The 144,179-nt window shown below is 39.8% G+C and overlaps 1 long non-coding RNA gene across 1 annotated transcript; it reads right to left on the reverse strand.

The window, feature by feature from the left end:
* Window positions 1-35,905: 35,905 nt before the first annotated feature.
* Window positions 35,906-106,238, reverse strand: LOC111749549 (uncharacterized). Its single transcript, XR_002784668.2, has 4 exons — window positions 105,302-106,238; window positions 62,550-62,948; window positions 41,995-42,036; window positions 35,906-40,705 (listed from the first exon to the last, which is right to left on the reverse strand). It is a non-coding gene; the product is annotated as an uncharacterized LOC111749549 (long non-coding RNA).
* Between the last annotated feature and the right edge of the window lie 37,941 nt (window positions 106,239-144,179).

Consider the following 144,179-nt stretch of genomic DNA (forward strand, 5'->3'; position numbering starts at 1 on the left):
ACAGTGGCAGCAGTACAAGCAGCAAGAACCATGGGACTGGCAGATGGCTACTGTGGGTTTGTCAGCCCGCAGAGGAAGAGAGAGATGAGCACCTTTGGGCAGGAGATTTGCTGGTGGAGCAGAGTGCTTTCAGGTACTTGTTGGCAGAATTAAAGAGCTGTAATACTTGACAGGGCAGGGTAGAGGCCGAGAGGGCCTGGCAGCAGAGGTTGTTGACTGGCACAGCTGAGAGGAAGGCCAGCTGGTGGACATGGCCAAAAAAAAAAAAAATCAAAACTGTCTTGGCTGGAAGCTGTCCTGATTGATGAACTGAATCCTGTCTCCTGACTTGTATCCGGTTACTTTCAAGTTGATCCTGATCCCTCATTGTAGCCTATTTTCCTTCCTAATAAGCCACACAACCATTAGTATGGTCTGTGAGTTCTGTGTGGCCATTGCAATGAATTATTGAACCTAGCAGAGAAGTAAAGAGTGCCATGGGGAGGACAGATAGTGTCAGAAATGGTGAAAGAGTTGGAGAGTAGAGGTATGTCTGATCTCCACCTCATAGGAGCCAGTCTTATGCTGATCTTGATTCTCACCCCTCCTCCTAGATGTAGACCAGACCTGACCCTAGATTACAAGGGCAAAGAATGAATGGGCCCCCCAAAGCAGCTCTAGATTCTAACTTCTCAAATCTTTAACAATTTCCTTTTTCCATTTTACCCATTTCTAAAGTTTTCAAACTGCTTTGGGTGTAGATTATTCTGCAAAGCCCTGGTAGAATCAGCATTTGCACTGTGGAGTCTCTTAGAGATGTTCTACTGTAGTCACACATTTTACAGAGGACAAACTAACCCCAGAGAGATGAGGGACTTGGCCTGTCTTTGGTTACCTACATTAGGAAGATTTTTGTTTTGGACATTCAGTAATTATTGAATTGAAATGGTGATTTATGGTGGCATAGTGGTTAAGAGATATGGCTGCTAACTGAAAGGTCCGCAGTTTGAATCTACCAGGTGCTCCTTGGAAACTCTATGGGTTAGTTCTACTCTGTCCTATAGGGTTGCTATGAGTCGGAATTGACTAGATGGCAATGGGTTTGGTTTTTTGGTTTTGCTCACACTCACTGCCCAGAGACAAGCACCAGCTGAATAGTTCAGTGGCAACTCCATTCACTGGTCAAATTTCCTTTCAGGCTACTTGCTAGCATGGTGGTCCCCATGGGAGCTGGTCTGTGGGTGGCCCCACTGATGGCATGGGCATTGTCAGAAGGCAACAGGCTATCAGATTGGATGAAAGTGAATCTTTGAATATAGAATTTAGATTGAAAAAATGTTGCATGTCAGCAATAAAAATGAATACAGTGGGGTAAGCATTTTCATCTGCAGCTGAATTTATGAAATTAGCTTTATTGAATGAGTCAAAGGCACTTTTCAAGTCTCAGTAGAATTTTATTTAAACAATCAGCAAGGAGTACATAAAATACAGGAACTTTGCTTCTGAGAAGAGATTCATGAGTAGACATAGATACAGAGCTATGAAATAGTTAACACAGGCTAAATGCAATCCTAGGCCTTCAATTATGGTATGATTCATGAATGCCAAACTGAAGGAAAAAGGAAAAAGTTCACTTTTAAAGTCATTAGCCCTATGATAAAAATCTTCGAGAATTTCATCCAAACACCAAGAGTATCTTAATGTTTGTTGGAGATAACCTTTTGACTTTCTTTTTCTGCAGTATGCCTTGTTTGGTGGACCTGGAGTTCAGCAGAAAAATAGATAATGCCTTTGCTCCTGTGGGCTTTGAAAAATGACAAGTTCTGAGTCTACTGGAACTAGTTTACTCTTATCCAGGGAAATCTAAAAGTCAGCATATTCTTTTTGGTGAAATCACTCACTTTCTAATTTTTGTTTAACATTTATCATAGCATTTTGTTATGTGGCCAGGGATTCTTGGCAGTTTTAGCAAAGATTATGGTATTAATAAGGATAAAATCAATAATGATTTTGTGGTTTGGTGAAATTTAGTGATAGGAAGTATAAGTTACTTTGTGATCGTATGTGAAGCTACCCTTGTGAGACTGAAGGACACCAGTCCCTGGAGCGGAACATCAAAAACAATGAAACTTGAAATAGTTAAGCATATAAGACTGAGCTTCATCTGGTATAAACTGGAATATTTCCCTCTATTTCAAGCTAAAAAATGGCCATGATAGGGAGACAAGGGATATAAATCTAAATTAGAAACTGAATGGAGACAGAAGAGAGAAAGAAGAATAAAAATTGAAGTGGAAAAGAAAGCAGAGGGTACCAATTGAATAGATTTCGAACATGGTGCTATAGACAGAAGCACCATGATTCCCCTCTATAGCAAAGACCAGAAAAACTAAATAAAACAGATACAAACATCAATCCTGGAACCCTAAGCATCTAATGAAGGGATAAAGAATTTGATCAAGCACCAAATGGAATAAGAAACTGACAGAGAACAGAGAATGAGGATAGCTACGTAGTGGAGGTCCCCTACTAGCTAACATTGGAAGGATTCACTATCTGAGACCTCTGCCACCAAGAATGGAGGACAGGGAGTATGGAAAGGTAACTTAACGGAGCTCCCAACAGGAGACAGAGCACCTGCTCCACACATCACATCTTCTCCCTTCCCTTCTGCCTATCTGCATCACGTGCCAAGTGCTGCGCCCCTGAGCAGCACTGGCACAGACCACCAGACCCTGCCCTGCACTGCCCCCTGCCCCCACCCTGTCAGCCCCAGTATGTGCCACAAATGACCCATCCCAGCTCTCTCCACCCGCCAGTGGACCTGCCCTGTTGCACCACAGCTGAGTGACTGGAACTGCCAACCTGGACAAGGTGGTGAGAAATATAGTGCCCAAAAATAAGCAAGCAACAAAGCATGCCCAGCTTGCCTGCCCAAACGTAACCAAACATGCCCAAATAAAACGAAAAAGCAGGATGAAACAAACAAATCTACAATCAATAAATGAAGAAAATAATTCCTGAATGTCCCAAAACAGCAGATAATATCAAAACACACACAAAAAAATAGGTCAGGATGGCTCCAGAAAGTGACAAAATAAAACACCAGGCAACCTTCTGCTAGAAAAAAAGTACTGGAACTACCTGATAGGGAATTCAAAACTCTAATATTCAGGCCTTTCCAAGAGATGACAGAAAATACAGACAAAAATTAGAAAAAAATAAGAAAAAAAAATCATGGAAAATACAGATAAAATCAGGAAAAATACAGACAAAGCAGTAGAAGAATTCAGAAAAATAATATGGGAATGAATGTTTAAATAAACAACTAGAAATAATACAAAAACAGCAACTATAAAACAAAAAGGTAAACAAGACTTCAGAAATTGACAGTGCAATAGAAAGTTTTAGGAGCAAATCTGAAAAAATGGAAAGACGGGATCAGTGAAATTGAAGACATATCCCTGGATACCACTTTATTTGAGGAAAAATCAGAGAAAAGAATGAAGAAAAATGAAGAAACCCTGAGGATGATGTGGGATACAATCAAAAGCAAAAATCTGCTTGTGAACAGAGTTCCACGACAGGGGCAGAAAGCTAAAAACACAAAGAGGATCATTGAAGATTTGCTAACAGAAAACTTCCCTAATATCATGAAAGACGAAAAGCTGACCAACCAAGAAGCTCGATGAACACCATATAGGGTAGACCTCAAAAGAAAATCACCAAGACATATTATTAGCACATTGGCTAAAACAAAGACAAAGAAAGAATCTTGAGAGCAGCTTGAGAAAAACAAAAAGTCATACACAAAAGGGGAACAATAAGACTAAGCTCAGATTACTAGGCAGAAACCATGCAGGCAAGAAGCCAACGGGATGACATATATAAAACCTTGGGAAAAAAAATTGCCTATCAAGAATAATATATCCTGCAAAGCTCTCACTCAAATATGATGGTGAAATTAGGACATCTCCAGAAAAACAGAAATTAAGGGAATATGTAAAAACCAAATCAAACTTACAAGATTTATTAAAGAGGTCCTTCTGTTAGAGAACCAACATCAGACAACAATCCGAATCTAGGACACAGGTCAACATCAGCCAGATACCAACCTAGGTAATAAAATCTCAAGTATAAAATAAAACTAAAAGATTTGCAACAGGGAACCAGAGAGATCCACCTGTAAATGAAAATGATGGCAAAATAATAGAAGAGGGAATAAACAGCATAGATATAGAACTTTCAAATGGAAAGAAAGTCAAGGTGATATGAAGTAAAAGACTGGTTTAAACTTAGGAAGAGAGGGGTAAATTTCAAGGTAACCACAAAGAAAGTTAACAAACCTATTCATCAAAATAAAGAAGAAAAACATAAAGTCTTAGTAAACATAAAATCTACAAATCAAAAGAAACAAACAAAAAACCACAAACAAAAGGAATTCAGCACAGGAGAGTAAGAGGAACAAAGAAAACATCAGCACTACAAAAAAAAAGGCACTACAAAATGACAGCAATAAGTTCACGCCTATTAATAATCACACTGAATGTAAATGTCTTAAATGTATTCGTAAAGAGACAGAAAGTGACAGAATGGATTAAAAAACAGGGCCCATCAATATACTGTCTACAAGAGACATGCCTTAGAAACAAAGACATAAATATTTTGAAAATCAAAGTATGGAAAAATATATCAAACAGTAGCCAAAAAAGAGCAAAAGTGGCAATACTAATCTCAAATAAAATAGACTTTAAAACAAAATCCACCATAAAAGACAAGGACTTTATATAATGATTAAAGGGATAATCCACCTTGAAGACATAACTATAGTAAAAATCTATGCACCCAATGACAGTGCTCCAAAATACATAAAACAAACTCTAACAGCACTGATAAGAGAAACTGACAGTTCCTCAGTAATCGTAGGAGACTTGAACACACCACTCTCAGTAAAGGACAGGGCATCTAGAAAGAGATTCAACAGAGATACAGAAGATCTAAAGGCCACAATCAACAAACTTGACCTCATAGATATATGTAGAACACTCTAGCCAACAGCAGCAAAATACACATTCTTTTCCAATGCACTGGGAACGTTCTCCAGCATAGACTACATCTTAGGCCACAAAGCAAACTTCAACAAAATCCAAAACACTGAGATAATACAAAGCATCTTCTCTGATTACAATACTATAAAAGTAGATATTAATAACAGGAAGAGCAAGGAAAATATATCAAATACATGGAAACTGAGTAACATCTTTCTTAAAAACCACTGGGTAATAGAAGAAATCAAAGATGGACTCAAAAAATTCCTAGAATCAAGTGAGAATGAAAACACATCAAACCAAAACCTTTGAGGCACAGCAAAGGGAGTCCTCAGAGGTCAGTTTATAGCAATAGATGCATACATTGAAGAAGAAGAAAGGGACAAAATCAAAACATTAGTTACATAGCTTGAACAAACAGAAAGAGAACAGCAAAAGAAGGCCACAGCCACCCAAAGAAAGGAAATAATAAAGATCAGAGCAGAACTAAATGAAGCAGAGAATAGAAAAAAAAAAGTATCGACGAAACCAAAAGTTGATTCTTTGAAAGGATCAACAAAATTGACAAACCAAATTGACAAAAGAAAAACACGAGAGAATGCAAAGAACCCAAATAAGAGATGAAATGGGGAACATTACAACAGACCCAACTGAAACAAAAAGGGTCATAACAGGGTATTAGGAAAAACTGTACTCCAACAAATTTGAAAAACTGGAGGAAATGGGCAAGTTTCTAGAAACACACTACCTACCCAAACTGACACAAACTCAGGTGGAAAATAGGAACAGACCCATAACAAAAGAAGAGATTGAAAACTTAATAAAAAATTCCCAACAAAAAAAGGCCCGGGCCCATATGGCTTCATTGGAGAATTGTACCAAATATTCAGAGGAGAGCTTACGCCCTTACTGCTCAAACTATTTCAGAACATAGAAAAGGAAAGGGCACTTCTGAATTTATTCTATGAGGCAAGCATAACCCTGACACAAAAAACCAGGCAGACACACACACACACACACACACACACACAAATTACAGACCAATATCTCTCATGAATAGATGCAAAAATTCTGAACCAAATTCTAGCCAAAAGAATTCAGCATCTTATTAATATATATATATATACACACACACACATACACACACACCCTGGGATTCATACCAGGTATGCAAGGATGTTTCATCATCAGAAAATCAATCAACGTTATCTGCTGCATAATAAAACAAAAGAATCACAAGGTTATCTCAATGCAGAAAAGGCATTCAATGAAGTCCAGCACCCATTCCTGATAAAAACTCCCAATAAAATAGGTATAGAAGGGAAATGCCTCAACACAATAAAGGGAATCTTTACAAAACTAGTAAACCCTGGTGGTGTAGTGGTTAAGTGCTATGGCTGCTAACCAAAATTTGGTAGTTTGAATCTACCAGGCACTCCTTGGAAATACTATGGGGCAGCTCTACTCTGTCCTATAGAGTCACTAGGAGTCAGAATCGACTCAATGGCAATGGGTTTGGGTTTTTTTGTTTGTTTGTTTTGGTATACAAAACCAACAGCCAACATCATTCTTAAGGGAGAGAAGCTGAAAACATTCCCCTTGACAACAGGAACAAGACAAGGATGACCTTTATCACCACTCCTATTTAAGATTGTGCTGGAAGTCCTAGCTAGGATAATAAAGCAAGGAAAAGAAACAAAGGGCGTCCAAATTGGTGAGGAAGAAGTAAAACTCTCCCTGTTTGCAAATGAGACTGTATTATAGAGAATCCAAAAGACTCCAGAAGAAAACTACTGAATCTAATAGATTCAGCAGAGTAGTAGGATACGAGAAAACATACAAAAGTCATTTGGACTCCTGTATACCAATAAAGAGAACTAAGAAAAGGAAATCAGGAAAACAATACCGTTTATAAAAGCCCCTAAAAAAATAAAATACTTAGGAATAAATCTAACCAGGGACGAAAAAGACCATACAAAGAAAACTAAAAAACTCTACTGCAAGTTACCCAAAGAGACTTACTTACACAAATGAAAAAACAGGCCATACTCATGTATAGGTAGACTCAAAATTGTGAAAATGTCGATTCTACCCAAAGCAATCTACAAATGCAATGCAATCCCAATCCAAATACCAACAGCATTCTTTAACAAGATGGAAAAAGTAGTCATTAAGTTTATATGGAAAGAAAAGAGGCCCTGGCTAAATAACACTATTGAAGAAGAGGAATAGAAGTAGGAGGAGCCACATTGCCTGACCTCAGAACCTACTATGCAGCTACTGTAGTCAAAACAACCTGGTACTGGCACAATGACAGGCACATTGACCAATGGAACAGAATTGAGAACCCAGTTGTAAATCCATCCACCTATGGTCACCTGGTCTTTGACAAAGTCCCAAAGTCCATCAAATGGGGGAAAAGACAGCCTTTTTAAGATATGGTTCTGGCAAAACTGGGCATCCTGCAAAAAAATGAAACAGGACCCATACTGCACATCATACACAAAAACTAATTCAAAATGTACCAAAGAACTAAAGATAAAACCCAAAACTGTAAAGATCATAAAAGAAAAAATAGGGTCAACACTAGAGGTCCTAATACATGCCATAAACAGAATACAAACCATAACTAACAATACAGAAACACCAGAAGATAAGCTAGATAACTAACTGGAATCTTCTAAAAATTAAACATTTATGCTCATCAAAAGACTTCACCAAAAGAGTAAGACTGGGAAAAAACTTTTGGCTATAACAAATCTGACAAAGGTCTAATCTCTAAAATCTATAGGGAAATCCAACACCTCTACAACAAAAAGACAAATAATCCAATTAAAAAACAGGCAAAGGATATGAACAGACACTTCACCAAAGACAGTCTAACAGACACATGAGGAAATGCTCCCGATCACTAGTAATTACAGAAATGCAAATCAAAACTACAATGAGATACCATCTCACACTGACATTCCTGGCATGGATCAATGACAGAAAATGACCAAGGTTGGAGAGGCCACAGGGAGATTGGAACTCTTAAGCACTGCTGGTAGGGATGCAAAATGATGCATTTTGAAAAATGATATGGTGCTTCCTTAAAAAGCTAGAAATAGAAATACCATATGATCCAGCAATCTTCCTCTTATGAATATATCCTAGAAAAATAAGAGCTATGACACAAATAGACATACGCACACCCATGTTCATTGCAGCATTATTCACAATAGCAAAAACATGGAAACAACCGAAGTGCACATCAACAGATGAATGGATAAACTGTGGTATGTACACACAATGGAACACTACACAATAATAAAAAACAACGATGAATCTGTGAAACATCTGACAGCATGGATGAATCTGAAGGGCAATATGCTGAGTGAAATAAGTCAATCACAAAAGGACAAATACTGTATGAAACCACTATTATAAAAACTCATGAAAAGGTTTACATACAGAAAGAAACAATCTTTGATGGTTATGGGGGGGGAGGAATAGAGAGGGGAAAAACACCATATAGACAATAAAGTGGTAACTTTGGTGAAGGGTGAGACGATACACAATCCTAGAGAAATCAGCACAATTTGACTAAGAGAAGGTCATGGACGCTTCAAAGGCACACCCAAACTCCCTGAGGGATCAAATTACTGGGCTGAGGGCTGGGGACCATGGTCTCTAGGAATATCTAGCTCAATCAGCATAGCATAGTTTATAAAGAAAATGTTCTACATCCTACTTTGCTGAATAACATCTGGGGTCTTAAAACCTTGGAAGCGGCCATCTAAGATACTCCACTTGTCCCAACCCATCTAGAGCAAGGGAGAATAAAGAATATAAAAAAAAAAAAAAAAGGGAAAGATTAGTCCAAAGGACTAATGGACTACCATTGCCACAGCCTCCACCAGACTGAGTCCAGCACAACTAGATGGTGCCCAGCTATCACCACTGACTGCTCTGACAGGGCTCACAATAGAGGGTCCTGGACAGAACTGGAGAAAAATGTAGAACAAAATTCTAACTTACAAAAAAAAAAAAAAAAACAGACTTACTGTTCTGACAAAGACTGGAGAAACCCCAAGAGTATGGCCTCTGGATACCCTTTTAACTCCATACTGAAGTCACTCCTGAGGTTCACCCTTCAGCCGAAGATGAGATAGGTCCGTAAAACAAAGTGAGGCACATCAGCCTAGGGGCAAGCAGGAGAAGGCAGGAGGGGACAGAAAAGCTAGCAATGGGGAACCCAAGGTCGAGAAGGGGAGAGTGATGACATGTTGTGGGGTTGGGAATCAATCTCACAAAACAATATGTGTATTAATTGTTTAATGAGAAACTAATTTGCTCTGTAAACCTTCATCTAAAGCACATATATGTATTTTATTGACTAAAACCTGGTCGTACAGCTGTGTCATCTGTCCTGGTCTTTTCTTACCTCTATTTTGGTCCCTTCTCTGTATTTCCGAGGCTTTCATCCTGTCTCAGGACTGGCTATCGCCCAAGGCCTACTCTCCTTATTGTTTAGTTAATATCTTCTTGGTAGTATGGACAACACTCTTTAAATGGGTTTGTATAATCCTTGCTGCAGTTCAAGGAAAACATTTTCAGGGTCACACAAACATTATTTCTTGATCGCCAATATCACCAGATAATGTTTGTGTGACTGTTATGATCACCATTAATTACCAGGAAATTTCCCAGAGGAGGTGCCTGTCCTGGCTAAGAGCAAGGGCTTTGCAGCTAAACTCATTATGAAATGTTTATTAGCTGTGTGACATTCAGCAAGTTGCTCATCTTTTCCTCTCTGTACATTGGGGATGATAATAATACTAGCTAACATAAAGAGTGACTGTAAAGATCAAACGATGTAAAAGGTTCTTAACTTTTTGGCATTGACCCATTTGGAAGCTCTTTGAGCCCATCTGCAGAATAATATTTAACATAAAATAAGGTATATAATGTTGTTGTCGTTGTTGTTAGGTGCTGTCAGTTCGGTTCTGACTCAGAGCGGCACTACGTACTACAGAATGAAACATTGCCTGGTCCCGTGCCATTCTCACAATTGTTGTTATGCTGGAGCCCATTGTTGCAGCCACTGTGTCAATTCATCTTGTTGAGAGTCTTCCTCTTTTTCTGTTGGTGACAACGGTACCACTAATGCTACCAGGGTTTGCTGCTTGCATTCTTATTTCAAAGAGATGCTAAACTCCGGTTAACGGTTAACGAAAAAAATATGTAAATTTTTTCAGCCAAGTTCAAATGCCCTCCTAATTCTACCCCTACATCTTTTGATGGACCCCAGGTAAGAATCTTGGATTGATGGCATACAGGGTTTAGCACAGTGTCTGGCTCATAGTATGAGCTCTATAAGTTACTCATTGCTCAAAATTTTTTCCCAGGAATTAGGGTGAGCTACATGAAATTGCCAATTTTGTAGGTTAAAAAAAATCAAATTTCTGAAATTTCATTTGGTTGCATTTAATATAATTTAGGAACCCTACAAAATTTTTACAAAGTAACTTGTGAAATTATCTCAGTTCTTCAGCATACACTCTGAAGTTTTTTACTACAAAACTGTAAACTTAGTGGCTTTTTAAAAGCACGGACGACTAAGAATTACATGTTTGACAATTTATTTCCTTTTGCTTCTTTCAGTATTTGTCGACAAAGAGAAATGGATATATTTGGGGGTTATTCTGAGATTCATGGTGCCTCTTAATGTATGTCTTTATCTTCTTAATTATATAACGTTTGTTATGTCTGTGACTTACTCATTCCTAATGGTTCATTTATACCTGGAACATGTCTCCCATGTTGCCAAAAGTTTTAGTTTTATTAATTTGGAGGAGGCCCATGACCTTGCAGCACTTAGGTGTCACATATAATTTAGAAAGATACTTTAAATAAGATGCTTCAATCATCCCCAAGTTAGTATCTAGTGTAGTCCCGGAGTAACATGTTACCCTGGGCAGCCCATTACACTGTTCTAGAATTGACAGGTGGAGTCAGGGCAAGCTTTAAGTTACTTCATACGAATGCAAGTTCTTTCTTAGAACAATGTTATCATTGCCAATTTTCTGTAGTCCTCCTTACATGGTCAAATCTGGGGGAAGGAATCCTCTCTTGCCCGTTATGGTATCCTCAGTACCCACCTTTGTGCTTGGCAGTTTTAGGTAGTCAGTAAATATTTATTGGATGAAAGAATTTTAGATGAAGAGATAAATAGCAGCCTCAGCAACTGCTCTTCTTGCCTCCAGCTGGTAGAAGAGAAGAGTCAGTCCGCTGATTCAAATTCTGTTTTCCTTCAACACTGCAATGCTAAGTTTACACCCTCAGACATATTACCAATTCGGTAAATTGACAATCAAAAAGATGTAATTAAATTGGAAAGAAGTAGTTAAGAATTTTGTGAGCGTTTGAAAAGAAATTAGATTGAAGATTGTTTTCCCTATGAAAAAAAAAAGGACTCATTAAATATAAAAGTGAATCTTGAGAGAATGTTTGACTAAAGAAAAAAAAAAAAAAAACCCAACATTCAAGCATTATCAAGCTGTTTAGAGGTGTCTGTTTTTGTTCAAGCGTGTGATCATAGGATTAAAAACTGATACTTTACTATGGAAAATGTGCTCACAGAAAATATTATGAAAAATATGCTCAAAAGAAAATATTTTATATGACCTTAACACATAGTATGTGCACAAAAGCATGGCCTGATTAACCAGTAAACTCGGTATGCACCAGCTTGCAGAAAGCAAAGTACACACAGGTTTACTTTTGTTTACTTCCTAAGCGGTAGTACACAATTTCATCACTTCTTTGACGCAGTGAAAAACAAGTGAAATTGCACACTGCAGATTAATAAGTAAGCACGAGTAAACCCATCCATATCTTGCTCATTGGGTAATCCAACCCTGCAAAAGCAATGGGTTGATTGGATGAATTAATTTGATAAATAAAAAATAATACCACTTTGTTGTTTTAATTTAAAAAAAAATTATGGTAAACATGGGCATCTTTTCATGTTTATTAACCATGTGTATTTCTTTTATCCCGAGCTGTCTATGTCCCTTGACTCTTGTCATGGATTTAATGGTGCCCTCCCAAAAAGTCTGTCAACTTGGCTAGGCCATGATTCCCAGTATTGTGTGGTAGTACACCATTTTGTCATCCGATAGCATTATCCTATGTGTAGTAAATCCTAACCTCTATGGGTTGGGTGGGTATGATGTTAAAGAGGCAGGTTTAGAGGCAGTTATGTTAATGAGGCAGGACTCAATCTATAGGATTAGATTGTATTTTGAGTCAATCTCTTTTTTGAGATATAAAAGACAGAATCAAGAAGAGAGGATAGGGAACTCATGCCACCAAGAAAGAAGCACTGGGAGTGCTTTTGGACATGGGATTTCTGTGCTGAGAAGTTCCTAGACCAGGGTAAGATTGATGACAAGGACCTTTCCCCAGGACTGATAGAGAGAGAACGCATTCCCCAGGAGCTGGTGCCCTGAATTTGGACTTCTAGGCTCCTAGACTGTGAGACAATAAATCTCTGTGTTTGTTAAAGCCATCCACTAGTGGTATGTCTATTATCACAGCACTAGGTAACTAAGACAACCCTCTCATTAAAAATGGGCTCTTAATACTTTTAATTGATTTATGAGAGTTCAACCCTTTGTCTTAAAAATTCACAATATTCCCCCAATTTAACATTTGTCTTTTGGCATTGTGTGTGTGTGTGGGTGCGCGCATTCAACTCAATGATGAATATTATTTTATATTTTATAAGTCTTTCTAGTCCAATATTATAAAAATACTTACACTTTTGTATAGTCCTTTTATAGTTTTTTTTTTTACATTCATATTTTGATCCCACTGATTTTGGGAAAAGGAGTTATGTAGAGATCTTGCTTTATTGTTTTCCAGATGGCTGTCAAGATGTCCCCAAACTTTTGCTGAAAACCTTTTTTCCCCACTCATTGGCGATCCCAACTTTATCTAAGTTACCCTGTCACGAACTTGTGATCATTCCAGAGCTCTTTCCATTGAGCTCTCTATTGTTCCAAACCACAATTACAGTTGGTTAATCCACATTTGTTATTTTCTTTCCCAGAATTTTCTTTGCTATTTTCAAATGTTTATTTTTCAGATAAACTTTACAGTCATTTTGCAAATTCCCCTGAACTTGCACATAGCAAACCATCTATTATACTTCATCTAAGTGTGAAATGTAATTGTAATTTTAATAATAATTATCATTGTTGCATGGAATAAAATGTAGACATGAAGAGGATTAACATTTTTGCAATAATGAGTCTCCCTATCCAAGAGCAAGTCTGGATAATTTCTGTTTATTCAAGCTTAAAAAAAAAAAAAATCGACCTTAGTAGTCAAATTACTTTGCTAGTCTGTTTACTGTCCCTCTTTCTTACAATGACTATTTCATACCTTCTTCATCCTCCTCATCTCCTTTCCTCAATGTCCATATTTTTGTAGAGAATATAGATACCACCTGACTACAGCTTCTTCAACATTTTCAGCCAAATTTGTAAGTCTATTTCCATTTGCCTTTTCTCCTTCTTCACACTAGTTGCAAATGCTGCTTTTCTTTTTCTTGGGACAATTATCACTATTTGAAAACCATATTAATATATACATAGAACAGTGATAATAAGTTAAAAGCTATTAATATTTACCAAAGCAGAATATTATATAGAAATGTATGTGTTGTTGTGTGCAATCAAATTGATTCCAATTCATAGGGACCCTATAGGACAGGTCAGAACTGGCCCCATAGGGTTTCCTAGGCTGAAATCTTTACAGGAACAGATCACCAGGGCTTTTCTCCTGCAGTATCACTGGTAGATTCCAACTGCCGACCTTTCAGTGAACAACCAAGACCACCAGGGTTCCAATGTTTGTGTAGAAGACAAAAATACAAAAATAAGCAATATACTCAGCACTAACGAGCCCTGGTGACGCAATGGTTAAGTGCTTGGCTAGTCACCAAAAAGTCAGAGGTTCAGACCCACCAGCAACTCCATGGGAGAAAAGACTCTGGCGATCTGCTCCCATAAATATTTCAGCATAGGAAACCCTATGGGGCAGTTCTACTCTGTCCTATAGGCTCGCTATGAGTTGGAATTGACTTGATGGCACACAACAACATCAGCAATAGCCTTCTTTAAAATAATGAAAAATTGGATCTTTTCATAATAGCAAACACATATGTAAATAGGGATTATATTTCAAGAATATTTAGATAGAAGGGGCCAGGCTACGATGGCAGGTAGTCAGAAGCTTCCAGTGGTCCTTCTTCCAACAAAGACCTGAAGAAACAAGTGCATCAATTATATATATGACAAGCTAGGAGCCCTGAACATCAAAGGCAAAGTAGAGGAATCGGACTGAGCAGCAGGGAGAGGCAGAGACAGTTCAGAAGCAGGGAGAAGTTGCTGGACCTGACTCAGCAGGAACCAGAGACCCACAGGCTGGTGTGACCAAGGCAGGGTTGGCGGTAATGTTTGGGAAGTGGTTTCCTCAGCAGGACAGAGTGAGTGGCACAGTCTACTCACGTCTCTGAAATCAGCAAAGAACAGCATCCTTGGCAAAAGATAAGTACTTGTGTCTAATTTACCACGCGGACCAAAAAGCACCCCTTTTGAAAGAACTCTCTCCCATTTGTCTGATCCCTCCACCCTCTGTTCCAGCCCCCGAACTGGCTTCAGTGGTGGTTGCTTTCCCTGGGCCTGAGATGGGTCCTGCTGTGTGCTCTGGGCCATTCTCCCCGCCTTGGAGAAGGAACAAATTAACGAACGGAGAAAAGGTAATCTGCTGGCTCCTCTAAGCTGTAAGCTGGGAACTCAGGAGAGAAGTGGCTCCTTTGCCTGGGCACAGGCACAAGCAGTCTGTGGACTTTGAATGCCTTTCACCCCTGTATGGACCTGTGTGGGCCCATTTCATTAGCTTTTCTGGGTCAGGCCCTCATTAGCACAGTGCAACAGTGTATGTGCCTGAGGTCTGAATTTAACTGTTTCATCTGTGTGGTGGAGAGGTGGGTTTTCAATATTTGACACTGCTCTGCCTATTAAGAAGGGTCTTCACCCACATCAGGGGCCTGAGGACTCATGGCTCCGGCTGTGCCACCTAGCTGAAGGCTGGAGTAGCAGGGGTGGGGGTCTGGGGACCATGGTTTCAGGGTCCATTTAAGTCAATTGGCATAACAAAATGTATTAAGAAAACATTCTGAGTTCCACTTTGGTGAGTGGCATCTGGGGTCTTAAATGCTAGCCAGTGGCCGTCTAAGGTGCATCAACTGGTCTCAACCCACCTGAAGCAAAGGAGAATGAACAACACCAAAGACACAAGGTAATTGTGAGCCCAAGAGACAGAAAGGGCCACATAAACCAGAGACTACATCAGCCTGACACCAGAAGAACTAGATGATGCCCAGCTACAACCGATAACTGCCCTAACAGGGAACGAAACAGAGAATCCCTGTTGGACAAGGAGAATAGTGGGATGCAGACTTCACATTCTCATAAAAAGACCAGACTTAATGGTCTGGCTGAGACTAGAAGGGCCCTGGAGGTCATGGTTCCTGTACCTTCTGTTAGCCCAAGACTAGAATCATTCCTGAAGCCAGCTCCTCAGACAGGGATAGGACTGGACTGTAAGTCAGAAAATGATACTGGTGAGAAGTGAACTTCTTGGCTCAAGTAGACACATGAGACTATGTGGGCAGCTCCTGTCTGGAGGGGAGATGAGAAGGTATAGGGGGACAGGATCTGGTTGGATGGTCATAGGGAATACAGGGTGGAGAGGAGTGTGCTGTCACATTACGGGGATAACAAATAGGGTTACATAGCAAGATGTGTATAAGTTTTTGTATAAGAAACTGACTTGATTTATAAACTTCACTTAAAGCACACACAAAAAAAGAATATTTAGATAGAAAAAATGAAAATTTGTAGTTGTGCGTAGAAGATAAGCCAAACATTTAGAAATGGAAAGACTCTTAGAACACTACCTCTTTTTTAACAAAGTAAATTTCTTTTTATGTATTTTGTAATACATCAGGTATTTCAGACATCTGCTTTCCCCACCGCTCTTCTCAATGTATCAGAATGCCTTAGCTGAAAGGAGGGCTATGATTCCAAGAAGTTATTGTGTTCTTTCCCAAGTGTATTTTAGGGTCCAGTCTACCAAATTGAAAAGAATAGGAAAAAGCTGGTGAGAGACTGTAAAACTTTGTAAACAAGTGACTTATTACTCTTTACCATGGAGTCAATTCCAACTCATAGTGACCCTATAGGACAGAGTAGAACTGCCCTCATAGGGTTTCCAAGGCTGTAATCTTTACGGGAGCAGAATGCCTCATCTTTCCCCTACAGAGTAGCTGGCGGGTTCAAACTGCCGATCTTTTGGTTAGCAGCCACTTGCTTAACCACTGCACCACCAAGGCTCCTTAAGTAACCTATAAGACTAATTCTAAGACTAACTTAAGAATTCACCTTTTAAAAATTTATAGCATGTCATGGAAACTGGATTATATAGGCCAAGACTATCACTTGTTATCTTGTGAAACCACAACATTTTAATGATAGCAGAAAGATCTTTAAAATTTTTATTTATTAATAAATTACAACTATGTATTTATTAATCGGGATATAAAGAAAACTAGGCAAAGTGAGAAGATACCAAAAAACACGAAATTATTTTGCCAAATGATAACTTAGAATCCTTCATCAACACAGAGCTATATTTTCACTGTTGTATGAGAGGAAGCTTTGTGGAGGCTTGAACATAATTATGGAAATTAGAGAGACTTTGTTGAAGCTTCCTTCTCTGTGATCTACTAGGCTGTGGGACCTTGAGCAAGTTAATTAACCTCTCTGAACTTTGGTTTCTTCATCTGGAAATGCGGCTAATGCCCATTACATGGCACTTTTACAGTGATTGAGATAATGCATATAAAAGAGGGACTACCTGGTGGCACAGTGGCTAAGAGGTCAGGCTGCTAACTGTAAAGGTTGGAGTTCAAATCCACCAGCTGCTCCTTGGTAAACTCTATGGGGCAGTTCTACACTGTTCTATAGTGTCGCTATGAGTTGGAATTGACCCATTGGCAGTTGGCTTGGGTTTTATCTTAGTTCTTGGCACAGATCAGGTTCTCAAAAGATACTAATTTTTCCACACGTACACTTTTCTCCTAAGGTTGGTTTATTTACAAGTAAAAATAATTTAGGTTACAATTCAGAACAAATATCTGACTTGAAACATTGTGAACCTAACTCCACCAACTCTGAATGTAGTAGTTCAATAACTGTGACTTACAGTGATAAATTAAAAAAAAATAATAATTAAACAAACAAAAAATTAATTGATTTTTTGAAAGACATCCAGACAACCACCTTTTCTGAAGTTTTTTAATGTTAGTCTAAGCTAAGGCTTTCTGCTCCTCCTGGTGAAAAGATCTCTTTTTGCTTCTGACTCACTGGCAGTATCAATTAAAATGCCAATTTAGATCACAGGTGTTGCAGTACTAACTCTTTGGTGCTTCCTCATTGAAACGCTGGAAACAAAATGTAAATCCAATACTTTCTATTCTAATGCTCATTGAAGACCTGATCAACCACCACGGGAAAATTGTCTCCCTTGACTATTTTGTGAACTCCTGGCATCTTCGACCAAGTTTGCTTTTTCCTCAAGCAGACTGAGAGGATTCCAAAGTGTACTTCCTTAAGAGATGGCTTCTACAGCATTCCTGGGCTTTGCTAGGCTAGAATTTGCCTGAGACTATGAAACACACAGGTAAAGGCAGACTAATAGTCATTTCTCAGGCTTTCTGACTCTCAGTTCAGTTCTCTCTATCTCTGCTGGCTTGGTAACTGTCCTTGAGACAGCTACCTTCTCCCTAGGGTGATTATGTCTTGTTCTGATTTAATGGTGCCTTTTCTTATCTCTGTACTTCTTTAAAACTGAAGGCCAGATACTTTGACAGACTTGACTGGGAATGAACTTGTAGCCACCAAGTGCAAGCCTCTTGTAAGCCAAATCATTATTTAATCATGTTGGAAGAAAAGAGCAAAAAACACTTAATATGGATGATAATAGTGTCTGACCTCACCTCTACTTGTGAGAAATAATCACTCTTCCCAGTGACACATACAGTAAGTCAGAAGACTGCCATTTACTGCTCTTGCTTTTAGCATATTCCTCATCATTACATATGGCATTCCATCTATCATCAAAAAATTGGATTTCATTGACGTATAGGTTATAAATTCATCTTGGAAAAAATAAGTTTCCTTTTCTGGCATAGGGATGTAATACGTGAGTATATACAATTTAAGCCTTAATTATAATATGCAATACCTCGTAATTTATTTGTGTTTTCATTTTATGTACACTATTTTTTTTTTAATGTTCAAAAGTCTCTGAATGTGTGGCTTACTTTCTAGTCTGTATTTTCTAGTTGAGAGTTTTTTGTCCATCTCTTTTGTTGCTGAATTTTCTTCAGAAATATTAATTTTTGAAAGAGATATAAAAAATAAAGAGCTGTTGTTGTTGGACCTCTGGTGGTGCAGTGGTTAAGAGCTAGGCTGTAACCAAAAAGGTAGTGGTTCAAATCTACCAGCTGCTCCTTAGAAACCCTACAGGGCAGGTCTAGTTTGTCATATAGGGTTGCTAGTAGTTGGAACTGACTTTACGAAAATGGGTTTGGTTTTTTTTTGGTTGTTGTTGTTGTGTGCTGTTGAATCAATTCCAACTCACATCAACCCTATAGGACAGAGTAAAACTGTTCCATGGGGTTTCCAAGGCTGTAATCTTAATGGAAGCAGACTGTCACATCTTTCTCCCGAAGAGCAGTTGGTGGATTTGAACTGCTGACTTTCTGGTTCACAGCTGAGCTCTTTAACCACTGCACCACTTAGACTCCATAACAGTAATCAAAGACTTTAATGCATTTTTTGCAAGTTTTAACAGGAAATGAGATGGAGAACTTGCTAAAATTTCAGAGGGCCCAGCGGCCTCCTGGGTGGGCCTAGTGTGAAGGCTTTGGCAAGTGGTGTGTGTGAGTGGACTGCACAGAGAAGGGGGAAAGAAAGAAATGAGTGGGACTGATGGAGAGAAGAAAGAGAGAATTTTAGCAGCTACCGTGAAGAGGGGACTTTGGGGAGAGAGCTATCTAAAGAAAATATTAATTAAGTTTTGCTTAGTACTCCCATATGTCTCAGGAACACTTCCAGTAAAACTATGTTTTGTTCTTCAAAGTATTTGAATTAAAATTAAACATTTCCATGCTGAAATGGACTTAAAAGTGGAGATTAAGTGGTCCTGGGTTTTTCAGGTAGAGAAAAATAAAAATGATATAAGGACCTGAAAACAAATACCAAAACCAAACCAGTTACCTTTGAGTTGACTCTGACTCATGGAGACCCCATGTGTGTCAGAGTAGAACTGCACTCCATAAGGTTTTCAATGGCTGATTTTTCAGAATTGCCAGGCCTTTCTTCCAAGGTGACTTTGGGTGGATTCAAACCTCCAATCTTTGGGTTAGCAGTCAAGCATACCAATTGTTTGCACCATCAGGGACTCCAATATAACAAATAAGGCCTATTCAATAAATTCCACAAAAAGAAGTTTCAGTAAAATTTTAAAAAACAAATTATTTTGTCCAAATTTTTACTGTAGTTTGATAAAGCTGTAAATAAATAAGAACTGTTTAACTTTTACAAAAAAGATCTAAAAAGCCAAAGAGTTCAGAAAATTTTAAGATAAAAAAAAAAGATAGCCTCTTCTAAATAATATCCAGATGCAATACAGAAAAAAATAGAAAATAATAAGAATGAGATCACTATATATCAAAATGTATGGAATGTGACCAAAGCTAGGCTTAGAGAAAATCCATAGCTCAAAATGTGGAAAAGAAACAAACTTAGATCCCTTCCTCATACAATGTACCAAAATCAAGTCTAAAAAACCCGATGCCATTGAGCTGATTCTGACTCACAGTGACTCTAAAGTACAGAACGGAACTGCCCCATAGATTTTCCAAAGAGCAACTGGTAGATTCGACCTTCTGAACTTTTGATTAGCAGCTGTAGCTCTTAAAGACTGGGCCACCAGAGTGCCAAATCAAGTTTAGATAAATAAATATTTAATATAAAAAAACTAAAGCCATAGAAGTACTACATGAAAATATATATCAATAGCTGTATTATATCAGAGTCAGGAAGGCTCAGGACCAAAGGCAGAAAACTTCAAGGCTAAGCTTAAGAGATTGGATGTGTAATTGGGTAGATGATGGTAGCAGTAAGTGACTGTGGATGGTTGGGGGGAGTTGTATATGGATTTTATACGTGGTAAACTTAAGATCCCTATGTGGTATACATCCCTGGGTGGCGCAAATCGTCAAGTGCTTGGCTGCTAACTAAAGGGTTGGTGGTTTGAATCTACCCAAGAGGTACCCGGAAAGAAGGACCTGGCAATCTATTTTCAAAAAACCAGCCTTTGAAAACCCTGTGAAGTAGAGTTCTACTCTGACACACATGGGGTAGCCATGAGTTGGATTCTACTCAGTAGCAACTGGTAATGTGGTACACAAAGAGAGATCTCGAATAGCTATAAGGGTATCAAATTCAGGAGATAAGTTTGGACTGAAAATAGACTGTGCAGTTGTTGGCATATGGACACTATTTAAGGCAACTGAAATGGATGGGGGTCCCAGTATCCCTCAACACCCGCAGAACACATGTTTAGCACCTAATGGGCTTGTATTAGTTTCCTAGGGACACCATGACAAACTACCACAAACTAGGTGACTAAAAACAAGAGAAATTTACTCTCTCATATTTCTGGAGGCTCAAAGTATGAAATCAAGTTATTGTCAGGGCCATGCATTCTTCAAAACTCTAGCAGAGAATCTGTCCAATGCCTTTCTCTTAGCTTCTGATGTAGTTGGCGATCCTTGGTTTTCCTTGGCTTGTAGCAGCATCATTCCAGTCTCTGCCTCTGTCACATGGCATTCTTCTTGTGTCTGGCTCTGTGCCTCTTCTCCTTTTCTTAGGACACCAGTCATATTGGATTTAGGCCCGGCCTAATCCGGCGTGACCTCATCTTAACTTCATTACATCTGCAAAGACTCTATTTCCAAATAAGGTCACATTCACAGGTACCAAGGATTAGAACTCCAACATATCTTTTGGGGGAAGCAATTCAACTCACAACAGGACTCAATCATGGTTGCAAAATTAAAGAAAGAATGGCAGTGCATTTGAGTGTAAAAATCATATCATTTGATAGAACAACAATATGAAGATGTTTCATGAATCTATTAATATTTAGGGAGTATGATTTAAGGAAAGGCCCTGGATTCAAAACTCCAAGGACTTCACCCAGCTGTTCTCCCCCAACACCACCCTCAACATGTTACTTCAACTTTGTACCTAAAATTTTTTTTAGTTAATACTAGTATTAATCTAAATTTTCAGGGTGATAAAAATGTTTGATGAAACACTATCATCAGATAATTTACTATGTTAATGATTTCTAAAGACTGGCTAGCATTTGAAGATTGATGAACCTTCTACTTCCATCTGTAACTACACCACTAAGTATGTGTTTAATTTAGCTGACTTTTTTTTTAAATAGCAAGACTTTCTCAAGGAAGGAAGGAGTGTTTGTATTTTTGTATTTATATTCTGGAGAAAGCTCCTTATCCGTTTGTGAACTTGTACCAAACAGTTCTCAACCAGATATTATGAATAACACTGTCAAGAATTGATAAAATCAAAAAAGAAAAAAAAAAAACTGGAACCAATGAGAGCATAGGAATTGCTAACTCAGCATTTTTCATTTATTCCAAAAGTAATTACAGTAGTTTTAAGGAATTGAAATGGGGGAGGGGAGGGGAACAGGCAAAGTATACCATATTCAAGTAGTCAAAGGATTTTAGAAGAACTAAGGTAAATTTTTAATATTTATCATCAAACCATGATCTCCTTTAAATTACATTACTATGCTGTTCTCATTTGTTCTTCACTTAGATAGCACCTACTGAATGCCAAGGACGCAGACTACGGCCGGAGATATAAAGCAAGATAGACCCATTCACTACACTCCATGGAGTTAATCATTTAGTGAAGAAAACAGTTAAAAAACATGGTACATGTGAGAGCGGTCCCATCTTTAGGTGCCAAAACAGCAAAGCCCACACTGGCTTGGGGACGCCAGAAATGAGAGGGTCCAGAGAGCAGGCTGAAAGAATCTTTCAGGACAATAGACTGAAGAGGCATCACTGAAAAACTTTTACTTGAGCATCCAAACTCTGATCCAGTGTTTGCTCCAGAGAAGAATTTTGTACTCGCTGAATATAGTAGTTGGCAACTGAACCAGTTCTTTCGCCCTTGAAAAATTACATGCTTATTGTTTTGTCTTCTCATTTCCATTATATGCAATGTTAAGTTTTGGAGGCAGTATAGAACCTGAGTTCTATCTCTTTATTACAGAACCAAATTAAATGGGGAGATTCCCCTTGTAGTCAGTCACCCTCTCTTATTTTCAAAGCTACTTCATGGGCTTGAGACCACTCATGATGGAACACCATGGAAACCAGCTAAATAACAAGGTAGCTGTGCAAAGGTTTCCTGTATGACTCACTTATTTTCATTTAGAGGACAATCAGCAACTCCTGCATCTTTGCTTGTGCTTTAAAAAAATCCTTAAGGTCTATGTGTGTGCCAGAACTGGGCTAAAGCAGCAAACACTCACAGAACTGAACACAGGAGGGAGAAAGAGAGAGTTTAGAGAGCGCATGAATAATCATCTCAAAGGACTCCTAGGTACTGGGAAAGTGGATTCTACAGGGATGACATTGTGGGTAAATAAAAGGCTATTTCTGGTTCTGTTTGGTTTTTAATATATAACCTTCAATACCCAGCTGACTTAGAAAAAATTCACAAGAAATAATGCATGTCAGGTACCAAATTCTATTACGCATCCACGACTCAGCTGTGGTCTTTCCTTTCTTCTTTCTTCCTGCCCCTAACTCCTCAAGGCAAGGAATAAAGGCCTCTAGACAGCGCCAGATGAGTCAAGGTACCGCGGCCCAGACAAGCTAAGCACTGGCTCTGTCACCACGCAGACACAAAGGCATTCGAGAAACCACAGCCCTCTGTTTCATTGCCCCTGTCTTCTTAATCAAATTGGTGCTGAGTGTTTCTGTAGAGTTCACCCACAGCACAAACAAACCGGTGAAACACTTGCAGGTGGTTGGCCAGGAGAAATGCCCATTGAACACTGATTCACCGGGGAAGAGGAAGGCCTCCGAGGGCCACCAATCAAAGTGTAGCCCAGGGAAAAATGACTTGGCTCTTACAGGAAGCGGTCTAATGATGTTACTGTAATCCTCAGGCTTGCATTTTTCAGCCACCTCAACACGAACCCATGGACTTCAATGATTATGTAATTACGGAAAACTTCACAACAAACACAAAGATTCCTTCTGGAGGCCACATTGGAGACTAGGGATGTGCATTTGAGCGTGGGAGGAACGCACGGCTCACAAAGGGAAGAGCAAAGAGATTTATTGAACTTAAAAGGCTACATTTTAAAAGGGGCCTGTACCAGACCTCCCTTTTCGTGTGCACATTTTTTGCACCTGCAACTGTTTGTGGGTTCACAAGCAATAGCCCTCCCCCTTCTCCCAAAAGACCATGCTTTCATGCCTTGGCCCCAAATGTGCCATTTTCCTGCCAGGGGGGAGAAATCAAAAGCAACCAAGTTTTTAGAACTTTGCTGTAAAGAAAATAATAGTTCTGAAAAAGGATTGGAGCCACATTTTCAGGTTAGACACAGTTGTTAGAGAAATGTCGGAAGGGAAACATTCTTCTTCACTTTCTTTCCCCATTCCTTGAAGTTCTTCCTTTCACTGGGTTCTGCATCACATCTGTAGCATCCGATTCAGTGGGGGCTGCAGCAAACTTGAACTGCTATAGCTGCTCTCAGACCACGGTGTTCGGAGTCCAGATTCCAAATGGACCATCTTGATTCTTCACAGAGAAGACGCCATCTGAATTATTTCACTGGAACAAATCTTTAATACCAGAAGTGAATTGTGGAATCTTAATGATGCTCACGAATGAAGCGCTGACAAATGGTCTTGCTTTAGAAATGTTTATGGGCAAGACTTGGGTTATAGCTGGAACCAGAACTTGATTTTCGCTGTTGATCCACTTCCTCCCTCCCTCACCACCCACCTCACATGTTGAGATGAAAGTTAAAACCAAAAGGCTCTTTTAAACTATTGCAAACAGTTTGATTCAAAGCAGCATCTGTAAATTTTTATAAGACTGGCAAAGATTTGCCCAATTATTCCTCCACCCTACTTAGGGAATAGAAAGTTTCAAATAATAGATCATAGTTCAAGCAAAAGGATTATGTTCGTATTACATAGAATGCATTACTAAATGGACAGAAGACACAATAAAAGCCCTTTAGTACATATAACAGCAGAAGGATAAATTTAATTGAATACATTAGAGTAGCAGATACAAATCGAATACATTTACCTTTCTTTGGTTTAACTTGGAAACCCTGGTGGCGTAGTGGTTAAGCACTACAGCTGCTAACAAAAAGCTCATCAGTTCAAATCTACCAGGCACTCCTTGAAAAGTCTATGGGGGCAGTTCTACTCTGTCCTATAGTGTTGCTATGAGTTGGAATCGACTGGACAGCAACAGGTTTAGTTTAACGTGGAAAGTGTTGAGGATTTTCTATATGGTACAAATCTTGATGAACATTGAGGTATAGGGTTCTTATATACCTTGTAAAATAATAGTGTCCTATTTTTTTTTTATGCAGTCAGATAGCTGGAGATTAAAAAATTGTATGTGTATGTACATGTAACAACACATCTATATACATATATATATATTTGTTGCTGTTACGTTCATCAAGTCTGTTCTGAGATTCCTAGTGATTCTATGTACAACAGAACGAAACACTGCCCAGTCCTGCGCCATCCTCACAATCATTGTTATGCTTAAGCCCATTGTTGCAGCCACTTTGTCAATTCATCTCATTGAGAGTCTTCCTCTTTTTTGCTGACCCTCTACTTTACCAAGCATGATGTCCTTCTCCAGGGACTGATCCTTCCTGACAACATGTCCAAAGTATGCAAGACAAAGTCTCATCATCCTTGGTTCTAATGAGTATTCCAGCTGTACTTCTTCTAAGCCAGATTTGTTTATTCTTCTGGCAGTCCATGGTATATGTAATATTCTTCACCAACACCATGATTCAAAGGCATCAATTTTTCTTTGGTCTTCCTTATTCATTGTCCAGCTTTCACATGCATAAGAGGCGATTGAAAACACCACGGCTATATATGTATATAATCTTCTCAATGAGGGGGAAATAAATTGTCCCTTCAGTGAGTGATCTATTGTTCTCTGTCTCTAAGGCTGCATTCCCCTTTTTCTTTTCTTTCTATGTTCAATCTAGTATTAACATTTTAAAAGAAGGTAGTCTTGGGACTCCAGGTTCCTATAAATCAAAGCTTTTGATGTTCTATGTTTGTATATCTCATGGGGAAAAGAAAGGGAAGAGGCTTAAGTAGTTTATCTCTGGCTACAGAGTTACACTTACCCAGGGAGATTTACTGATGGTATGAAATACGTACGCTGGGGTGTATTCATTTCCTAGGGCTGCTATAATGAATTACCACCAGCTGGGTGGCTTAAAACAACAGAAGTGTGTTCTCTCACTCTTCTGGAGGCTAGAAGTCTGAAATCAAGATGTTGACAGGGCCATGCTCTAGGTTCTGGAAAGGCTCTAGGGAAGAATTCTCCCATGCCTCTCCCTTGCTTCTGGTGGCTCCCAGCAATCTTTCATGTTTCTTGATTTGTAGCTGCATCACTCTAATCCTTGCTGCTGTCTTTTCACGGCCTCCTCCCCTTTGTCCCTGTGTGTCTTCTTCTCTTCTTATAAGGACACCAATTACGGTCCACCCTAACCCAGTATGACCTCATGTTACCTAATAATATTTTCAAAGATTCTGTTTTGAAACAAAGGGTCGCTGGATGGCACAAACTAGCTACTAACCAAAAGGTTGTCAGTTCAAATCTGCCCAGTGGCGACGAAGAAAAAAATCTTGGTGATCTGCTTCAACTAGATTATAGCCAAGAAACCCCCACAGAGCACAGTTCTACTCTGAAGCACATGGGGCCACCATGAGTCAGAATTGACCTGACAGCAATGGTTTTTTTTCCCCCCAAACGAGGTCACATTCTGAGGTTCCAGGTTAGCTTGCATTTTGGGGGGGCACTCACCCACTACAGGGGTGAGTGGTTAAAGAGGATACACAGGCAGACAGAGGTATCAAGAACACAGGTGAAGGGATTAGAGAAAATGGAAGAGGAAGGAAAGAAGAGTCGACGTAAACGCCAGAGCAAAGCATGAAATAGTAATTTATTTTGGACTACTTGGTGGGGAGCATGAAAGGTTCTGTTTGAACATATGCTAGCTTGATTCCATTGCGATCTAAAGGAACAGCCAGGAAATCTGCCTTGAAAATGCCAAGAGAAGAGCTTTAGCACCACAGAAAGCAAGGTTCACCATTCTAGGAGCTTCCCATCCACATGCACATGTTTCCCAAGAAAACCTTATTTTAGGCCTCTGCTGTACAAATAAAATAATTCCTTTGTTGATGGGCTTATATCCATGGGAGGCAAAGGATCCGGGGAAAAGTGCCAAGGGGAGAAGTGGGTCCACCAAGATGATTAAACTCAGAGGGGTTTTTAGAAGGCCCTAGTACATTTTTAGTACATTTAGAAGCTAGAAATCAATATTCAAATATCTCTATGATTTGTACCCATAATGGAAAAAAAGAATAAAAAAGAGGTTTTTTTGTTTTTTTTTTCCCTCTCCTGTAAATGAAATCACAATTAAATCAGTGTCTGAGGCTTTGATGCTGCTTCATTTCACAAGGCTTTTTTTCAGACCTCACCATTGTACAAGTCAAGGTGGAAGAACTTCGTCCACAGAACAATCTTCAGAAAGTGAAAAGATGTGTTAGGGTTTCATGACCAGATAGAACTCCGCACAGGCACCTACATCTGCATAGTTGGAGCTGTTGTCAACAGTGCAAAGACATGGAACAGCTCCAACTATGCAGATCTAGGTGTCTGTGTGGAGTTCTATCTGGTCATGAAACCCTAACACATCTTTTCACTTTCTGAAGGTTGTTCTGTGGACGAAGTTCTTCCGCCTTGACTTGTACAATGGTGCGGTCTGAAAAAAGCCTTGTGGATGCTTCTGTTGCCTCAGAAGCCCCTTTACCTGTGTTTTCATTTACAGGAGGAAAAAACCAGACTTTTTTCTTTTCCATTTTAACTTTCTCCATTGCTTGAGAAAGTACATTATTTGGTTTTGTCTAGCTCAGCATTTCAGTATTTTAAATCCCCCTTCCACTCAGTACCAGGAGGTCTTTCTTCTTCCAATGAGAAGCTACTCCATGGGTTCCCCAGAGGAGCAGTGAAGTTCCTGGCTCTGGCACCGTACGTGGTGGCTGGTGTTGGGAAAGCTGGGGACACTAGGGGCCCTAGAGCAGCAGCAGCAGCAGCAAGTTTGGCACACACAGTCCCTTCTCCAACTACATGAAACTAAAAAATAAACTTAAAGCCTGCCTATGGCATCTCTCACTCTAAAGCATACGAAGGGTTTAAAACGTGCTGACCTTCACTACCAGGCATGAAAGGAGAGACATTTAAAAAAAAAAAAAAAGATGATAAACTCTTGAAGGGGGGATCTTTTCTTTCCATGATCGCAGATGCTATTGATCTGTTTTTGAATTGTACTCTGTCTCTTTTGTCTTTGGTCTTTTTTTTTTTTTCCTCCCTTCATTCCAAGACTAAAGGGCTGTGGGGTTTTAATGATTAAAGTTTCTTTTGGAGGTACTGCTGGATACCCTACAGATCATAGAGCAGTTTTTGCCTTGTCCAGAAGGGGAATCCCTCAGTGATCCCTCAGAAGCTACCTGGGGCTCCAGCCCCCCCACCCCCGCTACCTGTGGAGGAATGGTCTGATTTACAGACGCTGTCTGTCATAATCCAGAGGCTTTTTAGCAATTCTCCATTGCCCCACCCTATAGATTATCTGTCTGCAGTTGGGAAATTCCACCAGCCACTTCCTGAAAGCAAACTTTCTACTCTAGGGCTGTAGGTGACAACCATAAAGAATGCCCAGGCAACTCCTCTGCTTTCATATGCCTGGTTGTGGAAACAACACCAAAGCCTCTTTGGCCAGTATAATCCCTGACTCCTTCCCTGCTTTAAGCCACCTCTTGTCTGTTTTATGGATTATTCAGGGTTTCTCCTCATTTATAAGTAACAAGCATTTCATCTTTACAGGGAACCATCAAGTTGATAATTCCCCAAATGTTGCCAATAAGTACACGCACAATCAAGAGTAAGTCATTGTGGATACAAAGTTTAGGTTTTGTTTGTCAAAGTGTCCACAGTATTTATTAAGCAATCAATGTGTGCAGGGAGGGCTGGGAGGGGACACCCTTTGGAATTATACAACAACAATAACAACCACCAACAGGGTATATGACTATTGCAAGATCATGCACTCAGAAATAGAAAATTTGTGTTGCCTTCAGAAAGTAATCATTAATACACCTATATGACAAAAGAAACACTATTTAAAACATTTCACAAGGGTATATTGACTCACCACAAGTCAGTGTACATTCTAGTGTGTAATGGTTCAGTGAAACGTCCTTTCGACTTACTTATGCATGTATCAACATAAAAAGAAAAAGAAACACATAAGACTTGGTGCCCAGGTTTGTTGCCAAAGCTGAGCTCTTAAAAACTTGGTATATAAAATACATATATATTTAAAATATGATGCTTTTCTGTCACATTAAAGGAAATAATTACATTTGTGGGAACACTTAAATTGTATCAGTTTGTCATCTTTACGTATCTGAATCAGAAGAAAAAAAGTCAATGAATAGAATATAAAGATAATGTAAGGAAGCAGCCTAAAACTTTGGGGTGGGGTACAAAAGCAGCAGACAGATAGAGCAGGAAGATTTGCAGAGTGAGTGCTCATACAAGCAAGATAAAGGAAAGAAAGTCCTGGAAGTTGTTGCACAGAATGGAATATTGAAACCTAAGAATGCTCTTTCTGAGAAAGAGCCTTTTCGAACATAACTGTCTTGGAGGAAATTTAAACTGCCTTCTTTCAATGCTTCATTTTAAGATAATGTTATGTTCGCATATTTACCAAGTGAGAAAAACAAATCAAGAGTTCTGTCAGATGTCCAAAAAAGAGTTCTGTTTGGCAGGTCATGGGGCCCCATACTCCTACCCTTATCTCTTGAAACCAGCTCTGGCTTGATAAACTTGAGGAGAATTCAGTATCAAGACATCCATAATCTTGTCCAGCCAAGATCTTAACTTCTTGTTCTGTTATGTGGGTTTCTGACTTACAAGACCTGATCCTCACACATGGATCCCTGACTCAGGTGCTGAGCCTAAGCCACCCTCTCTAATCTGTTCTCACAGTTTCTCTGTGTGGGTTGGCTGCTGTTAGGGATTAAATTGTGTCCCCCCAAAAATATGTGTTGAAATTCTAACCCCTATACTTATGGATGGAGCCCTGGTGTCTCAGTGGTTAAAGAGTTCAGGTGCTAACCAAAAGGTTGGGAGTTCGAATCCACCAGCAACTCCTTGGAAACCCTATAGGGCGGCTCTACCCTGTCCTATAGGGTCACTATAAGTTGGAATTGGTTTGACGGCAGTGGGTTTGGTTTTTGATTATGCCTATGGATGTAATCCAAATTCCATCTTAGTTACCTAACAGAAATGGCACAAGTGGTTGGCTTTAACAAACAGAAATTTATTCTCTCACAGTTTAGGAGTCCAGAAGTTTGAGATCAGGATGCTGGCTCTAGGGGAAGGCTTTTTCTCTCTGTCTGCTGTGGGGGAAGCTCCTCATCAATCTCCCCCCAGATCTAGGAGGTTCTCAGAGCAGGGACCCTGGATCCAAAGGATGTGCTCCACTCCTAGCACTTCTTTCTTGATGGTACTGAAGTCTTTAATATAATGCAATGTAATTACTTTACATCTAAAGTACTGCTACGTAATTACCTTCCATAATGACATATAATGTAATGTGATCAATTAATCAGTTGAGATCATACCAGTGTAATGTGAATTCTAAACCTAACCACTTCTGAGTAATATAAAGAATGATATAAACACACACACACACAGAGGAAGATAGATGCCATGTAATTATTGCTAAGGAACACCTGTTGAGGGCTACCAACAAGGAAGGAGTCAAAACAACTGAGACCCTGATTTGGACTGTTAGTCCCAGAACTGTGAGAAAATAAATTTCTGTCCTTTAAAGCCAGCCACTTGTGGTATCTGTGTTACAGCAGAACTAGGAAATGAAGACAGTTGCCCTCCCAGGCACTGGAGAAACATTCCCATCTGTTTCTAATGCCTGCTTCTTTATCTAGATTGTGGGCTGCTCTCTACCTGCCCCAGACATTTACATACCCCTCTGAATGCCCCTTTGTCATCTAATAAGATTTTTTTTTTCCATTTATTGAATACTTGCCATGTAGCAGGCACCATGCTGAGCACTTCACATGCATTACCTCACTTAAACCTCACAGCGAGGCCACAATCATACTATTATTCCCACTTTACAGATGAAGAATATGAGGCTTTTAGGGACTAACTTGCTAGTCAGTGGTAAAGCTGAGGTTTAAGCCTTATTTCAGATGTATTACTCCTAACTGCTATGCTATACTTCAGCAGTGGGGTCTATCTTCTCTCCATTCAGGGTGGTCTAGTCTACAACGAGGTCTGTCACCTGTCACCTGTCTTTCCCTTGGTGGAATATCCGCTATTGTGTAGTCTAGATCTTTCTCACTGCATCTGCATTCTGAAATATGATGGACACTTTATGACTTTTCAATACATTTATAAATAAATATGCTTTTTCTCATCACCAATGTTCTCATTTGTTTCTGTTACTACTACTACAACTACTTCCTAAGTAACATTTAAGAATCTAACAAGCATAGTAGGAAGCCCACAAAGCAAGTCCCAAAGTATCCCTGCCTCTTAGACTCACAACAGTTCCTCAAAAGAGATCATAAAAGGAAAAGGATGAAAAATTCCTGAGAGGAAATTTTCTGAGAGTGTTTATGTGACAAAGAGGCCAGGACAATACGGTATTGTTGTGATTCTCCTCATCATTTCAGGATCTGAAGGGATTCAGAAAGAAAGACGCTCCAAAAGGAAGATGGACTTTGAAAGGATGTGACTCATGAGGAGGGATATGAAAAAGGGGAGAAAAGTGATTTGTCAGATGGACAATGGGGCTTTATCTGAAGCATATGGAGCCACATGGAAGGATGCACAGAGGTGGAAGTTCAAAAGGGAACAAAGACGATATAAGAAGATGTTTTTGGTTGGGACAGGCTGAGGGGGCGGGATGGAGTAGGGAGGCCAAGAGCAAAGGAAATGAGTGAGGAAGGACAGAAATACAGGAGACCTTTGTGTATAAAGTAGAGAAACAAATGCCCTACTTTTAACATCTTGACGAATGTTGCCTATTTATTAACAAGGCTGAAAATAATCCTGTAATGCTTTCTTCCAAATGACTCAAAGAGCTTCAGAAGCTTTCTGCTCATGCCACGTGTTTGCCAGGAGAAAATCTTAATCTTCTCTTCTCTGATAGGCAAAATGATAGCAGAAATTTTCCAGTCTTATAAAGGGATGGTTTCAAGAAAGAGACAGGTGAAGTATGTTTCCTAAAGGAGATACCAAAAGTATATATATTTTTTGAGCTTAGCTATTACCAGTAAGCCTCAAAGAGCCCAAAGAAAACAAACTGACATCCTCATCTGTTTCATTTTACCGTGTCTCCACAAGGACATGGTCATTTGTGTGTGGCTTCCTTCAGTGCCACTTATCGGTCCTCAAATAAAAATTCACGGATGACTTTTCCTGTGTCTCTGAGGAAATGCCTGTATCAGAAATCTCTGTTTGTAATACCAAGTACCTCAGAAGATGCCATCTGGTGCTCTTGAACTTACATTCTTGTACACGTTTATCCTGATGAAATCCTTGGCATTTTCCTAAGGCTCTTTTTGCCTTTCTGCCAAATGTTAATTGGTACCTGTTCCTGTAAGTCTTAAATTCTCCTTTCCCAGCTGTAGAGATCAGCCTTAAGGGTCCTTTTTACCTTCTAAACCGTTTCCCTGAAACTGTGTCCTGGTTTCTAGCGCTGAACTGAGCCTTTTCCCCAGGCTCTGCTTTTTCGTGGTCTTTTCATTGAGGCTCTTACAGTGTATTCTTTATTGCTTAGTCCCCAGTCTTCCTTCATTGACTCCACTTAGCAGAACTGATCTGCCATGCTGGTTATTTAACGATGAGCAAAATACATTCAAGGCATACCCTGTTGTATGTCATTTCGTGTTTGTTAGTCACCGCACGTGCCTCAATCTTCTATAATATCTCAGATTCTCATCCAGCTCCTCCCAGATAAAGAGCTCATACATACTTTCAAGTCTTCCTTAAACATCACTTGTCTGTCCACTGCTTTTTACATGATAACCTGGGGCTGGGAGATAGCATGATGGAGGGGAAAAAGCATCAACTTTGGTGTCAGGGAGATCAAGTTTTAAATCCTGGTTTCCTTTCTTTTCTCACTGATGTAACTTCTTACTATCTTTCAAAGGGGAGTGATACTGTCAACTTCATAGAGTTGTAAAAATTAAATGAGATAATATACTCAGGTGGCTGACACATAGCAGGTACTCAAAAAATATTGGTAGGATAATTAAAAAAAAAAATAGAATGAGTGAATTAATAAATTAATGAAAGAAGAGGGTAAAAGAAGAGAAACCTCCCCAAAAATCAAACGCATCGCTGTCAATTCCAGCTCATAGGAACCCTGTAGGACAGAGTAGAACTGCCCCACAGGGTTTCCAAGAAGCAGCTGGTGGATTCGAACTGCCGGGTTTTTGGTTAGCTGCCAAGTTCTTCACCATTGCGCAACCAGGGCTCCAAAAGAAGAGAAAGGAGAACCTATATTTTTTGCATATCCAGTATATACTGTCATTATGCTGAAATTTTCTCAGGTTTGTAAGGGAAGCAGATACTTATGTATAAAATTGCCAAGCAATGTAGTAAGGACAGAACATGGAGGAATGTGCAGGAGGTTGTGGAGTGTGGGGGAAAGGCACCTAACTTAGTCTTACAGATGAGGAGACTCAGGGGAGAATTCATGACTTACATCTATTCAATCTGAATCTTTTAGGCAGCAGCTTTGCTTGTGCCTTGTAGAGTGTCCTCTTACCAATATATTAGTATTTGAAGACAAAATTTTAATAGAAGTTTAGATACAATAATCCCATGTTGTATATACCACACCATAGAAATTCAACCACCTTGGTTGATGAAATGGTCTCTGAAGCGATGGAGCTCGGGCATATTAAACGTGTCTAAGGAAACATCCATATTTTCTTTCTAGGATCCACAGAAGATGCTTTCTGGAGACTTGATGTAAAGTAACAAGTTTGGGGATTTGCGCACAGGTCTGGAACACAGGAAAGTTGAATTTTGTTCCTGGTTCTATTTCCTACACTGTATATCATCTACTAAGGTAAAACCCCAAACTTCTATACTTCTTCTTAGCTTTTCCAGGCACCAAATGTCACCAGAATTATCAGTGTGATATGAGACAGTGTAAATGATGTGAGGTACAAATAACTTGGACGTGTCTCCTATATGTGCGTTGATTCCTAACCCTGACATTATTTGTTACCTCAATACAACAAAAAAGCTTGCTTTTATTTTTTAGAACTTTTAAATGATACATTTTTCACTTTTTAAAATAAAACCTTTTCTCCAAAATGAAAGTGCCAAAATGCTAGGACTGACCCCACAAATAGTTGACCCTCAGAATCAAATATTTTGATTTAGTAATCTAATAGCACTTGCTACTGACAAACATTTTCCCCATAAAGTTAGACAACAGCCCTGTGTTGTACATCAGTACGGTTTTTTCTATTTTACAGATGAGAAGATTGAGCCGTGGGTACAGCATATGACTTGCCTAAACCTTCATAGCATCTTAGGGGAAGATGTGGAAATCTAGTTTACAATGCCTGTGCCTTCAAGCCTGTTGCTTAGTCATGAGACATAAAGCATCCCAAGAACCACCAAGATCATTAAAAATGTTCTCTTACTGGAGGTCAGTGGTTCCATTTCCCAGATGTAAAATGTGATAAGCTGCAGGGAGGAAATAAACCACCTCAGAACTAGAAAACCACATTCAAGAGTAACGGAATGACAACCTCAGCTTTGGATATTGTTATTCAATAGTTGAACAATTATGTGACATGACTGTGCTGGGTTTAGCTACCCTTCAGTAATGCCTACGTCGTTCAAATACTCTTGTGCAAACTCAATTTCCAAAAGTTATGAAGGGAATTTTTATTTCAACAAAATGTTCTTGTAAAAGTAATTTGCTGTTAAACTGTAGACACAACTCCAAGGAATCTCTTACTAGAAAGCAAGGAATTATTCCAACATGAATCACAGGCTAAATTGACTATTTTCCCAGGATGTTATGACTGACCGCTGTACTCAACTGAAAACTTGGTTATTTGGCTCTATCTATTTTTTTTATGATTGAGATGTCCACTGAACAACTAACCAAACCAGATTTAGTGTGAGTTTGTTGAACCTAAAAGGGAACACAGTAGACTAAAAATTAGATACAATATGCACAGGGAACATAAAACACCACACCCTTAAATTGTACTTAAAGTAAGTCCATCAAACACATCTGGAACATTCTGCTTTTTTTCCATTTCGTGGCAGGTGCAATAAAATTCCAACATGGAAAAAAAAAATTCCAACATGGAAAGAAGAAGTCACTCTAGAATCAAGCCTTGTGAGACTGAATTCCTTTGTGTATAAAAATAGATCATACTCATCGTGTAAGACTCATTAAGTGCCCAAATGTCCATGGCACTGTAATTGGTAGTGCAGAGATCAGCCTCACTGCAACCACAATTTTTATGTAAGGCATTTGTGAGAGAAGGAAATCAGAGAAAGACATCATGTTTTTTCATAAAACTACCTGACATTCAAACAGTGCTTTGTTCTTTGAAAGTGGTTTTACATATCCGCTTATTCCCTCACAAAAACTGAGAATAGTAGTTAGAAAAGGCATTATCATCTCCATTTTTAAAATAAGAAAAACTGAGACCCTAATATAGCTAAGACATTTCCTGGCGGTCAAATAATAAGTGAGCAGTAGAACTTTGACTAAAATTCAAATCTCTTGTCTCAGACACCAGAGAATGTGCAATCCCACAGATAGTGTGGAGGCAAGAAAGTCCTTCCCCACTCCTTTAGGAAAAGCCCTGATGATAAAGCTAAAGTTATCAATGAGCCTTTCCCCCAAGTAAAACAAAACCCACAGACGCCAAATTTAAACTGCTGATCTTTTCCTGAGGTAATCATTGAATTGTTATTATCTTCATTTTTCTAGAACATTTTTCTAAAGTTTTGGGCAGTACCTTTGTCCATTCCGGCTCTCCAAGGAGCTTTTGAATAACTATTCCTTTTTAACCTTCATATATTTTGGTCACTCCCAGTGAAAGGGAAAGGGGAAATCACCTCAGGCAAAAGGAGTGGTGGTAGCTGTTACTTGTGGAAAGGAGAAAATAATTAGTTGTTTTTCCTTCTCTATTCAAGTTCTTCAGATGAGTTGTTCTGATGGGTAGGAGGCTGGTTTAGCATGTTTAGAAACTTAGGGGAAAACTGAGGTAATGTGAGACCTTAGGGTTTTTTTTTTTTTTTATGTTGAAAGATAAATACCATTTTACATTCAAGGCCTGTAATATATGTGGCATATGAACTGATGAATGACTCATTTGCTGTTGGAAAGTGAACAAACTTGTCTAATGATATAGTTTTCTTTTGTGTGTGTGTGTGTTTTCTTTCTGGACAATGCCTCCCTTTGACTCAACTCATACTTTGAATTATGACTTTTTTTACCTGGAAAAACATTTTCAAATTGTTTCTACCATTCACTAGTTTATTTGCATTTTAGTTATGTGGCTGGAGCAACAGAAGTACAAATGGAACCCCAAACTTTGATTGTTAGAGCCTTTGGGATATGGAGACAAATCAGAACAATGCAGACAGGATATTTCTGAAAATCTATACTTCAGAATAGACTGATGTTTAAAAGAACCCTGTGCTAAAAAAATAAGAGATATTGATGAAAGCACTATGCCTCATATCTCCTGTTATTAATATAAAATAAAACATATGCAGCTATAAAATATCCAATTTATTGTAATAATTCATTATATGACTTTTTTACTTCCTTATTTGTCATAAGGAAGTAAACAAAACTTATTTCTTTTTCTTCTATTTGAGCTCCACTTTTTTTTTTTCCTTTGTGTAATTCGCTTCAATGCTTTGCTAGAGATTAAATCAGAGATGAAGTGGTGAATTCTGGAATGAAGAATTGTCTGCTTCAGTGCACACGTATTTTGTTGAGGACAGTGCATTCATGACTCATGGGTGAGAAAGAAGAGCCCAGTAACTGGTGTCTTTATCAAAGCCCTGGGGTATTTCTGTGTGTGTTGGTCCTATTCTTCTATACATTTCTTTCCGTGAGTCTTCTCTTAGAGCAACTTGAATTTCTGTGCCTTCCCAAGCTTCCCTGGAATTCCCTTCTGTGTTCTACCCTCTCTCGAATATGCTTATCTTTTTCTGTGCTGCATTCCCCTCTTTTGAGATGGTATCTGTCAACTCATCACCAGGTGAATTCCTGTGAGGTGCTACCCTGAAAAACTCTGAGTACATCTTTGATTGCTGCTCTTAAGCCCTGTATGTAGTTCAGAGGAAGCGGAAAGGTTATTCTGTAAATAAAAACATTTCGAAAGACTCCTGGAAGATTGGCTCTTCTAAAAGCAAATGATGGGTAATACGTCTTGATAGTTTTTTGCATCTTTACTTGGAAAAGAGAATATGTGACATCTTCCAAAATACTCAGTCATCTCAAATGGATAATGTCCCTCTGTTGATATCAGCTACTAAGGCCATTTAAATCATGGTTTATAGACCATAACGTATCCTGAGCCCGTTTTCTGTTGTATATGTTTTAAATAGTTTATTAATAACATGAGTGATGCTTTCAGTGCCATGAATAATACTTCAGCTGTTGATATTTGTCCCTTTGGGGACACGTGACTTTATTCATATGCTTGTTATTTGCCCTCATATAAACCCTCACATGGTATCATCTGATATTATCAATTACCCTGCCCAGCTTACATCTTGTGTGGGCTTGGCTGGCACCAGCTTATAGCACCTAGAAGGCACTTCCTTCTCCAGGGTAGCTTCATGGAAACAAGGGCTCTGTTGCAACTGGCTGAGGTTTGAATTAACTCCTCCTCTGTCTGAATTACAAAACAAGTGAGGACTCACTGGCCCAGGCAGGTTTTCTGTATCCTTGGATTCTTTTTGTCTCTTTTCAAGAGCTCTTTCTGTGTAATAGCCAGACTATGTCTAAATTTAGCAGTGTGATACGTTACAAACAGGCTTTTGTGATGCTGTGTCACCAAGGGGATTTCAGGATTGTCTCCCTGGCCTGCCTCGGCGAATCTGACGCAAGCTCCCATTGGTTTGTGCTCAGGAATCTGGGTGGGAAGTGAAAGTACAGGCAAGCCTGCCAAGGCCCACCTCTGCCATGCAAGGGCTTGCCACTGTGTGTGGGCCTGAGACCTAGATTCAGGCCAATTCAAAATGAAAACCTTCAAATTAGTGCTTGAAAGTAAAATGAAAACTGAACCTGCTTGCCACATCTTGATGAAGCCCAAAATACAGCACAGGTTTTGGGGTATAAGGTCAAGCTGAAGGGTTAAAGACAGAAGGGCCTTTTCTGCCTCAGACTAAATATCCTTTCCTAAAAAGGCAGCACTGAGGAGGTCAGCTGACCCCCACGGGATCTGCATGCCCACTGCTGGATGGCACCTGACCCAGTCCTTTCCCCTGTGATTATCTCCACAGAGGGCCTGGCTCCCAAATGAAGGTTCTGGATCTGAAGAGTTATGTGGAATCTCCTCTGATTTAGGACTTTTTTTTTTTTTTTAATTGTGCTTTCAGTGAAAGTTTACAAATCAAGTTGGACTCTCATACAAAAATTTATAAACACCTTGCTATGTACTCTAATTGCTCTCCCCCTAATAAGACAGCACACTCCTTCCCTCCACTCTCTCTTTTCGTGTCTATTCCACCAGCTTCAGACCCCCTCTGCCCTCTCATCTCCCCTCCAGATAGGAGATGCCAACATAGTCTCATGTGTCTACTTGACCCAAGAAGCTCATTCTTCACCAGCATAATTTTCTATCCCATAGTCCAGTCCAATCCCTGTCTGAAGAGTTGGCTTTGGGAATGGTTCCTGTCAAGGGCCAACAGAAGGCCTGGGGGCCATGACCACCGGGGTCCTTCTAGTCTCAGTCAGACCATTAAGTCTGGTCTTTCTACAAGAATTTGGAGTCTGCATCCCACTGCACTCCTGCTCCCTTAGGGGTTCTCTGTTGTGTTCCCTGGCAGGGCAGTCATCTGTTGTAGCCGGGCACCATCTGGTTCTTCTGGTCTCAGGCTAATGTTAGCCTCTGCTTTTTGTGGCTCTTTCTGCCTCTTGGGCTCATAATTACCTTGTGTCTTTGGTGTTCTTTGATTTAGGACTTTAAAGGGCAAAAGAGAATTGTGGGAACTGGGTGAACGTTTATGCTTACGGTCCTTCACCCACAAATATTTATAGATTCTTTGTTTTGGCACTTAAATGAGGATGAATTACCTCAGGTTGCTTGGCTTAAAGTGTATGCAATGTTTTACTTATTTTAAAAAAATCTTTTTTTTTTCCTGATTTTCAATTCATGCTCACTGAAAAAATAGGCAAGTGTTATGGAAATGTTTAACAGAATATGAGAGGTCTGGAAACCCTGGTGGCATAGTGGTTAAGTGCTATGGCTGCTAACCAAAGGGTCAGTAGTTCAAATCTGCCAGGCGCTCCTTGGAAACTCCATGGGGCAGTTCTACTCTGTCCTGTAGTGTCACTATGAGTCGGAATTGACTTGATGGCACTGGATTTGGTTTTTCTGGTTATGAGAGGTGTTCCCCTTCACTGAACCCCCTAGAGGCAATCATTGATAGCAATTTGTGGTATACTCTCAATTTTCCCCCTCTTAAAAAAAAAAATATATGTATATATCAAGGGAGTTGAATCCTGGAGGCATAGTGGTTAAGAACTACGGCTGCTTAACCACAAGTTTGGCAGTTCAAATCTACCAGCTGCTCCTTGGAAACCCTATGGGGCAGTTCTACTCTGTACTATAGGATTGCTTTGAGTTGGAATTGACTCAGCAGCAATGCATTTGGCTTTTTTTTGGTTTATCTTTCAAGGACCCCTGGTGGCACAATGGTTAAGTGCTCATCTGCTAACCAAATGGTCAGTGGCTTGAACCTACGAGCTGCTCTGTGGGAGAAAAGACCTGGCAATCTGCTCAACTTTGTCATATAGGGTTGCTAAGAGTCAGAATTGACTCAGTGGCATACAAAAACACCAATAACTCCGTGTGCCAATGTAATTATTTCTTTTACAATGCACTCTTCCTTGAACAGTTTCATAAATTATTTTTTATACCATTTGACAATATATCTTTCCATGTTAGTTTATAAATACATGCCTTATTCATCTTTTAAGACTAAACTCTTAAAAAATTGTAAGCTATACACAGAATAAAAGCAAAGAGTACAGAGAGATATATATCGAAAATAAGTAGGTTTTCCTCTCTTCCTTCACTCCACAATAGTACTCTGGTCTTCAGAATATTTTAAAAGTATCTACAATGTACTTGTTAACTGCTGTATGCATACACACACACACACACACACACACACGCATATATATATATATTTTCCGTCCCACTTAAACGGGATTGCACTGTATAATTCTTTGCCTCAGTTTTAAATTTGGTACTAGAATAATGTCCTTTCTATTAGGACCAAAAGGAGCCCCGATAGCCTCATAGCACAATAGTTAAGTGCTTGGCTGCTGGCCAAAGCTCAGTAGTTCAAATCCACCAGCAACTTCCCAGTAGAAAAGACCTAGTGATCTGCTCCCATAAAGATTACAGCCTAGGGAATCCTATGCAGTTCTACTCTGTCCTGTAAGGTGGCGAGGAGTGGGAATCAATTCAGGAGCACACAACAACAACATTAGGACCAAAGGGCATTTTACCTGAAGGCATGGGACAGTAGGCTGCAGGTAGGCCAAGGTCTTGTCTATATTGCTGACTGCTGTGTGCTTGGCCCTAGAACTTTGCCTGGTAATTTGTAAGCACCCAGTACATGGAAGCCCCATGAGTCTTCTGCTCCAGTCAGAAAACCTGTGAAAGAAAAACTGCCCCAGCCTCCTGAATGCCCAACATCACCATAGAAGACTCTCTTTAATGGACTCAATCTCAGGATCTCCTTGTGGGCTTCCTTGTACAGGTTCCAGGCTGTAGTGAGACCTGGTTGTGGGTGCTGCACAGTCTGGAGGGGAGTGTATGAACCTGGCTGGAGAGGGAATAAGGAGGTTAAAGAGGTCATCAAAGTTTGACTTTACTGAAATTATCCCTAATGTCAAGCAGTCAATGAAATATACTGTTTCTGTGAATCAGAAAATCCAACTTTAATCACAGAAAAAAGTGGATTCCTAGGTATGTTAAATATCAGAATTACTCCTCTAAGTGTGTGTGTGTAAGCTAAAATAGTCAAGTAACAGTTTTAAATAATGTGTGTATTTGAAGTCCTAGACAATGCATTACAATTTAATTAACATACTCACTCTGTAATATACCCCCAGTTGCTTTCTAAAGTGATATTTTGTTTTTAATTCTTCAGTGCTAGAAAAATGAGGTGATTCATATCACCAAATTTGAGCACGATTTCAGCCAGAAAAAAACTGAATCAATATTTCAGAAGAATTTCAGTCATAATTTTGGAGTTCATAGAAATTAAAACCAATATATGGTAGCCTTGAGTAAGAGAAAACTCATCTATTGTAAAGACTTTTCAAAGGTCAACACATCCCAGAAAGGCTCTAACTTATAACAAGAGACATTTATTATACACTGACTTTGGGACATTAAAATATCACCCATAGAATTTATGGTTTTTGCAAAATGTGTACAATTTCTGCAGAGAATTTTCCTCATCCTGAAGGACAGGGATGATAGAAAGGAAGTATTTTATTTTTTTTTACTTTTAAGCTGTTCTGACAGTGCTAAGGAGTGAAGTTGACTGGTGGCTAGCTGGCTACAAGAAGTTGGTACATAAATCAGAGGGAATTGGGCATAGTGAGCCCCTGTATGGAAAAGCTCACACAAATTGGCAACTGATCTCCTTTATTTCCGTGTAAACTGTTTACAAGAAAACTGTGCGGCAGAGTGTCCGAGAATAGTGACATTCTAATCCCTAGTGATTCTTAAGAAATGTAACCGTAGGAACAGATTTTGTAAAGTGCCTTCATCCTTCTATAAGTCTGTATAAGTCACACAGGCCCCATTAAATGCCATTTGGAGAACAGAGCTCCAGCTGGGATCGTAGGTTCACTTCTGTATGGAACTTACAGAAGTTTACTGCTGATTCCTCAATGGAGCCCTGGACTTCCTGGGCCAGCCAAAACTTGCCAACTGTCTTCAGTTACTTCCAGAGAATTTGGGACAATCTCACCCCATTTGCTGTGCCAAGAATTTGCCCCTGAATTTTAAAGGCATCTGCCTTTCATAAGAAAAACCCAACCCCTTGCTTGTGACTCATTTGCACATAGAGTTGTAGATGCCTAAATTGAAGTGACTGCTTACCTTTCCTGGCTGTGAATGGGCTCTGTCCATTGAACAGAAAACCTGTGTGGCAAATGGCATGAGTTCTGTTTAATGGTGCAAACTCCTCCGGCATCCCCCACTTTCCCCCCACCCCCTGCCCACAAACATCTTTAGGATAGATGAGGGGCTACAAAGTGAGAACTTGACATATTTGCTCACAGCTTCCAAAGCTGATGAAAGTCAATGAACAATCCTCTCAGAATGTGGGTGTCCACCTCCCTCCTTCAATTCACATATCATAAGAAAATAATAGCTTGTGTGTTCACAATTTGTGAATTTAAAGATTTAAGTCCGTGAAACATTCTGCATCCTATTTTGGAGAGTGACATCTGAGGTCTTAAACACTGGCAAGTGGCCATCTAAGATGCAACAATTGATCTCAACCCACCTGGAGCAAAGGAGAATGAAGAACACCAAAGACACAAGGTAAGTATGAGCCCAAGAGTCAGAATGGGCCACATAAATCAAAGACTACATCAGTCTGAGACCAGAAGAACTAGATGGTGCCCAGCTACAACCAATGACTGCCCTGACAGGGAACACAACAGAGAATCCCTGAAGGAGCAGGAGAGCAGTGGGATTCAGAGCCCAAATTCTAGTAAAAAGACCAGAGTTCATGGGCTGACTGAGACCAGAGGAGCTCCAGAGGTCATGGTCCCCAGACCTTCTGTTAGCCCAAGACAGGAACCATTCTCAAGGCCAACTCTTCAGATAAGGATTGGACTGGACTACAACACAGAAAATGATACTGGTGAGGAGTGGGCTTCTTGGATCAAATAGACACATGAGACTATCTGGGCAGCTTCTGTATGGAGGGGAGATGTGAAGGCCAAGAGGGACAGAAGCTGGCTGGATGGACACGAAAAAACACACGGTGGAGAGAAGGAGTGTGCTGTCTCATTAGGGGGAGAGCAACTAGGAATATATAGCAAGGTGTATACAAGGTTTTGTATGAGAGACTGACTTGATTTGTAGACTTTCACTTAAAGCTCAATAAAAATTAAAAAAAAAAAAAGATGCAAGTCTGTGAACACGGAGCAGGTAAAGTTTTCTTCTTTTTGTTTGTTGGGAAAATCAAATGTTCATAGAAATGGACACCCAACACGCGTCACTCTCTAAAATACGTCTCAAATTCCACTCCTTTTCTCCATCTGTACTATCATTGCCCTCAGGATCTCTCACCTGGATTATGTCTACAGCCACCTAACTTGTCTCTCTAGTCATGTTAATTGCTATCTAGTCAGCTCCAGTTTATGGTGACCTTATGTATAACAGAACAAAATGTTGCTGGGTCCTGTGCCATCTTCATGATCGTTGGCATGTTTGAGTCCAGTGTTGTAGTTATTGTGCTACATCTTCCAGCAATTAAAGTATACTATATTCTGTTGTGAGTTTTCATTGGCTTAGTTCTGAAATTAGATCACCAGGCCTTTCTTCCTAACCTGTCTTAGTGTGGAAGCTCCACTGAACCCTGTCCATCATGGGTGACCCTGCAGGTATTCAAAATACCTGTTCCCAGCGTAGCAACATGCAAGCTACAACAGTATGACAGATTGACAGATGGGTCTGTTGTTGTTAGGTGCAGTCATCTCCAACTCATAGCAACGCTATGTACAACAGAAGGAAACACTGTCTGGACCTACGCCATCCATACAATCATTGCCATGTTTAATCCATTGTTGCAGCCACTGTGTCAGTCCATTTCATTGAGGGCCTTCCTCTTTTTCACTGGCCCTCTACTTTACCATGCATGATGTCCTTCTCGAAGGACTGGTCTCACCTAATAACATATCCAAAGTACACGAGACAAAGTCTTGCCATCCTTACGTCTAAGGAGCATTCTAGCTGTACTTCTTCCAAAATAGGTATGTTTGTTCTTCCGGCAGTCTGTGGTATATTCAGTATTCTTTCCCAACATCATAATTCAAAGGCATCAATTCTTCTTCAGTCCTCCTTATTCATTGTCCAGCTTTTGCATGCACATGAGGTGATTGAAAACACCGCGGCTTGGGTCAGGTGCACCTTGGTCCTCAAAGTGACATCTTTGTTTTTTAACACCTTAAAAAGGTCTTTTGCAGACTGGACCAAAAGCAAAGAAGTTTCCTGGATAAACTGAATGCTTCGAAGGTCAGCAGAGCAAGGGCGGGGGTTGGGGACTATGGCTTCAGGGGACATCTAAGTTAATTGGCAAAATAAATTCTATTAAGAAAACATTCTGCATCCCACTTTGAAGTGTGGCGTCTGAGGTCTTAAATGCTAACAAGCGGCCATCTAAGATGCATCAATTGGTCTCAACCCACCTGGATCAAAGAAGAATGAAGAACACCAAGGTCACAAGATAATTATGAGCCCAAGAGACAGAAAGGGCCACATGAACTAAAGACTTACATCATCCTGAGACCAGAAAAACTAGATGGTGCCCGGCCACAACCGATGACTGCCCTGACAGGGAGCACAACAGAGAACCCCTGAGGGAGCAGAACAGTGGGACGCAGACCCCAAATTCTCATAAAAAGACCAGACTTAATGGTCTGACCGAGACTAGAAGAGTCCCGGTGGTCATGGTCCCCAAACCTTCTGTTGGCCCAGGACAGGAACCATTCCCAAAGACAACTCATCAGACATGGATTGGACTGCACAATGGGTTGGAGAGAGATGCTGATGAGGAGTGAGCTACTTGTATCAGGTGGACACTGGAGACTGTGTTGGGCATCTCCTATCTAGAGGGGAGATGGGAGGGTAGAGAGGGTTAGAAACTGGCAAAACGGCCACAAAAGGAGAGACTGGAAGGAGGGAGCAGGCTGACTCATTAGGGGGAGAGTACATGGGAGTATGTAGTAAGGTGTATATAAGTTTATATGTGAGAGACTGACTTGATTTGTAAACTTTCACTTAAAGCACAATAAATTTTTTTTTTTTTTAAAAAAAAGGTCTTTTGCAGCAGATTTACCCAATGCATTATGTCATTTGATTTCTTGACTGCTGCTTCCATGGGCATTGACTGTGTATCCAAGTAAAATGAAATCATCGACAACTTCAATTTTCTCCGACTATCATGATTTTGCTTATTGGTCCAGTTGTGAGGATTTTTGTTTTCATTATGTTGAGGTGTAATCTATACTGAAGACTGTAGTCTTTGATCTTCATCAGTAAGTGCTTGAAGTCCTCTTCACTTTCAGCAAACAAGGTTGTCATTTGTATATAATAGGTTGTTAATGAGTCTTCCTCCAATCCTGATGCCTCATTCTTCTTCTTATAGTCCAGATTCTCAGATTATTTGCTGAGCATACAAATTGAATAAGTGTGGTGAAAGAATACAAACATGACACACACTTTTTCTGATTTTAAACCATGCAGTATCACCTTATTCTGTTTGAGCAGCTGCCTCTTGGTCTATGTACAGGCTCCACATGAGCACAATAAAATGTTTTGGAATTCTCATTCTTCAAAATGTTATCCATAATTTGTTATGATCCACAAAGTCGAATGTCTTTGCATAGTCAGTAAATGCAAGTAAACGTCCTTCTGGTATTCTCTGCTTTCATCCAAGAAGCACCTGACGTTAGCAATGATATCCCTGATTCCATGTCCTCTCCTGAATCTGGGTTGAATCTCTGGCGGTTCCCTGTCGATATACTGCTGCAACTGCTTTTGAATGCTCTTCAGCAACATTTTACTTGTGTGTGATATAAATGATATTATTTGATAATTTCCATGTTCTGTTGAATTAATAGGCACAAATATGGATCTCTTCCAGTCAGCCAGATATTTGTCTTCCAAATTTCTTGGTATAGACTAGTAAGCACTTCCAGGATTGCATCCATTTGCTGAAACATCTCAGTTGGTATTCTATCAATTCCTGGAGGCTTGTTTTTTGCCATTCCCTTCAGCACAGTAGGACTTCTTCCTTCAGTACCATCAGGTCTTGATCATATGTGACATCCTGAAATGGTTGAATGTCAATTGATTCTTTTTGGTACACAGGCTCTGTGTATTTCTTCCATCTTCTTTTGATGCTTCCTGCATCGTTCAACTTTTTGCCCATGGAATCCTTCAATATTGCAACTTGAGGCTTGAATTTTTTTCTTGAGGTCTTTTAGCTTGAGAAATGCCAAGTGTGTTCTTCCCTTTTAGTTTCCTAACTCCAGGTCTTTGCATATTTTATTATAATTTGTTACTTTGTCTTCTCTAGCTACCTTTTGAAATCTTGCATTCAGCTCTTTTTCTTCCATTCACTTTACCTGCTCTATGTCCAAGAGCAAGTTTCTGAATCTCTTCTGGCATCCATTTTGTTTTTTTCTTTCTTTCCTGTCTTTTTAATGAGCTTTTGCTTCTTTTATGTATTATGTCCTTGATGTCATCCCACAACTTACCTGGTCCTCAGCCATTGGTGTTCAACGTGTCAAATCTATTCTTGATATGGTCTTTAAATTCAGGTGGGATATATTCAAGGTTGTACTTTGGCTTTCATGGACTTGTTCTAATTTTCTTCAGTTTCAACTTGAACTTGCATATGAGCAATTGACGGTCTGTTCTGCAGTCAGCCTCTGGCCTTATTCTGACTGATGATATTGAGATTTTCCATTGTCTCTTTCCACAGATGCAGTCAATTTGACTATTCAAATTTACACACCAACCATAAATGCCACAGATGAAGAAACTGAAGATTTTAACCAACTTCTGCAGTCTGAAATTGATGAAACATGTAATCAAGATGCATTGATAATTGTTGGTGATTGGAATGCTAAAGTTGGAAACAAAGAAGAAGGATTGGTTATCGGAAAAATATGACCTTGGTGTTAGAAATGACGCCAGAGATCACATGATAGAATTTTGCAAGATCAACGACTTATTCACTACTAGTATCTTTTTTTTGACAACATAAACACCTACTATACACATGGACCTTGCCAGATGGAATACACAGAAATCATATTGACTACATCTGTGGAAAGAGACGATGGAGAAGCTCAATAGCATCACTGAAGGACTACTGTGGAACAAAAATCAAAATTCTAGTCTAGACCCCTCTAAGTGATCCTTCTAGACCATAGTCAGATCAGAATTTAGCTATCCCTTAAATCTGTTCATGCCATTTCCCTGTTTATAATCTTCTGAATTTTTTCCATCACTTACTGAAAGAAGTTCACGTCATTGAAGACTCCCAGTCTCACCTCTGGCTGTGGTCCAGGCTTGGTCCCTCCACATTTCTATACTTTCATGCCTCACACTGACTATGTTAACATAGACTATGCTAACATATTTTTGTTGTTGTTTAATTTTGACCCATGGCAACCACCTGTGACAGAGAACTGCCCCATAGGTTCCCTAGGGTGTAATTTTTTTTTTAATTAATTTTTATTGCGTTTTAAGTGAAAGTTTACAAATCAGGTCAGTCTCTCATACAAAAATTTACATACACCTTGCCATACACTCCTAATTGCCCTCCCTCCAATGAGACAGTACAGTTCTTCCCTCCACTCTCTCTCCTAGTGTCCATTCGGGTAGCTTCTTGCCCCCTCTGCCCTCTCATCCCCCCTCTAGACAGGAGATCCCAACATAGTCTTATGTGTCCACTTGATCCAAGAAGCTTGTTCTTCACCAGTACCATTTTCTATCCCACAGACCAGTCTAATCCCTGTCTGAAGAGTTGGCTTTGGGAATGGTTCCTGTCTTGGGCTAATAGAAGGTCTGGGGACCATAACCTCTGGGGTCCTTTTAGTCTCAGTCAGACCATTAAATCTGGTCTTTTTATGAGAATTTGGGGTCTGCATCCCACTGCTCTTCTGCTTCCTCAGGGTTTCTCTGATGAGTTCCCCGTCAGGGCAGTCATCAGTTATAGCCAGGCACCATCTAGTTCTGGTCTCAGGCTGATGTCTCTGGTTTATGTGGTCCTTTCTATCTCTTGGGCTCATAATTACCTTGTGTCTTTGGTGTTCTTCCTTCTTCCCTGCTCCAGGTGGTTTGAGACCAATTGGTGCATCTTAGATGGCCGCTTTCTAGTGTTTAAGACCACAGATGCCACTCTCCAAAGTGAGATGCAGACTGTTTTCTTAATAGATTTTATTATGCCAATGGACTTAGATGTCCCCTGAAACCTTGGTCCTCAAACCCCCGCCCCTGCTACACTGACCTTTGAAGCTGCTAACATGTTTTTGTTTCTCACTCTCTATGTTCTTTCTCACGTATATGCCTTGATTGTACTGCTCTTTTGACTTGGGATGTTCTCTTTCTCTTGACCCATCTAACTCCTTCAAAGAGCCTCCCTGGCCCACTGTCCCTCAGGGTAGGTAAGGCACCCGCTCTTTGTGGGCTCCTAGTCTTATAGGCCCACATCCTATTTTACTTATATTGTAGCGTATTAACCTAATTATGTATCTTCTGGTTTGTAAAATACTTAAGCACATAAACCATGACTTATTCATTGGTGTGTTCTTACCCAAAGTATAGCTGACACATATTTGGCACTAAATAAATGGCTGATGAATGGATGAATGAGGATGGATAGGCGAAATGTAAGATGTAAAAGGGGGTTACATACATTTATAAATAAGTGAAATCATTTAAGGAGCCCTGGTGGCACAGAGGTTAAGAGCTCAGCTGCTAACTAAAGGGTCAGCAGTTCAAGAGACTTTGGAGAGCATCTAGGCCAACACTGTACTTTGACAAATGAGGAAACAGAAGCCCAAAAAGCAATGACCTGTCCTAGGTCCCATAGTAAGGTAAAAACTTAACCTTTGAACAGATCCTCATACAGCACACTAGGCAGTACACTAGGCAGTATACGAACCGAGGCCTGTCTAATACTTTTAATTTAATATTTATATCAAATAAAGAATCAATCTCATGATTCATCAATGGTATATTTAGACCTACATATGTACACAAATAAAAATAGTACAAAGTTTCTAATATTGGAAAATGTTCCTCAGCTACCACGCACAACTATCGTGACTACCTCACTGACTCCTGAGTCCCTCTGGAACCACCAGTTGGAAGTTCACGAGGAGAAAGAAAATAATGCTTGGCATTACTGGGAAGTGATACTTGGTTTTGCTATCTGGAAGTAAGGGCTTGACAAGTTAATTTGATTTGTCTTTTTTTTACGTAAGTGCTTCTGCTGTCCAAGCCTTCCCACGTTGCAAAGCAATGCCCTTCTCTGATGCCATCAGTGCCACGGCCCTCAAATTTTTGTGGCATTTGGTCATAGTCCTTTTGTTCTGAGGACATAGAGCCAGGATTGTATGGCAGTGTTTCCCTTGGCCTGAACACTGTTAATCATAAGTGCAGATATTTAGGGGTCTGGGCTACACTGTGCCAGGACCGAGCACCATGGGTTGGTTAGTTAGCGTGTGTGTTTGTGATATTTGCTGCTCTCTAAAGCCCAGGGTCAAGGGCAAGGGACTCTTGCCTCACTCTCAAGGCAGTGCCGAGTGTGAAAGAAATACCATGCTTCCTGTCATGGATTGAATTATGTCTCCCCAAAAATATGCATATCAAATTGGTTAGGCCATGATTCATAGTCTTGTGTGGTTGTCCTCCATTTTGTGATTGTAATTTTATGTTGAGAGGATTAGGGTAGGATTGTAACACCACCCTTACTCAGGTCATCTCCCTGATCCAATGTAAAAGGAGTTTTCCTGGGGTGTGGCCTGCACCACCTTTTATCTCTCAAGAGATAAAAGGAAAAGGAAGCAAGAAGAGAGTTGGAGACCTCATACCACCAAGAAAGCAGCACTAAGCAGAGCGCATCCTTTGGACATGGGGTCCCTGGGCCTGAGAAGCTTTGGCACCAGGGGAAGACTGAGGACAAAGACCTTCCTCCAGAGCCGACAGAGAGAGAAAGCCTTCCCCTGGAGCCAACGCCCTGAATTTGGACTTGTAACCTACTAGACTGTGAGAAAATAAATTTCTCTTTGTTGAAGCCATCCACTTGTGGTTTCTGTTATGGCAGCTCTGGATGACTAAGATACTTCCCATCAAAATGTCTTCTGATGGTATTATCTGAGGCTATATAATAAGGTAATAGTCCATGGGGTTCCCAATATAGGGTTTCTTGCATTCTTATGCTATTACATTTAGGATCATTCAAGGTATAAAGATCTAAGGGGGAAAGGTCAAGAAACTAGGAATTTGCAGTCCTGGATTATTTTCTTAAATCTGTTAATTACCTACTGGGTAACTTTGAGAAAACACAACCTGTTAATGGTTAGCAGTTTCGGTTTCTCTACTCATAAAATAAGCCATAAATTATCTACACCCTTGCAGAAGTATTGGGAGAATAAATGCTGAAATGAAAGGTATTGCATAATAACAGCACAATTCTACAAAGCTTGAAAGCTGTTCTGACCTTCACTTAAATAGTCAGCATGATGTCAGGTTCATATGGAGAGGATCTCCAGTATAATTGGTCTTCGATGGAGCAATGTGTTTTCTTTGAGCTATTCAAAAGAAAGGTGTTTTATAAATCCAATCTATTATCTGTGGGCAAATGAATTAAGTTAGTGTGCAATGTGTACCTATCACGTTAAATGACTCCATTTTAAAAACAAGACTGTTACCTGGGACTCTCTTCCGTACAGTTATATAACCCATCTGTCATTATTGGCTGGGCCTTTCCTCCTCTCAGCTTCCAGAGACTCCCTGCTTCTTCTCAACTGGTCATAAGCCTGACAGATACAGTCACATTTAAGCTATTCTGAGTCCTTGAGTTTCTTAGGACAACCTTTGATTTAAGGATATGTCAAATAACTCAAAGACCCTGAGACAAGTAAAAGCAGATGTTGCCTTGATTTAGGATTGGGTCTAGCTTCACAAACCTTATTAATGAAGCATTTTGAGAGAACTGACCACACCAAGATTGGCTAATCCTGTCTTGAAGGACTATGGGATCCCTACTGGGTGACTATAGTCACAGTTCCCTTACGAAGAACTGTGTAGCCTCAGAAATAGAGGCAATACCCCCTTCAACCCCCCACCAAGGCCAAAACAAACAGCACTGAGAAGGTCTTTAGGGATTCAGAGACTCTAGAACTGCTAGATAGAGGATAGATGGGATGCGGGCTACGATAACCTCTACGTTCTGGAGGTCCTGGGCTGTAAAGCTAACCACGAGAAATGGGAGACTCATGTTGGTGTTTGGGAGGTGAGCGGTTCATTTGTATTTCCTTTTTTCCACAGTAAGGAGGTTCTTCACCATGAGAGAACCATGATTCCCATGGTTGGGGTTTTCCATTCTTGATGACTCACTGAGCCAGATCCTGCCTTGTTTGCCATCATCACCTCAGAACCTGTCTCCACAATGGCCACGATACCAACACCAAACCAAACCTGTTGCTGTTCAGTCGATTCTAACTCATTGCAACCCTATGTGTTACAGAGTACAACTGTCTCATAGGGTTTTCTTGTCTGTCATCTTTATGGAAGAATATTGCCAGGCCTTTCCTCTGTGGCACTGCTTGGTCAGTTTGAAGAGACAACCTTTAAAAGTTAATAGTTGCACACAAACCATTTGCACCACCCAGGGACATTTATGGCCATGTGTGATGCTTGAAAATATTTGTTGAACAAACAAATAAATAATAGAACATCATTTTATTATTCTTCCTGTGGTAATAAAATAATTTTAAAAATTGACACCCCACTTAAAAGAACTTCAGAAAAGTTTTCCCACCCCGAACTTCCCAGAAATTCAAATGGACAAAATATTTTCATTTTAATTTTTAAATATTAGAAGAATGCAGTGACCACAGTTTATATTTTCCCTCCTTATTCTCCTCAGGGCGTGTGTTGCTCATTTAAACGCAATTTGCTGCGTGTTTGGGTCAGTGACTTAAATCGAGAGGCTCTTACAGGAACTCAGCACTGTGGAAATCCCAGAATTTTGGCTGGGGTCTGGAGAAGAAGCCTGGAATTTGTGGCTCGGGGGGCCATGACAGTTAAGCACCAGGCAGTGCTCCGGCCTACTTTGGGTAGCAGATCTTCAGCCTAAGCAGTTCGGTTTTGTATGGAAACAGTCAGCAACGCCTGAGAAAACCAGGAGGCCTGTCAAGATGACTAGGAAGGTTATAAACCAGAAAACTTCCTGCTTGGTATTTGAAAACCACACGGTATTTTACAACATTCCTGTCTATTAACTGCTGGGAAGGGCTTTACCTTATTGCCTTTTGCATAATGGAACCAGTCTTTCCCCTCAGAGGCCCCTGTGTTGCTTTGATCAAGTTCAAAAGATGAGGGAAATGATGACTAAGGACCTCGGGAACCAGACTGAAGACTCTCACAGACATACTCAAGGGATTTGGGGGGATTGTTTTTTTTTTTTTTATACTGACGCATCATTTTGGTAAACAGTTCCTATAGTCTGTGCACTTATCAAATTCCTTGCCCAAATATTTGCTATTTATAAAATGATCAAGGAAACAGACTTGTGTTTATTATTCCTAAATCAGCAGCAGTTTGATGAATTAGAAACAGTCTTACTTTTTCCTCTTCCCTCTCCCTTTTCCAGCCTCTTGTAAAAGTGCCAACATCATACACCCAACTCTCTCTCTAAATAGTAAAAACAGAAAATAATAGCGACCTTCTTGAACTGTACATTGCCACTGCACAGGTTAAACTTTGGGCCAACAGCCAACTCCCCTCAGCATCAGTGGTAGATATTTGGAACTGATTGAGTTGGGAAGGGATACAATAAATGTCTGTTTCCGGTTCACAGGGGCCTCAGCGTCACCGCATAGTTTGGACGTCTGACCAGTTTCCTGACTTTGAGAGTCTCTTACTTTAAACATTAGGGATCAGCCCTGGAAAGAAAAGGAAAGACACACGCAAGAGTCTGTCTCTGACTCCACCGACAGTCCCTCTCAGGACAGGACAGTTTCCCCAGAATGATTTTGATGTGGACGGTGCTTCCTGTTGCTGTCCTGTGGCAGGGTGACAGGGAGTTCACTGGGTGTGCTCAGATGTCATGAATGGGGGAGTCCAGCAACTGGGCAAGTTCTTGACAATGTCGCTTACAGGAAAGCAGTGGCGTCACTAGGGTTGGTGTCACCCAGTGTGGTAACTCATGGTGTCACCACCCCCCATGGACCTCCTCCTGTACCAAACCATACAGAATCCTTAGTAATACTTTTTTATACTACTGTTACTCAGAAATCGTAATTCCCATGTATCACTCCTTCTTTTCCTTTAATTACTACTTCATTCTCAAAAAAGTTATTGATATAGGTTCACAAATACAAATTACCAAGATATTGTAGCTAAAACCCCAGAAAATTTGACAAAATCAGTGACTATAAAAACACTGGCAGCAACGAAAACAACAGCGTGTGCTTATGGAGCATACAGATTCAAAGCATCGCTGTAATTGGGTAATAATGACACCTCTGACCGTAGAGCGTTAGAAGTCAGCATAGAGTTTTAGCCCCGCAGGTGTATTGATACATGGAAGCTGGGCTTACGAAAAATATTTTTATTGTTGTAACTAACTACAGGGATATTTTATAGACAGTCATTTTGGTGTCACCCCCTCTGGCAGTGTCACCGGCTATGGTCCACACCCCCTATACCACCCTAGTGACACCACTGCAGGAAAGTACCACCTTTACTAGTAGTGATCAAAGAACAGAGCAAACACAGACACTTCATACTCAGAAAACTCTTTAAGACTGATTCCTTTCTATATTGTGTTTAATTCGTTCTATTTACATTTTGCATGTGTCAAAGGCTTTGATAGGTGCACACATTTAAACTTTTCATTCTAAAAGGGACAAGTTTGCTAAATCAGTATGGGGAGGGAACCAAAGAATTCCAATAAATCATTTCTTTTTAAGATAATTACAGTTGTCCTTTATCAAACCAAAACCCAGGTCTACAATATTTCCAACTTTGCACAGAGCTGCCACAAAGCTTAAATACATGTTTATACAGCTAAGTCCCCTTAAAACCACTCTACCCTTGAATGTCCTCAATTTTGTCCTTATTTTCATAAGTATGTTTCTATGTTAATATAGGGAACAGGAAGTCTCCCTCCCCCCCACCTCTAGAGCTCTTTCAGTAAGTGCCTCTATTCCTTTGTAATATGCTGGGCTAGTTTTAAAAATAGGCTCCTGCTCTGCCAAGACAATACTGGTGTTGGCCAACCAGCATCATTGATGGAAATGAATTCTTTTAGGCACAATTTGGTTGAGAGAGGCCAAAGCACTCAGGCTTCCAGGGGAAATGGTGGGGAGAAACACCAGCAATGAACATAGGCAGGCATTTGTGGAAAATGCTGCACTGCATGTTTGGAAGTAAAAACTTCATTTTACACTGGGACCTTAGAGGCAAGAGTCACCTCGCTCTCAAAGGCAAGACAAGCTAGTAGAGACAATGGAGTAGAGACAACGCCTTAAGTTAGGAGGCAGTCACAGACATCCTAGCAACAAAAGTCAAGAAAAGAGCGGGAGGGAACTTTTTTTTTTTTTTCTTTTCTTCCATCGTTATGAAATGATTTAGGGAGGCTAGTTCCCTAGGATTCAGTTTAGGGCTTGCCCAAATTACTTTTTCTCAGGAGCTTTTGTCTTGAACCACTTTTAGGCACTGAACTAGTTCCTTCTTGCTGGAAGAACGTAATTGTATTGTCTGAATAGTGCATGCTTCCTTCTAGGATGCCAGCGGAAAACCCCAATGATGCCTTTTCCCACTAAACTATTAGAATTTCTCTTTCCAGTAAATGCAGAAAGAATATGCAGCCATTACTAACTGGCAGCCTAGGATTTTTTTTAATTGAAAAAGAACATTTTCATCTTAAAATTTCTACTACTATGAGTTTTTTGAGACCAGGCCAGGGCATATGTCTTTCTACCTCTACAATATCCGGTACTATTTATGCATATAGTTGAAAATAATGACTTTTTTAAATGAAATAATTAGTTCCCCCCAAATACAAAGCCTTTTTTGTATAGAACTTTGGCCAAGCAAAGGCCCATAATACCTATAAATGTTACGTAGAAGCAATAATGATAGTTCTTATCTCAGTCTAGTGTGAAAATCTAGAATAATGAATGACTCTACAGTTCATTAGAAGTCCCTGGGTGGTGAATATGGTTAATATGCTCAGCCGCTAACTAAAAGGTTGGAGGTTTGAGTCACCCAGAGGCACCTTGTAAGAAAGGCCTGGTGATCTACTTCTGAAAATTTAGCCACTGAAAGGCCTGTGGAGCACAGTTCTACTCTGACACACGTGGGGTCGCCATGAGGCAGAATCAACTCCACAGGAACTGGTTAACTGGTTACTCTTCACTGTCTATTCTAATGCGGGAAAGGACAAATGTAAATAATCTAAAACCAATTTACAATTAAAAAAAAAAGCTAAACTCATTACCTCGAGTTGATTCCAACTCATAGTACCTTATCTATAGGATAGAGTAGAACCGCACCATAGGGCTTCCAAAGAGCAGCTGGTGGATTTGAACTGCCCACCTTTTGGTTAATAGCCAAGTTCTTAACCACTGCACCACCAGGGCTCCTATAATTCAAAACTCATCTGAATTTGGCTTTGATTTGTGGTAAATCCCATACCTTGATAGTGCCCACAATCCCTTTTCATCCACCCTTAACTCAAACCTTTGTCTATTTGATTATAACCCAGTTGAGAGGGGTCAGAAGGAGACTCCAGAAGTCCAGAAAGAATAATCATCTGGAGGAAGATCAGAGGTCAGGGGAGTCATGGTGATAGAAGACTCAGAAATTGTTGTGGAAGCCCATCTCTACCACCGTTATCACTTGGTGTCCTTGGCAAATGCTTTTTCCCTCTTTATGCCTCAGATTTCTTCTTGAAACTGAGATGAATGGACTTTATAATGCATAAATTTCCTTCTGGGACAGTAATTGAAAATGTTACTTTTGTTAGCTTTGGTCATGTTGGCCCCTGACTCATGGCAACCCCATGCACAATGGGATTGGACCATTGTGATACATAGGGTTTTCATTGGCTGATTTTTCAGAAGAGATCACCAGACTTTTCTTCCTAGTCTGCTGTGCTCTCAAAACTCTGCTGAAACTTGTTCAGCATAACAACACACAAGCCTCCACTGACAGATGGGTGGTGACTGCACATAAGGTGTATTGGCCGAGAATCAAATCACGGTCTTCTGCATGGAAGAGGGGGAGACTTACATATAAATAAAATTTAATTGAACTTTGCATTGTTGTGGTATTATACCAAAGAAAGATAGAAAGAGCTTAAATATATAGTAGTAATAGCTAAAAATGGATAAACTAAGTCCAAATTAAAGAGTTATTAAAATCTCAAAGCATTTCTGCAAACAAAGTAAACATTTATGTGCTTTTAATTCAAGATTTTACCACTGTTTCATCCTATAGCTAGTTAAAATGCACATTTCAAAGTTACAATAATTTTGAGGAAAGCCCCTAGTTGGTTTGAATGTGTGTAAATTTAATCCTGGTCATTTGAACTTAACACGATCCAGCGATTTTTGAAATTCATATTCTAGTTTTTCAAGTAAATACATTGTGTCATTTGCTTATTTGATGTGATTTATTAAAAAAAAAATGGGTCCTTTGAGAAACTGCTTCTGGGTATTGATACTAAAATAAAAACACTGGCTAAAAGCAGGAAAATTAATTTCAGGGCATTTTAAGCTTCCCCAGCTTCCTGGGTTCAGAGGGCTTCAGAAGTTAAGAATTGCTCTCTGATGTCACTGTTCTCTGAAAGCTGATTCATTCGAACCCATATGGTGGACATCTTTGAATCACATACTGCTTACATTTCTCAGTGCCTTCAAAAATGGAATTTCCCCCTTTTAATCCTCAAAATCAAGTTCAAATGAATTATTTTTACCCACCTGCAGCTTCCTCTGAGAAACATAACTCTTTGATTCAATCCATAATTTCCTTATATTCCACAATCCCCAAATTATCCTATTTAGTTTTAAATTCAAATCAGTGTTACTGTTATTGATTCTGAGCTGGGAAAATGAGGAATGGCTTTGTGTGATGCATCATGAAGATATAATACAAATACGGGCCAGGAAATGTTCCTCGCTTTCCCTACTGCAGTGTACAACTGTATTAATTTATCAGTGTCACCATACTTCCATAGACTGCCAGTCCAGAAACTCTTGGCTTCTAAAAGCCTCATTCAAGAGGAAAGTCTCTATCTGCTGAACTATCAAGATCATACAGAGGAAATGGAGTGTGAGTCCTATTGATTAACGTCTCCGATGGAGGCCCCTGGTGGCAGGGACCTAAAAGAAGAGACTGTCTGACATAGGACTGTCACTGGCTCAAGAAGAAATGGTAATAAACAAATGATTGCTGGGCAGCCCCTCCCGGCTTCTGTCTCTTCCCGGTGCAGCTTACAACCCCTCTTTCTGTCGTCGCGTTGCTTCAATTAAACTTCGAGCTCTGCTTCCATCCTACCCCAATGCCTTTTGTGTTTCTAGACATCTTCCCCATCTGTGTTGTTGTGTTGTTAGCTGCCGTTGAGTCTGCCCTGGCTCATGGCAACCCCATGCACAAAGGGATGAAGAACTCCCTGGTCCCAACCTATCACTGATAGTGTCACAGATGGGACCACACAGGGTGATCCATAGGATTTTCATTGGCTGATTTTTGGAAGTATACCTGCAAGCAAGTCTCCACTGACAGACGAGCTGTGGCTGCCCTTGAGGTGCATTGATTGGGAATGAACCTGAGTCTCTGGCATGTTGCTGTTGTTGTCGTTGTTAGGTGCTATGAGTCTGTTCCGACTCATAGCAGCCCCGTGTACAACAGAACAAAACACTGCCCAGTCCTGTGCTATGCTCACAATCATTGCTGTGCTTGAGCCCATTGTTGCAGCCACTGTGTCAATCCATCTCATTGAGGGTCTTCCTCTTTTTCACTGACCTTCTACTTTACCAAGCATTATGTCCTTTTTCAGGGACTGGTTCCTCATAACACATCCAAAGTATGTGAGAAGAAGTCTCACCATCTTTGCTTGTACGGAGCATTCTGGCTGTACTACTTTCAAGACAGATTTGTTTGTTCTACTGTCAGGCCATGGTATATGCAATATTCTTCACCAATGCCATAATTGAAAGGCATTGATTCTTCTTCGGTCTTCCCTATTCGTTGTCCAGCTTTCGCATGCATATGAGGTGATTGAAAATACCATGGCTTGGGTCAAGCGCACCTTAGTCCTTAAAGTGCCATCTTTGCTTTTTAACACCTTAATGAGGTCTTTTGCAGCAAATTTGTCCAATGCAATATGTCCTTTGATTTATTGACTGCTGCTTCCATGGGTGTTGACTGTGGATCCAAGTAGAATCAAATCCTTAACAAATTCAATATCTTCTCTTTTTATCATGATGTTGTTTATTGGTCCAGCTGTAAGGGTTTTTGTTTTCTTTATGCTGAGGTGTAATCCATACTGAAGGCTGCAGTCTGTGATCTTCATCAGTAAGTGCTTCAAGTCCTCTTCACTTTCAGCAAGCAAGGTTTTGTCATCTGCACATTACAGGTTGTTAATGAGTCTTCCTCCAATCCTGATGCAGCATTCTTCTTTATATAGTCCACTACCTCTCAGATTATTTGCTCAACATACAGACTGAATAAATATGGTGGAAGGGTACAACTCTGATGCACACCTCTCCTGACATCAAACTATGTGATATCTCTTTGTTCTGTTTGAACAACTGTCTCTTGGTCTATGTACAGGTTCCTTAGGAGCACAATTAAGTGCTCTTGAATTCCCATTCTTCACCATGTTATCTATAATTTGTTATGATCCACACGGTCAAATGCCTTTGCATGGTCTATAAAATACAGGTAAACATCTTTCTGGTATTCTCAGCTTTCAGCCAGGATCCATCTGACATCAGCAATGATATCCCTCATTCCACATCCTCTTCTGAATCCGGCTTGAACTTCTGGCAGTTCCCTGTTGATGTACTGCTGCAACTGCTTTGGAATGATCTTCAGCAAAATTTTACTTGTGTGTGATATGAATGATATTTTTTGATAATTTCCACATTTTTTTAGATTACTTTTCTTTGGAATGGGCACAAATATTAATTTCTTCCAGTTGGCTGGCCTGGAAGTTGTCTTCCAAATTTCTTGACATAGATGAGTGTCCCTTCAGTGCTGCATTGGTTTGTTGAAACATCTCAGTTGGTGTTCCTCCAATTCCTGGAGCCTTGTATTTCGCCACTCCCTTCAGTGCAGCTTGGACTTCTTCTTTCAGTACCATTGGTGTTCTTGATCATATGCTACAGCTTGAAATGTTTGAACGTCGACCAATTCTTTTTTCCTGCAGTGACTCTGTGTATTTGTTCCAACTTCTTTTGATGCTTCCTGCATTGTTCAATCTTTTCCCTGTAGAATCCCTTAATATTTCAACTTGAGGCTTGAACTTTTTCTTCAGTTCTTTCAGCTTGCAAAATGCCGAGTGTGTTCTTCCCTTTTGGTTTCCTAGCTCCAGGCCTTTGCGAGTTTTTTTTCATACTTTACTTTGTCTTCTTGAGCTGCCCTTTGAAATCTTCTGTTCAGCTCTCTGGCATAGAAGGTGAGAATTCTACCACTGAACCACCTCTCCCTACCTGTACACATCCCTGTCCTCTCCCTACCTGTACAGATACCTATTTTGTACCTTTGTCTTGAAAAAAAAATACAGCATTCCTGACATTTTAAATCAGAAATAAGATGTGATTCTAAAAGTATATGCTCTCGCCATGTACTCATGAGTTCTCAATTCATACCCTGTTCCATCTGCTGGGAAGGTGTACCATTTGCACCCAGGCTCTAACTGCTGTATACCTATAACATACGGTTATGCCTTATGCTGTGTGAAATCTTCTCTGACTGCTTCCCTCCTCTGTGCTTCCCAAGAACCTTGGGAAGGCTCCATCATAGCTTCTAATGCAATTACTGACTTATCCATTGCTACTTCTAGATTGTGAACAGTCTTAAAAGAGATTGTCTTTCTCCCTATTTGCAAAACCTAGCATAGAGCCTGACATATATACAAAAAAATTTATTGCATCAATTAATGAAAGAAGCATCTTCCTAACTTTAAAATTTGATGATCAGCATCTTGTCACTTGCCCCTTTATTTTTCTCTGTATTTTTATCCATCCTCTATCATCCTAAAAGCAGCCCTCACGAAGCAGTGGTTAAGCACTCAGCTGCTAACCAAAAGGTCAGCAGTTTGAACCCACCAGCCACACCATGGGAGAAAGCTGTAGCAATCTGCTCACATAAAAATTACAGCTTTGGAAACCCTATGCAGAAGTTCCACTCTATCCTCCAGGGCCGCTATGAGTCAGAACCGACTTGAAGGCAGTGAGTATCATCCTAAGCCTAATGGTTTGAACACCTGTCTCTGTTTCGCACCTAAGTCGTTAATGCTGTCCGATTTATTCCTGGCCTTTAATTATGTCATAGAGGACATCAGCAATATCTGGAACCACTTCTCCCACACTGGACGCAGTTGTGCTCTGTGGTTTCACATCATGGCAATGTACCCAGTCAACAGATGCCAACCTACCCGAATGCAAACAGCAAAACCATGACATTCATGCCCCTTTTCTAGAGCCAGGCTAGCCACTCAACCTCAAAGAGGTTGAAACTTCTCCTAAGGAGAGCCTCTTCTGGCTCCCGTTCTCAAGTAGGTGATCAAAATGAGCGTGGAGATAGTAAAAATGGTGGGGAAGTGGCTCAACAGACAGTTGGGAGCTGCCTCATTTCCTGAAGTAATCACTGCAGTAAAACTTTCCGTATGACCAGATAGTACGTTTTTCAAATTATGGGGTACCTACGTATAACAACTCAGAGAGATCACATTTATGTGGCTAAAACATGATTGTACCTCAAAAGCTTTTCCTTTCAATGTCACTCCCTGCTCAAATCTCTTGGGCCCCACTGAATTCTGAATAAAGAAGAGCAGGACTGCATATTTACACATCCATAAAGGTTGTATTTGTTTTTGTGTGTGTGTGTATGAATTATTTTTTCTTTAAATTTTCTTTATTTTTTGTTGTTGATGAGAATATACAGACCAAAATATACGTCAGTTCACCAATTTCCACATGTACCATCTAGTGACACTGTTACATTCCTCCAGTTGTACAACCATTCTCACCCTCCTTTTCTGAGTTGTTCATCCCTCATTAACAGACTCGCTGCCCCCGAAGGTTCCATTCCAAACTTTCGAGTTGCTGTTGTCAATTTGATCCCAAATAGATAGTCCTTAAAAGAGCATAATGCTTAAGACAGATGTTTTTTACTAGTTACACTAAACTAATGTCCAATTTTAAGGAGACTTTAGGGGATATTTTTCCCCTCCCTGCCACCCCTGGTTTTCTATACATTTGCCTTTTTCTTTATATATATATATATATATATATATATATATATATATATATATATATATATATATATATGAAGTGATACAATATTTGTCCTTTTGTGATTGGCTTATTTTATCCCCTCTGCCTAACTCTTGCCAGTTCTTGCTTAAGAAACAGTATGTTGAAATGGAGTGAGATTTTATGTGAGTGAGGCTGCAGGCTGAGTTTTCTTATAAATTAGTAGCCTTGTCCTGATGCAGGTAGACTGGGGGTGACCTGCTGATCAGGCTGTTTGTTGGCAAAGTTTGCAGTAAGCATTATTCAAAACCCACATTTGAAGAAATATTTCCTCCTGTAACGTGGTTTTGTAATGGCAAGTTATTTCTATTCCCAGCTACTGTTTGTGTGTGTGTGTGTGTGTGTGTACGTGTATCTATATGTGTGTTTATTTCCCAGCTTAAATAGTAAGTCTAGCAATTACTGGTTCTTTTCCAAAAACAGGAATATTTAGGAATATAGAGTTCCTAAACATTCCAGCTGTACTACAACACTCTTGGCCAGTTTATTTTGACTCTGAAGAAGTGTTACGAGGTAAGGCTGCCCATTTAAATGAAGAAATGTTCTAAGGTTTAGCCTCAGGTGCCCTGAGGTGAGAAGTCAAGAACAAAAATCTCATCTATGACTTGAGGTAATGATGAAAGTCCTTCAGAAAATGCCCCTTTTAGAGATTCCATTGAGTAAATTCCGTATTAAATGTCCGTTGAGTGCAAAGCATGATGTGAGTGCTACAAAGGCCAAAGGGGATAAAAATATTTAAAATGTTTCCTGTACTCAAGAAGTTTATAGTAAAGTTGGGAACAAAATTTGTAATTACAAAATGAGCTAAATAAAAATAAAATATTTTAATAAAAGATCTAAATAAAAAGAGATGGAAGCTGTCACAAGATCTATCCATGGTTAATTACCAAGTGAATTCAACAGGCAGGAAGTGCTCTGAGTCCTGGGAGAGGGTACATATGGGAAGGCATCTATCAGGATAGACAGAATGTAGGCTGGCTAAGGAAAGGGAAAACCAACCCAGCCTGACCGTCTGTGAAATGTGAGGGCAGCAAGACCTGAGTTCAGCTCCACCTAGGATAACCTGGGACAAGTTCCCTTCCTTTCTGAATCTGTCCCCTCAGAAATAAATAGAGTTAATAAACTTACCCTTTTGAGTCCTTGTAAGGAGCAGATGAGATCTCTGTAAGTGAACTCTTGGTGTGGAGTTTCAAACACATTAGCATTTATGGCTACCAGATATCACATTATGTATTGATTGGTCTTTTAGTTTATTGTCTGTTTCCTCCACTCAAAAGTGAGCTCCTTGATGACAGTGGCTTGGTGTTGTTCCGCCCTTGGATCTTGGTGTCTATATTACTACCTGGCACATTAAAGATGCCTGGCACATACTGTTGACTGAATAATGAATTTAACGCTAAAAATTCCAGTAGCAAATTTTGTTCAATACTGTCTTCTTCGGAAACCCTGGTGGCGTGAATCGACTCGAGAGCACTGGGGGTATGGTCTTCTTCATATTTCTTCTCATCCACTTCCATATTCTTCATCCTTCAGAGCAATAAGAGATAATGCAAATAGCAGGCTACGTTCCAAATGAGTGGGATAACTTGGTGTTTTGTCACTATGAGGTTCATCTATTAGAACTTGGCTTATTTGCCTTCAGAAGAGTAGACAGTGCAATGGAGGGAAAAATTCATCTTCTCATTTCTTCTCCCTCCCACAACTCTTCCCCTCAGACTCCAAGCCAGGCCTATCCTCCTTGAATCTCTTGAGCCCAATGATAGCTACAAAGAACAAAGAAATCATGGCAACAGAACAAATGTTTCCCCACACAGACCCTCCATCTCCCATGAAGGGAGGATTTGAATTCCATTTCTCCCTTCTCTAACTCACCTCCATGTCTTATTTTCAAGTTTAGGAAGAGTTAGTAAAAGCACCCCAAACGAAGCATGATGGTAGAGAATTTTGCCTTTGGCATGACACTAGGTCAAAGGGAATGGGCTTCTGCTATGAGATCACTTGGATCTGTGCTAACATCCCAGTCATTGCCAACAAAGACAGGCTTATTTTGATCTAATTTTCTGTTCCGTTACTATTTTGTAAGCTAAAATTAAATTTGGTTTCTTTTAAGAACATTGATCATGGTTTACATCACTAGCAGGAGGGAGGGAATCAACAATCTACATTTTGTCATCTTATGTTGGTGTGTGACCTGTTAAAGAATCTCATTAAAATATTATTTGCAGGAAATGGACTCATTTACAGCTCCCCAACTGGTAGTATGTTTGTTAATAGCACAGAGGAGAGGTAAAATGAGTCACAGAATGTCAATTCTGGATCAAGTGAGCGTCATCCCAGACTGCAGATTGCATGATACCTCACTGAGTTTTCCATGTGTGACACAGAGCACACATCTCTGTACTTTTCACTCTGACCTCTTAGATAAAATCCTGTCTGCAGACCTGCAAAACCCATTATTGCCCAAGAAAAGCTAAAATTACTGAATGTTTTCCTTTCTTCTGACTTAAAATGCACGTCATCAACCACGTAAAGGAAAAGAACATAGTATGCAGTATTCACTGGGGTTTCTCAACCCTTCAACATATTCTTATAATGAGCCCTTAGCTTAAAACTTATTTCATCAGAGGATTTTGATGTCCCTGTGTGAGATATTCCAGAGCCTTAAATAAATAAAATCCAAACATCTTAAGGACATCTTGTGGAAGGTTGATTAGAAAACTTTGGTATTTTTGTTGTCCATGTTAAAAATATCTTAGAGTCTACTAGGACCTTTCTGGACTTTATAAGAATTTTTATAACATGCGTATACTAGTCAAGAAACAGAATTCACCTCAGAAGTTTCCAATGAAGACAGTTCAGTAAATGACTACTTAATAGAGGTATGAGCAGCTTAAAGGAATAAGTAAGGGATGTTGAAGCACACAGAGGCTAGCAACAGTAACAGAAGCTGTCACCACCCTTTGGCCTGAAAGTCAAGGGGAGGAAATAGTGCTACCTGAGCCCAGTAAAGCCTAGAGTCTGGATCCGTAAAGAACAATAGGTTGCCCAATAGGAACTGTGGTTGTGGAGGGCTGCAATCATTGCCAGACACTCATCCATCCACAGCAGGCAGGAATCTGGGAAAAAATACTACAACTGCTCTCTCCATTTGACCTCTGATCTCCTGCTTATGCTTTCAGTTGGTCATTGTCAACTGGAAGGCAGTAGCAAGGGAACCTCCGTGATATAGTCCATAGAGGTTAGCTTCCTAGGACACAGAGAAAGGTGGAGAAGGGTAGAGAAATTGTCTTTTGGGCTACTGGAGAACAACCAGTTATCATTCTTTATGTGCAATGATTTTGCTTAATTGTTTTTGCCAATATTTATGATAAATTTGTGGCCATTCATGCAGGCTTTCTCTATATTCCTGACCCTCTTTGTGGCCCTATGATCTATATCTGTGCAGTGCTAGCTGTTTTCCATCAGAATTAATCCTGATCTCTACGTCATCTAAATAAATTTTAAAATTATGAAAGCTTTTAAGTCTTTGAATTCATAGTCTCTCAGCTTGGCAGTTTTACCCCTTTAAGAACATTAGAACATTTTACTTTCATTATCTCTTAGATCTTTACCATATCTCTGTTGGGTAGGCATCTTGGTGTAGTACCTAGTACAGTGGCGCACAAAAATAGATGCTTAATAAATGTTTGTTGGTTGGATGATCACTATTAAATGCCTCTTGTGCAGATACGAGAGCTCATGCTGAAAAGTTAAGCAATTTACCCAATAGTTTATGGTGTACTCACAGGAATAGAAGCCAAGTTAAGGGCTTAAGCTGAATATGCTGCCTCCAAACACAAATTTTGCTAACCAGGGCAAGAATTTGAACAAGAGTTTATTTTCTTTCTGTACTTTGACTTAATCTTAAGAATAGCTGAGATATTCAGGGCATGGTTTTTTAAGCTGATTTGTTTCATAGATTGGCAGAGAAATTGATGCCTCATTATTTCTTCTTAGTCATTAGGCATGAAACTTTGTTGTCAGCAGAAACAAAACATCAAGTTACACATGTAGAGGAATTGAACTGAACTCTTGTGGTTTCTCTGCATCATTTCTAGGATAGACAAGAGTAAAAATAAAGAAGAGCTCAGCCCTGAGAATCGTCTGTGAAATTGGTTATAGCCAACTCTTCTTCATCAATATAAATGAAGACAGAAATGTCCAGTCTTTGTTACTTAGTGTTGCCATTAAAAAAAAAACCCACAAGTGGGTGTCTTTAAAGAATAAAGTCCTGGAGGCTAAAAGTCCAAATCAGGGTCCCAAATGTGTCGGCTCCTTCTGTGGCTTCTCTCCTAGTTTCTGGCATCTGCCAGCAATCCTTTATGTTCTGTTGATTGTGGTCAGGTCCTGAGACGATGTCTGCCCTCCATGTGTATGAGTGCCTGTATACATTCTGTTCTTTTTAGGAGACACCTTACATAAGTGATTAGGTTTAAGGCCTATCCTGCTCATTAACATAAGAAAACTATTTCCAAACAGGGTCATATTTACAGGTACAGGGGTTAGGACTTCTACTTTTCTTTTGGGGGGACACAACTCAATTCATAACATGTCCTGAAAAAGTAAATGTAGATGGTTTGGAGACCTCCACAGTTGTAAAGCCCTCTTCATCCAAGGCTTTTACTATATTCCAAAGTTCTAAATGCTAGTTTTTCTTGGATGTCACAGTTTTCCTGAACATTCCTTGGAGGAGTCACACAGAGAAGGAGAAGACAAGGGGTCTGGATTCACTGCAAACCAGATAAACTCTTTGCAGAATAATATTCAATCAGGTAGATTAAAGTTTGTATCTAGGGTAAATAATTCGTCAACTTGCAAAACATTTGTTAGTGCCTGAAATAAAGCTGGTCTGTAATCCTGGGAACTTTCACGTTGCCTTCCTTTGGCGAGTGTGGTGCCAGGCACTGTGTTTGTGCATGGCTCCTGTGTGCACATCCTCATGGTGGGTGCACACAGCATTACAAGAGAAACTAACAGACAGCTTGGTTATTCTCAAAATCACACTTATTTTACATCAATGATAACTTGTTTCTAAATAACACGGTCTTAAGTTGGGCATTAGTCTTAGCTCAAAATCACACTTATTTTACATCAATGATAACTTGTTTCTAAATAACACGGTCTTAAGTTGGGCATTAGTCTTAGCTCCTTCCTCTTTCTCCTCGTACCCATAATCACATTGGAATCCTATTGAAACCTCTTGAATTTGACATTTTTTTTCTCACCATCCCTCTGGCCTAGTGGTAGTTCAAGCTACTCTGTCATCTTTCACCTGAATTACTATGAACCAGACTCTTAATTGGTCTCCCTCTATCTACTTTCCCACCTCAATGTCTTCACATGGCAACCATCATCATTTTTTAAAAGTACCAATCTGTTCAAGTCAATTGCTGGCTTAAAACTCCTCAAAGGCTTCCCATTGCCTTGAAATTCATATTCCTTAGCATCATCTCTTCGTGTTTATCTCTTCAACCTCCTCCCTCACTACTCTCTCTCTACCTTAGACTCCCTTTTGGCAGCAAAATAACCAAACCCAAGCCCCTTCATAGTCGGATGCCAGTCTATTTCTTCACCTTCATCTCCTTCCACTTTCTTCCCTGCTGTCTATATTCAGGGGTGAGTTAGTACCTACTGTTCCCTCTCCATGGAAAATCATTCTTCTTTCAAGACTCAGTTCAAATGACACTTTTTCTTGGCATCCCCTGTGACACCACCCTTTTCTATGTCATCCTAGCACAATATACATATCTAAATTATTGCATAAACAATGCCATATAGTGTTCATTTTATGTCTGTCTCTTATTCTTACTGAAAGGTAAGAATCTTCAACCAATTCAAGATTATAATTCCTTATCCTACACAAGCAGTGCTCTTAGACCTGGACAAAGGGGCTGCATGCTTTAGGTACCCCACTCTGGCCCTCCTTCAGCAGCGTCCTTCCACATGAGGCTAGACATCCACAGGGCCAAGAGGAAATGCCTGCCTGGATTGCATACCTACCTGAATTCTGTAGTCTCTGCTTCTAGATCATGTCCTGCTTTCCCAAAAGAATTCCTTGTCCAAATGGTCTAAGCCCTCTTCCAGGGCCTGCACAGGCCTTTTTCCTAGTCCTGTCCTCCAGGAAACAGACCAAGCAGGAAAGATCATGCTCATCACTAGACCCTAGGGGTGGCCAAGGGCAACTATTTGCACAGGCGTATAGACAGACCTTGGATATACAGGCTTCAATATGCATGCAAGGTCCCTAGTGATGCAGAGCAGAGTCAGGGGTGGGAAGAGAAGGCAAGCAGGCTGAGAGCTGGGGCCTGGCACTTCAAGGAGGCAGGAAATTCTAAAGTCGAGCCTGGCCTTCCAGGTAGTTAGGAAGGTATATTTACCGTGGCAAAATGGTGGAACATACTCTATTATTTGCTACCTTGAAGTATTTAGGCACACATTATGTGAACCTCCATTTGTTCTCTGGCCTGCACCTGCAAGTGTTAGGGGGCTTACGTCTTGTCTGACACAGCGTGGAGCACCTCCGGTTTCTGTGGAGTTGATTCCAGCTCGTGGTGACCTCATGTGTGACAGAGTGGAATAGTGCTCCACAGGGTTTGCAAAGGTTGATTTGTTGGAAGTAGATCACCAGGCCTTTCTTCAGAGGCACCTCTGGATGACTTTGAACCTCCAATGTTTTGGTTAACAGCCAAGTGCATTAGTCATTTGTACCACCTGAGGCATCCAGGAGGTACTTAATGCATGACTGAGGACTGGGTCATGGCAAAAAGGGGAAATTACTGCAGCAATTGAGCAAAAGAGAATAATAGAAGACATTTATTGTAACTGAATTATCACACTACCTAGGTAATATACTTCCTAAAAATGCTTATGTACAAAGGGCCAAATTTAAACATTCTTGCTAGGAAGATGTGATTTACCAAATCAATGATCAGTTTCTTAAAAGTCTCTCTTGAATTTTTCAACATTGCTTGTATTTCTAAAACACAACAAAAATCTACAAAACACTCCATGCACAAGTTAAATAAAAGTAAAATAAAATAAACAAATCAGATAACAAACTCAATTGTGAGTGTTAGGCTTCATCCAGAGACAAAGAATTAATAAAAACTAGCAACAAAACTTTTAGGGACCAGCATTTCAGATATTTGCCGTTTCAAATGCCCCCTTTATTCTTCATAGACAAACAAAATCATTACTGAGAAGAGAAGCAATTGTCTTCCAGATGGAACCTTAAGTACGAAACCCCTGCTTGGATAAAAATAGATATGATGATTTAGATAAGCATAGGAATTCAATTTTTTCTCATATTTAAGAATCAATGACTAAACATGTTGAGTAAGCAAGACTTCTTTCTCTTTTCTCTATAGATAATAATTTTATTGTGACATAATGCAAAATAATTTTATTGTGACAAAATGCAAACGAATGCAAAAAAATTCAGCCTAAAATATATATATGCATATGTCTGTATGCATGTGTAAAAATGGCATGGGGGCAATGTCTGACCTTCTTCCTCTTCACAATGGGGAAGGAAAATCAAGATCAACAGCCCAAAGCTGATTTCTGTGAGGCAGGGGTCAGACATGCTTCCTCTCTCCACCAACTTCATCAATCCTGACACCAACTGTCCCTCACATGGCACTCTCTACTTCTCTGCTGGGTTCGATAATTCATTGCAATGGCCACACAGAACTCACAGACCATACTCATGATTATGGGGTCCATTAGGGAAGTAACAGGTTACCACTGGGGCTCAGGAACACTCAAAGATACAGTTCTTCCATCAGGACAGCATCTTCCCAGCTGTGCTTGCTGGCTCACCTCTCCCTGGCCCTTGGCCTCTGCCCAAAGACACTTAGCTTTCTCACTCTGTGAGCCAGGAAGCTCACCTCACCCTCTCCTGCTGCCAGCTGTCTCCTGTCGAGTTTCCCCTGCCACCACTTCTCACTCTTCAAGGTTACAGCTAACTCGCCACCACTTCTCACTGTCTTCAAGGTTACAGCTAACTCTCTGTCTCCTGGATCCAGGAGCTTCTCAGCACAGGGATCCCGGGTCCAAAGGATGTACTAGGTCCTGGCTGTTCTTCCTTGGTCGTGATGGGGTCCTCTCTTTCCTGCTCCTGGGATGGCAAAACTGACCATTCCCCTTGGTGGGCTACAATTACCCTATCTGCACTGTCCCACTCGGTTACTTGGGTGGAAGTTACAAGACCATGGCTAGAAAGGCCATATGAAACTGATCCATCACACTGCAGCATGATATAGGTGTGGCCAGAGAGAGAGACAGAGGGGAAGAGAAACAGTGAGAGAGACAAAGACAGAGAGAATGGAAAAAGATCTATTTAATCTGGAAAGTCAACTGAGAAACCTTCTTTTGAGTGACTACTCTATGCTCAAAATGTACAACGTTATGCGAAGCATAAAAAGACATGGCCCCATCCCCAGGACAGTTTACAACATTTCATGGTAGCTGGGTCTGAAGTGAATGGATAAGCACTGGGGCTTATGTTGGTGGGGGCTGGATGGAAGACGTGGTTCGGATTTACCAATTACCTGCCATGAGCCAGGCTCTGTGATAGATGCTTTGTATTAGAGTATTGCACTTAATTCTCACGAAAACACTATGTGTAATCATTGCCCCCGTTTTAAAGCTGAAGAAACTGAAGTTTAAAAAACCTGGATGAAGGAGAAGCCCAGATGGACATCTTCCAGGAGAACCATATAAAAGGGACTTAAACATTTTGAAATTAATATGGAATATGGTGCCTGTTAACTCAGGATAATTTTATCACATGGTTTCTTACATAACTTGTTGTTGTGGAGTTGATTCCCACTCATGGAGACCCCATGTGTGTCAGAGTTAGTGAAATGTAAATTGGTACCACTTCTGCATTGCACATGCATTAATCCCTCATTTGAATTTAATCATACGACATGGAAAAGAAATATATATATTTAAAATTTTTCCTCACTGCCTTCTAAGAAAGATAGAACCCTGTACTGAGCCCTGGCCCTTTGGTTTGTTGAACTCAAACAAAAGCTTTATTCTCAGTGTCTTTGACATAACTGGAGATTATTATATGGAAGAAAGTTGCAAGTTTAGAGATAGATAAGTTGGTCTGCCAAGAAAAGGAGAGAGATTTCAGGAGACATAAGACTTGAGAAGCCAGGAAGTTTGAGCCCTGAAAGAGAAAGGGAGAAAAAGAAAAGAGATTTGGGAGAAGGGGTATATTTGGAGAGACTCTGTCAAGTACCAGACCGTGCAGTCTGAATGTGCCCTCCTCCTTCCATTCCTCCACACTGTCTTCGATGAAGTCTCCGTGCGTTACTAATGCTTTTGACTTGGAGGAGCTGGAGTCATAGTGCAAGAGAATGGACCTATTCTTTAAAACAAAGAAACACTGAATTTTTATTCTTAGAAACTCAGTTTCTCTACACCTTCACTAAGTAAAGATAAATATTCAAAGACTACCAGTTTGAGGGGGCAGAGGGTTATCACTCTGCCTGGGGCGCTGACGAATCTGTCAGGACTCATGTTGGGTGAAAGCACCAAATCAGGCAGTGGGCCATTGGCAGAGTCGGGACTCACACCCAGCCCGTGATTTCTTTTGTCACGTACCACCTCTAGGAGGTGACCTCCTATATGATGTGTGGTAAGTTCTGAACCTGGAGAGGGGAAATTTTAGGCCTCAGCTCTGCTAATTACTAACAATGTGACCTTGAGTATACATTAGCCTCTCTGGGTCTGCTTCTTACGTCTATAAAATGTGAATAATCAAACCTTCGCAGTGTACCTCACCGGTCAATTTTGAGGCTCAAATGAGATAAAAAGCAAGAAAGTAAAAGAACAAAGCTTTAAGTGATTGGGTCAACTAACACCATAGGAATACCTGAGTAATCACAAACATATTTGCCCTGAATAAGAGGTCCTGGGTTCAGCACAAACTGATGTTACCAAAGAGGATTAGTCACTTGGTAAATGCCAAAATTACTGGAATGCTGAAAAAACAATACAAGAGATTAGGCATCTTGTTTTTATAGTCAGTGTTGAAGTACAGCCACGTGACTTGTTAATAGTTTAATATTTTATTGTTGACTCAAATTGATTTCTGGGAATAGAGTGGGAAGAAAAAAGTTGGGATCTGATATAATGTTTAGCTGGAAGTTCATTGGGTGAAACTCCCAGTAACGCTGAGAGTTCTGGAAGTTGTTTTGAACAATCTGAAGAGAAAGTGTTGCAGTGAAAGACTGCTTGGTTTCACGTGTGTCTAAGGCAAGTATGATCGAGTTTGATGTCCTGAGCCACTGACAAGAGGTTTGAGGTCTCATCATCACTCCTATCCTGGCACCTACACACCCAGTGTAATCTCTCTTGACCTTGATTGCAATGGCATAACCCTTTTCTTTCCATTTTATATTTTTCCAGGTATACACAATGCAAGTACTTTCCAAGATTCAGATTTTATTCCTCAAGGCAAAGGGGAAGAGTGAATGGTAGCAAGAAGTAATTTTGGGTTGTTCCCAATAATGTCACTTTATTTTCTCAGACATAAGAGTTTATTGAGTCTAACCAATTACTAGGTTAGCATTTCTCTTCTTTGACAAGCCAATAAAATAAAAGCAATTAAGCTGTAAGAGATATGAAGAAACTTCATGCAACAGTGTATGTTTTTCAAGCCATTTCTTTGGGATCCTTATCCTTATGGCATGGCAGATGTTAGTGCCAGGGAAATACGCATTTATGTCTCCCATAGACATGTATTTCTATAATAGACAATTTCAGATTTTGGAAAAATTGTGCTTGTCCTAAAACATATGAAAAATACATGAATCAGCTTGTGGTCCCACTCCTGGGGATTGTGTTTGTCATAAGAAAGGATTTGTATTGCACCATTTTCAGCTTCAGTTACAGTTTACATCGGAAACTTCAACTTCCATGCCTAGCATATTTTGTGACATTTTCATTAACCTCCTAACTGAGAAAAGGCCGAGCTATCAACTGTCAAAGACTAGCGGATAATCTTCGCCGACCTGTTACCAAAGCTGTACAATGAGGACATGAAGACCACACCAACACAGCCTTGGCATTTTCCTCCTTTCTGTCTTCCCCAGGGAGCACTGGTGGTGCAGTGGTTAAGAGCTCAGCTGCTAACCAAGAGTTCAGCAGTTCAAATCCACCACCCTCTGCTTGGAAATGTAATGGGGCAGTTCTCCTTTGTCCTATAGGATCCCTATTACTCAGAATTGATTTGAAGGCAATGAGTTTGGTTTGGTTTTGGGTATCTTCCACAGGATACATCCAGTGCTAGAAAATACCGGACGTCCATAAATACTGAATCAAATTGAATAGAGATTGTGGAAGGAGATGAGATAACAAGAGAGAAGTCAATGCAACAATTGAGAAGCAGAATATTGGAGAAACAAGGAAGACAAAAATCAAACCAACCTTTAAACAGGAGGCACAAAGGCAGCAATCAAAAGTCGGTCCTATTGAGCCCATTTGGACAAATCCCACTACCCATCTGTTCTTCCATTGGTGTTGTTAACCTTCACCAACTACAAACTCCAACCCTTTAAGATCTACTTCAAAATCACTTCCCCTGGGGAGGCTTTCTTGATTTCCCCAGACAAAATGAGTTGCTTCCTTCCCTACAGAGTTTGTACTTACCTAGGACTTTGTCTTTAACTTTGTTTCAGCATTTATGGTTGTGGTTTGTTTACGTATCAGTCTCTGCCTTCCTCCTCTCCCCCAACAATTCAGATTATAACCGTCTTGAAGATGTTACCTTGTTTTTCCTGTTATCTGTGCCTATTATCTATGTATTCAGTCCCTACCCCAGTCCCTGGCCTACAGAAGGTGCTCAATAAATGTTTTTTGAACAATGCCCAGCATAGCTTCTATTTGTGGGTTTCATTAGATGCATCAAAGTGCAAACGGAACTTCTTGAAAGCCCACTTGAACCCCAGGAAGGCTACAGCTCAATAGGCAAGGAAAAAAACCTGTTAGGCACAGAAACAGCACCCTACATAAACGTCATTCTTACCTAACCATGTAAGCCACAACCCAATACATTCTGAGGAACTTAATAGCGCACCTCCCTCTGGCACAGTTGAAACCGATAGACATTCGTTTATCAGAAAGTTCTTACAAAAGACTGACTGTTCCTGCCTCACATCAGAATTTGATGTGGAATTACTCTCTGGGCTGCTTTCTCAAAGGCCTGGTTTAATCTGTTTAAAAAAAAAAAAAAAAGCCCACTGCAGAGAAAAAAAAAAAAACTTGTTGCTGTGGAGTCCATCCTGACTCATAGCGACCCTATAGGACAGAGTACAACTGCCCCATAGTGTTTCCAGGAAGCTTCTAGTGGATTCCAACTGCTGACCTTTTGGTTAGCAGCCATAGCTCTTAACCACTATGCCACCAGCGTCCATTAATTCCCTAAAATGGCTGTCTCCTGAATTAGTAGACTTCTAGGGATCTCTTGTGGAAATAAACAGTTTGTGACACTGAACCGGGGCTAGTCTGGTTTGGTATTTCTCTGTGTGTAGCTTAACTGAAACATAGCTGGACTTGGAACATGTTTACGCAAACTAACTAATCCTACTAGATCATCATGACCTGCAATTACCCTGCTCTTCCCAGCCTGTATTCCACTTGTGCCAAACAAGGCAGTGGTTTCATAATGAGAAAGAGTTTTCATTAAAGAGACAGGTCAGACCTCTGCATCACTTTCCTTTCACTCCAGTGTCCCATGTCTCCCCATATCTAGCACTCCCATTATCAGTGATAGAGAACACTAAGGGCATCAAACTCCAAACAGCTGCTTTAACAAACATGAATGAAAGCTTTCCTTTGTTACCAGCTGGGTCAGACCTAGAAACTCTGAGTGCAAGAAGGGTGTTTTAGGCTGGGTTCACTAGAGAAGTAAAACCTGTGAAGTGTGTATAGAGAGAGAGAGAGAGAGAGAGATTTATATCAAGGATTGGCTCACAAAATTGTAGAGGCTGCAAAGTCCCAAGTCCATGGGTCAGGTGTCAAGCAGAAGGCTTCTCCTGACTCAGAGCTGCAGAGGCTGACAAACCCAAGGTAGGCAGGTCAGACAGCAGGCTGCTGGCTCATGGGCCACAGAGGCTGGCAAATCCAAGATCACCAGGTAAAAGGCAGGTTGCTGGTTCAAGTCCCAAGAACTGGAGGTCAGATGATGATGAACTGAATGCTGGCAGAGCAGAGCAAGAGCCAGGAAGCTTTGTCAGAAAGTCCATATATATAGGATGCAGGCCACACCTCCAAGAAAACTCCCTTTCAGTTGATTGGCTGCTCATAGCAGATCTCATCACAGAGGTGATTACATCATTATGTAACTGCCAAACTACATCGTAACTGCCAAACTACATCGTAACTGCCAAACCACGGAGAATCATGGCCCAGCCAAGTTGACACACAACCTTAACCATCGCAGACACCTACCTTACTTTCTGGTAGCAGCCATTTTGCTTAAATAGGACCTCATGGCCTAAGTAGTTTCATTCCACTCATGATAATGCTAGTTACTAAATAGTTCACTTACATACACATTAATGAAATGATATTCTGATAGGCTTACAAAGTCATACTTTAAACACGTACAGTATCATGAAATATTCTACATTTGGAATCTGATGAAACCTCATATATATTTTCCTCAAATGTCTTCTGTAAGTTTCTAACAGCATGAGTATTCTAAACAAAAAACAAACCCAGTGCTGTTGAGTGGATTCCGACTCATAACAACAGAGTAGAACTGCCCCTTAGAGTTTCCAAGGAGTGCCTGGCGAATTAGAACTGCCAGCCCTTTGGTTAGCAGCCGCAGCACTTAACCACTACGCCACCAGGGTTTCCATGAGGATTCTAGGGACATATTAATCCACGTGCTTTTGATTCATTCACACTCATACAATTAAAATCCTATATTATAAAAGCTAGCTGATGTTTAAGAAACCAGTTAAATTTTTTAAAATAATCTTTGTAAAGACCTTCTTTTTAACAACAGGAAGATGTGTTTGCCAGAAGAAAACGAACTCAAACACTAGAAAATCTGGGTTTGATTCAGAACTAACCCACGAGTTTTAAAAGGGCTGTAAACTTGGTGGGTGAAACGACTTTAGTTTCCATATACTGCACACCCATATGCCATGCTGATGCTTGGTGTGTACATACTTATTTCACACGTGCCAATGTGTAGTGTTAACATCTGGAAGGTCAGAGACAGTTGGCAGCTTAGGTTGCCAACAGGGTGTTAATGAGGTCAAGATTCCAAAATCAATCTTCCTGAGGATGGGATGTCACTTCTTTAAATCCAACCCCTTCCACTAAAGAGCTCAGTGGCCCTGGGTGATTCTGACCTAACAAGCTTATTGAGGCTCACAAATTGCCAGAACTGTACTCAGTGCTGGGGCTAATGTGAGCACTAACATGGTCCCTACACCCAAGGAGCTCAGTGTCTACCAAGAGAAACAGACAGGTGAAATTACAATGACAACGGTGTAATACAGGGGAAAAAGATAAGACTTATCAACACTTGGGGAACAAGGAAGACCTTATGGAAAAAGCTTTTCCACATCTTTCAAGCCTCAGCACGAGCATTACCCTCGTCTCTGAAGATTTCCCAGGCAAACATAGCTGTTTCTTTCCCTACAGTCCCAATGTACTTGGCAAAAATGTTGCTGTCATGTTAACTGGTCATGGCAAACTCATGTGTATCAGAGTAGAACTGTGCTCCATAGGGTTTTCAGTGGCTGGGATTGTTTTGTTTTGTTTTGTTTATTTTTCAGAAGTAGATTGGCAGGGCTTTCTTTTGAGACACCTCTGGTGGACTTGAACATTTTGGTTAGCAGCCAAGAACATTAACTGTTTGCAGAGACTCAGACCTCCATTATGTGCGCTCAAGAAAATTTGGTGGATAGATCATAGAGATTATCCAGGATTATAGATATAGTCTGGAGAGGAGAAGAATTTACCAGACAAAGGAATGGAGGACGGCAGGGGGTTGGAAAGAAGGGTCAATGGATGGGACAGTAGCAGGAGATGAGGCTAGGGAGGTAGAAAGGTACAATGTAGCTCTTTAAGGTTTCATACACCTTCTAGAAAAACTTAGATTTCATTTTGTAGGTTATGAAGAGTAATTGAAGGTTTTAAGAAAAATTGTACCCGTGTCTTAGCAAGATCAATTTGATGGGCTGCTTTGATACGAGAGAAAAGAACCTGAAGGTAATAGGACCAATTGGGAGCCTATTGTTACTCTTTAGGCTGGAACTAATGATGGCCTGATCTTAGGCAGTAGTGGCGAGGATGGAGAGGAGAAGGTGGGGCCAAGAGATGGCTGACAGACAAAGTCTGAATGGTTGAATGTGGTGGTGAGGAAAGGAAGGATTCCTGCATGACCCCAGGTTTCTCCTTTGGGAAACTAAGTGAATGATGGGGTTACCAGTCAGTGTGGACAATGCAGGAGGATGTGCAGGGTTGAATCAGGAGAAACCTAGAAGTTCAACTTAAGAAATAATGAATTTCATTTGTTTATGAGACATTCATGGGGAAAATATGGATTGTCAATAAGTAGTGAGCTTGAGAAACTAAGAGATAGAGATAGGTATCAAGGAGGGACCAGTCCCTGGATAAGGACATCACGCTTGGTAGAAGGTCAGCAAAAAAAGAGGAAGATACTCAATGAGGTGGTTTGACACAGTGGCTGCAACAATGGGTTCAAGCATAACAACAACTGTGAGGATGGTGGAGGACAAGGCAGTGTTTCATTGTGTTGTACATGAGGTCACTGTGAGTCAGAACCAACTCGACAGCACCTAATAACAACAACAGCATCCAGGCAGAGTGGGTAGAGTGAGGACAGGAATAAAGTCAGAGATCACTCAGGGATCCCAACATTTGAGAGATGGACAGAGGAAGTTGGTCCAACAAGCATTCTGAGAAAGAACTTTCAGAGAGGCAGAGGTATCAGGGACGCCAAGGGAGGAGGTCAGAAGTAGCCAGCAGTGTCAAATTCCCCAGAAGATCAGGAAAGGAATGAACTGAGAAGAGCCCACTGAATTTGGCATTAGGAGGTAATCAACAACTTTACTGAGAGCAGGTTCTGCAGTGTGAGGCAAAGTCCCCTTCAGAGGACTGGGTGAATAGATGTGAGGCTGTGAGCCATACCTATTCATGAAAACCTTAAGTAAAACGGACAGGTGAGAGATGAGGTAAAAACTAGGGGGCAATATTTGAAGGTTTACACTTCCTGTAGAATGGGCAAGACTTAAAAATATTTAGAGGCTGAAGGAAATAAGGCCTTAGAGATGGAAAGAGTAAATACAAGGTCCCCAAGAAGGAGGCAATGAGTACAAGGGAGGGGCCAGCCTACAAGGGAACCCTAACACCTCACCCACCCATAAGAAATTTCCCTCTCAGCTTTTAGGGTAAAGCTTCATAGTGTTTTCCATTATCAAAAATCTTCCCATTTCTGCATTTAAAAAATCCTTGTATTTGGCTTTTAGATACAAGGTGAACCTTTCTGAAAGAACACAGAACTAGGAGGCATGACTGTGGGGCAGAGAAATGAACCAGGGTGGAAAGATATTGGTTTGAGTCCCAGCTCTGCCACTTACAAATTAACCAGCCTCTCCAGGCCTCTTTTCTTCATCTTTATCAAGCCTTCCCAACAAGGCACCTGAAAGGGTCAAATGAGACCAAGGTGTGGAAGTCACTGGTAAGCTAGAATGTGCAAGACAGTGTTAGTAGTTATATTCAGTTTCTTGGCACACAGTCTTGCCTTTTCCCGTTTTATTTCCAGGCCCCTTTGTTTTAAGTGAGATGTCTTAGTCATCTATTGCTGCTGTAACAGAAATACCACAAGTGGATGGCTTTAACAAAGAGAAATTTATTTCCTCGCAGTTATAGAAGTCCAAATTCAGGGCATCAGCTCCAGGGGAAGGCTTTCACTCTCTGTCCGTTCGGGAGGAAGGTCTTTCTCATTAATCTTTCCCTGGACTAGGAGCTTCTCTGATCAGGAACCCTGGGACCAAAGGACACGCTCTCTTCCTGGCACTGCTTTCTTAGTGGTATGAGGTCCCCCTGTCTCTCTGCTTGCTTTCCTCTTTTATATCTCGAAAGAGATAGCCTCAAGACACAACCCAGTCTTGTAGACTGACTCCTGCCTCACTAGCACAACTGCCTCCTAGCCTACCTCATTAACATCATAGAGGTAGGATTTACAAAAACAAAGGAAAATCACATCAGATGACGAAATGGTGGACAATCACACAATACTGCGAATCATGGCCTAGCCAAATTGATACACATATTCTTGGGGGACACAATTCAATCCATGATGTGAGGTAATGCATATAAGGCCCTCAAAAGGTGCTTGGCACATGTAAGTCTTCAACAAAAGTTAGCAATTACTGAGGCTTTCCATCCCCCTCCACTCCCACCTCAGAGTGCCTCAACAAGTCACACAGAAGACACTGGGGCTACCTCCTGATGTGTCCACTTTACATGGTTTCTGGAGCTTCTCACCCTGACTGGAATGAAGGCTTATTGGTCTTGGGTTATGTTTCCTCAGATCTACCACTTCTTAGCAGCTGGAATTCAAGTGTTTAGTTAATCCTGGGTACAACAGTGATGACTGATAATAATTTAAATTATTAATCCTATTATTCCTGTCAAGAGTATTGTCAATTTAGTATACACAAAAGTATACATCCTAAGCCAAGGAATGAACTTCTAATGGTATGTAGTATGTTAGACAAGACATCACACTGCAAGTGAAAAGGAGTTTAAGCTTGATATATTTCAGACGATTGACATTTTCAAACATATATGAGAATTGAAGCTGAAGGTCCTTGGGAATGTCTTATTTAGATTATTCTTTGTTCATATATACATTTACAATTTGTTTATACCACAGCTGTTTCTGAAAAGGATTTGAGTCAGCTTACGACAAAGTACATATGTATAAAAAGTTTAACAAAATCGAAATAGGAAATCAAGAGCATGAAAAGGAAAAATATTTCAAATATAATAGCTAATATGTGTGTGTGAGTGAGTTACTGTGTGTGTGTGTTACGAATTTGACTTAGAGCTTCTTGATTGACAGGGCAAAAAGAAAAACAAGATAATTATACAGGGGCAGAAACTGCTAGTTGTTCATCAATGTCTATTCCTTTCTAAAAATTATGTTTCATATTTTCCTTACAGCTAAGCTTAGCCATGTCACTAAGTTCTGGCCAATGGGATATGAGTGAAATTAACGTGTGCAACTTATAGGTCATACCCTTTAGCATAATGGACATGTGCCGGGATGCAGATGTGACGGCCAGAGCTGAAGTACGTATATTGAACCCAGAGAGGCTGTGTATTCAGCATGGCAGAATCTGTCTACTAATCCTGGACTGCTGACCTTTGAACTATTATTTTGCTGAAGTTGCCGCCATTTTGCATCTTTTTGTTTCATCCGCTTAGACTGTACCCTACCAAATACAGAAATTGTTGTCTAGAAGTGAAATCATGCAGTAAAAATAGAAACTCTAAAACAGCTGGTAAAGCTTAATGATCGGGCAACAGACACTGAGGACACAGATATTAAAATCTATAAAGCTGTTGACACCCTTTGTGCCATGGTAAGCATTTGGTAAAACTACCACCAGCGACAGATGATCACTTCTCGCCAATTTCAGCAAAGTCCTATGAAAGTAATTAACTCAGATGAGAGCTAGTCAGCTATAGTCTACAGGCTGTCTCTCACCTATAGTCTGGAAACAAAATGGAAGCAAAGTTTGGTAATTTGGGCACTTACAGGTTTGAAAAAACAACTACCTTTGTAGCTCCAAATACCAAGAGATGAGAATGTAGTCTCAAGCCTTTTTCAGAGCCTAATACTAAATATTCCTTACTAGACAATGGTGCTATTCCCAAGGTAAAGATCAATTAAGGGTGTTGCCTTCTCACTCAAACCTATTCTTTCAGATGGCTTCCAGGGAGTCTCCATCAATGTGAGAGAGAGGTATGTTGAACATGGAGACCAGGAAATGAAAGAATAGAATCTTCAGGCTTAAGAGTTCTGGATAGATGAGATATTTGGCAGTGATTACTGACATCTGGAACTGATGGAAAGCAAGTAGACCATAAGTCGATTAGGTTTTAATGAAAGTGTATTGCCAAAGAAACCACATGCCTGGCCTACAAAAGCCTGTGGTTATCTGAATCCTAAAGTATTCTCCAACCTCCTAAACTTTTACCACCAGACAACCAACTATGTCCACTTCATATGTGACCAGAGAGGAAAACCTCCCAAAGGGCAAAACGAGGGCCAAGGGGACAGTGTGCAATACTCAAGGGAGTTTTCCCAGCACCTGGGTGTAACCAAGGACCTATTCAAGTGCTAGGGCACAGAATCTGCAATTCCTGCCCGGTGGGGTTTGACAACTGCTCTGGATGAGGGGCTGTTGGAGGGCGGTGGTCATTCAGTGGTAGAATTTTCATCTTCCATGCAGGAGACCAGGGGTCTATTCCCTCTGTCAGTGGAGGCTTGCACGTTGCTGTGATGCTGAACAGGTTTCAGTGGAGCTTCCAGACTAAGACAGACTAGGAAAGAAAGACCTGGTGATCTACTTTCAGAAAATCACCCAATGAAAACCCTATGGATCACAAGGGCCCAATTACAAATGGTTCATGGCCTTGGCACAGGATGGGCAGTTTTTCCTTCCATTACGCATTCAGTGGAAGGTGGGAGGAAGGGAGGGACTTGACAGTAGCTAACAAGTGGCTGCTGTATGTTCATCATTTTTCACTTTTCTGAATGGGAGTTGTTATTGTGGTTATTCACAATAAAATGGTCATAAAGTTTTGTTTATTGTGGTATTTTGGGTGGAAGGTGGGGTTGAAGATAATTTGCTTCTTAGTTTCTAGGTCACTAGATCATAGGAGTTAGATCTAGGTTTGCTGAAGAGGGTTGTACATTATGCAGAGATCACTGAAGTTAAGCCTGATGGAAACTGTTCTATGTGTGGGAAGAAGGGTGCACACAGATATTGAATGGCCAGAGGGGCAAATTTCAGCTGAGTCTCTGGTTGTCCACCAATATCCATTCCCCTTTTTTCTTTTCTAGTGCTCTTCTTATCATTCCTTACACCGAGGGTGGCCATGAAAATAATATCTGGCCAAAAAAAAAAAAAGAATCCAAACCCATTGCCATGGAATCAATCCTGACTCATGGTGAGCACATGTATATAGGAGGTGAATGGAAGTAATATAAGCCACTTCTGGGTTCCTCTTGCCCTTTCTTTCTTGGAGCAACCACTTTAGACCCAAAGATGAAAACTGCCCTGAGCACTGCAGAGCCTCTAACCGGCTCTGGACCACCTATCTATGGAGTATTGCTCAAAATAATAATAAGCTTCCATGTTGTTTAAACCAATATGTTTTGAGATCTCTTTGTTACGAAAGCTTAGACTAACACACCATACTTATTTGAAAGGAGAAATTCTCCCAGTTCCTTAAGTAAGGACTTTTTGTTTACCCCAAGTCTCAATTTTTCAAGTTTCAAATGGGGTCTTACATTGAATGTCCTGTGGACAATATCCTTGACAATACTTGTATAACAAATGAGAAGCAGTTTGTACGTGGTCATCCTCTTGTGCTCCTCCTCCCCCTCCTTTGCTTTGTTAAGACTAAAGGCATAGTTCTGAAGAGCAGCTCAGAGAAAGAGCTTTCACTAGACTTCTTCAAAATTAGAGATTCCTTCAGAGAGGAAAAAAAAGCTTGATTCAAGGGTAGATCTTAAAACATTTTGGAGTATCAGAATACACGGTGCCGCTCAATCTAAACCATCTAAAACCTCTCCAGTAAACTTGAGCAATGACAAGGAGGGTCTAGAGGGTGTGTATTTTATATTTCTTTGGAGGTCTGGGGAGTGAGTAAGGGATAATGACATTCTATCAGGAAACCAGGGGGACATGACCAGTATTCTCTTGTGCGTTAAATCTGACCCCACCCTGGCTTGAAGGGGACTAATGAGCTGCCAGCATGCCAGGAGTGAAGGGTTTTCTCAGGACCAGCTCCACACAAGTACCAAATTTCCTTTCCTCCATAGATTTCTTTCCACACAGAGGCATCATACCACATTATGGGCCCACAAATAACACAAGAAGGGTCTTACTCCTCTTCTATCTTTTCAAAATTAATCTCAGGGCCCAGGGCAGTGACACAAAACAAAACCACTCACAGAGTTGGAGAGAGGCTCCAAGTGAGAGCATTGCTTGAGTGAGTGGGGGTAGCCACTGAGTTTCTTTTAATGGTGGTGGGATAATTTGGAAATAGATAATGGTGATGGTTGCATAACGTGATGGTCACAACTGATGTCACGGAAATGTACATGTACAATGTTGAATTGGTGAATGGCTTGTTACATACATTTTTACCATGCACTAAAAAAAAAAAATGCACACGCAACATAAATAAATAAATATAAAAAACGAAACAAGACCAACTTACCTTTGAAGCACTGGTACCTGCACTTAGCTACCTAAATAAGCTTTTAAAAGCAAGCATGTCTTTATTGGAAACCCCGGTGGCATAGTGGTTAAGCGTTGGGTTGCTAACCAAAAGGTCAGCAGTTCAAATCTACCTTGGAAGTCAGAATGGACTCGACGACAAGCGGTTTGGGTTTTTTCTGTGTGTGTATGTGTCTTTATTTCACTATCAAAAGAAAAATATTTTTCAACAATAGAATTGAGTATTTAAAAAAAAATATACCATTGTCATCGAGTCATTTTCAACTTATAGTGACCTTATAGGTCAGCGTAGAACTGCCACATGGGGTTTCCAAAGAGCAGCTGGTGGATTCGAACTGCTGATCTTTTGGTTAGCAGCCATGGCTCTGAGCCACTGCATCTCCAGGGCTGTATTTTACAATAAAACAACACAAAACTATTTTAATATATATTCTTGTTTTTTAATAAAATTATCAATTTCTAAGCAGAATTATTTTAATATCAGTTAAGAAAAGCACACTAGAGGATCTGGGTAGACTGTCGCTCAGGGCACACACAAGCTTCTGCTTCTATACCATACCAAGACACAGCTCATTCAGGCTTGGAATATTTCCAGAACAGATGTTACTAAGATACCCACTTTGTTCACAGAAAATCTTCTGCAATATTTCTGTAGATTCTCAATCCCATAGCCAAACAGTGACTTTCTGGATATTTAAATATTTTGGCTTGCTGTATAGAGTTATTTCGTTTTAAACAATTTAAATACACAGATTATCTGCCAATGACAATGATTTTAGTTTCAACACAATATTGAGCCACATTTTTTTATTGTATTTTGATATTTGACTATTAGGTTCTTTGGGCCACCACTGTCCAAGGATCATAAAACCACAGACAAGGAGTCTCTTTGCTTCCTATTTGTTGCATGGCATAAGTGCTTCTAAACATTATTGGTTAACGTTAACTGGAAAAACTGAATATAAAACTGTACTCATAGCAATATAAATATAATATATATACAAACACATACATATGTATATATAAATAAATATAACATATATAAATATACATACAAAATTCAGTGGGTGGGAGTACATATCTGTATTTTTGAAATGAGCACATATTACTTACATATTTAGAAAAATACTCCTTAATCGATCAACCAAGATCTAATCACCAGTGTATAGGAAATACAGGGGTTAGAAGAACAAGTTAAATGATACTACTAGAAAGCAATCCACCAAATCCGGAAAGTAAGGGCATTCTACAGGATGAAGGAACTGGTTTCTTCCAGGGAAAAATAGAATGCCATGAAATAAAAAAGAAAGGGGATAATATTAGAGTTTTGAAAGGGACTTACAAGATTTAAGGATCATATGTAATGCATGGACCTTGCTTAGAACCTTGTTGAAATAAACCAATTATAAAAACACAGTTTTTAAGTAATTGGGGAGCTTTGAATGTTGAGTGGAAATTGGATGTATATTGAGAAATTGTTGTTGCTTGAGGAAAAAAGTGGAAGTGCCAAGGTAAATAACTGTAAACCTAGAGTTTTATACCCAATTAAACTATCCTTTCAGTGGAAGGGTGAAATAAAGACATTTTTCAGCCAAACAGCCTCCCAGCCACCCATGCACCCACAACCAAATGCAACAGGGCATTAAGGTGAAAATTAAGAGGTAAGTAGTTTCCTTCTACATTAAACGAGACTGTGATATAATCTGGCAGTTTCTGGTCTGGTATAATTCCTGTAGAGACTAAAATGCAAATTTTGAACAGCAATCACTGAGGACTGATATAAAGCACAGAAAACACGGTCCTCTCAAAAATGACTAATGTCTAAAACATGAAAGGTAAAATCATAGACAAATATGGTAGTAAAACAAGAAATAAAAGCAGAAAACAGACTCATGTTGTCTTGGACAGATATTTTCCATAATATGAAACAGAATATAATTTTAGCTAATATGCCTGAATTCCAACTGTTCTCAAGTCAGATTTTAGACAAAGAGATGCAAGCCTGCCTATAATAGAATGCTGAGAACTTGTCCTTCTTCAACCTGTTGCCTGTGGAGATCTGTGGGAAGAAGTTAGAAGGTTAGCCCCACAAGGCCAAAGAACTTCGTGTTGTTCAATGATTTTTTTCCCAAACATCTAGAGCAGATCCTGGCACTCTGCTCCCTACATTTTGGTTGAATTTTAAAATCCACATTGTAAGTGGGACAAGGGGAAAGAGAGACTATGACAGTCAGCCTGGGACTCTGGGCCCTCACTTAGCAAAAGATAGATTAGAGGTTGTATTTGTTTCCCAGCGCGGCTGCAACAAATAAATACAAACCTGGTAGATTAAAACAACACAAATTAATTTTTCTGCAGTTTTGGATGCCAGAAGTCCAGAATCAAGATATTGGCAGGGCCACATTACCTCTGAGGGCTCTAGGAAAGAATCCTTCTGTCTTAGTTACCTAGTGTTGCTATACCAGAAATACCACAAGTGGATGGCTTTAACAAAGAGAAATTTATTCTCTCACAGTTTGGGAGGCCAGAAATCCAAATTCAGGATGCCAGCTCCAGGCGAAGGCTTTCTGTCTGTGTCAGTTCTGTTGGGAGGTCCTTGTCATCAATCTTGCCCTGGTTTAGGAGCTTCTCAGTCCGGGGACCCTGGGTCCAAAGGATGCACTCAGCTCCCAGCTCTGTGTTCTTGGTGGTGTGAGGTCCCCCTGTGTCTCTGCTTGTTTCTCTCTTTTATATCTCAAAAGAGATCAGCTTAAGACACAACCTAATCTTGTAGATTGAGTCCTACCTCATTATTGGTAACTGCTGCTAATCACACTTCATTAACATTATAGAGGTAGGATTTGTAACACATAGGAAAACCACATCAGATGACAAGATGGTGGATAATCACACAATACTGGGAATCATGGACTGGCCAAGTTGAAACACGTTTTTTGGGGGGAACACAATTCAATCCATAACACCTTCCTTGCTTGTTCCAGATTCTGGTGGCTCCAGGTGTTCCTTGGCTTGTAGCAGAACAATTTCAATATCTAGTACAACTACTAATACAAAACTAATGTAACCTTCGATCCCTTTTTTAGCTGAGTGAGTGCCCAGAGCCCCAGGGCTGACCTTCATAATCTCCCCTTCTCTTTTTCTCTGTCTTCACATGGCTGTCTTCCCTGTGTATCTCAAATCTCTTTTCTCTTATAAAGGCATCAATCATTGAATTTAGGATGCACCCTGAATTCAAAGTGACCTCACCTCAAGATCCTTAACTTCCCTATCTGCAAAAACTCTATTTCCAAATAAGGTTGCATTTACAGGCACGACTCGATGGCACTGGGTGTTTTTACTGGGGGGAGGTTAAGACTTGGAATATCTTTTTTGGAGACGCAATTCAACCTAATACAGAGGTGGAATCACTGAGGGTTTCTTATCTAAGTCAGTCAGGATTACTTTGGTGAGCATTTGGGATAAGAAACATGGGAATATGTTTTGGGGAGATGATGTAAAAACAAGGGCTTTATGCATTAATTGACGTGCTAGGTAGAGCCTCTAGGCTTCCATGTATCTTGAGGCCAAGAATTAAAGAAGAAAATCCTCAGCTTTCTCCATTTTCAGAATTTCTTTGTAGGTGGTTGTGGTTCCTGGTCAGGGAGCAGAATAGTAGGATCACTATGTTGGCAGGAATATGGAGCAGTCCAAGTTGAATCATGAGTGCTTTTGATTCTGAGAGAAAAAACCCAAATAGGAACACTTGCCTCTGTCCTAGGAGTACCTGGGTGGCACAAACATTTAAGCGCTGAACTACTAGTGGAAATGTTGGTAGTTTGAACCCACCCACAGGCACTTTGGAAGACAGGCCTGACAATCTGCTTCTGAAGGGTCACAACCTTGAAAACCCTATGGAGCAGTTCTACTCTGCACACACGGGGACAACTCGACGGCAACTAGTAACAACACCTCTGCCCCCACAAAAAAACCTATGCCCTAGCCAGCATGACAAAGGAAGTGCATATTTACATATGTGTTCTGATTAATATCATATGCACATTCAACCTGCATCTGCAGACTTCCAGGCCACATCTGTAGCCCATCCAAACCCATTTATTTATATCTACATCTGCAGATTTCCTAGGGAAATCCACAGGCAGAAATCTTAACAAGTAGCATCATACCCAATACACTCAACCTGGGAAGCTTGGCATGGAAACTTCCTAGGGGCTCAGAAGTAGACCTGATCTGGGAACAACTCATCACTCCACAAGTCCCACTGGTCAGTTTATCCCTCATACTCCAGCAGTTTTAAGGTTCTCCCAATTTGTGAAATATTTCAGAAATGTTTGAAAACAACCAGCATGGACTTGTTAAATATAGGTACTGCCTTCCCTATTAATACGAAGTCTTTTCTACAAACAACATGTGGCCATAACAATGGCTATTAAAGCCATTTATTTTCATATTTATTTAATAGCCCAGATTGTACTAATTTAAAAAGAGAAAGGCTCTTTAAAACCTGGTGCAATCCAACAAATCATTCTACCTTGATCCTTCCTCTCTCTTGCCAAAAGGAGTTTTCATCTTAATAGCTGTGGGACAAAAAGAGGGGAGAAGTGCCCTTCTGCAGTTCTTGGAATGTTTTTGTCACTAAGTTTCCATGAATGTCCTGTTTGTACAATCATGTTAATAGACTGGTCTGAATTAGGATAAAATCTTATTTCACAATACTTATCACCGAAAACAAGTACATCGCATCACCCATCCACAGCACATATTAACATATGAAAAATCAAACACAAGTGTACGGTTAAACCTGAGATCCTAAGGTGGAACAGGGTAAACTGGTAGAAGAAAATTTTATAGGCTTTGATATCCTTACTTTTCAAAGTGTAGGTAAAACCTGTCAATTAACATTCCAACAAGAATCAGTTATATGTAAAATTTCAAGAATTCCCAAACAATTTTTTAAAAATAAGAAAGCCGAGTGAGGGAAAATATACCCTACTGGATATTAAGACATATTTTAAAGATATAGTAATCAAACTTGTGAAAGTGCTCTGGTGCAAAAGGATAAATCAATTAAATAGAGAATTCATGAAAACATATATGTATAGTTTTATTGAGAGAAAGCAAAGAAAATGAATGAACCAGATATGTAAATTATGGCCCCCCTGATGGTTAAGATTGTGTGTGAATTTGGCTGGGCCATGATTTGGCAGTTGTATAATGTTGCGATCACTTCCCTGTTGAAATTTGATATGTGATCACCCCCATGATGAAATCTGCTGAGTGGTGCCAGCAGGGGTGGGGCCCCCTCAGCCTTCATCTCTTCACCTTCCACCACGTACTTCCTTCCTGCTGGCTTTGCGAAGGTTGTTGGCTTGTTCTGGATCCACCAGATGTCTCTTGTCTGGCCTCTGGTTCTTGGGACCTGAGCTAGCTTCTTACCTGTCCATCTTGGGATTCCCTGATCTTCATAGCCTGCAAGCAGAGTCCTGCTCCCCGACCTGCCTATCTTGGGTTCACCCGCCCCTGCAGCTAAGTGACTCAAGGGAAACCTTGTGGTCTTGCCTGCTGGCCTTGGGGATTCCTCGACCATCACAACCTGTGAGTAGGATCCCTGCTCTCCAACCTGCTCATCTTGGGTTCATCAGCTTCCGTGCCTTTGTGAATTGGGAAAGGACTCTGTCCTGATTTAAGGACTTGGGATGTTCCAATCTGTACAATCACGTGAGTTGTTTCCTTGATATAAATCTATGTATATATTTATATGCATTACTGGTTTTGCTTCTCTACAGAACTCAGCCTAAGACAGCACCCTTAAAATGTCGATTATCAAAAATCTAAAACCATTCTCTTATATATCTGTCCCCAACAATTCTTTACTACATGCCTGGCTGTTTTTCAGGAATGACCTTTACGAAAATTTGTGTGTATAAGAAATGATATCAGGAGCATTATCAATGACAATAGGGTAAAGGGGTCAATATGGACTCTTTTGATTAGGAAGTGTGATGGTTAAGGTTCTGTGTCAACTTGGCTGGGGCATGATTCTCAGTGGTTTGGCAGTTATATAATGAGGTAGTTTGGCAGTTATGTATAACGTAGTTATCCTCCCTAATGTGATTTGATGTGATCAGACAATCAGTTGTAAAGGGAGTTTCCTCAGGGATGTGGCCTGCATCCAATATATATATATGGATTTTCTGGCAAAGCTCACCTTATTGCTCTGGATCCTACATCCAGCTCATCATTATCTGACTTCTGGTTCTTAGGACTTGAGCCAGTGGCCACCATCTTATCTGCTGATCATGGATTCATCAGCCTCCTCAGCCCGTGAACCAGCACCCTGCTGTCTGACCTGCCAATCTTGGGTTCTTCAACCCTCACAGCTATATGTGTCAGGAGAAGCCTCCAGCCTGATGCCTGGCCTATGGACTTGGGACTTGCCAACCTCTACAACCACATGAGCCATTTCCCTGAGATAAATCTCTCTCTTTCTTTCTTTCTCTCTCTCTCTGTGTGTGTGTGTGTGTGTGTGTGTGTGTGTGTGCATGCTTCACTGGCTTTGCTACTCTAGAGAACTCAGCCTAAGACATTTGGTACTGAGAATGGTTCTAGAGAAACAAAATAGAAAGGATAAGTTGCTAAATTGATTCTCAAGTCTGACTAGTCTTAAAGGGGCTGATGACTCTACCTCCAGTAGGAAAGAGGGTACTGCTAATCCATGGCATGAGGTGGCAAAAACAAACAAACCAAACCCATTGCTAGCAAGTTGACTCCGACTCATAGCAACCCTATTTGACAGAGTAGAACTGCCCCAGGGGTTCCCAAGGAACTGCTGGTGGATTCTAACTGCCACCGTTTTGGTTAGCAGCTGCACTCTTAACCACCAGAATATCTCCACAAATAAATCAAGTATTGCTGGGAAGCAAGGCTCTGGGTGATCGGGTGTTCAATATTTTTCTACAATTTTGTCAGAATGAGAAGCATAGGGAGGCTGGTTGCTTGGTCCCACTTTTGCTAGACAAAGTGCTGAAAGAAAGAGATGAGCTCAGGGTTTCAGAGTTACAGCTCAAACGTTGCATAAGCGACCTCAAAGTTGCCACTTTTGCCCTCGTTTCTTGTAGTAACAGAACTGATTTTGCCAAAAACCAAACCCAAAGTCTTATAGTAAGAGTGGCTGAATAACAATGCCAATTAAATTCCCAACCTCAAATGGTACCTGAAGTTAAAGTAAGGGCATTGATTGGGAAAAAATGGGATCCTGAACTTTAGGATGGGGGCTGATGGCAGATAATCAGGAAGCTGAGGACACTGAGCTCTTAGATTCTGTTGAATCACTCCTGCCAATGGAAATAGCACACTTGGTCCCATCTGAAGAGACCATTCTATCTTTGCTAAGCTTCCCCCCCTAGTAAAACCATGATCCTTTCCACTCCTATCTGATGAGATTAACCCAGGTGGGCCTGAAGAGCCTGCTTGAGATATTGCCTGAGGCAGTGCCTGGGGCATTACCTAGGGATCCTCTGAGGTAGATGCCTTATACAACATTGCTGTATATTTTCAGGACTCCCCCACCACTCATTCTTGTTTCTAGACCTGTAACTAGACTTAAGTCCCAGCGAGCCCCAAAATGTGAAGTATAAAGTGTGACCCAAGAGGAAGTACACTATATTCTAAACAACCTTCTGGGCAAACAGAAATCTGAGGAATATGTGTGGGAATAGCTATTAAGCCTGTGGGATAATAGTACAAAGAATATAAAGTTGAATCACTTTGAGTTTATTGATATGGGCACACTGAGCACAGATTCTCCATTCAATGTTTCAGCTGGAGAGGTTAGGAAAGGATCTAATGATTTATTTGGTTGCTCCATTGAAGCATGGATTAAGTGGTGACCTACACTAAACCAAGTTGAAGTACCAGACCTTGAAGAAGATATCCAAAGGCTTAGGGAAGTTGGGATGTTAGAGTGTATTTATCAGGTAAGACCCAAAGATCCATACATGGAGTGCCCAGAGGGCACACTTTTTACCACAACTATAAAGAACAAATTTGTGAAGGGAGCCCCAGAATCCTGGAAGACTGCTATGATTGCTATTTTATGTAAGTAAGATTTGACAGTGGGAGCTGCCCAACTGAATTAAGACGCCTAAATTCAATGAGGCTGATTGGACCGCATGGTGGTAGGGGCCAAGAAGTGGCACTCAATCAACAAAGTCAAGGTGAGTGTGGTTACCATAATGGACAGCAGAGTCAAAGCAGTAATCAGAATAGTCTGACTCCTGTGGACTTATGGCATTGGCTACTTAATCATTATGTTGTAGGAGGGAAATAGATGGGAAATCTACTAAATATTTACTTGACCTGTGCAAGCAGAAGAATTTTAGGTCAGGTGAACAGCAGTCTAATTTAAATCACTAGAATGAATAAATTGTCACTGTCTCTCAATCAATTCCCAGACTTGAGCGAGTTTACAGACCCACAATCCTTTGAATCAAGGAAGGACCTCACTACACTGCCAAAAATTTATACTGTTAATATTTCTCCCAGCCTCCCCCAAAGGGAACCATCGTGTTCTACAAGGGTGACTGTTCATTGAGGAAAAGAAAATAATCGGACTTTTCAGAGACTAGTGGATACTGGTTCTAAAGTGATACTAATTCCAAGAGACACAAAACATCACTGTAGACTACCAGTCAGAATGTGGGTGTGTGGAAGTCAGGTTATTAATGAAGTCTCAGCTCATGTCCATCTTACAGTGGGTCCAGTGGGTCCCCAAACCCATCCTGTAGTGATAACTGGAATGGATATACTCAGCAACTGGCAGAACCCTCACACTGGATTTCTGACAGGTGGAGTAAGAGCTATTATGGTAGGAAGGGCTAGATGGAAGCCATTAGAACTGCCCTTACCTAGGGAAGTAGTAACCCAAAAGCAATACCGCATTCCCAGAGAGATTGCAGAGATTACTGCCACCATCGACTAGAAGGATACAGGGGTCGTGATTTCCACCACATCCTCACTCAATTTGCCTATTTGACCTGTGCAAAAAAGACAAAGATGGATTTTGGAGAATGACAGTGGATTATCAAAAACTTGACTCCAATTGCAGCTGCTGTTGCAGATATGGTTTCATTGCTGGAGCAAATTAATATATCTCCCGGTACCTGGTATGCAGCTATTGATCTGTCTAATGCCCTTTTCTCCATGTCTGTTTCGAAAGACCACCAGAAGCAGTTTGTCTTCAGCTGGCAATGCCAGAAACATAGCTTCATGGTCCCGCCTTAGGGGTCTATCAACTCTCCAGTCCTATGTCATAATTCTGTCCACTGGGGCCTTGATCGCCTTTCCCTTCCATAAGACGTCACACTAGTTCATTACATTGATGACATATGCTGATTGGACCTTGTGACAGAGAAGTGTCAATGACTCTGGACTTATTGGTAAAACACTTGCATGCTAGAGGGTGGGAAACTAATCTAACAAAAAGTCAGGCACCTTCCACCTCGCTGATATTTCTAGAGGTCCAGTAGCATGTGGCATGTCCAGATATTCCTTCTAAAGAGAAGGAAAAGTTATTTCATCCGGCGCCTCTAACAGCAAAAAAGGAGGCACAATGGCTGTTGGGCCTCTTTGGATTTTGGAGGCAACATACTCCTCATTTGGGTGTGCTACTCTGGCCTATTTATCAGGTGACTTGAAAAGTTGTTAGTTTTGAGTGGGGCCCAGAGAAAAGAAATGGCTCTGCAACAGGACCAGGCTGCTGTGCAAGCTACTCTGCCACTTGGGGCATATGATCTGGCTGGCCCAGTGGTGCTTGAAGTGTCAGTGGCAGATAGAAATGATGATTGGAGTCTTTGGCAGGCCACCATTGGTGAATCACAGAGCAAACCCTTAGGATTTTGGAGTAAAGCCCTGCCATCCTCTGCAAATAAATACTCTCCTTTTGAGAAACAGTTTTTGGCTTGTTACTGGGCCTTAGTAGAAACTGAATGCTTAACCATAGGCCACCAACGCACCATGCAGCCTGAGCTGCCCCTCATGAACTGGTTGTAGTTTGACCCACAGAGCCATGAAGTCAAATATGCACAGCAGCACTCAAGCAATAAATGGAAATTGTATATGTGAGATCAGGCCCAAGCAGGACCTGAAGGCACAAGTGAATTGCATGAAGAAGTGGCCCAAATGCCCCTGGTGTTCACTCCTGTCACATTCCCTGCCCTCTCCCAGTCTGCATCTATGGCCTCATGGGGAATTCCTTATGATCAGTTGACTGAAGAGGAGAAAACTCGTACCTGGTTTAGAGATGATTCTGCACAATATGCAGGCACCACTCAGAAGTGGACAGTGGCCAAACTATAGCCCTTTTCTGGGACATCCCTGAAGGATAGTGGTGAGGGGAAATCCTACTAATGGGCAGAGTTTCGAGCAGTGCACCTGATTGTTCACTTTGCTTGGAAGGAGAAATGGCCAGATGTGTGATTGTATACTGATTTATGGGCTGTGGCCAATGGTTTGGCTGGATGGTCAGGGACTTGGGAGGAATATGATCAGAAAATTGGTGACAAGGAGGTATGGGGAAGAGGTATGTGGATAGGCCTTTCTGAATGGGCCAAAGAAGTGAAGATATTTGTGTCTCACGTGAATTTTTACTAAATGGTGATCTTAGCAGAGGGGGATTTTAACAATAAAGTAGATAGGATGACGCATTCCGTGGAAACAGTCATCCTCTTTCCCTAGCCACTCCTGTCATTGCCCAATGGGCTTATGAAAAAAGTGGCCTTGGTGATAGGGTTGGAGGTTATGCATGGGCTCAGTAACATGGATTTCCAATCACCAAGGCCAATTTGGCTACAACCAATGCTGAGTGCCCAATCTGCCAACAGCAGAGACCAACACAGAGTCTCCAGTATAGCTCCATTCCTCAAAGCCATCAGCCAGGAAGCTAGTGACAGGTTGATTACATTGGACTGCTTCCATCGTGGAAAGAGCTGCATTTTGTACTTACTGGAATAGACATTCACTGTGGATATAGATTTGCCTTTCCTGCATGAATGCTTCTGCCAAAACTACCATCCATGGACTCACAGAATGCCTTATCCACCATCATGGTATCCCACATAGTATTGCCTCAGATCAAGTGGCTCACTTCACAGCAAATGAAGTGCAGCAATGGGTCCATCCTCGTGGAATTCACTGGTCTTACCATGTTCCCCATTATCCTGAAGCAGCTGGCTTGATAGAATGATGGAATGGCCTTCTAAAGACACAATTATGGTGCCAGCTAAGTGGTAATACCTTGCAGGATTGGGGCAATGTTCTACAGGAGGCTGTGTATGCTTTAAACCAACCTGCAATATATGGTGCTGTTTCTCTCATAGCTGGGATTCATGGCTCCAGGAATCAAGGGGTGGAAATGGGAGTGGCACCACTCACTATTACCCCTAGTGACTCACTCACCAAATTTTTGCTTCCTGTTCCCATGACCCTATGTTCTTCAGGTCTAGAGGTCTATCTTAGTTCCAAAAGGAAGAAGGCTCCCACCTGAGACACAACATGGATTCCATTAAACTGGAAGTTAAAAATTCCACCTGTCCAGTTTGGGCTCCTCATGCCTCTGGATCAACAGGAAAGAAGGGAGTTACCACATTGGCTGGTATGATTGATCCTGACTACCAAGGGGAAATCGTATTGGTGTTGCATAATGGAGGTAAAGAAAAGTATTTCTGGAATACAGGAGATCCCTTAGGGCATCTCTTAGTACTACCATGCCCTGTGATTAAAATCAATGGAAAACTACAACAACAGAATTCTGACATGACTACTAACGGCCCAGACCCTTCAGGAATGAAGGTTTGGGTCACTCCCCAGGCAAAGAACCACGACTAGCTGAAGTGCTCGCTGAGGGCAAGGGGAATATGGAATGAGTGGTGCAAGAAGGTAGTTCTAAATACCAGTTATGACCATGTGACCAGTTGCAGAAAGGAGGACTGTAATTGTTATGAGAATTCCTTCTTTGTATGTGTACATCATTTTTTTCTTCTTCACTTGTAAAATATAAGATGTAAATGGGGATAATGGACTTTTGATTGTACGCATGTCAGTTGTATCATGTTAGACACAAGTATGACTTTACATTTTTCTTTATTTAGTGATTGTGTATGCTTTAAGTAGATGTGTACAGGTGCCAAGTTGACAAGGGGTGTACTGTGATGGTTAAGGTTGTGTGTCAACTTAGCTGGGCCCTGATATTCAGTGGTTTGGTGGTATGTAATGCTGTAATTTGGCAATTATGTAATGATGTAGTTTGTCAGTTATGTAATGATGTAATCTGGCACTTATGTAATGATGCAGTCATCTGATGTGATCAGCTAATTAGTTGTAAAGGGACTTTTGTTGGGAACATGGCCTCTATCCAATACATATATGGACATTCTGGCAAAGCTTGCTCACTTCCTCTGGACCCTGCATCCAGTTTGTCATCATTTACCCCTGGTTCTTGGGAGTTGAGCCAGTGGCCTGTTGCATTGCCTGCTGATCTCGGATTCATCAGTCCCTGCAGCTATGTGAGTCAAGAGAAGCCTCCAACCTGACACCTGACCCATGGACTTGGGACTTGCCAGCCTCTAAAACTGCATGAGCCATTTCCTTGAGATAAATCTCTCTCTGTATATATACATAGGCTTCACTGGTTTTTCTTCTCTAGAGAATTCAGCCTAAGCCAGGTAGCAACTTACACTTGGAGGCTTAGAACCTCGCAAGTACCCTGTAGCAAAGAAAATCACATAATATATCATTCAAATTGCAACACTTTTGAGAATGAATGGCGCATTATTGATTATACTGAGATATCATGTTTTGTAAAGTAGAGAGTCAGCAAAAAAGAGGAAGACCCTCAACAAGAATTGACACAGTGGCTGTAACAATGGTTTCAAACATATTGTGAGGATGTCGCAGGACCAGGCAGTGTTTTGTTCTGTTGTATATGGGGTTTCTATGAATTGGAACTGACTCAACAGCACCTAACAAACTAACAACAGCACCCGGAATGAACATGCCAGGCATTCTATTTCATGCATTACAAATATTATCGCATCTCAATCATCCCAGCAATTCTCTGAGATAAGTGTTAGATGCTCATTTTTATGATGGAAATATGAAGTTTCAAAGATGAGAAGTAAATTTGCCTAATATCAAACAGTTAGTGACAGCCTGTTAAAGGAACTTCGTTACCCTATGCTTTTCCACTTCCACCTGAGTTTCTTTGTTTCATTAGTGGCTTCATCTCACTCACAGTTTGTATTAGTTTATATTAGGGTTACTGTAACAAAATGCCATGAACTAAGTGGCTTATAAGAATATAAGTTTATCGTCTCACAGTTCTAGAGGCTAGAAGTGTACATCAACTGTCATCAAGGCCACACTCTCCGAATCTCTCTCAGCTACTGGTAGCCCCAGGCATTCCTTGGCTTGTAAAGCGTCTTCACATGGACTTTCATTCCTGTGTCTCTCTCTGTGTGTGCTCTTCTCTTTTGTAAGTACACTGTTCGGATTGGATTAGGACCCACTTTACTCCAGTATGACCTCATGTTAACATCTCAAAGACACTATTGCCAAACAGGATCATGTCAGAGGTATCAGGGGTTAGGATTTCAACATATCATTTAGCAGGACCCAATTCAATCCAAAGGAGCCCTGGTGGCTCAGATGTTAAGTGCTCAGCTGCTGACCAAAAGATCAGTGGTTCAAACTCACCAACAACTCCACAGGAGAAAGATGTGGCAGTCTGCTTTCATAAAGACTTACAGCCTAGGAAACCCTATCGGGCAGTTCTGCTCTGTCCTGTAGGGTCACTATGAATTGGAATTGACTCAACAGCAACAGGTTTGGTTTTTTAGTTTTTAATTTAGTTCATAACAGTATTCCAAGTGATAATGATGGAAACTTTGTTTAAAATACAACCAATGAAGGCACAACCAGTGGAGAGGAAGGTATCAAATCTCCCATTGCAGTGAAGGCAGAAACACCATCAGATGGTCATTTAAGATAAATACACTACTTAAAGAAAGCTACATATAATTGAGCATCATTTCCCAGACTACAGTTGAATCTAGGTGGGACTTCTCTACGTTGATGACCAACTATTCTCTACAATAGCGTCAGCATTTGTTCCCAGTTCTCAGAAACCATTGTTTTTTTCTTTACTCCTTAGGGTCTGTGTCACCCTGGTGGTGTGTGCTGTGCTTAAAAAACTGATGCTCCCCAGTGTCAGATGTGCTATTTACATGTGCCCACATTGGTCTCTTTGATTCTCAGTCTCTTTGATTCCTGTAGAACTGGCTGAAGAATGGCTGACTGACAAGTTGGCGGGGGGGGGGTGCAATTGTGCACCATGTCACAGCACACAGCAGTTGTAGCATGCCAGATTACATGCCAATCTTTTAAATTCCATTCTAAGGACCACTTTGCATTCTATATCAACTCACCTCTGTTGGATATAGGGTGCCTGTGAGTCAGGCAGATAAGTTCCTGTGCTTTTTTCTGATAGTTCCTCATCTCTGATTCTGATCCAATGGCCCAAATTCCCCCCACCCCCACCTCCAATTAGGCTAGATCTCATGAAAGAGGTACTGAATTTCAAACAAATGCTTATGGTTAAAAAATCTAGAAAGGAATGTGCACACAGTTCATCTAGGTTTTTAGCACAACCACTACCCCTCAAAATACTGGAAAATTGAAAAGCAGCTTGGGAAAAACTGTTCTGAAAAGCATATAGGTTTGACTTTTTGGTGTGGGCATTGCTGTTAGTTGCCACCGAGTTTTCTTGGACTCATGGCAACCTTTTGTATAATAGAACACAGCACTGCCTGGTTCTGTGCTACCTTCATGATTGTTGGTATGTTTGAGTCCATTGTGGGCATACCCATATTTAAGTCACAGGGTTATCCACTGTGCTCAGAAATTACAATAAACAGGATACTTGACAAACAAGGAAAATGGAACCGTAGAATTGCATCATTGTTCATTAGAGAAAACAATGACCCTTATGATGTTGTGACTACATCTATTCCAAGAGCAAGCACAAATATGGAAAAGAAGAACTAATGAGTTGAGATGCTACTTGAATTTCCATGTGTCACGTTTACAGCTTAGGACTGTAGCTTTATTAAATAGTGCCAAAACACTCCTACTTTAGTGACATTTTCCTTGGATAATCCTATTTGTTTTAATTTATTTTAATGAGGTAGTTTGGGATGGTAACCTGCAGGGGAAAACTTGGGAACAGGTGACAGCATGATTTGAAATGCCTCTTGGACTGAACATTAGTTAAAAGGCTAAGCTAAATGCTTAGCTGCACAGTGGTTATCCTGCACTATATATTTCACTCTAAAAACAGTGAGTCTAAAGTGCCAATTTTAAGAACATAGGACTTTATAACCTTTTAAAGCTTTCCTGCATGGATGAGTGGATAATAAGGACAATTGGTACATTTTTGTGGCCTGTTTCCACATGTTTGCCTTTCCCAATGATGCTTTCTTTATGGAAAAGAGTGTGCTGGGCACAACACATTTTCTTTCCATGCAGTGATTGTATGTCTATGATTCATTAAATCCTTCAGTATATACAGTCAGTAGTGATGCAGATGGCTAAAGGGTATGGATATTTGCCAAGCCTTTAGGTGTCCCAGCTCACAAAAGAGGTTTCTAACTTTGAGAACTTCAATTATGTCACTTAAACCCATCAACTTTTTTGCCTTGGCTAATGCTATAAATCTTTTGAATCTGTTACTTCTGTAACATCTGATGCCTGGGGTAAAAACAGACCATCTGTCATTTTAGTTTTCCAAAGCCTTACAGGATGAGAAAATGGATCTTCTTTAAGCTTCCTGATCAATTAAAAATGAAATGACTTTCCCCATTTCACCTTACACAAAAGCTAACTCAGCTAGTAAATAAGCTCTCACGTCTTCCAAGAGGCTAGGGTAAGAATCCATAATGAACCCTGGGGGGTGAGGCCCAAGTAATAAATACCAACAAGATAGTCCCACCCAAAGAACACCATTCTCAGGTTGGCTCCAGGTATAACATGAAAGATCTAGACCAATGTCCAAGTGAGAAGGCTGTGAGGTCAAGGAAAGGACCCTTGTTTTATTAGTCCATGTCCAGTCAGAAGACAAGTTACACCAATATAAGGAATTATTTACTAAGTATTAAATTACTGAACATGCAAAAAGGAGACGTTATCATGGGGAAGGAGCCGTGGTGGCGGAGTAGTTAAGTGCTTACCTGCTAGCCGAAAGGTCAGTGGTTTGGATTCACTGGTCGCTCCAAGGGAGGTAAATGTGGCAGTTAGCTTCCGTACTGATTACAGCTTTGGAAACCCTATGGGGCAGGTCTACTCTGTCCTGTAGGGTCACTATGAGTCTGCATTGACTTGACGGCAATGGATAGTTTATTGTGGAAGCAGGATGCAGTTATTAAGTGTAGGGCTGGGAATAAAGGGAAGAGATTGGAATTGTTAAAACTTTGGTGAAAGGGTTCCACAGGATCTGGAACTCAGCTGTCTAGTGAGATAGCTCTACTCTGATGGTATTAGTCTGACATTGAGGGATGGGTTCTACAGAGGTGAGACTCAGACCTCTGAGGAGGAGGTGCAGCTGGCTGGTGCTGGTGTCTTCAAGCCCAGTGGAGGAGTCTGTAGGGCTGGCTCACACCTCTACAGGAGGGGACGCTGCCAGATGATACAGGGTCTCTGAGTGGGCATCATGAGACTGGTTCAACGAGTGTTGGAAAAATTACAAAATGAAATCAACTGAAGCTACAGGAAAGAACTGCCACTACTTGGGTGAAGAAATGTTGTTGGGGCCATACTGAAAGGAACAGCCAGCAAAAACTGGAGTCAAAAGTTAGCAGGAAAGGAAAAACTTTCTCCTTCCACAGCTTTGCGGTCTCCCTCTACCACTCCCCCGCCCCCCGTTAGCAATGCCCAACAAGAAACTAGTGTTGTTAGTTGTAGTCCAGTCAATTCTGACTCATGGTGACCCCATGTATACAGAGGAGAACTGCTCCATAAAGTTTTCAAGGCTGTGACCTTTCAGAAGCAGATCACCAAATCTGTCTTCTGAGATGCCTCTGGATAGGTTTGAACCATCAACCTTTTAGCTAGTAGTGAAACATTTAATCTTCTGAGCCCCCAGGAAGTCCTAAGAGGAAGCTAATAGCAAGAGAGAAATAGATGTGTTTTGTAGAAACCCAGATCACGAAGCTGAATATAGAAGAATGGGTTCGATGCTGAGAGACAATAGCTTTAATAATGGTCCCAATCCATTTATACATTAAAGAATATTGGCCAAGAATGAAAGGAAAGCAAAAAGTCTAAGTGGGATTCTTATGATTGAACTCACACTTGACTGTCTAGTTCTTCTCCATTCTCCTCCTCATTGGCTCCTCCTGCTAAAATTTTTTTTTATATATAAAACTTGAGCCATACTTTTTTTCTTTCTAACTTTGGTGCATTATTATGTCATAACCAAAATGGAACTAGAGAGATCGTTTTTAAAAGGACCAAATAGCAAGCCATGGTCTTTTCAGTTGCCTCATGTGCAAGTGAAACCCGGACAATGAAAAAGGAAGAGAGAAGAAGAATTGATGCATTCAAATTGTAGTGTTATCAAAGAATATCGAATATTCCGTGGGCTACCAGAAGACAAAACAAATAAGCCTAGAAGAAATCCAACCAGAATATTCCTTAGAAGCAAGGATGACAAGACTTCAGTTCATTTACTTTGAACACATCCTCAGGAAAGACCAATTGCTGATAAAAAACATCATGGTTGGTAAAGAGCCTGAAAAAAACAAGAGAAATCCTTAATAAGATGGATTGATACAATAGCACAATAATGGACTCAAACATACCAACAGTCATGAAGATGGCACAGGACCAGCCAAATGTCTTGTTCTGTTATACATAAGGTGGCTATGAGTCAGAGCTGACTCAGTGGCACCTAACAACAAGAACAAAGATGACTTCCAGAGTCCTTTGGTGGTGCAAATGGTTAAGACACTTGGCTGCTAAACAAAAGATTGGCAGGTCAAGTCCAACCAGAGGTATCTGGAAAGAAAGACCTGACAATTTGTTTCTGAAAAATCAGCCACTGAAAACCCTATGGAGTTCTACTCTGATATACATGGAGTCTCTATGAGTTGGAATCAAATCGACAGCAACTGGCTAAGATGACTTTTACTTCGTTGAATTGTTTTCTACTCTGTGGAGGGATTAAAAGAAAAAAAGTGTGTTTTTACTTAAGGAGGAAAGGTAAACTCTACTTGGCAATGATTTACCATGGAGGTCTTATTTATTAGCAGAGGCAGCAGTAAAACTGCTCTCATCATGCCCTGAACTTGTGAAATACCTGATCAGGGAGACACTCCCTGCCATTCTTCTTGAATGTAGGATTGAACTTGTAACTCATATAGTTACCCCTTTTGAAATCCCTATGCTTCTCTATTGTGCCTTCTTTTCAGTTCTGAATTGATTTAGATAACAGAATGAGAAAGTCCTCTTATTGGGTTTTTTACTGTGGTTCCCAGCCCATTAATAGCATAGATTTTTCTTCTCAAGTGCATAAAGGTCTGCAGGTGACTCAAAATGGGAAAGCAGGATACCAGTTGGATTTTGCTGATAGTATCGACAGTAGCTGCTAAAACAAATATCTGATTCATGTAAAGAGTGATCAATCAGCTTTCACTTCATTTAAAGAGAATGTATAGCAAATCTATGGAGGCTGGCTTATGCAACAGTCTCTCACAGTAGAAAGCATGAAGGCCATCCAGAGGGTATAGTTTTTCAGTGTTTTACTTTGAGAAATTAGTTTGCTGCCTTGAGAGATGAGAGATGTACAAGTATTCTTAGAAATAACTATCTACCTGTGTACTTAGCACGGCTTCCACACTGGGAGGAGGTCCTTTTGTGAAGAGTAGTTATTAATTTCTGGGCTGCAAGAGCAATAGCTGGAACCCCCTGAAAGAGCTTGGAAAAATTTACCCAGGTCTCATTCCATACCATGAATCTGATTTTTAACTAAGTGCCTCAAAGCAAAGTGATAACAGGTGCTGTAAATGATGCTTCATTCAGTAACCAAATTGAAAAAGAACCCTGGGTGGGATTTATTTGCTTGAGCAAGACAACTGAATGTAGAAATTTTCAATCTAAGAATATCTTCAAATGAAATAAATAGTATCAAAAAGTGTTAGAGTAAAAAGAACAATATTAAAAAAATATATTATAACATGAAAACACTAGTGCCAATTTATTTATTTTGGAATGGTAGGTGTTAGAGGTTGTTTTTCTCAGTTCCTCTAAAACTGTATTTACTCCATGGTAGAATTTTTCCTCCATGGTAGAATTAGCTCAGATTTCATATTTGTTCTTGTGTACATACTGAGCTCTTTCCAAAGCTTGAAGAGTTTGAATTACTAGACATACACAGAAGGAATAAACTTGGGACAAAGGGGCAGGTTCTAGCATTGAAACAGAGGTCCTCTGTATTCCTGATGCCTCATAAAGTGCCCTGGAGAAATCACAAAAACATGCCAAGTCATAGGTCACTCCTCATGAACGGCTCAAGGTCACCCAGGCTTCATACTGAAAAAGCCACCAAAGGCACATGGCCACAAGCTAGACAGAAGGGGCTTTGTGGGCTGTTCCCTCGAGGGTACAGGGGGTGGTTTGAATTCTGTTAACAACCTGGAAAAACCAGCCAGCCCAATAGAAGGCACTGAAGGGCTATCTTACACCAAATGTATTGATAAACGAAGAGACCTGCAAGTAACCTTCCCACCAACACTAACCACACCAAAAGCGAGTCAAACCCAGTCTTCTCATAATTGGTTCTTGTTCCAACACAAGAGTGAGAAAAGCCATTACTGCGGCCAACCGTTATTATAGCTCACTTCTATAGAAAGCCACTGTCTTCGAAGAGCTTACTAAGGGTCTTCACCAAAGAACAAAAAAACATGGGTAAGACTGGTTTCCTCTCCAGTTATGACTCAACTTTGGTCACCACACTTCCACTTGGGCCTATTAACATTTGGTGGCCAGAATGTTGCTCTTCTTAATTGCCTGCTACAGCAAACAACAGCATCACTGCCTTTCAGTCATATAGAAAGCCACAAGACTATTTCCTTTTGACTCTCTTCTCTCCACATCAGACCCACAAGTCAGGCTAATGCTGAGGTCTATCTTCTCACAATCTACTAGAAAGTGGACTGCCTCGACTTGCTTATCCTGCTAAAATGAGAAGCAGAAGTAAACAACTTAATGTCAATTACAGATGGAGTGTTCTGGTTATTCAACCTACTCGTAGAATAACAGAGCAGGAGAGAATCCTGTGGCATCTCTGCTTGAGTCAGGAGCCATGGCCCTTGCTAACGTAGTGTCTATCCTGTAAGCAGAATCCCTGGGTAGTACAAACAGTTAATGCTCTACTGCAAACCTGGAAACCCTGGTGGCATAGTGGTGAATAGTTACCACTGCTAACCAAGAGGTCGGCAGTTGGAATCCATGAGGAACTCCTTGGAAACTGTATGGGGCAGCTCTATCCTGTCCTATAGGGTCGCTATGAGTCAGAATAGACCTGACGGCAACAGGTTTGGTTTGGCTTTTTGGTTACTGCTAGCCAAAATTTGGAGGTTGTTCTAGTACTCCTAAAGACACCTTGGAAGAAAGACCTGGTGATCTACTTCCAAAAATTCAGTCATTCAAAACCCTGTGGAGGATAGTTCTACTCTGACACATATGAGATTGCCATGAGTCAGAGGACTTAAGGGTAACTGGTTTACCCTGCAAGCAGCAGGGAAGGAGACATGGATCTAAGCAGAAACCCAGGGTAGGATCCTAACGATGGCTCATAGACTCCTGGGCCTGGGGAACACCCAGAGAACAACAGAAACGTGATATGGACTGCTTTGTATTTCTTCATCTCCTAATTCTATTAATAAAATTTGTAGTTTTATTTTTCTTGGAGGTCAGAAAACAATAGTAGATTCTGAGGGTCCCCCTGTTTTTACAAATTCTCTCCACTCCATTTACACATTAAGATTTTCATGATGCTTACTTGGCCTTTGAGGTCTTATTATTACCATTATTATTATCTTATGGTTATATTAATATAAAAATAATAGTTAAGATTTATTGAGCTTTTACTTCATGCTAATCACTATTTAAGCATATTAAATACTTTGTCTTTGAACCCTCATGACAACCCTATGAGTTATATACTAACATGTCCAATTACAAATTAGGAAACTAAGGTGTGGAGATAGGAACTTGTCTGACACCATGATGCTCATAAATGGCAGTGCCAGGGTCCAGCCCTAGGTCTGGTTACCCGCAAAGCCCATTGTATAAGCCACTTCTGGTCAATTCCTCCATTTTTAAAACAACAATCTGTTTCTATCCTAAGCAAAGCCAAATACTTAGTTTCAAGAGCCAAACAAAAATAATTGTTACAAATTCCAATATTTGCTTTCTTAAAGGCACATCTCAGGGTTATTAAATTTAATCCCCTGTCCCTTTGCTCCAGTAGTTTCTTTGTCCTTTGAGAAGTGTCCTTCTAATCCCCTTTCCCATTTCTTCACAATCCCTTGTCCCCACCCACCCTCGGCCACATTGCCTGAATTCTACTCAGCCTTAAAAATGAAACTCAACTTCCACTTCTTCCAAGAAGGTTTTCCCAACTTCTGCACTCCAGCTTCTAAATTCCTATAAAATTTCATATTTATACTAGTTACTTGGCATTTATGTTTTGCTTTTTACTGTTAGTTCTGTTTGAGAATAATTCATCTTCAGGCTGAATTCATTATGCCCATTTTTTCATTGATTATAAGATCCTTGAAGAAAAGGACCATGTATTAAAACATTTTTATATCTCTCCACAGATCATTGAAAGCTGTGTTAAAAAGGCCATCCATAGCCTATAATTTTAAACAGGCTGAAATGGCTAGAGCAAAAAGCTAGCATGTCTTCTTACAGCTCTGGTGAGCACCATGTTGTTGTTAGTTAGTTGCTGTCGAGTTGATTCTGACTCATGGCAACCCCATGTAGGAACGACTGTGGAATACATTTAAAAATAAAGTATAAGGAGTCTCCTCAGGAGAAGAGTGTTTTCTGACCCCTAAAGTCCTGGCCTTCCATGTCCAACACTTCTTACACATGGCCCACCCAAACTCCTAAATTTCAGACTAAAAAGCATGTGGAGTACCAGACTCTGAAAACAACACTTAACTTTTACTTGCCGGTTTCACTTACCTTCACACCTGTGGTTTTGAAGGTGTCAAATTTCCTCGGAAGTCTTTCTGCAGATGCTTTATCCTCTTCATTTTTCTATCCTGTCAGTCATCCCTGTCAACAGTGACAATCTCCTTGTCAAACAGAAATCACTTTAGCTATCAGTTTTCATTAGCTTCTTAGTTGGGATAATCCCTGCTTCCTACAAAACTGTTTTCTTTCTAGGAATTGCTAGTTCCTTCTTATTTAGGGTTTCTGAAACTTTTCTAACTAAAGCCCCCCAAATGATTTCTCACTATTTTCTGAAGATCCCTTTCAGCTAGAAAGATTTGGTAATATTTTGTTTCCTGTAGTTTGTATTATAAAAAAACAATTTTGGTACTTCCCCCCCGCCCCCCCACAAACTGCACGTGGCAGCCCAGAGAGTTTAATATGTCACTGAAAGGGAGTATCTTCCCACCCCTACTGAGAAAACTGTTGAAATTACAGTTTGTTTTAAATAAGATCTGTTCCTTTCCCCTTCCATTTCCTACTTGGGAGCCCACCCTTTGGTGATCTCAGTTAAGTGAAAAAACTTTTAACAACCCAAGAACTCTGTCATCTATTTCCATTCATATTATTAAATTCACTAGCTTAGAGGAAAGCCATAAGACAGTAAATGTAACCATGCAAAAGGACCCTCACTCATTCAGCTTGTGTAAGTGCTAATTTAGGGGACAATTAACCAACAAGGAATCGTACAAACCCCTCTTACTTCAGTCCTCCCCAGGGCCACTTCTTCGTTTTCAGTCCACCAATTCTTTGACCTCAAACTCAATATTTCAGAGAGGCTCATGTTTTTCAAGGATAGGTAGAGCTTCATCTTCATGGGAAATTCACTCTCTGAACTGCTGCATCTGACTGTCATCCCCACCCACATCTGCTCACTCTTACCAGCCACTGACCAGCCCCCAATCTCTTTCTGTCCCCATTTTCTATCCAGTTACTGAGAATGAGATGTAATTACAGAATCATTGAGAAAGGCCTAGGTAAGAAATGACAGGAATAATGCCCCACAGATGGCTTATGACAATCCAGTCAAGCTTTAAAAGTGGGACCTTCTCCCCTCTAAAGCTAGGTCTTTATCTGACCGAAATTAATGCAAAAGAACCAGGTGGCTGGAGTAGACCGATGTGCGTGCAGATCAATGTATTTTCATTGACCAAGAGCCTGGAGTATCCATGTTAAGGTATAAAGACAGCTGTTCATCTTAAAGCAACCTGTTAAAAATCTTTGCCAGGCTCTTGCTCTTTCTTTTGATCTCTTATTTCCTTGAAATCAGCTAATGGCAAAGCAGAATTGCAAAAGTTTTATCTTTCTTTTTAAAGAAGCAGAAATGTAACGGTCACTGATTGGAACAATCAAAAGATGTATGTTCAAGCCCCAGATCCACAAGATACCAGCCTCGCAACCTTGGGGCAGTTACTTAACTTCCTCACATACCCATTTCTTCATACATAAAACACAGGTTTTTCTCATAGGGATGTTGTGAGAATGGACTGAGTTAATATGCAAAAATATTTTATAAGTAATTTTAAAGGTCTTCATAAATATTCCCACTTATAGTGACCATATAAGACAGAGTAGAACTACTCCATAGGTGTCCAAGGAGCACCTGGTGGATTCGAACTGCCAACCTTTTGGTTAGCAGCCTGAGCTCTTAACCTCTGTGCCACCAGGGCCCCTTCATAAATATAAGACAATATTATTATTTTCTTTATTTTCCCAATTAATCAATCTTGATTTCCTGCCATTTCTCAAATTTACTTTTTTAATAAATGATTAAATGATTCTTTCCTAAATATTAACAGATTTCTTTTTTCAAGTTTGAATGCTATTTCTAATTCTGTGCAAAATAAACTCAAAGAAAAAAACCAGCTCCTTCTTGAACTACTTCTGGCTAAATATTCAGGCATTCTTGTCTTTCAGTTTTTTAAGTATCTAAGGAGCTGGGTTTTTTTTTGAGAATTATTAAAAATAGTCTGGGCCCACAAGAAAGAGATGGCAATCTTTTTCAGCCTGACTCTGAGAACACACAAGCTCTCAATAACAATTCATATCACACTATTATAATATCAACACCTGCCTTTCATCTGCGGATCTCAGGAAACATAAACACCTCAACCTTTGCTTCTGTATTATTATCCTCATTTTTTAGAGCTGGAAAAAAATTGACTCAAGTAGCATGCAAATCCGTAAGTGAAATTCTCTAACACACATAAAAGTGCAAAATAAATGGAAAAAAAAAAAAAAAAGGTGATGATGCTTTGGCTAGAAATGGCAGAGGGTCTTTAACCCGGAGAAGCAAGTTGGATGGGGGCTTTTAACATAGAGAAGCAAGCTGGAGGGGGGCAGACACTATGACTGAACTCATTACTCTCATTTGGTGATATGTAAAAAACTTAATTTTTCAGTGCGTTTTTCTCACCTTTCCTGGCATATCAGTTTACCAGAGTAGCCATCCTTGAGTCAGCAAGAATAGCATGTTACCATCACAAACATATCATAATTATCTTCCACAAATATTTAATTGAATGGTTAAGATTGATAAGACCAACTTGATGCTAAAATAGACAATTTGTATAACCCAAACTAAGCATTTAGTTTGGTTAAAAAAAAAAAAAAAAAAATCAAAACCAGACATCAAAATTAGTGGCTTCACTTCTTCCTTAACTCTTCAAATGATTATTGTGGAATTATGCCAATACAGCTCCATTTAGAACTGATCTCAGGATGAAATCAAAAACTAGTATTAACACTAATTAACTTATTGCTCACTAGTTGATGCTAAACTTTTTACAGGAATAGAGACGTTGTAAACCAGATCTTTAAGGAACTCACAAGAGAAAACTGTAGAGTAGGCAAAAGGCTTTTGGTAAGTGGATTGAGTTCTGGTAGAATTACAATTCAGGGCGTGGTATTTCACACATAAAAGCTGATGGTTTGAAAACACCAAGCAAAACACTTTTCTTGTAAAATGAATTGACATTTCAAATTTAAAACTGTTAGACTTTAAGAACGATACAAAGCTACCTGAATAGATGAGAATTTTAAGGGCAATATTTCAACTGATAAGCAAACTACCCATGTTAAATATACAGAAATATCAACTCATTTTCTTATGATTGGGCCACACTGAATATTCACTACAAGAAATTCCCAGTCATGAGCAAAGAAAAGTAGGAAACTTTTATAAAACAAAATATAGAGGTAAAAACTGTTTCCTTTTATCAGACAAGACAGGAAGTACTCAGTGAAGTATGGTAAGAGATGAGAATGGCTGCAGGAGGGAAGCAGTGATGTAGACCCTGAATGTATATGCTGGTTGTACAATTCAGATTTGCGCTTCTCTGGCTTTCACTCTTCTTGAACAAAGAAAAAAGAAGTCGACGATTTGAAGTGCTCTTCTAAATGTAAAAATAAATGGATGGAGTAGACTTCTTTTATTGAGAGCAATCCCGAGGCAACTGAATCACAGTTTACACATTTTAATTAGTTTGAATTAGAAAACATATCCTTCATGGCCAATTATTTCTGACTCAGTTGTTTACTTTCTATGAGACTGACAAGTCACGCCTTGGTGGAGCCAAGCTAGATACACTGAAAAGTTTTCTTTTACAAAAAAGTGTGAAGGGCATCTCATGAGAAGTGTCTTTTCTGAGCTGGCATAATAATATCTAAATAAATAGTTCAATATATATGAGGGTATTTCAAGTAATCATATGTCACCTGATTAATCATTTAATATTTAGGAACTTAAGTTTCTTCTCGTGAGAATTACTCATAAGGTGTTAATTCTCACACCATCTTTGAGAGGAAGATAAGCAGTATTAATCATTGAGACAAGTTAAACTCCACCAATTCACCCTTTAAAAGTACAATGCTGAAAAGTTGAAGAGTCCAGAGGTCAACAACCATAGCAAGCAAACCGTTTACAACTGCCTGGTTCTCCTTAAGGAAGAAAAATATGAACAGGAAGAATGCAGAAAAGATAAAGGTCTAGTTAAGAAAAGACAGGCTAAAAAAACAAGAAAAAAAAGAGAATTAATGTATTTGTTTCACTGGGCAATGAAGTCTGTAAGTACCAACGGGGTTCTGAATCTTTGATTCTGGTTTACAATTTAGAGCAGATCCTGAAGGGAAATACTTTTAGAAGAACTCAGGATATTACTCCAGCTATGATTGCCCAAACATAACAAGATGATATTCTTTTCTGCTTTTAGAAGCTTAAAATGCCTGCATATGCAGGATTATTCATATCAGGGATTTCTGACATCGCTCTTTCTGGAAGCCAAAACACAAGCATCTGCGAAGTGAGCTGGGATCTGTAGTGGCTACCACCCATCCTTCTTTAACACAGCCACACCAGAGGGTACAAAACATTGCCATCAGTAATAGAGGTTTCCCATGGCCTTGATCCACATGGGAGGGTGGGGAGAAGGGTTGAGTCTGGCTAAGAATTGGTGGCAGCATTTAGGCAAAATAGATGCATACTGGTGTCTGTGCAGGTAAAAATAAGGGACTGTGGCACTCACTTCCCCTCATGACGGTTTACTGACCCAGGCTCAGAGGATGCCCTGTCCTGTCCCACAAAAATGAGATCAGCTCATCACGTCAGAAATATTCTCTCTCCTTTCAGTCACTGAGAGTCTAGGGCCTTCCCAAGAAACTATCACCAGAAGGGCAGGGAAGTTGACAGACAAGTGAATGACCACACCTTTAAGCACAGGGGTGGGCCTCAGAGTTCTTCTTAGAGGTGGGGAGGGGAGGCTGAGCAGGGGGTGGTGGTAGGTGGAGTGGGAAGGGGGGTAGCAACATGGATGAAGGCTTTGTCTCTGAGGAGATTGCCTAAACATGCCAGGAGCGGCTTAACCTGACTAATTAATAACAGAAGCACAAAAACAGAGCATATTAAGGCCAGCTTCTACCCATGTTTCCTAGACCAAGCTTATTGGGTTTTATTATGTAGTTAGACCAGTACACAGAGTAGGACCTGAAGGTACTATATTTTTAAAAATTGAGATATAACTCACATACTGTGAAGTCCACTCTTTAAAGTGTAAAATCAAGTGGTTAATATATTCTCAAAGTTAGCAACTATCACTACAATCTACCACTCTCTAATTTCACAACATTTTTAACACCTCAAAAAGAAACATCATACCCATTACCTGTCACTCCCTATCCCCTTTACCCATTACCTGTCACTCCCTATCCCCTTGGCAACCACTAATCTACTTGCTGTCTTTATGGATTTGCTTATTCTGAATATTGTAAATGAATGACATCACACAATCTACAATCTTTTGTGTCTAGCTTCTTTCAGTTAGCATAATGTTTTCAAGGTTCACCCATGTTGTAGCATGGATAAATACTTCATTCCTTTTCATGACTAAATAATATTCCATCATATCACATCTTCTTTATATGTTCATCAGTTGATGGACACTTGGGTTATTTCCAATTTTGGTTATTATGAATAATATTGTTATAAACATTGGTGTACCAGTTTTTGTGTGAACCTATTTTTCGATTCTTTTGGATATATAACTAGGAGTAGAATTGCTTGGGCATGTGGTAACTCTATATTTAACATTTTGAGGAACTGCCAAGCTGTTTTCCAAAGTGACTGCACTTACTTCCCCAGAATCTTTTTGAATTTTGAATCTCACCAGAAATGTATCAGGGTTCCAATTTCTCCAGACTACTTGTTATTTTCTGCTTTTCTGATTATAGCTCTTTTAGTGGGTGTGAGGTGGTATCTCGTTGTGGTTTTGATGTGTATTTCTTTAATAACTAATGATGCTGAACATTTTTCATGTGCTTATTGACTGTTTTTATATCTTCTTTGGTGAAATGTCTATTCAAATCCTTCACCTATTTTTTAATTGGGTTATTTGTATTTTTCATGGTTGAATAATTCTTTATGTATTGTAGATACTAGGTGCTTATCAGATATATCAAGTGCAAATAATTTCCCCAACTCTGTGGGCTGACTTTTTGTTCTGTTGATAGTGTCCTTTGAAATACCAAACTCTAATTTTGATGAAGTCCAATTTATCTATTTTTTTCTAGGAATATCTATTTTTTAACTAGGAGTAGAATTGCTTGGTCATGTGGTAACTCTATCTATATTTAACATTTTGAGGAACTGCCAAACTGTTTTCCAAAGTGACTGCAACGATTTGCATTCTTACCAGAAATATCTCAGGGTTCCAATTTCTTTTGAGAAGGGCGCCAAGGCCATTCAAAAGGAAACAAATACTCTTTTCAACTAATGGTGTTGGGACAACTGGATACGCACATGAAAAAAAATGAAGTTGAACCGCTACCTCACATCATATTAAAAATTATATATATATTTTTTCTTTTGGCGCTTGTATTTTTGGTGTTAAGTCTAAGAAATCATTGCCATATCCAAGGTTACAAAGATTTACATCTGTTTTCCTTAAGACTTTTATAGTTTTAGCACTTACTTTTAAGTCTTTGATCCATTTTAAATTAATTTTTTTATATGGTATGAGGTAGGGGTTCAACTTCATTTTTTTTTTCATGTGCATGTTCATTTGTCCAAACACCACTGGTTGAAAAGACTATTTTTTCCTATTGAAAGGCCTTGGCACCCTTGCCAAAGATCATTGGCCACGAATGTATGGGCTTATTTCTGGAGTCTCAATTCTATTTCATTGATCTGTATGTCTATCCTTATGCCAGTGTCACACTGTCTTGATTACCATAGCATTGTAGTAAGTTTTGAAACCAGATAGCATTAGTTTTCTGGCTATGCTTTTCTTTTTCAAGATTGTTTTGATTATCCTCTGTCCTCACATTTTGATATAAGTTTTAGGATCGGTTTGTCAATTTCTGCAAAAAAGGTAGCTGGAATTTTGATAGGGACTATGGTAAATCTGTAGATCAATTTAGGAAATATTGTCACCTTAACAATATTAAGCTTTCCCATGAACACATCTTTCTATTATTTTAGGTCTTTCAAAATTCTTTCAATGATGTTTTGCAGTTTTCAAAGTATATATTTTGTACTTCTTTTGTTAAATTTATTCCTGAGTATTTTACTCTTTTTGAAGATTGTAAATGGAATTATTTTCTTAACTACATTTTCAGTTTGAACATAGCTACCCAAAAACCTGCTGCCATCGAGTCGGTTCCAACTCATAACAACCCTATAGGGCAGAGTAGAACTGCACCATAAGGTTTCCAAGGAGCAGCTGGTGAATTTGAACCGCTGGCCTTTTGGTTAGCAGCCATAGCTCTTACCCACTGTGCCACCAGAGCTCCTGATCATAATTACTGCATAGAACTTGTATATTCATCTTTTATTCTGCAACCTGCTACGTAAACCAAACCCATTGCCGACAAGTTGATTCTGACTCGTAGTGAACCTGTTTAGGACTTCCTAAGGTTATGTCATTTGCAAAGAAAGATAGTTTTACTTCTTCCATTCTAATCTGGATGACGATTATTTCATTCTCTTCCCTTATTGTCTTGGCTAGAACCTCTAGTATAATGTTGAATACAAGTGGTGAGAGTGGAAATTGCATTCTTGTTTCTGATTGTAGGGGGAAATATTCAGTCTTTCACCACTGAATACGATGTTGTTGTTGTTGTTAGGTGCCGTTGAGTTGGTTCCAACTCATAGTGATCCCATGCACAACAGAATAAAACACTGCCCGGTCCTGAGCCATCCTTACAATCATTGCTATGTTTGAGCTCATTGTTGCAGCCACTGTGTCAATCCACCTCGTTGAGGGTCTTCCTCTTTTCCGATGACCCTGTACTCTGCCAAGCATGATGTCCTTCTCCAGGGACTGATCCCTCCTGACAACATGTCCAAAGTATGTAAGATGCAGTCTCCCCATCTTTGCTTCTAAGGAGCATTCTGGTTATACTTCTTCTAAGACAGATTTGTTTGTTCTTTTGGCAGTCCATGGTATATTCAATATTCTTCGCCAACACCACAATTCAAAGTGTCAACTCTTCTTCGCTCTTCCTTATTCATTGTCCAGCTTTCACATGCATATGATGTGATTGAAAATACCATGGCTTGGGTCAGGTGCACCTTATTCTTCAAGGTGACATCTTTGCTCTTCAACACTATAAAGAAGTCCTTTGCAGCAGATTTACCCAATGCAATGCGTCTTTTGATTTCTTGACTGCTGCTTCCATGCCTGTTGATTGTGGATCCAAGTAAAATGAAATCCTGGACAACTTCAATCTTTTCTCCTTTTAACATGATGTAGCTCATTGGTCCAGTTGCGAGGATTTTTGTTTTCTTTATTTTGAGGTGCAATCCATACTGAAGGCTGTGATCTTTGATCATCATTAGTAAGTGCTTCAAGTCCTCTTCACTTTCAGCAAGCAAAGTTGTGTCATCTGCATAACGGAGGTTGTTAATGAGTCTTCCTCCAATCCTGATGCCCCACTCTTCTTCATATACTCCAGCTTCTCATATTATTTTTTCAGCATACAGATTAAATAGGTATGGTGAAAGAATACAACCCTGATGCACACCTTTCCTAACTTTAAACCAATCAGTATCCCCTTGTTCTGTCTGAACAACTGCCTCTTGATCTATGTAAAGGTTCCTCATGAGCACAATTAAATGTTCTGGAATTCCCATTCTTCTCAATGTTATCCATAATTTGTTATGATCCACACAGTCAAATGGCTTTGCATAGTCAATAAAACACAGGTAAACAACCTTCTGGAATTCTCTGCATTCAGCCAGGATCCATCTGAAATCAGCAATGATATCCCTGGTTCCACGTCCTCTTCTGAAACTGGCCTGAATTTCTGGCAGTTCCCTGTAAATATACTGCTGCAGCCATTTTTGAATGATCTACAGCAAAATTTTGCTTGCGTGTGATATTGATGACATCGTTCTATAATTTCCACATTTGGTTGGATCACCTTTCTTGGGAATAGGCATAAATACGGATCTCTTCCAATCAGTTGGCCAGAAAGCTGTCTTCCATATTTCTTAGCATAGATGAGTGTGCACCTCCAACACTGAATCTGTTTGTTGAAACATCTCAATTGATATTCCATCAATTCCTGGAGCCTTGTTTTTCTCCAATGCCTTCAGAGCAGCTTGGACTTCTTCCTTCAGTACCATCTGTTCCTGATCATATGCTACCTCTTGAAATGGTTGAACGCTGACTAATTCTTTTTGGTATAATGACTTGTGTATTCCTTCCATCTTCTTTTGATGCTTCCTGCATCGTTTAATATTTTCCCCATAGAATCCTTCACTATTGCAACTTGAGGCTTGAATTTTTTCTTCAGTTCTTTCAGCTTGGGAAACGCTGAGCGTGTTCTTCCCTTTTGATTTCCATCTCCAGCCCTTTGCACATGTCATTATAATACTTTGTCTTCGCCCTTTGAAATCTTCTGTTCAGTTCTTTTACTTCATCAATTCTTCCTTTTGCTTTAGCTGCTCGACATTGGAGAGCAAGTTTCAGAGTCTCCTCTGACATCCATCTTGGTCTTTTCTTTGTTTCCTGTCTTTTGAATGACCTCTTGCTTTCTTCATGGATGATGTCCTTGATGTCATTCCACAACTTCTCTGGTCTTCAGTCACTAGTGTTCAATGCGTCAAATCTATTCTTCAGATGGTCTCTAAATTCAGGCGGGATATATTCAAGGACATATTTTGGCTCTCGTGGACTTGCTCTGATTTTCCTCAGTTTCAGCTTGAACTTGCATATGAGCAATTGATGGTCTGTTCCACGGTCAGCCCCTGGCCTTGTTCTGACTGATGATATTGAGCTTTTCCATCGTCTCTTTCCACAGATATAGTCAATTTGATTCCCGTGTGTTCCATCTGGTGAGGTCCATGTGTATAGTCACCATTTATGTTGGTGAAAGAAGGTAGTTGCAATGAAGAAGTCGTTGGTCTTGCAAAATTCTATCCCACTCAATCTCAGGCATTGTTTCTATCAACAAGACCACATCTTCCAACTACTGATCCTTCTTCTTTGTTTCCAACTTTCATATTCCAATCGCCAGTAATTATCAATGCATCTTGATTGCATGTTCGATCAGTTTCAGACTGCAGCAGCTGATAAAAATCTTCTATTTCTTCATCTTTGGCCTTAGTGGTTGGTGCATAAATTTGAATAATAGTCGTATTAACTGGTCTTCCTTGTAGGCATATGGATATTATCCTATCACTAACAGCATTGTACTTCAGGATAGATCTTGAAACATTCTTTTTGACGATGAATGCAACACCATTCCTCTTCAAGTTGTCATTCCCAGCATAGTAGACTATATGATTGTCTGATTCAAAATGGCCAATACCAGTCCATTTCAGCTCACTAATGCGTAGGATATCAATGTTTATGCATTCCATTTCATTTTTGACGATTTCCAATTTTCCTAGATTCATACTTCACACATTCCAGGTTCAGATTATTAATGGATATTTGTAGCTGTTTCTTCTCATTTTGAGTCATGCCATATCAGCAAATGAAGGTCCCGAAAGCTTTACTCCATCCATGTCATTAAGATCAACTCTACTTTGAGGAGGCAGCTCTTCCCCAGTCATCTTTTGAGTGCCTTCCAACCTGGGGGGCTCATCTTCCAGGACTATATCAGACAATGTTCTGCTTCTATTCATAAGGTTTTCATTGGCTAATGCTTTTCAGAAGTAGACTGCCAGGTCCTTCTTCCTAGTCCGTCTTAGTCTGGAAGCTCAGCTGAAACCTGTCCTCCATGGGTGACCCTGCTGGTATCTGAATACCGGTGGCATAGCTTCCAGCATCACAACAACATGCAAGCTCCAACAGTACGACAAACTGTATAATACAATAGGAAATACATGTGTCTTTCTTTTTAATTCTAGAATTTTTAAATTTGATAATAATGAACATTTAGAAGTGCCTGTAAATCTTAAATATACAGCTCAATAATTATCACAAAGTGAACTCACCTGTGGGACCACCACCAAGATCAAGAAACAAAATACTACCAGTATTCAAAAGACCCCATCGTTCTCCCTCCCAATCATGACACTTTCTTTCTTCTCCAAAAATACCCACTTTATGACCTCTAATTCCATAGGGTAGTTTTGCCTGTTTTTAATCTTATATAAATGAAATTATACAATTATATATTTTTTGAAGTTCTGTACAGTGGATTTGTTATAGGGTTATTTTCTCTAAAATATTTTCCATAAAATGTATTATTAATGTTCACAAACTCTTCCAAAAAATAGAGGAGAAGGGGATGATTCTCCACTCATTTTACAGCCCATTACTATCTTGATTCCAAAACCAGGCAAAGAAATCACAAGAAAGAAAACCATAGACCAATGTCTCTTATGAATATAAGTCCATTGCTGTCCAGGTTATTCCAACTCATAGCAACCCTATAGGACAGAACAGAACTGCCTCACAGGGTTTCTAAGGAGTGCCTGATGGATTCAAACTGATGACCTTTTGGTTAGCTGCTGAACTCTTTAACCACTACACCACTAGGGTTTCTCTTATGAATACAGACACCAAAATCCTCAACAAAATATTAGCAAATGAATCCAGAAATATATAAAAAAAAGGGTTCTATACCACTGTATTCTATCCCAGGAATGCAAGGTTGATTTAACATACAAAAATTAATTAACACAACATGCTACTGTGATAGTTAAGGTTGTGTGTTAACTTGACTGGGGTACGGTTCTCCGTGGTTTGGCAGTTATGATGTAGTTTGACAGTTATGTAATGATGTAATCACCTCTATGATGAGATTTGATATAATATAATCACCTCCATGATGAGATCTGCTATAAGCAGCTGATCAGTTGAAAAGGCAGTTCCTTGGTGGTATGGCCTTCATCCAATATACATGGACTTTCTGGTAAAGCTCACTGGCTTTTGCTCTGGATCCTACATTTGGCTTGTCATCATCTGACCTCTGGTTCTTGGGACATGAGCTAGCAGCCCACCATCTGACCTGCTGATCTTGGGTTCGACACCACCCACAGCTATGTGAGTCAGGAGAAGCCTCCTGCCTGATGCCTGACCCATGAACTTGGGACTTTCAAGCCTCTACAACCCTGTGAGTGAAAAACCGTATGCTCAGATGAGAAAAAAAGAATTTGACCAAATTCAGGACACCTTCATAAAAACATTCAACAACTAGGAATATAAGGCAACTTCATCAACCTGATAAAGGACATCTACAAAAAAACCGAAACTAACATCATATTTCCCCCCACGTGTCTGTCAGTTTGTCATACTGTGGGGTCTGGCATGTTGCTGTAGTGCTGGAAGCTATGCCACCGGTATTCAGATACCAGCAGGGTCACCCATGGAGGACAGGTTTCAGCTGAGCTTCCAGACTAAGACGGACTAGGAAGAAGGACCTGGCAGTCTACTTCTGAAAAGCATTAGCCAATGAAAACCTTATGAATAGAAGCAGAACATTGTCTGATATAGTCCTGGAAGATGAGCCCCCCAGGTTGGAAGGCACTCAAAAGATGACTGGGGAAGAGCTGCCTCCTCAAAGTAGAGTTGATCTTAATGACATGGATGGAGTAAAGCTTTCGGGACCTTCATTTGCTGATATGGCATGACTCAAAATGAGAAGAAACAGCTACAAATATCCATTAATAATCTGAACCTGGAATGTGTGAAGTATGAATCTAGGAAAATTGGAAATCGTCAAAAATGAAATGGAATGCATAAACATTGATATCCTACGCATTAGTGAGCTGAAATGGACTGGTATTGGCCATTTTGAATCAGACAATCATATAGTCTACTATGCTGGGAATGACAACTTGAAGAGGAATGGTGTTGCATTCATCGTCAAAAAGAATGTTTCAAGATCTATCCTGAAGTACAATGCTGTTAGTGATAGGATAATATCCATATGCCTACAAGGAAGACCAGTTAATACGACTATTATTCAAATTTATGCACCAACCACTAAGGCCAAAGATGAAGAAATAGAAGATTTTTATCAGCTGCTGCAGTCTGAAACTGATCGAACATGCAATCAAGATGCATTGATAATTACTGGCGATTGGAATATGAAAGTTGGAAACAAAGAAGAAGGATCAGTAGTTGGAAGATGTGGTCTTGTTGATAGAAACAATGCCTGAGATTGAGTGGGATAGAATTTTGCAAGACCAACGACTTCTTCATTGCAACTACCTTCTTTCACCAACATAAATGGTGACTATACACATGGACCTCACCAGATGGAACACACGGGAATCAAATTGACTATATCTGTGGAAAGAGACGATGGAAAAGCTCAATATCATCAGTCAGAACAAGGCCAGGGGCTGACCGTGGAACAGACCATCAATTGCTCATATGCAAGTTCAAGCTGAAACTGAGGAAAATCAGAGCAAGTCCACGAGAGCCAAAATATGTCCTTGAATATATCCCGCCTGAATTTAGAGACCATCTGAAGAATAGATTTGACGCATTGAACACTAGTGACTGAAGACCAGAGAAGTTGTGGAATGACATCAAGGACATCATCCATGAAGAAAGCAAGAGGTCATTCAAAAGACAGGAAACAAAGAAAAGACCAAGATGGATGTCAGAGGAGACTCTGAAACTTGCTCTCCAATGTCGAGCAGCTAAAGCAAAAGGAAGAATTGATGAAGTAAAAGAACTGAACAGAAGATTTCAAAGGGCGAAGACAAAGTATTATAATGACATGTGCAAAGGGCTGGAGATGGAAATCAAAAGGGAAGAACACGCTCAGCGTTTCCCAAGCTGAAAGAACTGAAGAAAAAATTCAAGCCTCAAGTTGCAATAGTGAAGGATTCTATGGGGAAAATATTAAACGATGCAGGAAGCATCAAAAGAAGATGGAAGGAATACACAAGTCATTATACCAAAAAGAATTAGTCAGTGTTCAACCATTTCAAGAGGTGGCATATGATCAGGAACCGATGGCGCTGAAGGAAGAAGTCCAAGCTGCTCTGAAGGCATTGGCAAAAAACAAGGCTCCAGGAATTGATGGAATATCAACTGAGATGTTTCAACAAACTTATTCAGCACTGGAGGTGCTCACTCGTCTATGCCAAGAAATATGGAAGACAGCTTTCTGGCCAACTGATTGGAAGAGATCCATATTTATGCCTATTCCTAAGAAAGGTGATCCAACTGAACATGGAAATTATAGAACAATATCATTAATATCACACGCAAGCAAAATTCTGCTGAAGATCATTCAAAAACGGCTGCAGCAGTATATCCACAGGGAACTGCCAGAAATTCAGGCCGGTTTCAGAAGAGGATGTGGAACCAGGGATATCATTTGCAGAGAATTCCAGAAGGATGTTTACCTGTGTTTTATTGACTATGCAAAGCCATTTGACTGTGTGGATCATAAAAAATTATGGATAGCATTGAGAAGAATGGGAATTCCAGAACACTTAATTGTGCTCATGATGAACCTTTACATAGACCAAGAGGCAGTTGTTCGAACAGAACAAGGGGATACTGATTGGTTTAAAGTCAGGAAAGGTGTGCGTCAGGGTTGTATTCTTTCACCATACCTATTTAATCTGTATGCTGAAAAATAATATGAGAAACTGGATTATATGAAGAAGAGTGGGGCATCAGGATTGGAGGAAGACTCATTAACAATCTGTGTTATGCAGATAACACAACTTTGCTTGCTGAAAGTGAAGAGGACTTGAAGCACTTACTAATGAAGATCAAAGACCACAGCCTTCAGTATTGATTACACCTCAAAATAAAGAAAACAAAAATCCTCACAACTGTACCAATGAGCTACATCATGATAAACTGGAGAAAAGATTGAAGTTGTGTAGGATTTCATTTTACTTGGATTCACAATCAACAGCCATGGAAGCAGCAGTCAAGAAATCAAAAGATGCATTGCATTGGGGAAATCTGGTGCAAAGGACCTCTTCAAAGTGCTGAAGAGCAAAGATGTCACCCTGAAGTCTAAGGTGCGCCTGACCCAAGCCTTGGTATTTTCAATTGCATCGTATACTTGTGAAAGCTGGACAGTGAATAAGGAAGACCGGAGAAGAGCTGACGCCTTTGAATTGTGATGTTGGCAAAGAATATTGAATATACCACGGACTGCCAAAAGAACAAACAAATCTGTCTTAGAAGAAGTACAACCAGAATGCTCCTTAGAAGCAAGGATGGCGAGACTGTGTCTTACATATTTTGGACATGTTGTCAGGAGGGATCAGTCCTTGGAGAAGGACATCATGCTTGGCAGAGTACAGGGTCATCGGAAAAGAGGAAGACCCTCAACGAGGTGGATTTACACTGTGGCTGCAACAATGAGCTCAAGCATAACAACGATTGTGAGGATGGCGCAGGACCAGGCAGTGTTTCATTCTCTTGTGCATAGGGTCGCTATGAATCGGAACCGACTCGATGGCACTGAACAATAACAACGACAGCAACAATTCATTACAGTGAATTCAAATTTGTTGGCTTTTATGGATGGTGTTTTCCAACCTCATTTTTGTACAGTTTAGCCAGGTTTTTCAACATGTGCCAGAATGGTAACAGACCAGAAATTTAAAAGCAAATATGAGTCAGGTCTCATTTAGTAGTACAAAATACTCATTTGACTTTTAAATTAATTTAATCATTTATTCTTTCGTTCAGCAACCATTATGAGTCGGAATCGACTTGACAGCAATGGGTTTGGTTTTTTTGGTTTAGTATGTTCTAAGCCTTGTGCTCATTCAGGGATATTCAATAATGGAAAGAAAGATTCTTGTTGCAAGGCATTCCTTTTTGTAACAAGCCTGACAAAATGGAATTCAATGAGATACCTCCTCTTGTAAGAGAAGCAGAGACTACATGCATTTGTGTAGCTTTGGAAATCCTCAACCCTAATAAAGTGGAGGAATTTAGCTATTGCTCTGGAAACTTATTTGGGACTTCCACAACGGTATGGGTTGCTTTAAGCCACTAAGTTTGTCACAGCAACAATAGGAATGTAATCTAGTAATCTAGTAAATGATTTCAGCTATATAATATAATATATATATAATATAATTGGGATCGACTCGAGGGCATATAAATGCATAAGAAAAAATAAGGAAGAATTTGATGAGTACAAGAAATTAAAGAGCAAGCCAAACAACCTATACTAGATGAAGTAAACTAAATTAACTAGCAAAAACATAAATATTAAAGGCAAATAAATATTATCACAGAAAACTCTTAAAAACATGAATCAGGAACTAGAAGTTATACAGAAGGTTAATTATAGAAATCGGATATGAAAAATATATTAATTAAGATATGATCTAAATAGAGTATATGTATAATTGAATGGTGCTGAAGTTAGTGATCTGGAAGATAAAGATGAAGGATGTTCCAGGCCTCAGAGGAGAATAAAGAAATAAGAGAAATAATGAGAAAAAAGTAAGGCGATTCAGAGAAAATAAGTTAAGGTGTCAAAATCCATAAAATGGGAACCCCCCAAAAATAACAAAGTGAATGAAATATTTGAGAAAATAATGACTCAGAGTTTGCTAAAATTGAAGAAAAATATAAGCTCTCAAGTTATATAGTCTCATAGAATATAAAAAATATAGACAAATTATATATATATACACAAAGAACATGCTAGACATAAAAAATAATAGCATTCAAGAATATCAAAGGAAAAAATTATAAAGGTGCCTGTAGAAAAAGAATATCATCTACCAAAGAAACATGAATCATATTGACATAAAACTTCTCAGCAGGATCCTTGGTCCCAGGTTGCAAGAGGAGTGTGGAGCAATATTTTTAAAGTATTGAGGAAAAGAATGATAAAACTAAAATATTATATCCAGATAAATTATTATTTAAATACAAGGGAGAAATAAAGATATTGTTACACTTATGAAAGCCAAGAATTTTATTACACAAAGTCTGAGAACACATACGGAGGATATTTTAAAAAAGAAAATTAAATGCAAGAGGAAACAAGGGGATAAGGGGAATGCATGTGAGTAAACAACACAGGAAGCACCAAAGGAAAATGGAAGGAATACAAAGCCACTGTACCGAAAAGAACTGGTCGACCTTCGACCATTTCAGGAGGTAGCATCTGATCAAGAACCAACCGTACTGAAGGAAGAAGTCCAAGTTGCACTGAAGGCACTGATGAAAAATAAGACTCCAGGAATTGACGGAATACCTACTGAAATGTTTTAACAAACAGATGCAGTGCTGGAAGTTCTCACTCGTCTCTGCCAAGAAATTTGGAAGACAGCTTCCTGGCCAACCAACTGGAAGAGATGCATACTTATGCCTATTCTCAAGAAAGGTGATCCTACTGAAATTATTGAACAACATCATTATCACATGCAAGTAAAATTTTGCTGAATCATTCAAAAGGGTCTGTAGCGGTGTATCGACAGGGAACTGCCAGAAATTTAAGCCGGGTTCAGGAAACGATGTGGAATGAGGGGTATTATTGCTGATATCAGATGGATCTTGGTTGAAAGCAGAGAATACCAGACAGATGTTTATCTGTGTTTTATTGACTCAACAAATTATGGATAACAATGTGAAGAATGGAAATTCTGGAACACTGATTTGTGCTCGTGCAGAACCTGTATATAGACCAAAAGGCAGTTGTTCAAACAGAACAAGGTGATACTGAATGATTTAAAATCAGGAAAGGTGTGCATCAGGGTTGTATCCTTTCCCCATACTTATTCAATCTCTATGCTGAGAAACGAAGCTGGACTACACAAAGAAGAACATGGCATGAGGATTGGTGGAACACTCATTGACAACACACGATATGCAGATGACACAACCTTGCTTGCTGAAAATGAAGAAGACTTGAAGCACTTATGATGAAGATCAAAGACTACAGCTTTCTCTATGGATTATACCTCTACACAAAGAAAACAAAAATCCTCACAACTGGACCAATAAGCAACACACGATAAACTGAGGAAATACTGAAGTTGTCAAGGATTTTATTTTACTTGGATCCAAAATCAATGCCCATGGAAACAGCAGTCAAGGAATCAAACGACGCATTTCTTTGGGCAAATCTGCTGCAAAAAACCTCTTTAAGGTGTTGAAAAGCAAAAACATCGCTTTGAGGACTAAGGTGTGCCTAAATTTTCAATCACCTCATATGCAGGTGAAAGCTGGAAATGAATAAGGAAAACTGAAGGAGAATTGATGCCTTTGAATTATCATTTTGGTGAAGAATATTGGATATAGAATGGACTGCTAAAAGAACAAACAAGTCTGTCTTGGAAGAAGTACAGCCAGAATGCTCTTTGGAAGCAAGGATGGTGAGACTTCATCTCATGTACTTTGTATGTATTTTCAGGAGGGACCAGTCCCTGGAGGACATCATACTTGGTAAGGTAGAAGGTCAATGGAAAAGAGGAAGACCATCAACAAGATGGATTGACACGGTGGCTGCAACAATGGCCTCAAACATAACAACAATTGTGAGGATGGCAGAGGACCAGGCAGTGTTTCATTCTATTGAGCATGGGGTTGATATGAGTCAGAAACAACTAACAATAGCAACACGTGGTGATCTCAGGTACTAAGTGACTTCCATGTAGTGGTTCCGCCATTACCCAGCGTGTCTGAGTCCTCCACCGGATCCTCTGCATCTGACTAGTAGGCAGGGTAAAAAAGAGGAGCACTGGAGGACACTTTTTGGGGAGTTTTCATAAGTCAGGACTGGAAGCATAGTACATTACTTCTGTTTACATCTTATTGGCCAGAAACCGGTCATATGGCACCCATCTAAGAGAGGCTGTGTAATGTAGTCCAGCTGTGTGCACAGAGAAAAAGGAGAACAGGGGCTGTTTACCACGTAACAGTCTTAGCCACACAGGTACATAACCTAGAGAAAATCTCATACATATGAATACAGAGAGATGTAAAAGTGTGCTTAATACAGCATTGTCTGAAATAACGAATGACCAGAAAAACTTAAATCTGCAATAGCAAAAGACTGAATTTTAAAAAATGGACTTCTTAAAAAGACCTCAAAAGCACAAATCATAAGACAAAAACTTACTGGATTTGGCTGCAACAAAACATCAATGACAACATTAAGAGAAGAATCACAAGTGAGAAAAGACATTTGTATCATCTAAAATGAAGAACATATTTGAGATTATGCTATTAATAATTAGCCTAGGGCAGTGGATATAAATCTTTATGTAGTCACCCTATCTAAAGCCAACGAGTTGCTAATGACTAGTTACTGTTGTTAGAGCCTATTCTGACTCATGGCAACTCCATGTGTGCAGAGTAGAATCATGCTCCATAGAGTTTTCATGGCCGTGACCTTTCAGAAGCATATTGCCAGCCCCGTCTTCTCAGTCATCTCTGGGTGGGTTCAAATTGTCAATGTTTGGGCTAGTAATCCAGTGCTTAACCGTTTGTACCACCAAGGGATTCCTGTTAATGACTTCAATATCCATGAACCCCAACAAATGGATAAGAAAAAGACAGGAAGCCCAATAGGAAAAGGGGGGAAAGACATAAATTGATAGTTCACAGAAAGAAAAACTGAGTGACTAGCATATAGATGAAGAGTTGTTCACCCTAAGTAGTAATTAGATAACTACAAAAAACTCTGATGTAATACCTCACACCCATCAGATTTGCAAAAAGCACAAAGTTGAAAAGTATCAAGTATTCATTGGAAGGTAAAAAAAATGGGAACCCTCATGCACTTCTGATGGGATATAAGCTAGTAATGCCATTCTGAAGAGAATATGGCAGTATTTTGTGAAAATAAGTATTCATTTACCATATCACCTAGCAATCCCATTTCCGTGTATATTTCACAACGGGGCATACGTGGGGATAATCACCGCATTAAGAGTTGGAGGCAATCTAGGTGTTCATTACCAGAGTAAGGGAGAATCAGATATGATAGATGCATACTATGGAAGCAGTAGAAGCAGTGACATTTACTAGATGAACACATATTGCAGTGCAATGAATTACTTTTGTGTGTGGCCTTTCTAGAGATGGTCTTGTAACTCTCACCCAGGTAACTGCGTGATAGGATAACTGCGGCCTTCAAAGGGAATTGGTCAGTTTTGCCTTAAAAGTGAGCCAATTCTAGAGCAGAGAGGAGGAGCGTACCACCAAGGAAGGAGAGACCCAGGAATGAAGACTCGGCAGCAGGAGATGGCGTGGTGGGCTTCCTGGCCCATGGAGAGAGAAAGCTGAGTCCTTTTGGGCAGAGACTGAGGGCCAGGGAAAGGCTGTCCTGATGAAAGGACTGCATCCTGAGTGTTCCTGAGCCTGAATTATAACTGTTACTTCCCTTACCATAAACCTACAGAATTGAGTTCTGTGTGGGCATTGCAATGAATTATTGAACCCAGCAGAGAAGTAGAGAGTGCTGCGTGGGGGAGTGTTGGTGTCAGAATTGGTAAAGATGGCAGAGAAAGGAGCCTTGTCTGGCCTTTGCTTCATGGGAGTCAGCCTTGTGCTGTTGATCTTGGTTCTCCTTCCCCCTTATGGGGATGGGGGAGGTCAGACACCTCCCCCGTGTTGTTTTGATACGTACACACACGTTGTCTTAGTCATCTAGTGCTGCTATAACAGTAATACAAGTGGTTGGCTTTGATAAAGAGAAATTTATTCTCTCACGGTCCGGTAGGCTACATGTCCAAATTCAAGGCATTGTTCCAGGGGAAGTCTTTCTGTCTCTGTCAGCTCCGAAGTGAGGTTCTCGTTATCAGTCTTCCCTTGGTCTGGAAGCATCTCAGCACAGGAACCTCAGGTCCAAAGGATGCACTCTGCTCCTGGTACTGCTTTCTTGGTGGCATGAGGTCCCCAACTCTCTGCTTGCTTCCCTTTCCTTTTATCTCTTGAGATAAGAGATGGTACAGGCCACACCCCAGGGAAACTCCCTTTACATTGGATTAGGGGGGTGACCTGAGTAAGAGTGGTGTTACAATCCCACCCTAATCCTCTTAACATAAAATTAGTCACAAAGTGGAGGACAACCACAACATACTGGGAATCACAGACTAACCAAGTTGATACACACATTTTTGGGGGGGACATAATTCAATCCATGGCACATATGTGTGTGTGTGTATATATATGTGTGTATTATATATGAAAGATTTTGAAAACATAATGATAAGTTTTAAAAGCAAATTTAAGAACAAAATCTATAGCAGAAAACCATTTGTGTAAATTAAAAACATACATGCACAAGACATTCTTAAAGTTTGTATACATATTCAAAGACATATAGTAAACACTCTACAGTAGCTGCCTTTGGAGGGAGAAATAAATAAATCATGATTCGTGGAGGCCTTGATTGGACTGATGATGATAATGGGTCTTGAACTGGTGAGATGATTAATTAGCTCAGAAACTTCACTTAAGCCTCCTCCCCTAAATAAAATGAGGGAAAAGCAAGGCATACAGGCAGCGGGACAGACAGTCTAGCTTTAAAAATTGGGGAAAAGAAAGTATAAGAGAATTCCTCAAATTTTAGTCAACTGTTGTTAAATAGGGATGTCTTTGAAACTTAAGAATAAAACCAACAGAGCACTGTCGTATGGCACCACTGGTTTTGCAAGGTGCACAAGGCTCCATGGGGTCTGTTGATGAGCTTTCCTCATATTGAGAAACACGTGGAGCGATTTGAAATGTTAAGCATGGTTTGTCATAATGAATGCCCTATAGAGTAATTAAACAACTGGATTAGAGGCCCGTTTTCACTATTTAATATGCTTTGTGAAACAAGGCATATGCATTTTGTTGTTGCTGGATCTTTCTGACAAGCAATTGGGAGAGAGGGAAGCCTCCATGAATCTTCTTGCACTACACTTAGGCACTGGCAGTAAAAAAGCGACTACCTGCCATGCTTATTTGACTTCAGTTACAAGTGTTGGCAGGAAATGCTCAAAAAGACAATAAGGGGTGTTTAGGATCTGTGGTCCTTTGACATACAAAATTACAATGCAGCCACAGAAATGAGTCAGCCCATTAAACTAGGCCATAACCATCACTAGCCAGAGTACTCTGGTTTTCTTAGTCATGAGAGGCACACAGCCCTTAAAAGACCCCAGTACCTCAGCACCCAGGGCCATATTCCTCCCATAGAGGCTCCTAAGTGAATTTTGTTGATTAAACCCATGATGAGCTGCTAAAAACTCACACAGAAACATAAACACACGAATTTGCATCTCAAGTCTGCACAAAAGTTACAATGTTTTGGAAGTTCTAAAACTGTTGAGAAGAGCTATTTTTATATTTTCTTTAGAGAACAGTCTGCAGAAGACAGCACTTGGCAAATACTTCAAATGATGCAAACTACCACAAAGTGATAAATGACAGGGTGAGGCCCCAGGAACTAATTTTAAAGGTCAATCTTGATTAGGGGGGAAAAAAAAAAGCAAGCTCATGAGTGGCAAGAGAAAATACCAAACTATCAGCTAATATGGAACTAAACGATTTAGAAGATTTCAACAAGATATAGAGGATAGTGAAACAAAGGGATTTAAGCAATGGGAGGCTCACCTTTTAACTTTTTAAAAATGTTCCTCTGGCCCCCTTAGTGCCTCCATCTACTGCATCATTTTTTCTGCTCTCCTTTATAGTAAAACTTTTCCAAATAATTGTCTATACCCACTGTCTTGATTTCCTCATTGCCCATTCTGTTTTGAAAATACTCAACTCAAACTTTTGACCTCACCACTCTATGAAATTGCTGTTAGCAAAGTCAATAATGAGCTCCATATTGCCTAATTAAATATTCAACGGCAAGTCCTCTTCTTAAATGACTTAGTAGCATTTGTTTGCTTCTCTTTTTGAAACTACTTTTAACTGTTTTTAAAATTTCTACTTTAAAATACTTTCATACCCAACAGAAGTTGCCAAAGTAGTTCAAAGGGTTCTTGTGTACTCTTCATCCAACTTCCTCTAATAATAACATCTTTCATAGCCATAATAAAATTATGCTCAAAACTTTCAAAAACTGCCCTGACCTTCTCAAAACTCTTTCTTCACTTGACCTCTGTTGTGCCACCTTTTTGGTTTTCCTCCTTTTCTCAGTAATTTATGGGATTCTCCTCCTCGTCCCTATTTCTAAAGAGGTCTGGTGGCACAGTGGTTAAGCTGGGTGCTTAACCACCCAGCTGCTAACTGAAAGGTCGGTGGTTTGAACCCACCAGCTGCTCCACGGAAGAAGGATGTAGCAGTATGCTTCTGTAAAGATTACAGCCTTGGAAACCCTATGGGCAGCTCTGCTCTGTCCTATAGGCATGCTGAGTCCAAATGGACTTGATGGCAATGGTTTGGTTAACAGATTTCCCTATCTCTAAATTGTTTAATGTTCCAGGGCTCAATCCTTGTACCCTTTTTTTTTTTAATCTAAGTTCACATCTCACATGGCCTCATCTAGTCCCATAGCCTTAGACAGCATCTATCTGAAGAAATTCCCAGATTATTATTTCCAACCTTGAACCCTCCATTGAATTCCTGGCTTATATGTGAAACTGCCTACTCAACCTCTCCACCGTGGTGTCTAATTGGCATTTCATTTAACATGTCTATAACTGCACCCATTCAAGCTTTGTCATCCAATCTCTTCCACTATCTTCCCCTTCTCAGTAAATGGTTTCATCGTTCAGTCATTCAGTTAGGCTGGAAGCTGGAATTGTCTTGGGATGTTCTCTTTTTCTCATACACCTACATTCAATCTAATAGAATATCTTATTGGCTCTAACCTTCATAATATGACCTATATCTGAACAGTGTGCACCACTTCATATCTCTACCGTTGAAGGCCAAATCATCTTTATCTCTTTCTCAGGCTGCTGCAGTAGCCTCCTAACTGGTCTCTGGGCTTTCACCCATGCTTTCTAAAGCTTATTCCCTACAAGCAGTCAGAAATTCTTTTAAAATGTGAATCATGTCATGTCACTCTTCTGCTCAGAAGCCCTCTCACTGTATTCCCATACATATAAACCTATTACCTCCTTAGACTAAAACCTATTGGCACTTGTCAAGGCCTTTATAGGTCATAATCTACCTGATTCACACCATCTTCTCCCTACTAACTCTCTGACCACGTTTGCTGCCTTAACTTGGCAGATCCCACTACACCTATTTCCAGAACACCCAAGCATGTTCCCTTTTGTAGTTAGGTTTCCATTTGCCAGAAACACATTTACCCAGCTATTCTCATGTAGAGCTCTGCTCATTCCATGCAGAAAGAACTTTGATCACCTTATCCAAGGTAGTACCCCCTGTCTTATAGCTCTATTTCCATCCAGGCTTACTGTTCTTAACAAGAATCTGACATCAGATGGTTAGTTGTTTACCTGTAGTTCTGTGTGTTTGTCTCTCACCCTGGAATATAAGCTCCAAGACTTTGAATCAAAGACTTTGCCTGATTCTGATTCACTGCTGATCAACATGACATATAGTAGAAATTCAATAAATATTTCTCAAATAAATAAATAAGTAAAAGACTTCATATAGAGACACTCTAAGAGAATATAAAGTATTTAAATTGGCCATAATCAATTTGAAATACAGGTTAAAAATACAACAGTTTTTACAAAGATTAGTTGAAGTTTCTGGCACTCATCATCACTTCTTTGTCTTCGGCCAGCCCAGCCTGTAGTTATAACACCCTGAATTATCCATATGCAATTGCGAATATATCCACATTGAATATTTCAGATGTAAAGCCATTTTCATTGGCTTACCTCGAATGATTTCTGGGCAACTTTAGGTGATATCTAAGGTTCACCAATTCCTCACAAGGCAAGCTTAGGAAATGTGGCACACAGTTTAATTTCCATTGGCATAGTCTACCTTCTGGGTTACCATTCCAATAATAATGGGCTCACCTGAGCAACAAAAGTATGAGGGCTTTTAATTATGTCCTCAGTTAGCTTAATAATGCTATAAATACTTTCTTCTTTTATGTTCAAAGAAGATATGTACACATGAATTTCATGTATGAATCCATTCTTATTATCTGTATTTCGCATTCTCCTTTAGGCAGTGTTCCATCCTTATATAATCTCTAAAGAGGAAAATCTATGATGGAGTTGCCAAAACCAAAATATAATCTCCCTACCCATTCTCATTTTCACTTTGTAATTCAGTATGTTATAATACAAACTCTAAGAATCTAGATCTAAATCAAAATTTTCAGGCTAATATCTCATATTTTCTTTCCTTGGGAATATTCTCTCCAAAAGAAACACCTGACACTTTGGTATTGTTTGTAGGTACCTGTAAACATTGGAAGAATTACTGCTAAGTCTCATATTTTCAAGTTTACTATGTCCAAGCAGAAAGAGGTCACCATCAGAATTGGGATTATCTCTATTCCTGCTGCATTCTCATACTCCATCTTCCCCGAAGTAACTTTCTCTCCCTGGGTCTGAGCTAGTCCCCTCTGTTGCCTCCATTGCACCTCACTTCCGGGGATGCACAGATCTTTCTTTTCATCCCAACCAGGATGTAGGAGAATCCCTTTTCTTCTTAGTTTAGTGCAAAAACACCAAGAGTTTACTAAGGAAACTGTACTAAGAATGTCAGCATTTTCCCCTTTTCATTTGGGAAATCACCTAAAAGCCACAAGGAAAAGTGTATGGGGGGGTGGGGTGCTGAGAGACAGGTGTAATCTGCAGTCTCTGAATTATGAGTAAGGACTGCCAAAGTAGTTAATATAAGACAAAAAAACAGTAGGAGGAAATAAAGAAGTACAAAGAGTGGTGATAGGGCCAAGCAGTGTTAACTCTCAGGAAGACTCACAATGAATTGCAAAAAATTATATCTTTTTATATATATTGCAACAGTTGATAAAGAACTGGGCTAAGAAAAGCTTGTGGAAGAAGTATTCCTGCATCTCGTTTGGTTCAGAGAAGCAGAGGAGCTGCGTAACAGACAAACCATATTTGTAGGAGGTAATCTGTCTTTGTGGCAGCAGAGAAGAAGAGAGTCTTTGGTTGTGAAACCAGCTAAGAGTACTCTGACCCTGAAATTAACACAATAACCTGTTCAAATAGCTGTTATGAGAAATTTCAACTCTTTCAATGATGAGTAGTAGAAAACTAACTGATATAGCATTGATACAAAATGCAAAAATGAACAAAAGAAAGAGCAACAAAATTTACTAACAATGACCACTCACCAGAAAAATGATGCCAAGGATAGCAGATAAAAAACATGATCAAAATGTTCTCTGTGAAAAAGTATATCTTCAAACTGTAATCTCTATAAGAGTGTCACAAAGCGAAAACACAAAAATTCCTGGAAGAACTCGTGTAACAACAGGAAGAGATCAAACTTGAACTTGGAAGAACTCGGGAAAGAAAAGAAAAAAGTCATAGATATGAAAGTAAAATTGGAAAAAGAACAAGGTGAAATCAACATTGTGTAAAATACAGTAACGCCCTTAGAGACCAGAAATCAGGAAAGTTAGCAAAATAAAATAAAAACAGATTTTTAAAGGATCAATACAAAATACTAGATCTAAAAGGACATCCAATGTATTCAAAAGTAGAGTCCCCAAAGAAGACAAAAAAGACAATGGAATAGAACAAAAATCTAAGTATGAGATTCAGGAAACTTTTTCTTCAATATAAGCATGTACCAGGTATCACTGACCTAGAGTTTTCACATCATATCACAGTAAAGTTATTGGACCTCAAAGGTAAAGCAAACACACTTTGCACAGCCAGGCAGAGAAAAATCAAGACACTTCTGAGAAAGCAAAAATGGGTCTCTACATCAATACTCTATTCAGAAGATAATGGTTTAATAACCGTTACTCAGGAAGAGAAAGTGTGATCCTAACATATTACATCCAGCAAGTATGAAGGATACAGACAAATGGCTTTGAACAGGGAAGAACTTCAGAAATATTTTTCCCATGGGCTGTTTTTGAGGAAACTCCTAGAAGATGAGCTATGTCCAACAAAAGGATGACTGGGAAATCTATGACAGTTGGAGAGAAAGAAAACATTGCATATACTTAACTGTGCCAAAATAAGGTGCAGATGTTTGACAAGACAGAAATGATAGAACTTTTTAAAAATGAGAGGAGGGGAAAACAGAAATTGTAATAAAGAAAAGAAAAATACAAGCCTTCCCCCCAAAAAACTGTACATATACATGTAAAACAAAGCAAACAAACTACATAGTGAAATATATTTTAATTGTGAAAAGATGAAAAGTAAAAAATAAATTTTATGCCAGAACTAAAATCAAACTTTTCTGTCATAAAAGCAACTGTAAATAGACTTAATGTACCCGTTGTGTTAGTTAGGGTCTAAGCTGCTACATCAAAAGACCCCAAAAGTCTTAAACGTTAACAAGCAGCCATCTAAGATGCATCAATTGGTCTCAACCTACCTGGATCAAAGGAGAATGAAGAACACCAAGGTCACAAGGTAATTATGAGCCCAAGAGACAGAAAGGGCCACATGAACTAGAGACTACATCATCCTGAGACCAGAAGAACTAGATGGTACCCAGCCAGAACCAATGACTCCCCTGACAGGGAGCACAACAGAGAACCCCTGAGGGAGCAGGAGAACAGTGGGATGCAGACCCCAAATTCTCATAAAAAGACGAGACTTAATGGTCTGACTAAGACTAGAAGAATCCCGGCAGTCATGGCCCCCAAACCTTCCATTGGCCCAGGACAGGAACGATTCCCGATGCCAACTCATCAGACATGGATTAGAATGGACAATAGGTTGGAGAGAGATGCTGATGAGCAGTGAGCTACTTGTATCAGGTGGACACTTGAGACTATGTTGGCATCTCCTGTCTGGAGGGGAGATGGGAGGGTGGGGGGGTTAGAAACTGGCAAAACGGTCATGAAAGGAGAGACTGGAGGGAGGGATCGGGCTGACTCATTAAGGGGAAAGTAGGTGGGAGTATGGAGCAAGGTGTATATAGGTTTATATGTGAGAGACTGACTTGATTTGTAAACGTTGACTTAAAGCACAATAAAAATTACTTTTTAAAAAAGACCCCAAAACACAGTGGCTTAAATAAAACAGAATTTTCTCTTTCTTATAAAATTATCTAGAAATGAACATTCTATCAGTGCAAGGAGATTTTGTTCCATAAGGCCATCCAGCAACTCAAGACCCATCTTCCTTGTTGCTGGGTGATGTAGTGTCTTGTCTTCATCGGTATGCTCTAAGTTGGCTCAGCAGCCCCATGCCCGTGGGGAATGAAGGGAGTTCACGGCAAGTGGCTTCATCTTTAAAAATAAAATTGCCCAATTTCGTTTTGCTCATATACTTAGTCACATGGCCAAATTTAACTTCAAGGGAGACTGGGAAATAATGTTTCTATGTGGGAATTTCATTCTGGCCTGTCTCAGAAAATTTTTATTTTTTCTGGACCCCAAACCCTAAGAAAAATTTGTTGAAAAAATAGGGGAAACATACAATTCTCCTGCATGAATTGAACCCTAACATTTGAAATAGAGACATCATTGATTTGAAAGAATCGACTGACATCAAGTTGAAAGCAAGAACAGGGAATGCTGACTTGCGGAGTTAAAGGTTAAGGCCGACATATCCGAGTAACTAGGACAGGAGTGCTTCGGAAGGAAGAGATCACAGTCTCATCAGTCAGTCTTGTTTGTAGCTGTGGCTGTTATAAGTGTGTGTTCATAGGCCTGCCTGCTGCTAATGCGGAGTTTTTCTTATAAATAAAAGAAATATTATCTTAAATGTACATTGTAGTATTATATTTTAAATAACATCTTTTATACAAATCCTTTATGTTGTTCTAAGAAATAAGTTTTGGAAGCAAAATAAATCGTAAAATTGGCTATGCTGACACATGATTCTGAATGTTACGTTATCCAAATACTTCCCAAAGTTTGCTGACATTTTCCAGATTTGAATATTTGCTATAGACATTAATTCTTCGCAAATACTATTAAACTTAATATTTGTTATTCATTAAACAACTATTTTTTATATTCATAATAATAAAGAATAAAAAGAATGTTGGAAATATTTTAAGAATAGTTATGATTTTGGAAATTTCCCAGAAATCATGGAATTATGATTTTTATTAGTCTTGAGTCCTAAAGACTAAGGAATTTGAAAACCTATGAGGAGATGTAGTCTTCTGTTGGGCAGCCATATGTCCAGCTAAAATTTAGGAGATTCTATTGCTAAATTCAGAAGAAGAGAATGTCCTAGAAAAAAATCAGCAATCTCTGGCAAACCTATTAAAAGAAAAAATATCTTTAGATTAGATTACAGAATAAAACATTATGCTATATAAAATAACACACAGAAAACAAAATGATTCAAAAATGTTGTTAATAAAAAAAGGACAAATATATACCAGACAAATGCAAACAAAAGTACTGCATAGGCTATAACAAGGAAAATTCAAGGCAAAAAGCATTACATGAGCTCCAAAAGAACATTGGATTCTCCCATAGGGTGCAATTCACGATATAACAGTAATGAATATTTTTGAACCAAATAAATAGCAGTAACGTTCATAAAGTAGAAGTTAAAGAATAAAAGAAGGAGATTGATGCATATTAAAAATCTTACTCTGAAAATAGAATATATGTTCTTTTCAAATGTCCATAAAACAATTTCTGAAATTAGTCCTATATTAAATTTAAACAAAATCAATAATTTTTAAAAAAGAAACATTGCAAGCAACATTCTCTAACAGCAATAAAATAAAACTAGAAATCAGTAACAAAATTAAAAAAAAAAGATTCTCCATCTATTCTAAAAGTCTTTTTTAAACTTTGAGCCAAAAAAGAAATGCAAACAGAAATGGCAGAATAGGTAGAAAACAAGTATAATGGAACATATCATAACCTATGGGAAGCAATATTGTTCAGAGAAAATTTCTTAGGTCTAAAAATTTACATCAATAGGAAAAAAAATCAAAAAGTTTAATAAAGGCACAATCAATTAAATAAAAGACAAAGAAAGAAAGGAGTTTGTAAGGATAAAAACAAAAATCAATTTTAGAAAACAAATTGTAGAACTTAGTATTAATAGATTAGTTCCTAAAAATATCAATAAAATCGATAAACTAGTAGTTAACCTAATCAAAAAAGAAACGTTGGTGGGGGAAAAGAAGTACATATATATATAAGAAGAAATGATAAAAGGGAAATAATCACAGAGACAAAAGGAATTAAAGGACTCATAAGAGGAATTTCACTACTAGACAAGATAGGCTAATGAGCATCAGCTTTACCCTTTCACCTGAAACAACTTTTAAACATACACAAAATAAGAAGCAAAGGTTTTCAAGACATTGGACATGAGACAAGAAAGGACATTGATCCCTGAGTGACAGGAACCAAGTGAGGTAAGCCTTCAATTGCCCCATCTTACTGCCTGGAGAAAGTTTTCGACACAGTGGAGAGAGGAGGAATCCTGGTTGAGTCTAGCTGTTTCCCCGAGTTGAGAACACAGACTTGTGATGTGGGTTGGAGTTCAGAAGCAGAGAGGAGGGAACTACAGAGAAAGACCTCTGGATATGTGCAGACGGTTTCAAGTCCTCATCTGAGTAATGATTGGTATATGCATGTGAGAAAACTATTCAAGAATGAAGAAAGAATCACCCAGAAGGATTGGAGAGGAAAATTCTTAGAGCTTACACAAGACTGGGAATAGTTCCTGTCTCCCATATCTAGAGTAGAAAACCTCATAATTCAAGGAGTATCAGGTGGAGTGTTCAGGAGTGTTCGTATTGGAGAAAAATCAGCCCTAAAAAAATGTCACTCTGGCCCCACCTAACACAGCTTAAAAGCAAGATCCAAAAATTTCAAACTGTTTCTAGGTAACTTAACTGTGTTCCAGAAAAAAGCTCAAAAATACTTATAGGAATACAAAATATCCAGCACATAACAAGGTAATACTCATAATGTCTGACACCTAATCAATAATTACCAGCATGAAAAGAAGCAAAACAATAACGAGGAGAAAAATCAATCAATTAAAACTGACCCAGAAATGATACTAGTGATAAAACTAGTAGACAAACACATTAAAACAGTTATTATAAATACATTCTTTACCTCTCACCCCAACATTACTGGCACTAATCAAAAAAACAGAAAATGTTGGAGAGGTTGCAGGGAGATTGGAACTCTTATCCACTGCTGATAGGAGTGTAAAATGGTACAACCACTATGGAAAATTATATGGCACCTACTTTAGAAGCTAGAAATAGAAATACCATATGATCCAGCAATTCCACTTCTAGGAATATATCCTAGAGAAATAAGAGCTGTCACACGAATAGACATGTTCTTGCAGTATTATTCACAATAGTAAAAAGTGGAAACAACGTAAGTGCCCATCAACAAATGAATAAACAAATTAAGATACACACACACAGTGGAACACTACACAACAATAAAGAACAATGATGACTCCTCAAAACATCTCACAAAATGGATGAATCTGGAGGGCATCATGCTGAGTAAAGTAAGTCAATCACAAAAAGACAAATATTGTATAAGGCCACAATCATAAAAACCCGAAGAAAGCTTTACACATGGAAAAAAAACAACCTTTGATGGTTATGAAGGATGGGATTTTGGGGGAGGGGAAATCACTAACTAGATAGTAAACAAGTGGTAACTATGATGAAGGGAAAGACAACACACGATATAGAGGAAGTTAGCACAACTTGACCAAGGCAAAGTCATAGAAGCTTCCTAGACACATCCAAACATCTTGAGTGACTGAGTCACTGGGGCTGAGGGCTAGGGACAATGGTCTCGAGGGACATCTAGGTCAATTGGCATAACTTAGTTCATAAAGAAAATGTTCTACATCCTACTTTGGTGAGTAGTACTTCGGATCTTAAAAGTTTGCAAGTAGCCATCTAAGATACATCTATCGGAACCATCTTGTCCAGAGCAAAGGAGAGTAAAGAAAACCAAAGACACAAGGAAAACATTAGTCCAAAGGACTAATGAGCCACATGAAACATGGCCTCCACCAGCCTGATCCCAGAAGAACTAGATGGTGCCCAGCTACCACCGCCCGCTGCTCTGACAGGGCTCACAATAGAGGGTTCCGGACAGAGGAGAGAAAATTGTAGAACAAATTCAAATTCACAAAAAAAAAGAACAGTCTTACCGGTCTGACAGAGACTGAAAGAACCCTTGAGACTATGGCCTCTAGACACGCTACTAATTCAGAACTGAAGCCACTCCCGAAGTTCGCCTTTCAGCCCAAAATTCCATCCATTGCCATCTAGTGGATTTGACTCATAGCAGCCCTCTAGGGCAGAGTAGAACTGCCCCATAGGGTTTCCAAGGAACGACTGGTGGATTCGAACTGCCGACCTTTTGGTTAGCAGCTGTAAGTCCTAACCACTGTGCCACCAGAGCTCCACCAAAGATTAGACAGGCCTAAAAAACAAGCAATAACACACATGAGGAATTTGCTTCTTAGTTCAACCGAATGGGTGAGACCTGCCCACAAGCAAAGACAAGAAGGCAGAAAGGGACAGGAAAACTGGATGAATGGATATGGGGAACCTGGGTGGAAAGGGAAAAAGGGAGTGCTGACACAATGTGGGGTTGCAACCAATGTCACTAATCAATTTGTGTACAAATTTTTGAATAACAAATTTTAAAAAATTATTTAAAAAAAGAGCCAAATGGAAATTCTAGGAATGAGAAATAGATTTATGAGATGAAAATATATTGCATAGAATTAACAGCAGATTAGACACTGCAGAAGGGAAAAAAAAAAGATTAGCAAACTTTAAGCACAGCAAGATAAATTACCCAAAATGAAATACAGAGAGGAAAAAGCCTGGGGAAAAAAAAAAAAGAAAGAAAGAAACAGAGCATTTACCAGATAGAGATGTACTTGGAGTCCCCAAAGGAGGTGGGGCAGGGAGTGGGTAGAAAAATAATTTGAATAAATAATGGCTGAAATCTTCAAAATTTGATGAAACTGTAAAACCCATAGATCCAAGAATCTCAATGAATCCCAAGTCCAAGAAACATGAATAAAACTACAAAGAACGCCATAATCAAATTGTTTAAAACCAGTGATAAACAGAAAATCCTAGAAGTATCCAGAAAAAAAAAAAAAAAGCCATCTTCTTGTAAGACACAATGCAAGCCAGAAGACAATGATGCAAGTGAAAAAAAAAAAAGTCAGCATACAATTCTAAAGGCAGTGAAAATTTCTTTTATAAACAAATATTTTTTAAAAAGACTTTTTCAGACAAATAGGGAGGAAAGAATTAATCATCACCAGAATTTTACCTCAAGAAATGTTAAAAGAAAGTCCTTCAGGCAGAAGGAAAAAGATAAAAGATGGAAATCTAGGTCTATTCAAAATAATGGTGAGTACTGGAAATGGTATTCATGTGGGTAAATATAAAAGACTTGTTTATTACTTAAATCTCTTTGAAAATAATTATTTAAAGCCAAATAAATACCAATGTGTTATAGGGTTTATAACAGAACATATTTTAAATGTTTCTGCTCTTAAAAACAGAAGTTCAAAATACATGGAAAAAAACTGGTAAGACTACAATAAAAAACAGACAATTCACAATTATAGTCAGAGATATCTCCCGAATCCTGTATCAATAATCGGTGGAATTAGTAGGCAGAAATCAGTAAGGACGTAGAGGACTTGAACAATGGTATCAATCAATATGACCTGATTGACTCACTACACTACGTTCGCAACAGCAGAATACACTGGTTCTGTTTGTTTTGTTCTGTTCTGTTTTTAAATTCAGGCAAAAATTTTATGAATGGGCCGTAAAACAAGCCTCACTAAATTTAAAAGGATTCAAATTATGTTCTCTAACTACAATGCAATTGAATTAGAAATCAATAAAAGATGTCAGAAATATCGCCAAATATTTAGAATCTAAATAATACATTCATCGAAATGTATTGCCTACTCAAAAATTAATACATGAAAAAAAGAAAGCAATGGAGTCAATATGCTTGCAGCTGATAATAGTTACTTGAGCATATAAGTTTGGTTAGTTTAATAGAATACAGCATTCTATACAACCACATACTATAAGCAAAAATCCTTAAAAATGATTGAAAAGAGAAAATTAATATCCTAGCAGTAGACTTGATCACTTCATTCAAAGTCGACTAAATTGACCCTAAGTTCAAAACACAAAAAAAAAAGAATATTTCCTTGTGTCAGTAAACCAGGAAACATGTTATTAGAGTGGATGGTCTTTACCTGTATCTCTGGGAAGGCACATACATTCTTATATTTAGTCTTTCTTTCATTGAATTAGTCTTGTATTCACCAGGTATGTATCAATCACCAAGTATGTGGCAGGCCCCATTTTAAGCACTGGAAATATAGCAGAGAGCAAAACGCAGTCCTTGCTGTCATGGAGATTACACTCCAGTGGGGTGAGTGGGAGGGATATACAATAAACAAATAAACAAAAATACAATATGTCAGGTGACAAGTGACATCTGGCAAAATAAAGCAGGCCAGGCAGATAGGGACTGATGATGAGCACAAGATGGAGGGAACATGTTTCCTGGTTTACTGACCCAAGGAAATATTCTTTTTTTTATGTTTTGAACTTAGGGTCAATTCAGTTGACTTTGAATGAAGTAATCATTTTATCAAATTTTCTGGACCTTTTAGATCAAAGCACAAAAGGGATAAGAACCCAAAACAGGCCAAAATTCAAGCATTTTTAATAAAAGATATAGGAAGTTGAGAGTCGGCTTCTAAGTCAGCAAATGGCCAACAATTTGGTCTCTGAGATCTATTCTTGTTACATGGACGTTTATAACAAGAAAACATAAATAGATAAAATAAATTATACGTATTTCTCAAGAAGTTATTACGTATCCCTAAGATTCCTTGGAAGTATCCTCAAAGAGTCCCAAACAAAGGTTTCCTTTCCTTTCAGATTTGGAACAATAAAAAATAAGGTAGTACATATAAAGAGGAGTTCCTGGGTAGTGCAAATGGTTAATAAGCCCAGCTGCTAACTGAAAGACTGGAGGTTTGAGTGCCTTAGAATAAAGACCTGGTGATCCACTTCTGAAAACACCAGCCATTAAAAACCCTATGGAGCACAGTTCTACCCCGACACACATGGGGTCTCCATGAGCCAGAATCGACTCGACAGCAACTGGTCACGTACAAAGATGAGAACTTTGCATGGTAGGAAGCGGCCCCATATCTTTTTAAACACAATTAGTACAATTAATTCCTCTGATTAATAGGGTTTTTGTTTTTTGTGTTTTTTTTTTTTTGGATATCTATATTTTAGAAAGTCTTTCAAGGTGATTCTTAATCAGTCAGCCCAGCAAAGGACTGGAAACTTCCCTCTGAGAACTGTTGACCTGGTGCATCTTCCACACAGGCAGAACGAGGATTGATTCATTGATAAAAGCCTGGGTGTCTGCTGTGTGCACTTTCCAATATAGCCATTTTTTGGAGGGAGAGTAAGTTTGGGGTCAGATTTAGTGAAAAGTTAACATACAGCATAGGGGCTTAACTTTCTTATCCACTTGAAAAATATTGTCTTATTGATTATCAAAAATCATAATTCTGTAATTATTTCTTTCCTTGGTATGGTATGTTTTTTCTCCCAACCTTCTGAAAAATTCCAGTCTTGCCTTGCACCTTAGTCAGTCCCAGATATCAAATGCCCCATCCTTGCAAAGGCCCAGTGCTGGTGGAGAGAGTCAGAAATGGTCAGGAAAATGGTTTTGTGTTTGTTTGCTTGCTTGCTTTAACCCGAAACTTCTGTTTATGAGAAACTCTGCCATTTTCCCCTCCTTCTCCATTCCCCAATTTCCTCCCACCACCACCCTTTACCCCCTACACATTCTCCAAAGGCATTCTAGGATCTCTGAGTTGAATACATAGCCAGGTGCCTGCCTAATTGAGCTTGAAGATATCCTCCCCAGGCCATTCGCTGCAGTTCGCACTCCTCAGAATACCAAAGTCTAGGTCAAATTGGCATAAGCATCCCACGACCTACTTCCATCTGTATGGCACATTCACTGGTCAGTTTTCAACTGGTGGTCAGCAGCCACATGAGACCTATACATGTTCCTAGGTAGGATATGGAACAATGACAGAGAATTGGCCCTAAGTGAATTTAACATCTTCTTCGAAATGGTACTGGTAACCTTGGACATGAGATGCTTCTCCTTTCCATGGTTCTCAATGAAAGACGTGCCGTAGCAATACTATTATGAAAATTATAATAGTGCTATTGAGAATAAGATTTATTGTTACAGCACAATAAATCTTATCAAAAGAGATCAATATAATATTGTTGTCGTCATTAGTTGCCCTCAAGTTGGCTCCGATTCATGGTGACCTTACATACAACAGAACAAAATTTTGCCTGGTCCTGTACCATCCTTGCGATTGTTGGTATGTTTGAGTCCATTGTTGTGGCTATGGTGTCAATCCATCTCATGGAGGGCTTCCTTTTTTTTCGCTGATCCCCTACTTTCCCAAACATGATGTCCTTTTCTAGTAATTGGTTTTTCCTGAGGATGTGTCCAAAGTAAGGAGTCGAAATCTTGCCATCCTCACTTCTACGGAACATTCTGGTTGTATTTCTTCCTTTAGCAGTCTAAAATATATGCAATATCCTTAACCAACACCGTGGTTTGAATGCATCAATATCCTTCTTCAGAAAAGTGAGCTTTTTGTATTCATCATGATAGAAACCCAGGATCTTTTATAGCATGGTTGGGGGGGGTAAAAGATTCAAGTTGAGAATGATTGGACTAGGTCATAAAGGCTTCTGAATGTTTAGAAGTTTTTTTTTTTCCAGAATTTACTATATTTAAAATGTCACATTCCTTTTTCCCACCACAAGAACGATGGCAAAGACTTACCACCAGACATAATGATCCTCCCTGGAAAACCGGTGGATCTGGTCATGGGGTTGGGTTTGTATACCAGGTAAATACGGAACTCATGCAACAAAAGTAGGGGCTGATGATCAGTCACCGTCGGTGCCACCCAAGGACTCCAGTCACTGGTGAATTCATTTATCTGACCCAGTGCCTGTATTTCTCTGTTCCATACGTTGCTTTGTTTTAGCTCTGGCCAAAAGCAACATATTTCACAAAGGGGTCAAAATTACAAGGAAGGGTCAGCTTAGAATCTGGGAGTTTCCTGTAGCATAAGCAAGCACTGCCGACATGCCACAGGTATATGTCACAGGAGCACAAAGAAAAATATGGCATTGCAAAGGGTGTGGGAGGGAAGAAGCAAAGAGCGACACAGTGGTTATGTTCAAGAAGAAAAACATTTTTTTCCTGAAAGACCATGATGACTTACCTCAAACCTAAAATCTATATGAGCTCTGAAAAGTTTTTATACATGGTGTCTTGGCCAAAGTCATTGGTGTGCATCATTGAAAAACAGAAGCAGCACACTGCTTTCTATAATGTTCTTCATACTTTAAAGTTCTGGGCACCTCACCCTGATTGGATGAGTGGCAGAGACACCCTCTAATTTTAACCACAGAAACCTCTGTTACAGTAACATAAAAGGCAGCAGCTATGAAACCCAAGTGCACTCACGACTTTGATGTGGGAGGGTTGCATGGTGCCTGAGTACCAACTTCATGGTACATTTTACCCCCTCTGGCCATCAGTGGTGACTGGCAGCTGTAATGTCAGTTGGCCCTTATTTTCTCAGGTTGATTCACTTACGGATACAAGGTATTTGAGCCCAACTTAAAATGTATATGTTTACATTCATATATGCTGTGCCTAAAGCAGACAATACACCCCAAAATGAATAATTCAGAGAGAAGTATGAATGTATGTATCTCACCCAACCTAATAATATCCAACTCAAGTTATAAAATTGGCTGATGTTTTAGTTCCATGTGAAATAGAGCACCTGACCATTGGCTTGGCTGGTTTCTGTAGTTGTATGGCATCAATATAATGTTCTAGTGCAGCTCTCTGGCATCATCAGCTGAAGCTACTGCAGCACTTTCAGAATGCTCTCCCCTCTCAAGTTCAAAAGAAAGTTCAGAGAATACTTAGTTCTATCACTTAAACTACAAGGCGGAAAAAGTCAATAGGTTGACATTACAATTTAAATCAAAAATTTGCACTTGAAATTAAGCTTATTAAAATCAGAGTTTTGGTCAAAGCCAACATCTACTGAAGTGTTATTCTGCTAAGATTGTAAACTAGATGTCTTTGTAAATGTTTTTTAACAGTTTTCATGGATATTTAGGTAGATTAGGCATATATAAACACTTCTCTGTAAATGATCTCAGAGTATAGAGAAGAAGGAAGGAGAGATAGTTAGAACTAAAAGGGATAAGAAGACTGAGCCCCAGTCAGGATACATGACTTCCCTTTGGTCACTTAGGGACAGAGTGACGACACTGAGCCTGGATGCCGAGTCAACTCTCCCAAGGTGGTTACTCTCCCCACACGTTTCCATAATTAAATTGCCTTCTCTGTATGTACACTCTCCTTATCTCCTGCTTTCTTCAAATTAGGAACTTTTTTTAAATAGATAAGATACCACATTTTCCGAACCCAAAATCAAAACATAGAGTCTAAGGAAGGATTTTGGTTTAATTTATAAATCAATTTATGTATAAAGTTGGACTAAGCTACAGAAGTTAGATTACATTTAGCTACATATTTAACAACTTTTCTGTACTGCAAAGGGTAAAATAACTTGAAAAGAGGCCATAACAGCTGACCTTGCTAAAAGCGGAAAAAGGATAAAGAAAGGAGCATGGGATTTGGGAGGATTAAATTCCACTGCTTAGGTTCAATCTTGGTTTCAGCAGTTACTACCTATGTGACCATGAGCAAGATGATTAACCAACCTAAACTTTGG

This window comes from Loxodonta africana, chromosome 1, assembly GCF_030014295.1.
Source record: "Loxodonta africana isolate mLoxAfr1 chromosome 1, mLoxAfr1.hap2, whole genome shotgun sequence".
Classification (NCBI taxonomy): Eukaryota; Metazoa; Chordata; class Mammalia; order Proboscidea; family Elephantidae; genus Loxodonta; species Loxodonta africana.